This window comes from Dromiciops gliroides, chromosome 3 (assembly GCF_019393635.1).
Source record: "Dromiciops gliroides isolate mDroGli1 chromosome 3, mDroGli1.pri, whole genome shotgun sequence".
Classification (NCBI taxonomy): domain Eukaryota; kingdom Metazoa; phylum Chordata; class Mammalia; order Microbiotheria; family Microbiotheriidae; genus Dromiciops; species Dromiciops gliroides.
In genome coordinates, this window is record NC_057863.1 from 595,531,028 (window position 1) to 595,671,546 (window position 140,519).

At 50.2% G+C, this 140,519-nt stretch overlaps 1 protein-coding gene across 14 annotated transcripts; it reads right to left on the bottom strand.

Annotated features, from left to right (window-relative positions):
- Positions 1–20,490: 20,490 nt before the first annotated feature.
- On the bottom strand, positions 20,491–91,719 carry ADGRB2 (adhesion G protein-coupled receptor B2). 14 transcript variants are annotated; one of them, XM_043992011.1, is made up of 31 exons: positions 91,380–91,719; positions 75,445–76,357; positions 47,673–47,756; positions 46,637–46,801; positions 44,885–45,049; positions 43,311–43,475; positions 42,727–42,894; positions 42,237–42,338; positions 42,048–42,154; positions 41,160–41,354; positions 40,704–40,772; positions 40,437–40,545; positions 39,814–40,132; positions 39,601–39,703; positions 39,256–39,299; positions 38,741–38,867; positions 37,829–37,932; positions 37,289–37,391; positions 36,354–36,504; positions 35,617–35,686; positions 34,720–34,786; positions 34,384–34,469; positions 33,613–33,714; positions 31,534–31,705; positions 30,709–30,804; positions 30,122–30,161; positions 28,821–29,440; positions 24,516–24,551; positions 23,900–23,995; positions 23,572–23,625; positions 20,491–21,113 (listed from the first exon to the last, which is right to left on the bottom strand). In XM_043992011.1, exons 2-31 carry the CDS (start codon positions 76,340–76,342, stop codon positions 20,886–20,888), a joined length of 4,845 nt encoding a protein of 1,614 aa, XP_043847946.1. In that variant the 5' UTR covers positions 76,343–76,357; positions 91,380–91,719; the 3' UTR covers positions 20,491–20,885. The 14 variants fall into 14 exon arrangements, with proteins under 14 accessions (XP_043847946.1, XP_043847945.1, XP_043847956.1 ...); XM_043992010.1 differs by having other exon boundaries at positions 23,900–23,998; positions 91,380–91,718; XM_043992021.1 differs by lacking the exon at positions 91,380–91,719 and having other exon boundaries at positions 23,900–23,998; positions 39,814–39,889; positions 39,986–40,132; positions 42,727–42,891; positions 75,445–75,574.
- Between the last annotated feature and the right edge of the window lie 48,800 nt (positions 91,720–140,519).

Sequence of the window (140,519 nt, forward strand, 5' to 3'; positions counted from 1 at the left end):
GTTCCTAGCCTCTCAGGATCATAGATTCAGAGATGAACAGGACCTTAGAGGTTAAGTTTGATCTTCGGGTTTTTATAGTTGAAGAAACTAAGTTTTAGAGCAGGGTAAATGACTTGTCAAGGGGCAGCCATGTGGCACCTTGGATAGAGCATTGGGCCTGTAGTCAGGGAAACTTAACCTCCTGAGTTCAAATCCTGCCTCAGATACTTACTAGTTGGGTGACCCGGCACAAGTCACTTAACCCTGTCTACTTCAGTAAAATGAACTGGAGAAGGAAATGGCAGGCAGCTAGGTAGCACAGTGGATAAAGCCCCAGCCCTGGATTCAGGAGGACCTGAATTCAAATCCAACCTCAGACACTTGACACTTACTAGCTGTGTGACCCTGGGCAAGTCACTTAACCATCATTGCCCCAGGGGGAAAAAAGAAATGGCAAACTGCTACAATATCTCTGCCAAGAAAACCCCAAGTGGGGTCAGACACAATTGAACAACAACAAAGTGACTTGCCCAGGGTACAGCTGCATAACTTAATCTTTATCTTGTAGGTCAAGGGAAATGATGAGAAGTCTTTAAGCAGAGAAGTGATATGGTCAGACTTTCTTAGTCCTGGCCTGCCTTTGATTATATTGTACCACCATAGACTTGGAACAAACAAGCCTCAGCTCCCAGATGAGGAGCACCAGCATCAAAAAGCTATCACTGGGGGCAGCTAGGTGGTGCAGTGGATAGAGCACCGGCCCTGGAGTCAGGAGTACCTGAGTTCAAATCCGGCCTCAGACACTTAACACACACTTACTAGCTGTGTGACCCTGGGCAAGTCACTTAACCCCCATTGCCTCACTAAAAAAAAAAAAAAAAAAAAAAAAGCTATCACTGGAGACAGCTAGGTGTCGCAGTAGATAAAGCACCGGCCCTGGATTCAGGAGGACCTGAGTTCAAATCAGGCCTCAGACACTTGACAATAGCTGTGTGACCTTGGGCAAGTCACTTAACTCTCATTGTCCCGTCCAAAAAACAAAAAGCCATCTTGGAGGATGGGAAGTGGCTGCTCCCATAGATAAAGCTGTGAGTGAAAAAGCAGCAGCACTGCTCCCTGTTCTCCCAAGTCAATTACCTGGGACTTCCCTGGGAACCCTGAAGGACCATTTACTCAATTTCCCATTTGGGCCACTTGCTTTGCTGGTCCTGGCAGGAACAGCTGAATGCAGACACATGGATGTTGTTAGGGGACTCCTGGGTTGGGTTTTCTGGGGTGTTTGACCTTCCTGGTCAATCCCAGCCAATTCTGAGCCCTCTTGCCACTTTTCTGAGAGCACCACAGTTCCTTTGAGATTCTGCCTCCATTCTCTGTCCTTGCCGCCATCTTCCAAAGACAACTTTTCAAAATGCACATTTGCTGCTGAGTTCCTGTGCATCCAACATCAGTCGTTTCCAGACAACTCCCCTTTCTTCCTACTCATCAGAATTGTTTCTCTGTGTTTTTATTTTTGAAGAGCTTCTCGCCTCTTCTGAACTGAATTCCCCTGGAGGGCTCTTACTTACCCTTCTTCTGGATTCGTGTGTATCTCTTTTGATCCTCAAAGCAGGCTCATGGAGTGCAGATATTGTTATCTCCACTTGGCAAATGAGGCTTGGGGGGGGAAGTGGCCTCCTGGATCCTGCAAACAGCAAGTGAGGGAGCCTAGACTTGCACTAGAGTCTTCTGACTCTCAAATCTCATGTTCTTTCCCCTCTGGCAGGATGCCTTACCCCAACCCCACTCATTGTCTTCTCTCAAAAGCTCCTACAAATTTCCATGTTTCTGATGAAGGTACCACGACCCTCCAAGTCACTCAGGCTTGAAACCTCCTCTCTCTCAGCCCTCTTGGCATAACCAATCATTCGCCAAGCCATGAGGATTCTACCTTCATAGTATCTCTGTTTTCTTCTCTCCCATTGCTTCCACCCAAGTTCAGGACCACATCCCACATTTCCTGGGCAATTATTAGACTCCTAATGGATTTCTCTGGCTAAAGTCTTCCCTCCCCAGATCAATTTTCCTTTCTTTTGGGGGGGGGGGTCAATGAGGGTTAAGTGACTTGCCCAGGATCACACAGCTAGTAAGTGTCAAGTGTCTGAGGCTGGATTTGAACTCAGGTCCTCTTGAATCCAGGGCCAGTTCTTTATCCCAGATCAATTTTTACAAGTTGCCAAAGTCCCTTTCACCAAGTTCAACTCTAAGTACCTAACTTCCTGGCTCAGATGTCGGTCATGGCCTCTCATCGTCTACAAGATAAAATTCAATCTGCATTATCTTGGCATTCAAGGATCTTCACAATCTGGCACCATTCTATTTCTAGCCTTATATTGTAATATCAGGGCAGGTAGGTGGCACAGTGGTTAGAGTGCCAGGTTGGGGGTCAGGAAGACTCATCTTCCTGAGTTCAAATCAGGCCTCAGGTATTTGCTGGCTGTGTGAGTCTGGGCAAGTCACTTCACTCTGTTTGCCTCCGTTTCCTCATCTGTAAAATGAGCTGGAGAAGGAAATGGCAAAACCCTCCAGTATCTTTGCCAAGAAAACCCTAAATGGGGTCAGGAAAAGTCAGAAAGGACTGAAAATGACTAAAAAACAAACAACAAGGGGGAAGCTAGGTGGCACAGTGGATAAAGCACTGGCTCTGGATTCAGGAGAACCTGAGTTCAAATCTGGACTCAGACACTTGACACGTACAAGCTGTGTGACCCTGGGCAAGTCACTTAACCCTCATTGCCCCGCAAAAAATAATTTAAATATATACACACACACATATGTTATTCATCTTCAAGCACTCTGCAAATTGAAATCATCTCATTACCCTGTGGTAGAGGGTACAGAGTAATAAATCCTATGCTCTCTCTTACATGATGAGGCATCATAGAGTAGTAGATAGAGTCTCCAAGTCAGGGAGATCTGTGTTCAAATCTTGATTATGATACATACTGTCTGTGGGACCTGGGGGATGTTAATTAATTTCTTTCATTTGTTTTTCAGTTGTGTCGGACTTAGTGCTTCAGTCTACTCTTAAAGACTCAAAGATGCAGAGAAGTTGCCAACCCACCCTGGTAGAGGGAGTTTCTTCACCAGGGAGCACCCTATAACAAGGAAGTTACAGCTCTGGTTCCTGTGTTAATCACCAAATCTAATGCCTTTTCCTCAATCCTCATCCTTCTTGACCCCTCTGCAGCCTTTGATGCTGTCAGTTGCCTATTTCTCCTTGATAATCTCTCATGCCTAGATTTTCATGGCACTGGTCTCTCCTGGTTCTCTTCCTACCTGTCTGACCACTCCTTCTCTGTTTTCTTTATTGAGTCTTCATCTTGAGATTTCTCCCAAGGCTCCCAGTCCCCTCGGCTCACAACCCAGGTGTTAACCTCATTCAACTCCTCACTCTCTCATTCCTCACATCAGTTCTGCCATTTCTACCTCGGTAACTTCTCTCATATTCACCCCCTTCCCTCCTTTGATACTTCCACAGTCTTGGTGTAGGCCCTCATCACCTTACACCTGAACCGGCACCACAATAACCTGCGTGTTGGTCTCTTTGCCTCAAGTCTCTCCCCATTTCAGTCCATCCTACATTCAGTTGTCAAACTGATCTTCCTAAAGTGCAAATCTGATCATGTCACTCCCTTATTCAATCCAATCTAATCCAGTGATCCCCTATCATCTCCAGTTCAAATAGAAAAATCCTCTATTTGGCTTTTTTGTTGTTGGTTTTATTTTGGTGAGGCAATTGGGGTTAAGTGACTTGCCCAAGGTCACACAGCTAGTAAGTGTTAAGTGTCTGAGGCCGGATTTGAACTCAGGTACTCCTGACTCCAGGGCCGGTTCTCTATCCACTGCGCTACCTAGCTGCCCCCTCTATTTGTCTTTTAAAGTGCTTCATAAACTGGCACACTCCCACCTTTCTAGTCTTCTTGAATCTTATTACCACCCCCCTCCATGTACTCTACAGCCCAGGGGCACTGGCCTCCTTGCTGCCTTGCACAGATGGCACTCCATGTTCTGATTCTGAACAGCTTCACTGGCTGCCCAGAGTGCTCTCCCTTCTCCTCTCCTCCTAATTTCCTCACTTTCCTTTGAGTCTCAACTAAAGCCCATCTTTTGCAATAAACCTTTCCTCTGTGGATTATTTTAAATTATATATGTGTGTGTGTGTGTGTGTATGTATATATGTAATATACACACACATATATATAATACAGTTGTTTTAATATTGCCCACCCCCACCCATTAGACTGTAAGTCTCTTGAGAACAGGGTCTCTCATTTGCCTTTCTTTGTATTCTCAGTGTTTAGTAGAGTGCCTGGCACATAGTAGGTACTTAATAAATGCTAGCTCAATGACTATCACTCTATTACATGCTTGTAATGTGCTGTCCCACTGAGTTCTGCCTGCTGAATAAATCCCAATTTAATTTAAAATAAAACCACAATTTAAAAGCGCAGTTTGGGGAAGGGTTGGGGGAGGATTCACATGGTGCTTGGTGCCTGCCTAACACAAGTCAAAGATCCAAGCAGAGAAGCACCACATCAGAGGGGCAGCCCACAGCTTGGGGCTGGAGGGAATGGGCAGTCAAGCATATGCCAAGTAGCTACTGGGGCTAAGGCCATGAGTTTGGTGGCTGTTGCCTGACTCTAGCGCTCTTTCCACCACATCCTCAACAGATCCAGGGCCAGGAATTGGGTTCAACTACAACTGAAAGGATTGTTTTTAGCCTTCGAACAGTGTCAAACACTTGCTTCTGGTTCTTGTGTAAAAATGATCAGGGACTATGTTACCAGCTGATCCTGCCCGTTATAGACATAGAGGATATAGTGATTGATATGAATTATGAATCTCCAGGCTTCAGTCTCCCATCTATAAATGTAGACAATGGATTCCCTTAGGGTAGGGCAAAGGCTAAGCCTGATACTGCGACTGTGTCAGCACCCTGGATAGCTGCCAGACCCAGATTGGCTCAGTATGACCCAGAGAGTGAAATGAAAAAGAAAGAGCCAAAATGAGAAAAAGACAATCCAATCCAATGCAATAAACATTTATTAAGCACCAACCATACGACAAGCATTGTGCTAAGTGCTGGGGATACAATGAATAAAAAGAAAGACAATCCCTGCCCTCAAGGGGCTCACAATCTAGTGGGGAAGAGACAACACACAAAAGGAGACTGGAAAATGGAGGGTGAGGTGGGGCGGGGTGGAATGGAGACAAGGGGGCACCCTGCCCAGGGACATCTTGTTCTGTGGATTTGAAACCAGGCAAAGCAGTAGATGTAGAGTGGAGCGAGCCCTAAACTCCAGTTTCTGCCCACTATAAAGTAAGGCATTAGGAAGGATTTTATATTCTAACCTTTCAGCCCACTAATCAGAGGGGAGAGGAAGCTGAGGGGGGGTGGTCTCAGTCAAGGCTTTGATTAGCAGCATGATTGACGATATTAGCCAATTAGTCTGTCTCTTCCCATTCTGCCTTCCTCAATAACTTCCATGATAGACAATAACACACCCTCCAAATTACCCAGTATTCCTTAGAACTAGAGAACCTTGGAATGAGAAAGGACCTTAAATAAGGCAGAATGACCAAGTCTCAGAATTGAAAAGGATCAGTCAGTCACAAGGAAGCAACAGCCTGGTTGCAGTTCCAAGGTAAAGAAAATCACTAGCAGTAGCAGCCACAGGAGAGGAGGGGACATGGTCAGAGTTCCAGAGCCAAGAGAGGTATTAGCCTTTGCAACTAGAAGGGTTCAACAGTCCTTTCTGGGTAAAGACAAGAGTACAGACCAAGAGAACAAAGACCTCTCCTTAGATCATACTCCAGAGAAGCAGAGCACAATTTTAACATAAAATTAAAAGTCAACAAATAGATTGGAAAATTAGCAAACAAACAAAAAGGAACTTGACCATAATAAGCTACTACAGTGATAAGGAAAACCAAGACATAAATTCAGAAGACAACAATGTGGAAACAGCTATAACCAAAGCCTCAAAGAATAATGCTAATTAAACACAAATCCAATAGGAATTACTGGAAAAGTTAAAGAAAGTTCTAAGAGTATTAAAGAAAATTTTGGAAAAGAAATGAGAGTGATGAAAGAAAATTGTGAAAATATAATTAAAAGCTTGATTAAAAGAGACACAAAAAGATACTGAAGAGGGGCAGCTAAGTGGCACAGTGGATTAAGCACTGACCCTGGATTCAGGAGGACCTGAGTTCAAATCTGGCTTCAGACACTTGACACTTACTACCTGTGTGACTATGGGCAAGTCACTTAACCCTCATTGCCCCCCCCCAAAAGATACTGAAGAAAATAATTTTATAAAACAAAATTGACATAATGGTAAAAGAGGCACAAAAATTCACTTAAGAAAAGAACTCCTTAAAAAGCAGAATTGGCCAAATGGAAAAAAGAGTTACAGGAGAAGCTAGGTGGTATACTGGGTAGAGCACTGGCTCTGGAGTCAGAAGGACCTTTCTTCAAATCTGGCCTGAGACATTTACTAGCTGTGTGATGCTGAACAAGTCACTTAACCTCAATTGCCTAAAAAAAAGAGGTACGAAAACTCACTGAAGAAAATAATTCCTTAACAATTAGAATCAGACAACTGGAAGCTAATGACTCTGTGATACATCGAGAAACAATAAAGCACAGTCAAAAGAGTGGAAAATAGAAGAAAATATTAAACAGCTCATCAGAAAAACAACTGACCTGGAATATAGATCAAGAGGAGATAATTTAAGAATTATTGGACTACCTGAAAGTCATGATTAAAAGAGCCTAGACATCATATTTTAAGAATTTATAAAGGAAAACTGCCCTGATATCTTAGATCCAGAGAATAAAAAGAAATCCAAAAATAAAAGCTCCCAGGAATATTATAGCCAACTTCCAGAGCTTCCAAGTCAAGGAGAAAAATATTTCAAGAAGCCAGAAAGAAACAATTCAAATATCATGGAGACATAGTCGAGATTTAGCATTTTTCATGTGAAAGGAGTAGAGGACTTGGAACGTGATACACCAGAAGACAAAGAAACTAGGATTACAACCAAGAAGAACCTACCTGGCAAAACTGAGTGTTATCCTTCAGTAGAAAAATTGATATTTAATGAAATAGAGGACTTTCAAGTATTCCTGATGAAAAGACCAAAGCTGAATAGAAAATTTGACACAAGCCTCAAGAGAAAAATGAAAAGGTAAACATGAAAGAGAAATCATAAGGTACTCAATAAAGATTAACTGTTTACATTTCCATCATAGGTGAGGCAGTTTGGGGTTAAGTGACTTGCCCAGGGTCACACAGCTAGTATGTGTCAAGTGTCTGAGGCCGGATTTGAACTCAGGTACTCCTGACTTCAGGGCTGGTGCTCTATCCACAGCACCACCTAGCTGCCCCTAAACTGTTTACATTTCTATAGGAAGATGATGTATGTAACTCTTAAGAACTCTATCATTATTAGCACAGTTAGAAGGAGTATATATAGACAGAAGGCATTGAGTGTGACTTGATTATGTTGGGATAATCTCCAAAGAATTGAAGGGGGTAAGAAAGAGGAATGCGGGGTAGCTAGATGGAGTAGTGGATAGAGCACCAGCCCTGGAGTCAGGAGTACCTGAGTTCAAATCCGGCCTCAGACACTTAACACTTACTAGCTGTGTGACCCTGGGCAAGTCACTTAACCCCAATTTGCCTCACTAAAAAAAAAAAAAAGAGGAATGCACTGGGGAAAGGAGGAAGGGAGATGTAGAAAGGGGGAGATTTTCTCACATAAAAGGTGCTTAAGGAAGAGCTTTTACAGTAGATGGGGAAATGGTGGAGATGATGTACAATGCTTGAATCTCACTCATAAGAATTAGTTCAAAGAAAGAAGAATATTGATATACTCAGCTGAGTAGAGAAATCTATCTTATTCAATAGGGAAATAGGAAAGAAAGGGGATTTGAAAAAGTGTGGGGAGATGGTAAAAGACGGGACAGATTAAGGGAGGAGATGGTCAGAAGCAAAACAGACTTTTGAGGAGGGACGGGGTAAAGAGAAAGACAAACAGAAGAAAATGGGATGGAGGAAAATACACAGTTGGTAATCATAACTGTGAATGTGAATGAGATGAGCTCATCCATAAAATGGAAGCAGATAGCAGAATGGATTAAAACCCAGAATCCAATAATATGTTGTTTACAAGAGACATACTTGGAACAGAAAGACACATACAAAGTTAAAATAAGGGGTTGGAGCAAAATCCAGCCGAAGTTAAAAAAAAAAAAAAAGGCTGGGGTAGCAATCATGATTTAAAACAAAGCAAAAGCAAAAATAGACTAAATTAAAAGAGTTTTCTCTTTTTTCAGAGAAACCACATTTTGCTAAAAGGTACCATAGAAAATGAAGTAGTATCAAAAATTTTTATAGCAAGCTTCTGTGATAAAGACCTCATTTCTCAAATATATGGAGAATTCAGTCAAATTTATAAATGTAAAACCCACTCCCCAATTGATAAAAGATCAAAGGATATCTATGGGCAGTGTTCAGAAGAAGAAATCAAAGCTATCTATTTCCATATGAAAAAATATTCTAAATCACTATAGATTAGAGAAATGCAAATTAAAATAACTCTAAGGTACCACCTAGTAGATTGGTTAATGTGACAGAAAAGGAAAATTAGAAATGTTGGGGAAGATGTGGAAAAACTGGGACACCAATACACTGTTGATGGAGTTGTGAATTGGTCCAACCATGAAGAACAATTCGGAACAATGCCTAAAAGGCTATAAAATTATGTATACTCTTTAACTCAGCAATATCACTACTAGTAACTTAAAGAGATCAAAGAAAATATAAAAGGATCTATATGTACAAAAATGTGTACAGTTATCTCTTCCATATTGCAAGAGTTATGGGTATGGCACCCCCATGTTCTGGAAAATCCACATAAAATTTTCTGGCTCTCTCTTCATACCAGATAAGAAGTCTGAATTTTCTCTTTTTCTTTTATGGGGTGTTCATAGTACCTTATTGTAAAATTTGGATTAACATTATACAATACCATATATAGATTTTTTTGCATTTCTGAGTTTCTAAACCTTTTCTGTGTTGTCTGCGGGTCTTTGAATGTCATTTGTGGCATCCACAAAGCTCCCCCCAAATTCCCATTTAATTTCTTATGTCAGGGGCAGCTAGATGGCGCAGTGGATAGAGCACCGGCCCTGGAGTCAGGAGTACCTGAGTTCAAATCCGCCCTCAGACGCCTAACACTTACTAGCTGTGTGACCCTGGGCAAATCACTTAACCCCAATTGCCTCACTAAAAAAAAAAAAAAAAAAAATTTCTTATGCCAATCCACAATATATTGAAACCCCAGTGGGGAAAGTTGCAATGTGGAAGGGATAACTGTATAGCAGCTCTTTTTGTGGTGGCAAAGAAATGGAAATTAGGGAGATGCTCATCAATTGAAGAGTGGCTGAATATGTTGTAGTATATTATTATGATGGAGTACTATTATGTTCTAACTAATGAGGAGGAGGTGGTTTCAGAAAAACATGGTAAGAACTATATGAACTGATGAAAAGTGTAGTGAGCAGAGCCAGGAGATCATTGTACCCAGTTAACAGCAATATTGTGCAATGATCAACTTTGATCAACAGAATGATCCAAGACAGTTCCAAAGAACTAATGATGAAAAAATGCTACCCACCTACGGAGAAAGAACTGATGTACTCCAAGTACAAATTAAAGCATAATATTCTCACTTCCTTTACTTTCCTTGCTTTTTTGTGATATGATTAATATGGAAATATGCTTTTCATGATTTCACATGTATAATTAATATCATATTTCTTGCCTTCTCAGTGGATGTGGGAAGGGTAGGAGGGTGGGAGGGAAAGAGTTTGGGACTCCAAAAAAAATTTTTTAAGGAATGTTAAAAATGATATTTAAAAAAAAAGAATTGAAAGGGATCCCAGAAGTCAAACTCCTTCCTGTGAAGTAATCCTTCTACAAGATCTTGGATAAGAGTCATCCAGCCTCCATTTGAAGTCATCCAGGGATTGAGATAGTGGCAAAATATTTTTGGTGTTTTGTGGGGAGCTCAGATCTCTTAATTTACAGCTCACTTGATATTGACTCAAGGGGAACATGATTTAGCAGAAAGAACCCTGGCTCTGGAGTCAGAGTACCTGAGTTCAAATTCTACTTATGACTTAGTATGTATGTGACTTTGAACAGGTCCTTGATTTTCCTGGACCTCAGTTTCTTCATCTCTAAAATGAGAGATGGCCTTTAAATTCCATTCCAATTCTGGATCTGTGCTCTTAGAGTGATCAAACAAAGTCATTTCTGTGGTTACATCTTTTAAATAATATTTCATGATTTTAATAAACACCTGGGAGATACCTTGTTGGAGGAGAATCTTTAAGGCAAAATTTTGCTCTACTAAATCACATGCTTTTAAAAAAAATTGTCAGCTTCTAATCGATAGAGTTTAATCTTGCAGTCTGTACTGCATTTTAGCCAATAGGGTGACTAAAAATGTACTCTTCTATAGAATATCATTTGCAAAAGCCTCTCTATCCTTTTCTCATATCTTTACCTAAGGATACTCTTGCCTTGTGTGCAGATTATTCTTATAAAAATCTTGTCAATGTGGGAAAATGAGCATATGAGCTGGTAATTTTTTGGGGGGTGGGGCAATGAGGGTTAAGTGACTTGCCCAGGGTCACACAGCTAGTAAGTGTCAAGTGTCTGAGGCCAGATTTGAACTCAGGTCCTCCTGACTCCAGGGCCGGTGCTCTATCTACTGCACCACCTAGCTGCCCCAAGGTTGGTAATTATTGATAAATTCTCATTTGTCTTTGGAAAGGTAAAAAGAAGGTCTGAGGGGCAGCTAGGTGGTGCAGTAGATAGAGCACCGGCCCTGGAGTCAGGAGGACCTGAGTTCAAACCCAGCCTCAGACACTTGAAACTTACTAGCTGTGTGACCCTGGGCAAGTCACTTAACCCCAATTGCCTCACCAACCCCCCCCAAAAAAAACAAAAAAAAAAAAAGAAGAAGAAGGTCTGGAATTTTTTTCAAAACCTTTAATGTCTTCCTCTGTTTGAGTTTCTTTGAGAATTGAGCCCCTCAGAGGCAGCTAGGTGGCGCAGTGGATAAAGCACCAGCCCTGGATTCAGGAGGACCTGAGTTCAAATCCAGCCTCAGACACTTGACACTTACTAGCTGTGTGACCCTGGGCAAGTCACTTAACACTCATTAACCCACCAAAAAGAGAGGGGGGGGGAATTGAGTCCCTCAAAATTGTGTCTGTCACTGTCCCGGTAACTCACTCATGAAGAATCCAAATTAAAGATGGATTCAATTAGATGGTGAGATCCTCTAGATAGGAGTCTGTGGGTGACATTGTTGTAATGACCACTTCAAGCCTTGGATCGTTGTAGGGCCTCCTAAATGAGAATCATATTCACGAGAAAGAGTACAGCTTACCATGGCACTTAATGACTTTACCATTGCTTCAGCACCCATCATGTACAATCATACCTCTTTATGTCAGTCTTATACAGTGCTTTCATTCATGTTTTGTCTGACTTCTAATGTATTTATCTTTTCACTCCATCTGGATTGCAAGCTCTCTGAGGAAGGATGTTTAATTATTTTCTTCTTTGTATCCTCCACAATGTCAGTAACTTGCATATAATGAAATCCCACTTATTGCTTAATTTTTTTAAAAAGAGTTGTCTGATTGTCCACACAAAACAAACCAAATGGATGAAGAATGCCTGTTCAGATTTTGATGGGCAGTTACATGGATGACCCATCGAGCTCTTCCTTCAGTGCATATATATTGAGCAGATGCTATACTGAGTTACCTAGTTGGGCTCAGAGTTATATAGAAAGAAAACAGGCTGAGAAATATTACCTTTGGGAAATAATGTAGTGATGTTAAAGAGCCAAGGTTTCTCCATGAATGAAAGAGTTATGTTATTCCAGAGATACTATCTGGACATAATTCAGGGAATACTACAATTTCTGGGGGAAAAATAAAGTTGTACATCACCCAAAGGGTAATGGAGGGGCAGTTGGTGGGTTTGAATAAGCTGTGACATATCAGTGATGGAGAATTGCATGGGAGACATGACATAAAGGATGCCATAAATGTGCCACTAGAGAGATGCCCAACCCAAGAGTGTGAGCTGGTTGTGTTGTGAAAACAAAGAATGATTGATGGACAAGCCATGTACTTCAATGGTTTCTCGATAAGGTTAGGAAAAATAGAAGATCCTCAGAATGTTGGCTGAACTCCCCTTTGGAGGACTTCAAGGAGGACCTGGATAAGAGCCATAGATTATAAGATGGTGTGAATGGGTTGTGACCTGCCCTGTTGATCTCTCAGGTCTACTGAACTATTGCAGTGCTGGGGAGCTCACTCCCTCCCAAGGCAGCCCATTCTACTTCAGGGCAGCTCTAATTGTTAGCAAGTGCCTCCTTCCATCATCTGGATTTCCCTGAATTTTACAGATGTGGAAATGATGGTAACATCATATTTCCATTTCTTTAACACTTTATAGTTTATAAAGTTATTTCCTCATCACAAATGTGTGAGATTGGTAGTGCTGTGATCATTAACCTCCCTTTGGCCCAGAGACCCTCCTACGAGGCATAGGCTCCCTTTTGGTAGTTGCAAAGAAATCAAAACAAAGTAGAGGTCCATTAATTGGGGCATGGTTGAACAAGTTGGGATACAGGGATGCCACAGAATGTCAATGCTGGGTAAGAAATGAACATGAAGAATTCAGAGAAGCGTAGGAAAAATTCTATGAACAGATGCAGAGCAAAGTAAACAGAGCCAGGAAAATAACATACATGATGACTACAACAATGTAAATGGAAAGAACAAAGGAATGGAACTGAACACAGCATAATTACAAACAAGAAACTTGGCCCTGGAGAAAACCTGAGAAAATATACACCCCTCCCTTCTTCACTGAGATGGGGGTGATGGGTACTGAATATTGTATATGTTCTCAGACTGGGTTGGTGTATCCATTGATTTTGCTGAAGTTTCTCTCTCTCTCTCTCTCTCTCTCTCTCTCTCTCTCTCTCTCTCTCTCTCTCTCTCTCTCTCTCTCCTCTTCCCCCTTCTCCCTCCCTCCCTCTCCCTCCCTCTCTTTCTCTCTCTCTCTTTTTTACTCTCTTTCTCCCTCTCTCTTTTGTTCTTTGTTACAAGGGATGGCTTACTTGGTAGGGAAAAAAAGATATATTCACAAATAAAGGTGATGGAAAAAAAGATAATATGAAAAAATTATAAATATCATCCTGATTTTCCAAATGGAAAAACTGAAACTTTGAGAGTGGAAAGAATGCTCTGAGCACTGGCTTTAGTCCCAGTGTCAGTGTGTGGACACTAGTGTATCTGTTAGGGGGAGGGAGAGAGAGTGAGTGAGAGAGAGAGAGAGAGAGAGAGAGAGAGAGAGAGAGAGAGAGAGAGAGAGAGAGATCCATCAATCTCCACTTACAGCCTCTAATAATGATAAGACTAGTAAAGGGAAAGCTCTGAAAATGTTTTCAGAGGCAGAGCCTCTAAAGCCAAAGCATTCTCCTGGAGAATTTGTTGTTTGCCATGATTCTGTTCACTTCTCTCTTCTGTTTCTTGATGACAGTTTTGTAATCCATCTCTTTCTCTATCCCCTTCTATATCCACAATATAGAACAACAGCTCACCTTTGATTGCTCTCTTGAGTCAGCCTTTGCCAGCTCTGCAAAGGGAGGGGAGAACAATTGGGAGGAGGTGGAACTAAAGGTTGTTAGTCTAATTCTAGACTTCAATGGACAGAAACATAGCCACACCCACCTGTAATCTGTAAACCCCAGGATTTATTAATAGCCTCCAAACTACTAGTGAAACACTCAATAATGACACAAGGAGGCATGTGTGTTTCCTCCTCACTGTCATCCCTGGGTCCCCATCTTGATCTGCTTCTAGGAAATAAAGTCGCAAACATAACTGCAACTCAGGGAATCTGTTCTATCCAGATTATAGCCTGGTTCAGAGAGCCCTGAGACTGTTAGGGGCTGTGTGGTTTTATACTGAGGGATTCAAAGGAAGTTGGACTTTGAATACATTGATCTAAGGTAAATAGACCCTAGGTACCTTTGCACATAGCAGTCATGAAGGTTCAGATGAGAAGAAAGCCAGAAGTTTTGGTTATTTCTTTGAGGCTGCACTCATGGATTCATCAGTCATTCTGGCTGTGTGTGTATGTATGCATGTGTGTATATATACATACATATACACAAATATGTATGTGATATGTGTGTGTATATAACATACACACACACGTCTTCCTTTCTGTAGAATGGAGCCTAGTCCAAGCAGACTACCTCAAGGTATCTTTGTACCTATAATGGATGTGCCATATACAAAAGTTTAAGATTACCCTTGATGATGGTTCTCCTTGTAAGGAACTAAAGCCCTGAGGTCCACTAACAAGAACTTTAGTAGGGACTGTGCCAAGGTTGATCATACCTTCCTCACCACCTAAGGTTTCGTGTGAAAGATCTGGCCCTTATAGTACCTTAGTCTTCACTAACCTCAGCTCATCCTTAGAATCAATCCGAAAGACAAAAAGAAAGAAAAAAATTTTAATTAAAATAAAAAGAATCAATCCTATGACCTTTGCCTTTAGCCCCAGGACTTTCACAACCTTTCCACTACTTTCTAAAACTTTCCTATAGTAAGTCAGAAGACATGAGTTCAAATCCTGACTCTTGAGACTCATTACTGGCGTGATCATGGGTAACTTAACCTGATTTTCCTCATCTGTACAATGGAGAGAATGCTTACACTGCCTATTCCCTAGGGCTACTGTGGTGAGAGAATTTTGCAAGCCTTAAATTACTGCAAAAATGGGAATCTCTTATCATTGGATTCTAATTTGAGGCACCAAATCACCCAACCTCCCTTGCCCCATGAGCATCCTTGGTTTCCAGGGTTGAGGCACCTCCTAACTCCTGTCCCTAATTACAATCTTTCTACCATTATGCAGTATAATGGAAAGAGCCTTTGATTTAAAGTTAAAGCCTATCCCTACCACTTACCTTTATGGTCTTGGGTCTATCTCTTCTCCAGTCCTCAGTTTCCTCACTTGTAAAATGAGAGGGTTGGGCTGAATGAACTCTGGGGTCACTCTCAGATCTGACTCTATGGCTCCCAAGTCTGGTATTTGCTCCCTCTCCCCCTTTTTCTTCCCTTTCCCCACATGTTCCAGACTAAAAGAGTTTTTTGGGGTTTATTTTTAAAAGAGAAAGGAGAAACAGTTGAATAAAGAGAAAGACCTTAGAGGTACACATAAAAGAAAATTACTCCGAAACTAGAGGCAAACAGCCTTTCCAGCAAACTTGAGTTCCTTGGGCCTGGCTTGGTCCAGCATCCTTTCTCAGCTGAGAAATCCTATGACATCACACTTGGCTCCTCTGTGGCCCCTAAAAGAATGAGGTCCTCTGTCCAGAAGACCAAAATTTGGAATGTTTCCATTGAGCATGACCTGAACTCAGTCCATTCTATGATCCCAGGCTCATTCTTAGCTAGTCAGGAAGCTTTCTTTTTCTTTTTCTTTAATTTAAATTTTGTTTTTGTTTTTGTTTTTTGTTTGTTTGTTTGTTTAGGAAGCTTTCTTTTAAGGTGTTCTCATAATACCACCTAATCACTAGCAAACTCCTCTCTCGAAGAAGGTGGGGAAAATTAAGTCGTGTGGGCCAAGCACTCCAGATGGAGTGCAAGACTTCAAGCCAGAAAGACCCGGGTTCAAATTGTGTGATCCTAGATTGCGTTAATCTCGATGGACCCCACTTTCTTCATCTAGCTATAAGTCTTATGATCTCTGGTCACTGGCTTTCTGCTCTGAAGCCTCTGTGGCTTGCAGATTCCTCACCACCCTAGACCTGCCCCCTGTGCTAGAATGGCTTGGCATAGTTGTGCCTGTCCTGTGGGTGATTCTCTATCTGGCTGTTTGCCCTCTCAGCCGGGGCTGGCAGTTCTCCCAACTAGCCTGCTATGCCACCAGCCTGCTGAGCCAGGACCAAGGAGTCTCAGTTGCTGGTCTTTGATGTGGCCAAAAGCCTCCAGCTGACTTGCCCAGACCCCCTCCACACTGCACTGTGCTGAGCTGTGCTGCACTCCCCTTTCACCCAGGTGCAACTGACCTTTCCTAAAGTCTTCAAATTATCTCAAGTTGTAAGATTGTGTTTCTCTGTGTTTTTGTTGGTTCTTTAGGTTCAGAATCCATTTAGAGGCTTGCTTTAATGTTGTTTTGAGGGAAACTTGGGGGAGCTGGGGCAATTTCCTGGCTTCTCTCCACCATCTTGGCTCCCCATCCTATGATCTCTAAGGTTCTTTCCAGAGCCCAGTATCCTATCATACTAGGTAGGAAGAGGTTGGCAGGACTATCCACTCTAAACTCACACGGGTCAGCCCAAGTTCACAAATGACACCTCTTTGTTTTTATTTTCCCCGGAAAGTTTAAAGTCCTGGGGCAGGGCTTCTTCATTTGGGGTCTCATGAACTTGCTTTTTAAAATATTTTAATAACTGCATTTCACTAGCTTTGGTTTCCTTTGTCATCTGTTTATTTTATACATCTAAAAACATTCTTCTGAGAAGGGGTCCAAAGGGCTCATCAGACCTGGTAGGGGGGGAGGCATGACACAGAGAGGGTTAAAAAGCCCTGCCCTCATATGTCATTATAAGAAAATATAGGAGGAGGCAGAATTAAAGCAAAGTGATTGAAGGGTGCTATTTAAATGGACTAATGTCCCTGCAGGTTAGGGGCTTAAGCCCTCTTTCCTAGACAAGGATTTGGCAGCTTCTGCAGCCTCAATTCCCCCATTCCTGAGCTCAGCCGGGCTTAGGATTACCCCACCCAGCCCTCTGCCAGCCAAGGTCAGTGCAGTGGATGTGGGAGGCAGGATGGAGACTAAGGCAGGAAAGGAGGCAGCTGGAGAATGGGGAAGCAATAGCAATGGAGACAGGAAATCCTGAGTTCAAAGTCAGCCTTGGACACTGGCTGTGTGGCCCTGGGCAAGTGACTTAACTTTTGTCTGCCTCAGTCACCTCATCAGTAAAAAATGGAGATAATGGCACCTTCCCCCTTCTCCCCAATTGTCATGAGGATAAAACGAGTTAATACTTAGAATTTTAAAACACTTCCAAAATGCTATTTATTATTATTATTATTAACTCCTCTCTTCTCTGGAGTCCCAGAAACCGCTGCTACTCTGTGCAATCTTCCTTTAAACTCTTCGGTAGGAAATGCTCCCCAAGGACACTCTTGTCCTCCCCCTGGGGAAGCGGCTTCGTGTTCTCGGCGTCCCCAAGGGGCCTCTGCTGGCAGCTGTGGCGGCTGTTTGGGAGGGAGGGAGAAGAGAAGCGTGGGCAGACAATCACGGGGGCAAAGCTGTGTTCTTCATTTTCTCCTCCACATGGGGAGAGAAGAGCTGCTCAAGGAGAGAGGAATGACGGTGGGAGGGAACACTTAGGGTGCAGGCAGGTCCTCAGAGGCCAGAGCTGTGGGGACAAGAGCCCCCAGATGCGGCTCCACCTCAGACCCCCCAGTCACCTCTTCTTGGTCCCTGGGGCCCAAGTCATGTCATTTCATTACTCCATCTGGAGGCCTTTGAGAGGTGTAGTCACAGTCCCCTAGAGAAAGGGTGTGGATATGGATGTATGGATCTAGGGTGGGGGAGCTGCGAGCCCAAGTCTGATGTGGAAAAGCAGAAAGAGCCCAGGGCCTGGCAGGCCCTATCCAACCATGAACTAGCTGGGTGGTCTCTGGGTGGTCACTTTCGCTCCTCTCAGATGTAAAATGAGGAAGCTAGACCTGATGGCTAAGGTCCTTCCCAGCTCCAGTCAAACCACCACCTCTCCAGTGTTTGGTTTGTGATTCTGGGTCCTTCAGGCTCAAAGGGAGGTAGGGGGAGAACTAGGCCCCTCCAGTGGTGCCCACAGGGCAAGGTCCAAGTGAGGCTTACCCCACATGGACGTGGACCAAGAGTTTCTTCTATCAGTTGCCATGGTGCTCATGCAACACCCAGAACTCTTGTCTCCCAAAGCCTTTCATAGAATGTAGCTGGCAGCTGTGATCACAGGCCTGCAGGGGAACCCACTTTTCCACCATCCTGCTCCGGGTTCATTGGCCGAAGCTCAGGTCCAGGGAAGGGAGTGGACGTGAGGGACGTGGAGTCACTTGTGTCCTTCACTCCAGTTACTGCCGAGCTGAGTCCCACTGCCTATCTCTGGGCTGCCTGCCTGCCTGCCTGGCTCGGCAAGTCACAGGGAGTCTGGGCTGAGGCATCTCCTGGGGAGATGGGGTGGGGTGGGGTGGGGGAATTTTCATGCTCATATATTTTAATTTGCCTGTGTTACGCCAGGCTACCAGCCAGCAGGTGGAATTTGGGCCAGACAAGGAAATGAGAGCTTGTCTGAGGATCAGATGGGGTAAGACAAGGGCAGGGATGTTTCAAAGGTCAGAGGGAGACATTAATCAGAGGCCTGGACAGTGGGTGTGTGTGTACATGTGCATGTGTGTATGTATGTGAGTGTGTTTGGACAGTGCCGGGGTATATGTATGCAGGCATGTGTGTGTATGAAAGAGACAGAGATAGTGTCAGAGGTGGTCAGACACAACTAGATCGGGTCAGTGATGGTCAGTTTGGTAAAGCGTGTCCTGGGTTCCACCCCCTCCCTGTCACTGCTCTTTGCGTGACTTTCAGTAAACCACTTCATTTTCTAGGGGTCTCAGTTTCTTTACCTATAAAATGAGGGCTCCAGACTGGATGACGTCAAAAGTCCCTTCCTGTTCTCAACCTGTTACCCTGTGAGGACAGGTCAGGGTCAGCAAGGGCTAAAGGACTGCTCCACCTTCTTCCCTTCATGTGACTTTCTCCCACACCCAATTCAACAGTGATGTTTTGCTTTGCCCCACTCAAGTCTCAGCGTAGGAAGGGAAGAATATTTCTATTATCTGAGCCAAGAGAGGCTGGAGCAGGTGAGGTATAGGATCAGCTGAGACTAAGGGGATGGGGAAGCTTCCTACAGACCCCCACTCCTTCCCTAGCAAGAGGAGGCTATGCACCCACTGGTGATCCCCAGATCAATAGCCACAGCAGGGAGGGGAGGAAGGCACGCTGACCTGAGAGTGACTCCCTAGGCAAGACAGACCAGACACCAGTGCAAAGAGGGTACCTGTGGATTGACATCATCCTCCATAAATCCAGCAGAAGTGGGCAGAGAGACCTGCCTCAGACACGAGTAGTGGTGGGACTCCGAGTGTCCCTTAAACTTCTAGGCCAGTTTTCTCTTCTGAAAAATGTGGGGGGTCAGACTTGAAGGCTCTGAGGGCCCCTCCAGCTCTAAATTTACAGTTACCACTATGACCTCCTTGCACCTAGGGAAAAGGAAGGACGATGGAGCCTAGGGATGATGGCTGAAGAGGGACCCACTTGACTAAACTCTGGAAAAGAATCTTCAGGTTTATTTGATCTTAATTAAGGTCCTGATCTCAAACCCTTCACCTCTAGTGCCCATCTCTGGAGGCCACCATTGGCTCCCTCTTAGGTCTGACAAAATTGTTGCAGGGGGAGGAGTGTATGAACTGTTAAATACCATGAAAATGAACATTAGGACAGAGTAGGAAGCTCAAAGAGGCCATGGGGTGGGGGTGGAGAACATGTAAAGCGGGGCTTCTGGGAAGCACAAGGTCTGACCTCCACCACTCCTGTCTCTTTACCCCCATGTCTGTGTGGCCTATTTCACAGTCATAGCTGCTGAGGGTCCTCAAAGATCTGAGAGAGAATAATTCCAAATAAGATTCTCCTGAGGGGGATAGGACAGGAGCAGGAGACGGGCCACCTCCACCCGAGTCCCAAAGTAACGGCCTGGCCCAGATGGCTGTGGGATCCTTGGTAGGTTTCTCTCTCTATTTTTTTTTTGTGAGGCAATTGGGGTTAAGTGACTTGCCCAGGAGGGTCCCACAGCTAGTAAGTGTCAAGTGTCTGAGGCCAGATTTGAACTCAGGTTCTCCTGACTCCAGGGCTGGTGGTCTATCCACTTCGCCACCTAGCTGCCCCACCTTGGTAGGTTTCTCATGGTGGTTGGTGGGGGGGAGACAAGAAGAACCTGGATACTTGGGGTGGGGGTCTAGGAGCCCTAGGAGGCAGGGCTGAGTCTTGGGTCTCCGTATGCTCAACCTGCAATTTAGAAAACTCCCAGGGGGAGGGGGGAAAGTTCCACCTGCTTTCCCTAGCACAGAAGCCCCAAGACTGGGGCAGGCCTCTGAGTCCCTTAAGTGCCCTGCCAGACGTGCTCTGGGGGCAAACCTTCTTCAGAAGAAATCTGGCCAAGGGCAGGAAATGGAGAAGGGGTTAGCCAGGCCTTGACTCAGGTGCGAAGCCAATAGCCCATCCCCTTAGCAGCCCACCCCACCTAGAAGGTCACTTGGCAGGCAAGTCCACAGAGCGAACTTTATTCCCAACAAAGATCCCCCCCAGCCCCGGGTGGGACAGACAGACGCACGGACAGGCTTGGGGGCAGGAGACATGGTGGCCTGGGGCTATAGGCTCTGACAAATGAGGAGTGGGCCTCTTATTCTGCCTCCTCCCTGGGCCAGAAGCAGGTCTCTGGAGTCCATCCCTCCCCTCTCATCTCCAGGGTCCCCACCTTGTCTGGAGCCAGAGTCCGGCTGTGTCTCCCTCCAAGGGCCAAGACCGCACACGAGAAGAGAAAAGGGGGGGGGGGTGTCCCTGGCTCCTTGTTTTTTTTTTTTCCAAATTGGAGTGTGAAAATAGAGATATATATATATATTTATAGGCGCCCCGGCAGCTGGCCAGGGCTCACACTTCCGTCTGGAAGTCACCATCAGAGGCATCCAGACCCAGGCCCGCTGACTCCCAGCGAGGTGTCCGGTGCAGGCCCATCCGCTCACGGGGCTTGGGGGGCAGCGAGCCCAGCGTCATTGCCTTGAAGGTGCTCCAACTCTGATGTCGCTGCGGCTGCTGCTGCGGCTGCTGTGGCTGCTGCTGCTGTTGCGAGGGTGGCCTCTCTCCTGCGCTTATCTTCTCCTGAACAGGGAGGATGAGAAAGGTAGGAAGTGAGCATTTACTAAGCACTTTACAAATATTATCTCATTTAATTCTCACAAATCAGGGAGGTGGGTGCTGTTATTACTGCTGAGGAAAGTGGTTAAGTGACTAACCCAGGGTCACATGGCTGCTAAGTATCTGAGGCTACACTTGAACTCAGGTCTTCTTGGCCCCAGCCTCAGCACTCCGCCCACTGCACCACCCAGCTGCTGATGGGGAGATAGATGGGGACTCGGAGTGAGACCAGAATGACGATGTGGGCCATACACTCTTCCTCTCTTTACCCTTACTCCATGGAATATTCTTCCCTGTCTTCCCCTCAAAAGTTATCTCTGTTGGGTTAAAAAACAAAAGCTTCTCCAGCCAAGCAGCTTTCCCCCATGCCTACTCCAACTCTCTCTCCTTTCAGTGATTAATTATGCTTCTTAGGTCTCTGGTCTAAGATTAGGAACAAGACAGCTGAGTTGGGAAGAACTTTAGAACATAGACTATCAAAGCAGAGAGGAACCTTAGAACCTGGAATGTCAGAGCTAGGAGGGGCCTTAGGACACAAAATGTCCAAGCTAAAGGGGACCATGGAATATACAGTGAATAACAGAGATGGAAGGGGCCTTAGAACATGAACTGTCAGAGCTTGGAATGGGGCCTTAGAACATGGAGAGTCAGAGCTAGAATAGAGTCCTGGAACATGGAGAGTCAGAGCTGGAATGAGGCCTTAGAACATGAAATGTCAGAGCTGTATTGGGGCCTTAGATCATATAATGTCAGGACTATATTGGGGCCTTGGAACATGGAATGTCAGAGTTAGAATGGGGCCTTAGAACATGGAATGTCAGAGCTGGAATGGGGCCTTAGAACATGGAAATTCAGAGCTGGAATGGGGCCTTAAAACATGGAATGTCAGAGCTGGAATGGGGCCTTGGAACATGGACTTTCAGCTGGAATAAGGCCTTAGAACATGGAAAGTCAGAGCTAGAATAGAGTCTTGGAACATGGATTGTATACTGTTGTTAATACCCCAACCCCTTCCCCTGAAATTACTCTGTATTTTCTATATTGTTTCCTCTGAGAAGCAGCTTGAAGGCAAGTCTTTGTATCTCTAGAGTCTAGCAAAGAAGTCTTTTTTGACATTATTTCTAACTTGTTGAAAAAGCTAAGCTTTTAGCTCAGTCCTACAGGCTCAATAAACACTTTCTTACTGATATTAGAGAAGAAAAAGAACATGGCATGTCAGAGAAGGGAGGGACCCTAAATCTCTAGTCCAAATCTCTCATTCTCAGATGAAGAACAGCAGCCAGGAGAGGTCAGGATCAGGGTGCGACTTGCCTGAACCAGAAAATACCAAAACCAGAACCAGAAATTGAACTCAGGCCTTTGACTCCCGATGCAGCTCCTCTCCCCACTGTACAGAGAATGTCAGAGCTGGGAATCCAGGGTCAGGCCTGGGGTCAGATCCCAACTGTTCTACTGAGTAGCTATGATACTGGGCAGATCTGTTTTCCCATTTACAAAATGAGCCTTGCCCAGAAAGGACCTTGCAGGTCACCAAGTCAGACCCCTTCCCCCCTCACTTTACAGAGGAGGAAACTGAGGCATAGAGAGATTAAATGACCCACTCAAGGTCATGCAGATAGTAAGTGGCTCCACATTCAGAACTCTGCCCATAAGAGGAAGCTGAATTACATCCAGCCAGATCCTGATTAGTGAGGATAACAAATCCTGTGAAGGGGTCACTTGATTCCAATTTGTGCTACACCTTTCCATTGGGCTGGAACCAATGGCCATATTTTACAGTGATAACCCCGAATAGTGTGTGTGATTACCAACCAGGATTCCTGGTTCACACTAACTGGGACCTGGCAGTAGGTCTCTGAGACCTCATCAAGATGGGGATCCGATGATGTCGCCGCCCCCCCCCGCCCCGCCCATCCTCCTTTAAACACCCCACAGGCAGTCAACAGCAGGGTTGCTCTCTCCCACACTGCTCTGACGCCGTCAGAATCGTCCAGATGTCGACAATGCATCTCCCAATCTGGCCTGGGAGCTCCCTGCGGGGAGGACAGGTGAGGGCTTCTCTGTCTCCCACACGGCACCTAGCTCCAACAGCTGGTAGGCGGGGGGCACTTGGGCAAGGGAATCAGTTTTCCTTCCCTTCCTCCAAACCCACGGCATATGAGGCAGCCCCAAGGCGATTCCCATAGATTTTTTGAGGAGGGAAGAGAATGAGCAGGTGAAGTATCCTCTGCTACCCCCCCCCCCAATGCAGCTCCCAAGACCTCACTCCCCTTTGATAGCCAGCAGGGTCCTGAATCATTCTGGGAGCTCCAGAAGGTGGTGCTGCAGGGTCTGATGGGGGAAGGGGAGCCCTGGACCCCCGGGGCTACATGCAATCAACATGAGCTTCCCCCCCCCCCCAGCCCCTAGGACCATCACTTACAGTGGAAACACTGCGTTCAGCCCCGCCTGATGACACGCTCCATCGCTTTTCTCTCTGCAGAGGGGAGGGAGGGAGCCAAGTCAGGGCCTCCGCCTGTGCCCAAGGAATGCCCAGATGTGTCACCCACTATCACATCATGGGGGACCAGGAAAGATGCAGGGGGTACCCAGGGTGAGCCAAAGCATCCTGATGCTTAGGAACAGGAAGGTCAGGGGAAACAGGCCCAGGGAGGTCAAGAGATTTGTCCTGAGCTGAATTGGAACCCGGCTCCTCTGACTCCAGACCCTGTGCTGCTGCACTATGTGGCAGCTCAGGGGCCTCCTCTCACCTTGCCAGAAGTCGGGCCCCGGTAGCGGTCGAAGGTGTGGAACTTCTGATTGAGCTCATGGTAGAGCTCTGAATGTCGCTTCCGGGTGTGCATCACCTTCTGAGGGGGAGGGGGAGGCTCAGGGGGGAAATGCTCTTCCCCTGCCCCTAACCATCCATTCTCCCTTAGCCCTCTATGAACTACCCACAAAGCCCCTGTCTTCTCCATCCCCCTGAACATCTTGCTCGGAACCCCACTCAGAACCCTGCTCAGCCATGTGTCTAGTGGGAAATAGGTCCAGAAGTGACCCTGACATTATCCCATCCAGTGACTTATGTGACTAGGCGCTAGGGATCTTATCTGAGAGAATGGGTCATGCCCCTTGCCCCTGTTTCCCAGAAGAGCCCTGGCCTCTCCCTATTCCCCTCTCCACAAAGAAAGGTCCTGAATGGAAATGGTGATTTTTGATAAGTCCAACCAAAATGGCACCTTTGGTACCTGGAGCCTAGCTTCTAAATTGTGTCCTAATTCCTTTCTCCCCAGGGCTGGGGCAGGGGGTATCCTAGGGGGCCAAGCTCCAGAACATAAGGCAGGTTCCCCGCCTCAAGCACAGCCCCCTCCCCTCAGCAGTTCTCACCTCAAAATCCAGGTCTGAATAGCGTAACTTTTTCCGCTGTGGTTGTTTAGGGGGTAAGGGGTGGGGGATTGGGAGGAGGGGAGGGAGAAAAAAACTGCTTTAGTAATGATTGGGAGCCAAGACGACAGGGACTTTCCTGGGCTGAGATCTAGTGCCAGGGAGCCACAGGTCTCTTATGTCCACCTAGCTGCCCTTCCACTGTGAGGGGGCCATGTGGACAGGATTCTTAGGGCCAGGGGGAAGCTTGTGGCCGGCCCAAGCTATCCCGGGGGGCGGGGGGGGGCAGGGAGATGACTGGCCAAGATTGTGAAAGACCCCAGTTATGGAGCCAAATGGGTGACAGAAGCTGGCGACACAAGGGCATTAGTTCAGGCCCAACTCCCCCCAAGGCCCACAGCTCACCATCCACACGCACGTGCACACAGGAGGACACACCCAGAGACAAGGGGACACACAGGCCGATGGAGAAGCAGCGAGGAGTGCATGTGCTCCCACAGAGATGAGCAGGCAGGCGTACCCCCACCTCAGCCCATCTTTCCTCCTCTCCAAGCCTCCAGGGAAAAGCTATCCCAGCTCTTAGCCAAGGCCAGACCCCATGATCATTCCCCAAAACCCACAATTCTCCCTCCTACGTCTGCCACCTTTTCTTCTCCTTGGTCTAAAAGCACACTCGGGTCCACTTAACCCTTCTTTGGGAGACAACAAGTCAATATAAGATCCCTGGAGGCAGAGACTCATTATTGTTTCCCTAGTGTCAAGCATATAGGAGGTGCTCCATAAATGCCTCTTGGAAGTCCTGGTTTCTGGGCAGCTAGGTGGTGCAGTGGATAAAACACCGGCCCTGGATTCAGGAGGACCTGAGTTCAGATCTAGCCTCAGACACTTGATACTTACTAGCTGTGTGACCCTGGGCAAGTCACTTAACCCTCATTGCCCCCCCCACACACACACACACATACACAAAGTCCTAGTTTCCTTTTAGACTCAGCTCAAGAATTACCTCCCCTAGGAGACCTTTCCTTTTCTCCCCAGCTATTGCCATCCCCACTAAGGCTGCCTTCTAGCTACTGTGTATTTCTCGTGTGTGTGTGTGTGTGTGTGTGTGTGTGTGTGTGTGTGTGTGTGTACACTGAGAAGATGGGTCACTGGGCCCAAAGTACAAAAGGTAAGGAGTCATGGGATTCCCTCTGTGGCTCAGGGCATCCCACCCCCATTTTCATGCCCACTCCCTAAGGGAAGGGACTAACTATTTTTGATTTTTCTTTGTATCTCCAGAATTTAGCATGGTGTCAGGTACACAGGAAGCCTTAAGAAATGCTTGTTGATTGACTGTTGGATTGGATTGGATGGTGTAACCAAAATAGACAGAAGATCTGAAATCAGAGCACCAGGGTTTGAATGTTGACCCTGTTCCTTCCTACCTATGGGAGCTTGGGCAAGTCCCATCCCTGGGCCTTGCCCTGATGAGGATCTGCCAAGCTGAAGGGGTTAGCTTACGGTGTCTTTAGGATTTCTTTTAGGGTAGCTAGGTGGCACAGTGAATAGAATGCTGGGCCTGGAGTCAGAAAGACCTGAGTTCAAATCCAGCCTCAGACACCTCCTAGACGGGCAAGTCACTTCACTCTGTTTCCCTCAGTTTCCTCATCTGTAAAATGAGCTGAAGAAAGAAATGGCAGACTACCCCAGCACCTTTGCCAAGAAAATTCCAAATGGGATCACGAGTCAGACATGACTGAAATTACTCAATAATAAAGATTTCTCCTAGCTCTGATTCTTATAATCCTAGAAAAACCTTCACTAGCCCCTGCCATGAACCTTGAGATCCCATGTTCGTGCTCTCTCTCTCTCTCTCTCTCTCTCCCCGTCTGTCTCTGTTTTTTTCTGTCTACCTCCCTGCCTATTTCGTTATGCTTGTATCTCTATGTCTCCATGTCTGCCCCTCTCTTCTTCTCTTCTTCTCTTCTCTTTCTCTCTCTCTCTCTCTCTCTCTCTCTCTCTCTCTCTCTCTCTCTCTCTCTCTCTCTCTCTCTCTCTCTCTCTCTCCCCTTCTTCCCTCTCTAGAACCACTAGCTGGGCCTACCCCACGCATTTTCATGACTTCCAGGTCCCAAAGTCGTTGAACCTCAGAAATCAGCTAGTCTAACACCTCAACTCCTCAAAGGGGAAAACTGAGGTCTGGACAGAGAAGGGCTTTGCCCAAGGTCACACAGCAAGTCAGTGGACCTCTAGGAAGAGAATTCAGGCTTCCTGGCTCCCAGTTCAGTGTATCACATATGACCTCCCAACACCTTCTTTGCTTTTCTAATCTGGCTACGTTCCCCCTCCCCATAACTGAAAATACTTCAAGGTCACTGATGGCCTCTGGTTACCAAATCTAGTGGCCTTTACTCACCCTTCATCCTGCCTCACCCGTCCCATGCCATCTGACTACACGGACCACCTCCTTCTGGGCACTGCTCTCTTAGCTTCCATGATACTATTCTTCTCAGACTTTCCCCTTCTCTATAGTTATCCAATGGTTCATCTCCCTTCTCTTACCTCCCCCCAACTAGAGTATGAGTATCCCCAACAGCTCTGCCCTGGGGCCTCATCTCTTCCCTCTTTCCCTCTCCTTTTGCAATTCCATCCACTCCCATGTCTTCAGTCACCCTTGAACCTGACTCCCAAACTCCCAGTCCCCAGAGCATCCCAATCCCAAGCCAACAACACCTGGACCAAAAGACTCCATCCCTCCCTTGGACCGGCTCCTCCATCCTTCCCAGAACCACATCTGTTCATGGCATTAAAACCTTTCATGTCACCTCTGAACTTTCCTTCCTACTCTACTAGACACCAAGTCCCTATCATTGATTTTTTTTTCTTCAAAATGTCACTCTTCTCTGGCTCCTCTCCACTCTCAAAGGCCCCCACCCAAATCTAGGCCTTCATCACCTCCTGCCTGACCCATCTACAGCTTCCTTTCAAGGCCTCCCTGGGCTCTCTCTCTAATTCAACCTTTCCAAGACCTAACAGTCACTATCACATCCCATCTTGAGCTCTTCTATAGACTGCTTCTGGAGAGGAATGGAAATAGCAAAGGAAGGAGGGACCAAAGAAATCATCCCAGGGTATAGTCAGATCTAGCGAAGAAAAATTAGCAAGTACATGCCCCAGGACCACTTCTTGGGACCAGTCCCCTGAGTTTAAGGGAGAAACCAAGACAGGAAAGTGTCTCAGCTTTAGGGGTGACAACTAAACAAGCTCATGAAGAGTAGAGATGCCATCATCTAAATGGGGGTGCTAAGGCCGGGCTGGTAGAGAGTTTCCCTCTTAAATTTGTTTTTCTGTCTCTCAAATTTCTGTCACCATTTACCAGGTCAAACCCTGTTATAATCTTTGGTTCTCTCACTTCGTATCCTGTCCTGTGGTTCCCACCTTTGCATTCTCTCTAGAACCCATCCCCTCATCTCTACTCCCACTCTAGTATAATAGAGGCCCTCATTTACCATGCTCCAGGCCTACTGTGACAGCCTCCCAACAAATCTTCCCACCTCCATCCTCCCCCCTCCAATCCATCTGTTGCTCTTGGCCAGAACGATCTCTGTGAATAATTCTCCTGGTTACATCACTGCTCTGCTCAGAAATCATCGACGGCTCCCTACTGTCTATGGAGCAAAGTTCAGACTCCTCTGCTGGCATTCGAGGTTTTTGATGAGTTAACGTCACTCCGCCTCTCCAGCCTTATCTCATGCTTTTCCCATGTACTCTATGTTCCGGACAAACTGAATTCTTCTCTTTTCCTTCAAAATATGTTCTCACGACTGTGCATTGGCTCACACTGGCCCCTTTGCCTTTTCTGTTCCTCTCTTGCCTTCTGAATTCCTACCTGTCTTCTTAAAGCCCAATTCAAATGCTGCCTCCTCCAGGAAGCCCTCCCTGATTTCCCTCACCCCTCTGGCTCCCCTGTGTCTGGGCACTAACCTCCTGACACCAGATTTTGCTTTCCTGCTTTTATCTGGGTGTGAATTACCATGGATCCTGTCCTAGATGCTGAGGTCCATGAGGCCAGGGCCTGGTTCTTTCCTAACCTCGGTGTTTCCCCCAGCCCAGAACACAGCTCTCTACATGCGCAAGAGGGCTACCAAGTTGGACTGAAGGATCTGAGGGAGGCTGAGAAACTCGGAATAAACAAGGAAAGATCCTAGCCCCAAAGGAAGCCGGTTCCTGAGCTTAGGGGTTCTTCCCAGGACAGAGGCAGGCAGGGACCCGCTGGACACACAGGCCTGGGGACGCTCCTGCCCCATCCCTCCCCAACAGTCTCCTCACCTCCAGAGAGCCCAGCTTCATGGTGGAGCCGGGCACAGTTCGGGGCATGGTACGGCTGCGTTCGCCTGGCTCAGGAGTGGGACCCTGGCGAGCGGCAGACGGAGCCGGGGGTGGGGGCTGGAAGGGCACCCCATAGGGGTTCTGCAGAGTTCCATAGGCCGGGCCAAGGCCCAGGCCCACATGGTCCACGGACAGGAAGCTGGGGTAGGCCTCAGTCTGGGACAGCCCCTTCCCCCCGCGGCGAGGGGTACCCTCGGGCCTGGCGCGTTTGGCCTCCTCTCGGCCACCAGGCTGAAGGCTCAGAGTCCTCCGGGGCAGCACCGTGTACTCTCCCTCACTCCCGGGGTCCCCAGACCGCAGCCAGGTATAGTCCAGCTGGTGGAGGCTGCTCTCCCCACACATGTACACGGGGTTGGTGTCATGCGGGTGGGGAGGCTCGCCCACTCCTGGGGAGGGCACTGGCATTGGCATCAAGATGTTGCCTGGCAGTGGGGAGAAGTTCAGCCCACTCTCCGTGCCCATGAGGCAAGGTTTGGAGTCCTCATCCTCATCCAGAGACAGGCGGGACAGCGTGGCCGTGATGGTGGACGGGTTGCAGGTATTGACTTCCTTGAAAAGAACTGGTGGGGCAAATGTTGGGGGAGGGGGAAGGGATGAGGATCCAGGAACTCTGCAGGCGCTGAGCCCAGCTCCAACCCTCCCCCAAAGCCCATTCCCAGGACACTCTGGAGGTAGTGGTCAGGTATGCACATGAACAGACTCCCACAATAAGGAGATGGCTCATCTCCATCACCCTAAAGGTAGGGGCAATGCCCTGTTGACTGGCCAACTGACTAGGTACTGTGTCAGGGTCTCATAACAGAGGGGGATGGAATCCCTGGAGTCATAGACTATCAGAAATGGAAGGGGCCTTATAGATCATCTTTTCCAACCCCTTTTATTTGACAAAGGAGGAAACTGAGGCCCTGGGAGAAGGCACAGTGGCAGAGTCAGGACCAGATTCCCCAGTTAGGACACCTTATACACACACACACACACACACACACACACACACACACATCACACATACATCCCCCCTGCCCAAATCTGGTCACTTCCCCTCTTCCTGGGCACTGCCCATACCTAAAAAACTTCCTGGGCAGAACAGCCAAGTTATAACGAGACTCCACAGCCTTGGGGCCCAGAGAGAGGACCCCTCCACATCTGGAGCATTGGCAAAGGGCTGCCCTTTCCCAGCCAGGCTCCCTCCCTCCCCTTCTCTCCTCCCCATCTGGGGTCTCACCACTCCAAGGATGCCTCACCTGTCTGACACGCCAAGTCCACGTCCTTTTCAAAATCTGTCTATAGGCAGAGAGGGGAAGGGGGTTGGAAAGGAGGGAGGGAAAAGGATAAGACTCCCTGTTCTATCCCTAGGCCTTCCCTTCTTCCATTCCCCAAAGCTTGGTGGGAGGAAGTTAAATAGAACAGAGTGTCAGAGTTGGAAGGTAACCCTAAAATAGAGAAACTCGAGCCAGGAGGAGCCTTAGAGATGCTGTTTAACCCTTTCTTTTTTACAGATAGGAAAACGGAGGCCCAGAAAGTTACACAGTGAATCAGTGGCAAGGGCGTGATGAGAACCCAGCTTTCTGGACTCTTGATATAGGACTCCGCCCTTGGCCCATGATGCTCCTCTGCTATTTCAGTTGGGCCCAACCCCTTTCTCCCATCCTTTCCCCAAACCCCAGAATTCAAGGAGCAGCTCTGTGTACACGGCCCTCAGGACTCCACAAGGTTAATCCCTGAGGTGACATGATGTGGGGATGAGCTAGAGAGGGACATGGGTGGTGGGGTTGGGCCCAGTCACCCTCCCAGGGGTGCCCACATGTCCTGCCCCACCCAAAGCACTCACCATGACCTGGATCTGCCCATTCTTACAGGACCCAGGTGAGTTCTCATTCTCCTGGCTCTTGCAAACCCCAATCTGACATTTCACCACATCTTGGACCTGGGCCAAGCGAGAGTTGGGTATGGGCTCTCACGGGCACAGCAGGAAAGCCCCTGGGACCATGCCTGGCCAATGGGTCCTGAGACTGCGCACACCCCAGCCAGAGAGCTCTTCCCCCAGAAGGGTGGGGGCTGCCCAGGTACTCTGGCCCAGCTCAGTTCCTCTCTTCCCAGCCCAGATCCTTCCCACCCTGCTGTCTGACTCGCCCCCCTCACACTCCTCACTCAGCCCGGCCTGCCCACCCATGTAAAACAGAGCCAGAACCTCCTGTTCTCCTCTGAAGAGACAGAGGGGAGATGGTGTGGAGTAAGAACAGCTGAAAGACTTGTGGATAGAGGGAGATTACAGAGATAGATGAGGAGAGACAAGGACCAGAGAGACACAGGGCCTGGAGAGAGGTGGGGGTGGAAGGGACAGGGGATACCCAGAAGCTAGATGAGAGTGGGAAAGGTGAGACGGGCAGAAAGAGAGAAGACACAGGGACCAATGGAAAAGACTGAGCCTCGACCAATGACAGCTCCGCCCAGGGGAGTGAACCTAGCCTGGTAGAGTGGGGGTCCCTGTGCCCAACCCCTGTCTCCAGCCCCCTCTGTGACCTCAGGATTGGGCCCTTCTCATCTCTTGTCCTCACCCTGCCCCTCTGTACAATGGGATGAACCATCAAAGGAGACTGCAAGGGACAAAGGTCCCTGTGGGTCTGGGCCCCGGTGACAGGGTCGGGGTTCCCACCTCTCTTCGAAGAAAGCAGTGGACAGCGATGATGACAAAGCCCTGGACAGAGTTGAAGACGGCAAAGAGGACCTGGAAGAGGATGGAGCGTCGGTCGGTCATGGCCAGGACAGCAGACATCCAGGTGAGGGCGAGCAGCGGCAACACCACGCAGGAGCTCCAAAGCGAGGCCCTGCAGCGGAGAGATGGACAAGCGGGCACATCAGCGTCTGCCCCAAAACATACCCACGATCCCCTGGGGCCAGAGGGAGGGAGGTCTGGGCTCAAGCTCTGGGACCATGGCGGGGTGGGGCTGGTAGAGGGACAGACTGTACTTTGAGAGATTCCAGCCCATAGTCAAAGAGAGACAAAGAAGAGAAAAGCAGAGACAGGGAACCAAAGATGGAGAGAGATTCAGAGACGAACAGAGACCACAGGATGACAGAGCTGGAAGAGACTGCAGAGGGCGCCTCGTTTGATGCTCTCATTTTACAGAAAAGGGAAACTGAGGCACGGGGGAGTTAAGTGGCCTTCCTGAAGTCACAGGCATTAAGGAGCAGAGGCAAGATTTGAACAAAGGTCCTGATTTCAGAGCAATCCCTTTCTCACTGTGCTGGAGAGAGCCCCCCGCCCCAAAAGAAAACCACCAAGAGAAGCCAGTGGAGATGTGCCCACGGAGGGGCATAAAGAGGGGGAACAAATGCAGATGAGGGGGAGTCATGGTAAGTGAGACATACGGAAGGGGGTGTGTGTGTGTGTGTGTGTGTGTGTGTGTGTGTGTTCGCATGCGTCCGTGTGAAAGACAGAGACAGAGAGAGAGAGACAGACAGACGGACAGACAGACAGACAACAACAGAGACAGAAAGGCTGAGATTGAAAGAAAGGCAGAGACAAGATGAAGAGACAGGAAGAAAGGAGTGAAGGAGTCATTGAAAGGGGCAGGGGGATGAGTCTATCTCAAACACCAGCTCCTCCCCCTCCACTGCATCCTACCCAGACTGTCCATCAGGAGGCCCAAGGACATCACTGATGCCTGCTTCATCTGGATGCCCTTGCCCTACTGTCTGACTTATTTCCCTTTCCTCTCCCCACCGCAGCCCCAGGGCTGAGGGGGAGGCAGGAGGAGGGAGGAGAAGAGTTGAGGGGGTTCTCAAGTCTATGGGTAAGAAGAACAGCAGGCAAGATCCCAGGAAAGGGATCAAGGAAGCCCCCATTCATGCCCCCACTTCTGCCCCCTCCCCTCCAATGGCATTAATGAATGGTCCACAGCTGTGGCAGGTGCCCAGGAGGAAGGCAGGGGTCATCCTGAGGGAGACACTGACAAGCTAGAAGAGGTTGAGGGGCCTGGAAACCCCATCACAAGATCAGTGGAAAGAACTAGGGGAGTTTAGCTTAGATAAGAAATAGTGGGGTGAGGGGGGCAGGGGACAGGGAGTTACACTAGGCTTTAACTATCTGCAGGGCCGTCGTAAGGAAGACAGGTGAGACTCTTGCCCCACCAGGCCCCAGAAGGCAGTAGAAGGGGCAAGCCGACTTTGATTCTGCATCCCAAAGTATGGGCTGCCTTTGGGAGGTAGTGAGCTCTCTGTCTCTGGAGGTCTTCAAGCAGAGATGAAATTGGTCACTTACTTGCCAAAGGTGATGCAGATGGGGTTTCTGTTTAGGTAGGGGTTACCCTCTGAGGTCCCCTTCTATAGTTTTCAGAGGATTGAGGGTGGGAAGGGACTTCAGAGATCCGTGAGTTCAACCCCTGCCCTTATTTTTTTAAGGATAAGAAAACTGAGATGAAGGGTAAGGGAAGTGAATTGTCTAAGGACGCAGAGAAGTAACAGAGCCGGGATTCAAACCCAGGTCCTTGGACTCCAAACAACAGCCCAAAAGTCCTTGATTTTCAGGTTCTAGGACTTGCGGTTCTAGACCCAGGAGCTAGGGCAGGCGGGAGGGAGAAGGAGGCACCCATTCTCTGGGTCCCCTTCTCCAGGAAGGGACAGCCGGGGTCCCCGGAGGTCCCTGCGCTCCCCCGGCTCCAGCCCCCACCTCCCCACCCTCCGCCCAATCCCCCCTCTCCCCACCCGCCCCCGCCCATGGGGCAGGACTAACATGGCGTTCCTGGCTGTGACCGAGCTGAGCAGGGGGCTGGGGACCATTCCACAGGCCGAGCAGGGGAGGAGGAGGAGGCTGGCACAGGGGAGCCGCTGCGGGCTTGGGGGCACAGACACAGGGAAGGAGAGGGACAGACGGACGGAAAACCAGGGAGAGACGGAGGCAGAGCCAGCCCCGGAGTGGTGGGGAGGGGAAGGGCAGACGAGAAAAAGAGAGAGCCCGGTTAGTGTGGGCGGGCGGGGCCTCGGCCCTGGTCGCCACCATTGCTGCCTTTAAGGTGTGCAAAAGCACCAGCCTTGAAGAAGCCCAGGGAGGTGGGCGGTACAGAGCGCCGTTGGCCCCATTTTACAGATGAGGAGACTGAGGCTAAGAGAAGGGAAGTGGCTTGCCCAAGGCCTCCTAGCTCAAATCTTTGGGAAGTAAGATCTGAACCTTCTAATCTCAAGTCTGGAGCCCTTTCCCTTACACTTGTTGGGGTGATTGCTTCATTCCTCTTGCCCTCTTGAACTGTGTGTGTGTGTGTGTGTGTGTGTGTGTGTGTGTGTGTGTGTGTGTGTGTGTGTGAGTGTGTGTATCCAAGGCCCTGGGTCCTAAGGTGTGGGGGAGACTCTTCACGGCTCGGGTCCCCTGGGGACACCCCTCAATACCCCCTAATGCCAGGAGTAGGAGTCACCAAGTCCCCAAGGGCTTGGGCAGGGGACAGGACCCAGAGTTCCCACAGTTGTGGGCAGGAGAGGACAGGGCCCAGGACCCCCAGGTCTAGCTTACGCAGCTCGTTGCTTCTTAGACTTGTCCGAAATTCCATCCCGGGTCATGAGCTTGTTGAAAACGATTATTCCGATGAGCATGTTCACCTGAGAAATGGCGGGGAGGAAGAGGGAACGGAGGGTATCACAAAGTGCCCTCCACGCTGGGGGCCATGAAGTGGGTGACAACAGAGATCAATTCCCTCCCAAGACCAACAGCGAGCCCTGCTGGGATGGGGCCACGCTGTCTGAAAGCAGAGGGACGGTCAAGCTGACCCTGCCAGGCCCCTCCACCCCAGAGTGCCCCCAAAGCCCCGCCCAAGGACTCCGGAGAGAACCGGAGGCAGGGAACACCTACCAGGACGATGACCGCTGCAGGACCCACGAAGGCATAGAGAAGGCCCCCCTCCAGGGAGAGCCAGCAGCTGTGACACAGAACATAGACTGTCAGACGTGGAAAGGACCCTAGTACACAGGATGGCACTTCAGAAGGACCTTAGAGATCACCAAATCTAACCCCCCACATTTTACATATAGGTAAACTGAGGCTTAGGGAGATGGAGCTCCTCACACCCACCCTCCCCCATATCCCATTCTGATCCCCACTGAGCCAAACTGCCCCAGGTGACCAGCCCCATCCATGTCCTATTACCCATCGCATCCCATCACTCAGAATGAGCGCCGATTTCTCATCCGTATGGTATTTCATACGTCTCAAAGCTTTTAGCTACTATCGTAAAACCTGATGACCAGGAGTGGTCTTAGAGACGAAGTCTACCACCCTCATTGTACATCAGGGGAACCTGAGGCATGGAGAAGGGAAGAGACTTGCCCCAGGTCACACAGGGAGCACCAGGAAAATTTGTAACCCAAGCCTTGCCGGTTCCTGGGCCAGAGCTCCCCTCCGCTCTTGGAACCCCTGGTTTCCTTGAAGCCTCCGGTCAAGTGTCACCTCCATGCGGCCTTTCCTGACCCCCCCCCAAAGAGGCTCTGACTGTCCCTCCCAAGCTCCCTTGTCTTTGTTTTGTCCCCATTTGGGTACATGTCTCCTCTCCTAGACTTAAGCTCCCTGGGGGCAGGGTCTGCTTCCTTCTTTGTATCCCTAGCACTTAGTGGGGTATCTAGCATAGACTGGTGCTTCATAAATGATTCCTCTCTTCACTGCTCCCCCAAAGAACCAGAGACCTCACACCTGCGCCCCCACCCCAGCCCCGGGTTCAAGCATCATCCCCCCTCCTCTGAGCAGCTCACGTACTAGCTGGCTGTGCCGTAGCCTTTTGTTCGGGTGAAGCCAACTGACACAGCCACCACCAGGGCCGGCAAACCTGGGGGAAGAGAGAGGTCAGGAAGCAGGACAGAGGAGGGGAGGGAAGGAGGGAGGCCAGCAGGGGTTGGGGGGGAGGCCAGGGTCCTCCTCCCGTCTCCGGGCATAGAGAGAGACAGAATGTTAGTGATCCTGTGGTCATGGGAGCAGAGTTAGACCTGAAAGGAATCTCAGGGTCATCTGACCCAACCCCTTCATTTTACAGATGGGGAAACTGAGGCAAGGGGAGAAGAACTTGTCTGAGGAGATAACAAAGAGTTTGCAGGAGAGCTAGCCCGGTGGGGTGACTCCCACAGCCCCTCCTGCTCTCCTTCTAGTCTAACCCCAAGCCCCCTCACACACACACACACACACACACACATAGACACACCCCAGGCCCAGGGACTGGGAGGATAACAATGGCCACAAGTGCCCATCACAAGACTTCCAGCCCAGGCACCTTCTCCAGATCTCATTCTGACCAAATGGGGCAACTCAGCACCCCCCACCTGCCTGCCTGGCCTTGCCTTCTCTTGTGCTCTTGGAGGTCCCAGCAAAGCGGACCCAGAGCCCCAGAGGACCCTGGGAGACCACCTAATCCGACCTTCTTATTTCATGGGGGAGGAAACAGGGCCCCGAGCGAAGCATTTGTCCAGGGAAGACAACCCCTCCACCCTGGCCCCACTCACCCCATCCCAGGCACAGGAAGCGTTTGCGCACGAGGCGCGTGCGGATGCGGCCAATGACGGAAAGGTAGGATTGCCAGGCCTCGGTGAGCACCCAGCAGAAGGAGGAGAGGAAGAAGAAGTGAAGGAATGCTGCTGTCATGGTGCAGACACCCTGAAACAGGAGGGAGGTGCCCGTTTCCCCCAGCTGGTCCCTCTCTCCATGGAGAGGGGAGCCCACTCTGCTGCCACTGGCCACCCTCAACCTCATCAAGTCCGTTTTCCTTCATTTAACCCTCAGGGAAACTGAGGTTGAGGGAGGCTAGACAACTGGCCCAAGGCCCCAAAGCCAGTAGGTGCGGGAGACAAGATCTGGAAACCAGGTCTCTCTCGATTCCAGAAACCTTGCCACTTAGAGGTAGCTGGCTACAAGTCAGGATTTGAACCCAGAACCCTTGATTCCCAATCTAATGTTCTTCAGGCATCCCTGTGCTGCCTGTCCTTGTCTCCAGGTGTGCCTCAAACACAGCAGGCATTACCTGGCCCCGGCTTCAGGGTCCTGGGGAGCATGAGGGTGCTGGGGCCCCTTGTGTTAGCTGGGCACCATCCTTCCCCTTCCCAGCAGCACCAGAGCCTCCCAGAGCACCCCCAACTTCCAGCGCCCACACACAGCACGACACAGGCCCGGTGACACGCACAGGCAGCCAGGAGGGGAGGAGAGGCCACCCACGCTTAGACGCAGCTCCAGGGACAGACACAGACCCAAAGCCTCGGCTGTCACGGGGACAGAGTGGGGCGCATCCTTCCCCACAAACAGGGGCAAGCACGCCTCTACTAAGCAGTGTGTAGACACACACACACGCACACCCCGACATGTCCCCCCCACGTGTATGCAGAGAGACCAGCAGATGAGCACTTTGCCCCAGCTCCCATGTACCCCTGAGGCCTCCGACACCTGCCTTGCTCAGAATCTGGGACTGTCCCACCAGGATGAGCACGTTGGAAGCCAGGATGGAGACGCAAAAATTCAGGAGGATGATGGAGCGTTCAGACTTGATGAATCTGGGGGGCAGAAGAGGCATGGGAAGAGGCACCCACTCCTGAGGGGCTGGGTGGGAACAGAGGTGGTCGCCACATGGCCCCAGGGCACACTTGGAGAGGTCCTGGCAGTCCCCAACAGCACTCACATCCCTACTGTACTCTCTCTGTAGGGCCTTCTCTACAGCAACCCTGTATGTGGCCCAGGCATAGTGATGCCCATTTCACAGAGGAGGAAGTTGAGGCCCTGAAAGGGGAAGGGACTTATCTAAGGTCATCCAGTTGTTAGGTAACAGAACTATGGTCTATAAGCCAGGGCTCTTGACTCTAAATTCTAGGGTTCTTTCACCCAGCAGGGACAAGGCTGAACTTCTTCTATCTCGACCCCCAGGCACCTCCCCCACTCCCTCCCTCCCCCTTGAACCCATGAGCCTCCTTGGTCCTGACGTGCATGCACCCACCTCCAAAAGGCAGCATAGATGGCAAGAAGGGTGAGCAGGGCCATGCAGGAGACAGCGCAGCCGATCATGAGGGGCACAGAGGGGGTGCCTGAGAGCTCCAGACTCTGAGCCAGAGAGAGGGGGTGTCAGGGAGCAGCAGAAGGGGCAACCTGGTCTCTAGCACTAACCACTCACTCCCCCCCGGGATTCTCCACCCACCACAGCGTCAGATGGAACTGTCCATGCTGAGGACTCCAGTTGCGAGTCACAAGAATCATACAAAATATGGCAGAGCCGAGAGAGGCCTCAGAACATGGTATGTCAGAGCTGGGAGGGCCCTTAGAACACAGGATGTCAGAGCTAGGAAGGGCCTCAGAACTCGGGATGTCAGAGCTGGGAGGAGCCTGTGAACATGGGATGTCAGAGCGGGAAGGGGTCTTGGAACATGGGATGTCAGAGTTGGGAGAGCCCTTAGAACACAGAATGTCAGAGCTGGGAGGGGCCTGAGAACACAATTTGTCAGAGCTGGGAAGGGCCTCAGAACTCGGGAGGGAGGGGCCTTAGAACACAGAATGTCAGAGCTAAGAAGACTCTTGGAACATGGGATGTTAGAGTTGTAAGGAGACAAAATATAGGATGTAAAAAGGGGGGGGACCTAGAACACAGTATTTCAGCAGAGAAGGGCCTTAACTATCACCCAGTCTGGCCCTCTTGTTTTACAGATCGGGAAACTGAGCCTCGGAATGGGGAAGTGACTTGCCCGAGGTCATTGGCAGAGGCACCTCCATGGACACCTCAGGAAGAGCAGCCCAGGGGCAGGGGCAGGGGATACTTGTGCCAATGGTCACCTCGTGACTACATCCATGCTCACACGTACGTGGATACAAAACTGGAATGGCTTTATCAGTCACACACGTGCACACACCCCCTCACCAGGTCCTTGGGCAGCTGCGCGAGAACAGCGAAGGTAGACAGCTGTTGGCACTGGCATCGAGTATGGGCAGGCTGGGTCTCCAAGGTCTGGCAGCTCTCTGTGTCCCACTCCCCAGAGCTGGCATCCCTACAGATGGGGAGGCATCCTTGTCACAGGAGGAGAGGAGACCAGAGGAGGGTGAGGGATACCTGCCCATCCCTCCTGCCCCCGGTCATTGGTGCCAAGAAGACAAGGGCTGGTCTGAATGGCTTGAATCAGAAGATGGGGTGACCCCCCCTGATGACCAGTACACAAGGCACAGGATCACCTAGTGCCCAGGGACAGGCTGGCAGGAAGAGTAAAACGGTGCGGGTGAATCAAGTTTACTTGGCAAAAGGTTGATGGCCTAGCTGGGCATTGCCCTCAGAGATGAAGATGCACCTGGCCCACTGCCCCTAAACAACTATGCCACAACCCAGGCTGAGTCTCCATTGCCACCTGGCCCAGGTCCTTTCCAAGGCACCCATGTACTCACGCTCTAGAATAATCCCACGTGGCACAGTGGGGATCTGAGGTACCCTGTGGAACAGAACATACGATGGGGTGATGGGGAGTCATGCCTGGTCCCCAGGCCCATCTCCTTGTTCCCTGGTCAACCCTGGGGAAATGTGAGAGCAGAGGACCAAAAATATGGAAGATGCGGGATGCTGATGCAGAGAAAGGAGGTGCCTATTGAGGAGAGATTGATTCCAAAGTGGGCGGGGCGGGGGGTGGGGGAGTGCTGCAGCAAGGAAGACTGAGGTCAGACAACAGGGAGGGAAGCAAGGGGTTCCACCCTCCCACTCCCATCTGGGGTCCGGGATCCCCCAAGCTCACTCACATTGATGACATGGGACAGCTCCACAGTAATGAGGGGTTCTGTTGGCTTGGTGGGCGGCCGAACAGTGACTGTCAGGACCCTGGAGCTGACTGCCAGAGGGGGCCTGTAGACAGAGGGGGAGGGGGTTGGGGCGTGGCCCGGCAGGTCCCCCTCAGCTGCCTCCTCCACACAGAGGCGTTTGCAGTGCCCAGCCCTCTCTAACTTGGCCCTTACCTGGGTGCCGGCAAGATGAGGCCCAGAGTCCGGTACAGCACAGCGCCAATCACAAAATAGGACGATTCATCTGTTTCTGTGGGGAGAGGGAGCCTCTGGGTAGAGGGGATCGGGGGCGCAGAAGGAAGAGGAAGGGGCGCAGAGCCAAGGCCCGGAGCAAGGCAGGCCTTACCAGAAGATGGGAGGCTCAGCACCTCCTTGGGCAAGAAGAGCCGGTCCTCTGAGTGCCGGGCCCAGTCCTTCATGCCCCGGCGGCCACGCATGGGGAAGGTGATGTCACTGGAGACGGCAGAAACCGGCTCCCTCTGGATGCTGATCACTGCAAGGGGGGACAGGGACAGGGAGGCCAGGAGGCAGGCATACAGAGACACACCGACAGAGACAAAGAGAGACAAAGACATGCAGGGAGAGACCAGAGACGCAGAGATGATGAAAGAGCCTCAGTCAGAGATGTAGACACACAGAAACCGTCGGACGGGGAGAGACGAGGAAAGATGCAGGGGAAGTGAGAAGCAAGGAGGGAAATTAATTAGCCTGGTCATCGCCCCGTTTAGCCCTCACCTCTGTTCTGGTCCCATCCCTCCCAGCCACCCAAGGAAGAGCCAGTGCGGCCTGTCCCTTACCCAGGTTGTCGGTGACGATGAGGGAACTCTGAAAAGCCTTGAGCGCGTCGCCCACCAGATGGATGAAATCCTCCACCACCCGCAGCAGGTGGACAGAGCCCGGTGACACCTGCATACAGGCCACAGGCAGCACGAGGGTCCTTCCTGATCCCACCACCCCAGGTTCCCTGCTCCACAGGTTGGGACTGCCCCCATCCTCCCTGGCAGTGCCCACTCCCTCCCTCCCTCTCCCCTCTCCGCCCCTGACAATGGCCCAGGTCTCCTTACCTGTTGGGCATCATCCCATTTCTCCTTGTTCTCTGCATCCACCATGTAGCTGACAACCTGAAAGAAGCGCTGTTGGGGGAGGGAGAGGGTCTCAGGGAGTGCCAGGGCACCACGAGCCAAGGCTGTCACCAGGCCTCTCGCCGTGTCCCGGAGCTGTCCCTGCCCCCCAGCCCCAGACCCGGAGCTCCCAAATGGCAGAAGGTGGAGGTCACACACCTTCCTCCTCTGCCCACCACGTCCCCAGGACAGGCCGCTGCCTAGGACAGCTCTCAGGGCACAGAAAGAAGAACTCTAAGCCTGGCCCACCCCAGGTACTAGCCGTGTGGCTCCAGCTTGTGCCCTCACCCACACCAGGCCCAGGCTTCCCAATCCATACAACGAGGGGGCCAGGCCAGATGACCCCTCCCAACCCGGAGCATCAGAGACCGCTCAGCGCTAGGCACCCAGCCCTGCCACCTGGACGTCATCCGCCGAGGGCACGTAGGTGGCCCTCTTGAAGGTGTCAGTGACGTTCCTCAGGATATCCACAGAGAAGAGCAAGTCCCCACTGTAGTAGGTGCGCCGGGCCAGAAGCTCCAACAGGCTTCGGACCACCTGAGACATGCCCTCGCCAGCCAGCATCCGCTGGCCCTTGGCCAAGTGTTCCCGCAACTGTGGGGAAAGAGGGATATGGGGCGGGGCCAAAATTAGCTCTAGCCTCTCACCTTGGACCAACCCAGGCCCCACCCAACTCAGCCACAGCCATAAATATGCCACTTGGGGGAGAGATAGGGGCCAAGAGAGAGAGAATCAAACGCATGTAGAGAGACAATATTGGGAAAAACAGAAATACCCAGAGAAAGGTAGTGAGAGAGAAAGTGAGGGGCACCAGAGACACAAGAAATGACAGAGATACCTAGAGAAAGAGACTTAAGAAAAATGCAGAGATAGCTAAAGAGAGGCAGGGAGAGAGACCATAAGGAAGCAATGAGTTGGGGGCGGGGGGAGATGGAGGGGAGGGGATGGGGAAGAGAGTGGAGGAAAGGGGAGGGGAGAAGCATAAATAGGGAAATGTGGAGAATGTCAGAGACCCAGAAAGGCAAGAGGTGGATACCTGGTGAGAGACAGGCAGGGATACCTAGAGAGGGAAAGACAGGAAGAGACAGAGACACCCAAGAGGTGCAGGTGGGGGGGAGGACAGAAGGGCAGACCCAGACATAGATACACAGACACAGGGGTAGAAACACGCACACCTCCATGAAAATATCGATAGGGGGGTCAGGGTCCCTGATAAGCTCTGCCTGCCCACATACTCCTGTGTATCACAGCCTGAGGTTGGGGAGGGGGATCTTGGGCTGCACCCACCGAAAGGTGCAGGTATCGGTATTCATGTGAGATGCACCGGGCGAAGCTAGGCAGGCCCCAGTAGGCAACCCCCTGAGCACTGAGCAGACAGCGGCGGCTGGCAGATCCTAGAAAAGAGAACACCCACGTGAAGGAGGATGCAGAGCATCGGCCTGCAGGAGAAGGGCATGGGTGATGGCGGCTGCCTACCTGTGGCATTGGGCGGGCACTTGTTGTAGATGACTTCCCCCGCTGCTGTCTTCTTCCAGGTCATCAGCATGACATACTCATCCCTGCACATCTCATGGAGTGCTATGGTGGGGAGCAGCTCAGCCTGAGCCTGATGCCTGGCTGACCCCTGCCAGCTGTCTCCTGCTGTCCCTCCAGGGGACCTCAAGGGTGGGAGGAACCTCGGAGGGCACCCAGCCCCTGGGCACCAGGAGATCTGAGGAGTGCCCTCCCCCCCCCCCACCAAGGCAGCACAATCTCCCTTTGAACGGCTGAGCCTTGGGACCTTTTTCTTCCTCCAGAGCTGAACTCTCTCTCTGAAGCTGCGCTCCCAGGTCCGGGGCCACAAGCCAAGCCTCACCTGCTTGCCTATGCCATTCCTCTGCCTAAGCAACCCTGAGCATCCTCCATCCATCTCCCTCCCATCCAGTCCCTGCTCACAGCATGCCAGGACTGCAGCTCAGGAGGGTACCTGGACACTTCTTCTCGTTACATGTCTTCACCTCTTCGCCGCTGCCCTCACAGGGGTATCCCTGAACCCCCGTGCCCTGGCACATGCGGAACCGTCGCTGCCAGCCTGTGTCACACGTCTTGGAGCACAGGCTCCAGGGGTTCCACGGGCCCCACTTGCCATCAGCTGCTTGGAGAATGGTACCCATAAGGCATGGGGTTGTGGGGGGGTGGGAAGGACCAGCCATGTGGTCAGTCACAGCTTCCCACTCGGGACCACTTCCCTGCATGCCTGGGTCAACTCCTGCCACCAGCTCTTGCCTTCTAGCCCTTGGTTCCCCTGCCCGGGGTGACAGGGTGGTGGCAGTTCTGAGGATGGGGGAGTCTGCCTGGAGATGAAGGGATGCAGAGCTGGAAATCACCCCTCTTACTTTATGGATGAGGGAACCAAAACCCAGAGACACCAGACTTGCCCACAGTCACACAAGCAGTAAGTGGCAGAGCTGGGATTTGAGCCACATTCCCGAACCCCCAGACCCACTGCCCTTTACCGTAACAGTAAGCATGAGTCACGGTCCCCCCCACGCCACACTGACTGGCCCTCACCTGGGCACTCCGGGTTGCTGCACTCTCGGGCATCAGCATGGGCACCCCGGCACTCGCCCCAGCCATGGGCTGTCACACTGCACCGGCGGCTACGCTGCTGGGTCCCATTGGCACAGGACACAGAGCAGCGGCTCCAGGGGCCCCATTCCAGCCACTGGCCTTCCACTGCCCCAGGGAGACAGAAACAGAGAGGAGGCAGGATGGTGAGCTAAGGAAAAGGGGGTCAGCAGCAAAGGGCATGGGGGAGGGGGAAGGGGGGAGGGGCCTTAGGGACCACCTAGTACCCCTCCCTCACTGTACAGGCAGGGAAATAGAGGCTCTTCGTGGGGACTCACACCCACATCCTCTAACTGCAAATCCACATTTGGGGTATTTCCTTTACACCACACTGGCTGGGTTCATGCATGGGGGTCACCTGCTCTCCTTGAATATGGTGTCCTGGCCCCGTAAGAGTGTGCCCACTCCAACCCCCTCCCCAGGAGCAAGCCAGGGAAGGCTGGGTGAGAATAAGAGAGGGAAAGCCTAGTGGGCAGCATCCTGTCCTCAGCCTCAGGCCAACATGGGAAACAGCACAGTACAGACTGAGAAGATTCTACCAGGTGAGAACAGGAGCGGTCAGAGAGGCTAGGTGGAGGCTCTAGGGGAGGGGTTTCCACAACATACCTCGGACCCCAAGCCTCCTAACAGAGAAACCTCCCTGACCCAAACCCAAGGCACCAAGTCTCCCCCAGACCACAGGGCCCAGATCCCTCTGCAAGAGGTACACCTCCTTGGAAACCCACTTTGGAGGGCACGGGGAAGAGGCAAAAGCAGGCCTGCAGCAGGCCCCAACTCCAGTCTGCTCCCCCTAGGGACTTAGACCTCTTAGTGAGAGATCTGAGCTGCTAAGTCCCCACCTAAGGCCTGCCACACTATTCCTCCGGCCCCCCTCATACATTTGTAATGAGGCCTCCACAGATAGGACTCAGGGATGGAAAGGACCATGGGGGCTTCTTGTACAACTCCCTTGGGTTACAGAACAGAACCTGAGGTCCAAAGAGGCCAAGCTGTCAGACTCCATACTCTCCAAAGTATGTTGTCCAGTGCGGGGCCGCCCCTTGGCCAAGGCCAGGGATCAGGGGCACCTTGGACTCCAAGGCTGACGGACTGCAGAGATGTCTACCATCAGACCACCACAAAGCCCTCACCATAAATCCAACGGCCCTCAGAGCGTGGAGTTAAGTGGTCTTTCCCCTCAGTTCTCTGGGGGTCCCATGGTAAAGCAGGCCCTGGGAAGGCCCCCTACCCAAGCCTCAGGAACTCCCCTTCCAACTCTAGCAGCCGGGACACAGTTGGAAGTCCAGGACGGATCTCCCCATCGGACTCCTTCCCACTCCAATGGCCTTCCCCAGCAAACCCCAACCCCAGCCTAGCCCACATCCCAGGCTCCTTCCTACCCAAGAAACTCAGTAAGCAATCCTAGCGCCCTGGCAAAGGGAAGGTAAGGGATCAGCCGGATGGGGGTGGGGGGAAGGGTGGGGAAGGAGAGAGGCAGAAGAGGAGGGGAGGGCAGGGGAGGGGTGGGCGCTACTGACCCGGACAGGCAGCCAGGTTGCAGAGTTTAGTCTGCAGCTCGGGACCTTCGCAGGTCTTCCCACCGTGCTGGGGGGGCACACAGCTCCGCGTCCGGCTCCGGGACCCCCGCCCGCAGGTGCGGGAACACAGGCTCCAGGGCCCCCACTCCTCCCACAGGCCAGGAACTGTAAGGAAGCACGCCACCCAAGTCACCTCTCCCCACCCCCACCCCCACTTCCAGACTTACCACAGCCCAGGGAAGACCAGGACCCCCGACCCCCGCCAGGATCCCAGGACGACCTCCTCCCACCAAGCCGAAGTCCACCCCCCACAATGCCACAGAGGGAAAGAACTTTACAAGAACATCTGGTCCAACTTCCCCCTTGCATATGGGGGAACTGCGGTCCAGAGAGGGGAAGAAGGCATCGGTTAAGAGCCACAACACATGAAGAGCAGAATCAAGCTTTAAGCCTGGGGCTTTTAAGCCAGAAGCAGGGCTCTCTCCACTACACCACAAAAGCCATGAGTCCTTGTCCAGATTCTGACACTGGAGGAGGGCGGGAGGCCAATGCCATCACCCAGTGCCCCTTAGGCAGGGCTGACCCCCTCCCCAAGACAGCCCCCTCCACTATCAGACAGGAGAAAGTAGATGGACAGATGCAACACAGAGGCAGAGGGGGCGGGCCTGAGGATTGTGGATTTAGAGCTTAGAAGTCTTCTACGCTACTCCCCTCATTTTACAGAGGAGGAAACTGAGGCCGAGAGAGGTGAAGTTATTTGCCCAAGGTTACACAGGCATCACGCCCTGTGCCAAGGTACCCACACTGCTGAGGACCCAAGATAGCAGGATCAGAAACACTCTCCCCCCATGGAGAGATGGGGCCAATCAATTCTGTGTGGGTTGGGAGTCTGGCATATGTGGAGGGTGTGACAGAGGTGCGGTCGAGGACAGGGGCCAAGCAGCCCTCCCAGCCCACCAAACACACACAAGGACAAGGACACGCATACACACAGGGCCATGCCTAGAGGCCCGAGGGCCCTGAGCAGGACCACCCTGTCCCCAGCCCTTTCCAGGGGCCCACTGCTCCCTCCTAGCACATGGCTGGCTGGGCCTGGTCTTAGGCTGTCCACAGCTGACCAGCTGGAACAGGAATTTTCTCCAGCCCTGGAGAATCCTCCCCCACCCCAAACCCTGAAGACCAGAAAATAAAGTGTCTCCCTGCACAGAGAGCCAGAAACTGCCCCTACCAGTGTCTAGTCATCTGCTAAGTAAAGATGGGAAGGAGCTGGTGCAAGGTAACTCTCCCCACAAGGGGAAGGGACATCGAGCCTAGAGCTGGGCTATAGGGACGTCCCTGCTGCCCTCCCTGACCCTCAAAGCCTCCTTTGCTCCATCACAGGATTTGCAGCCGGAGGACACAGGCTTTTTTGTTTTACTGCAGAGAAAAAGAGGCCCAGGGAGGACCACTGGCCAGAAGCTGCCACACCAGCCAGCCGATAAGTGACAGGCTCAAAGCCAGGTCCTCCGATTTCTAATCCAGTTCCCTTTCCACACTATCACGCTTCCTCTAGACCTGGGAACATATGACAGTGCCTTTCCCCATCCTATCACAGGACACCCCCCCCCAAATAAGGGGCCATCGGGTCTCCACTTAGGGACCCTGACCTGTAAACGAGAGAGGTCCTTGCAGCTGGGTGGGGGGCCGGTGCCCCTTCCTTGATGACCCAGTGTTTTGGTGCATTTAGGGTATGGGCGGCCCCAAGGGCCGTACCTGGACAGGTGTCCGTGTTGTTGCAGGTCCGAGTCTCCCGCAGTGGCCCACTGCACAACGTCCCATACGGGGAGGAGACACAGGAGCGAGTCCGAACCTGAAGGCCCTGCCCACACGTCAGAGAGCACACGCTCCACTGAGACCACTCCTCAGCTGCTGGGTCTCCTAGGAGAAAGGGACATGGCGTGTCGGGCGCGGCAGGATGAGAGATGCCACCCAGGGCAGGGTCACAAAGCTGTTCTGAAAGGTCACCAGGGCTATTCTGTTCTAAGACTGTAGAGTCATCAGGTTGCTCTGAACTGTGACTATAGGGTCAATGGGCTGTTCTATTCTGTGACTGTGGGGTCACCAGGCGGTTCTGAGCAGATGCTCTAGGGTCACCAGACAGTTCTGATAGAGACTCTAGGGTCACCAGGAAGTTCTGAACAGAAATGCTAGGGCCACCAGACTGTTCTATTTTGTGACTAAGGTCACCAGGTTGTTCTGGGCATTGATTATAGGGTAACCAGGACTCTTCTGCATTGAAACCAAATAGTGCCCCACTCCATGATTTGGGGGATGATCTAGGCTTGGTTTCAGGGACACTAAGCTGGTCCCTCTGCTCTAAGAAGGTCATTTGTAATGTCTGGTAATGGCATGGCTCCAGGCTGGGTGGGGGCGCTTGCCCTGACTGTAGGCCTCAGGCTCCCCTCTTCTGGCCTGTAGGCAGACCCTCCTTCCCATCAGCTGCACGGCTACCATCCCTAGAACCCAAACACACTCTGACTACCCCCTTGCTGGTCTGCAGCCCCAGCAGACCCTGCATGGAGGAAGGATGCCTCCCCAGGAAAAGTGCCCATCCCCAGAATGTCCCCAAACTCCTCCTGCTCCGATCCCCATGTTCTCCCCAAAGGGCTGGGGAGGAGGCAAGCCCTAGCACAGGCTGCAGACACACAGAAACAAGCACAAGCCCCCAACATGCTAAGCACACGCCCTGATGCACAAAGCACACGGGCTGACACGTCACAGGCCTGCAGACTCAGACAGACTCCGTTACCTGTCTGCGCCATGTACACTCCGGGCTCGTCTGCTGACCTGGGCCACTGGGTTTTCACCTTCGGCTCTTCTTCCGGCTCCTCACCTGCAACATGGAGATGCCCTCAGCTGGGGCAGGAGACGAGGGCCAGGAAAGAAGAGAGAATCCCCTCTCTTCCCTCCCTATCCTCTCAAATCTGGGGCTGTCCACAGGGTGTCCAGAGAACACGCAAAAGCCATGAGGAAGACAGGCTGGAAAGGCAACAGACGGGGACCGAAAGCCAAAAAATGGCAATGTTATCAAGGACCTAAGGACATTAGTTTGTCAGTGCCCGGAGGGAGCTTAGAACATGCCATGTCAGGGCTGGGAGGGGCCTTGGAACCCAGGATGTCAGGGCTGGGAGGGCCCTTACAACACAGGATATCAGAACTGAAAGGGACCTTAGAAACACAGACTGTCAGAACTGGGAGGGGCCTTAGAATGTACAATGTCAGAACCGGGAGGGCCCTTCGAACATAGTGTGTCAGGGCTGGGAAGGACCTTGGAATCTAGAATGTCAGGGCTGAGAGGGGCCTTGGAACCCAGAATGTCAGGGTTGGGACGGGCCTCGGAATCCGGGATGTCAGAACTGAAAGGAAACTTAGAGATCACTAATTCACCTCCTTGCTTTCACAGAGGAGGAAGCTGAAATGCAGAGAGAGCCTGGAGGTTCTCTCTGGTGCCCAGGGCCACACAGAGAAAGTACAAGGCAGCGCTGGAACTTGAATACAGGGCGCAGCTCCTAGCCTCAGAGGCACCTCTTCCTTACCTGGCACTGTCTCTCTCGCCTGGCCCCCTATCCTGGGAAATCTTACACTGCCATTTCAGTGCCCGTCTCTGTCTATGCTCACCTGTGGCTTGTCTGCTAAAGCCTTGATGAACCCAGTCCTCTACCCCCACACACAGTGGTGTAGCCTGGCTCCCCAAAAGTGGCCTCAGCTACCCAGCAGCTTTCTCTGACCAATCCCCTCCACCTTCCTCGGAGACTTCGGGCTTGTTAGGAGAAGCACATTTTCTGTGCACTCTTACTGTGGCAGAGAATGCCCATGGTGGTGGGCTAAAGGCAGAGGTGGCCACTGTTTGCTAAGGTTGCCCCAAAGCATAGGAGGGTTCTGCCTCTTAAATCTAAGAGGCCAGAGATGCTGGGCCCCAGACTAGGTGTCCCCACCTCCTGCCCAATGCAGAGAATGGGAGCAGGTATCCTACCCTCATTACAAGACATGTGGCTTTTCCCAGGAATGAATACTCTGTTAAGAACAGGCCCCATCCTGGAATTAAATTCAGAGGCAGTTGGGGGACCCCACAGAAATGATCTCATCCTGGCTCCTCCCTCACTGGCCAGAGGGGATGGGCAACAGCAAGATTCCCCCAAAAGGAGAAAACGAGGCATGAAGCTGGGGGTGGGGGATAAGACCCAGACTGTCTAGGCTGCTGGGTGCTAAGGACCTGTATGTATATGATTTAGGGAGGGGGGATCTTTCCCAAAGCCCTCAACCACACAGCTTCATAAACTGACACAGGTGAAAAGCAGAGGAGTGGGAATGAGAATTCTATCCACAGTACCTTGGACAAGTCACAGCCTCTCCAAACCAGTTTCCTCATCTGAAAAATGGGTGGTTTGGTCTAGGCTCTGGCTAATGGTTTTTCCAGCTCTGTGACCCTCTGATCCCACATCTGAAAGTGGCTGCGTGGCCCTGCATAAGATTCTTGCCCCATCTGAGCCACACAGGTTTGGTGGAAGGAAAGGGCCTAGAAACCTAGAGTTCTATAGAAATGATAGTTATTGGGGGTGGGGGGAGGAATTGAGAATCAAAAGAATGGGTTCGAATTCTGGCTCTCCCATTTATTTACTCTCTGTATGATCATGGGCAAGTCTCTCAGTCTCTCCAGGCCTCAGTTCCCCTAATCTGTAAAATGAAGTGGTTGGGCTGGATGACCCCCAGGAGTCCTTCCGATCCTAAATCTGGGACCCCAACAAGCAGGGTCAGTGCTTCGCTGTGGCTGAGGGCAACAGCTACAGAAGCCCATTTTCAAGTTTTCAGTGGGAGTATTTACACCTCAAAAATCGTCTAGACTAGAAAGTGATAGAGAAAATGTTAATTACACAAATTAAATTCAAAAGGGTGTCAGGCATACATTTTTTCCCCAAAGAGGTGGTTGTTAAATGTTTATAAGCCTATCACTGGCAGCAGGGCTAAGAACACCACTTCTAACATACACATACACACACGCATGCACATATACACCACCCCTTGTGCCTAGTACATATCTATTTTTCCCCCAGAGGCAATCAGAGGTTAAATGACTTGCCCAAGGTCACATAGCTAGTGTCTGAGGTAGGATTTGAATTCCAGTCTATCCTGACTCCGGGTCCATTGCTCTATGCACTGTGCCACCTAGCTGCCTTTTATGTATTTTTCTTTTTTCTTTTTCTTTTTCTTTTCTTTTTTTTTTTTTTTTTTGGTGGGGCAATGAGGGTTAAGTGACTTGCCCCGGGTCATACAGCTAGTAAGTGTCAAGTGTCTGAGGCCAGATTTGAACTCAGGTCCTCCTGAATCCAAGGCCAGTGCTTTATCCACTGCTCCACTTAGCTGCCCCCTTTATGTATTTTTCAAAGCAAAAGTGCTACCTCATAAAGGAAACCTTCTCTGATTTTTCCCACATTCCCCACCCCAATTTCTCTGAATCTCTAGAGTTGCTTAGAGTCAGAATCACAGAATTAAGCACAGCATCTCAGAATTGCAGTATCCCAACTCATACCCAAATTGGGCAGCTGGGCGGTACAGTGCCAGGCCTGGAGTCAAGGAAGACTCATCTTCCTGAGTTCAAAGCTGGCCTCAGACATTTACTAGTCATGTGACCTTGGGTAAGTCACTTAACCCTGTTTGCCTTGTTTTCTTCATCTATAAAATGAGTTGGAGAAGGAAATGGCGAGTCATTCTAGTAAATTAAGAAAACCCCAAATGGGGTCACAAAGAGTGTATATACATGCGTATGTGCATGCGCGCGCGCGCGCACACACACACACACACACCAAGTACCCTTCACAGGAAGTATTGTGCTATTCAAAAGTAAAAACAGTCCCTGAACTCAAAGGGCTTGCGGATTCCCAGGGCTGGGGGAAGTCACATGAACACCAGAGACAAAACAAAGAAGATTGAACCTGTGATTTGATAGGCATGGGAAACTCCCAGGTAAGGAACCCCCTCACTAATACAGGCATCCACACTTTCCTTGCAGCCTTTTATAGTCAAAGAGCAGCGGTTCTCAAACTTTTTGGCACTACTCTTAAAAATGGGACCCCAGAGAGCATTGGCTTTTGTGAGATACATCCATCAATATTCACTGCATTTGAAATTCAAACCAGTAAATTTTTTAAATATGTATTCGTAATAATAATAATGATGATAATTAACCCATTGAATGTAAACACAAATAACATTTTATGAAAAATAACCTTCCCGAAACAAAATTAGTGAGATGAGTGGTGCTGGTTAACATATGTTCACAAATCTCTTTAACGTCTAGCTGAAGAGAAGACAGCTGCATTCTCTTATCCATTTCTGCACGCAGACTGTAGAGAAACATTGTTTGGGCTTTGCAACAGATGAAGAAAACCCAGCCTCACACAGATAAATGGTTAGAAAGGGAGGGAGGAGTGTTTTATTAGGCAAGTAACAGCTTAATATCATTATGAAAAACTAATAAAATAATAAATAACAATTATAATATAATGTATTGTCATAATGTTATAATGTTTCATAAGAAATAACAGAATAATGAGTTTTTACCTCATGGAACCCTGTCAAGGCTCTTGGGGATTTCCCAGGGGTCCATGGACCACACTTTGAAAGCCAGTGTCTGAGGTTTCCTAGAACATTCATTGATTTGCCAGCAGTTACACAGCCAATATGTGTAAAAGGTTGAATGTATCCTCCTAGCTTTGAGGCCCGACGGTCTACCATTCCCTATACTACGCTCCCTCTCTGTTTACGCATACTTTATCTACAAAACATATACCAAGTAAATACAAAATCATTTGGGTTAGTGAGGAGGGGGCCAGGATTAGGAAGGCTTCACCTAGCAGGTGGCACCTGAAGGTGCCTGGAAGGATTCTCAGGATTATAAGAGGTAGAGGGGAAGAGGGAGTAACCAAGTAACCAAGTCATGAGCAAATAGTTATTTGCAGGTGCTTAATAAATGCTGATTGACTGGTTGGCACCTACTGTGTGCTAAGTGCTGTGCTAGACACTGAGGATACAAATACAATAAACAGGACCATCCTTATGCCCAAGGACTTTATATTCTATCAAGGAGAAAGCATTAACATATAGAAACAGAAGTGAAATTGATACTAAATAACCATTAGGCAATTTGGAGGAATGTCCTAGTGAGAAACAGCAAACCCAATTTGTTTGGACTATGGAGGTATATAGGGAAGTTAAGGCTGGAAAGTTATGCTGAAGGTAGGTTTTAAACATCAACCAGGAGAGTTTACATTGTGTCCTAAAGGTAATAGGGAGCCACAGGGTTTATTGAGGGAGGTAGTGACATAGTCAGACCTGTATAGGGGTGTGCTGGAGCCAGCTCTGACTTGCTTAGAAGAACCATCATTTAATTTAAATGTGAGGGAGCAGCTAGGTAGTACAGTGGATGGAGCATTGGCCCCGGAGTCATGAGGACCTGAGTTCAAATCCAGTTGTTGTTGTTGTTTATCCTTCTTACTTGAAGAGGACCATGACATTGAGGTGATGTCATGACTTGCACTGAATTGGATTTTAAGTGAGGGAGGTCATCAATCTCACTCTCTCCTCCAGTGTCATCTGGGTCCAGTGGCAAGATTAGACATAGACATAAATATAGATATAGATATAGATATAGACCTACAGAAATACATACATACATCAGGATGACTAGAGCTAGCCCCAGATGTTTAAGGCAATTGGGGTTAAATGACTTGCCCAGGGTTACACAGCTAATAAGTGTCTGAGATGAGATAGGTAGTGTAGTAGACTACTGGCCCTGGAGTCAAGAGGACCTGAGTTGAAATCCAACCTCAGACACTTGACGCTCACTTAATCCCTAATGCCTCCACACAAAAATTTCAATGTGAGTATTTATTTATACCTCAGGAATTGTCAAACTCTAGAAATCAGGGCTTGATTTATTATTCTGTTGACTGTCTAGACTTAAGAAAGTGATGGAAAAAAGGTTAATGCAGATTAAACTTGAAAGTGTGCCCTGCATACATTCCTTACCCCCGCCCCCAAGAGCTGGTTGTAAAACATTTATCAGCATAACCTGTACTTGACAGAATTTTCATCATTTCTTATGTCATGGAATCATTCTGTCACATTCACATATCATCATTCATTTAGCTGTCCCCCAACAGGACACCCTCTTAATTTCCCATTTGGGGCTACCACAAAAAGAGCTTCTATAAATATTTTTGTATATTTAGATCATTTTCCTCTTTCTTTGATTAATTTCATGTAACAGAAAAATCATTTTGGCAGCTACAGGGAGGATGGGTTGGACTAATTAGGAGATGATTGCAATAGCCCAGGGGAAAAAGGTGATGTGGGCCAAAGGTGATAGTTGCGTGAATAGAGAAAATGGGAGAAATACAAGAGATGTTGGGAAGAGACAAAATCTGATAATAGATTAGATGTGTAGGGTGAGTGAAGGTAAGCTGCTGTGGCCAGAAAATTACCCAGCTGTCTGTGCACACCCTTTTACACAGCTATATCACTGGTAGGTTGTGAAGAGCATCCTACTGGGGAATGGCTCAACAAAATCATGGCCTGTGAATGGGGCCGAGTGTCTCTGTGCCATAAGAATTGACGAAGTGGTCAGTTTCAGAAGAAGCAGGAAAGACTTTTATGAACTGATTCAGGGTGAAGCTAGCAGAACTAGGAGAGCGTTTTATGCACTGCTAACAGCATTGTAGGGAAAAACAACTTTGAAAACCATTAGAATTCAGATCAATGCAATAATAAAACCAGGAATCCAAATGAATAAATAAGAAGCATACCAATCACCTCCTGATAAACTTAAAATACAGAAAGTGACATACTTTTTTCAGACACAGCTAATTTGGGAATTTGTTTTGCCATAATATGTAGATAAACATTCAAAGATTCATTTAAGGGAGAAAGGGGTAGTGGGAGGGGTGGACTAATAAAAAATAATTTTTATTTTAAAAATAAAGGGAGAGAATGAGAATATGACACCAAGATTGTGAACGTGGGTAACTGGAAGAAATGCTGGTGTTCTAGGCAAAGAGGACAGCCTGAAAAGGCATGGGAGTGGGAGGTGTAATCTTATATAAAGAGAACAGCAAATGGGTCAGTTACACTTGAATATGGAATGAGTGAGGGAGAGTAATGTGAATAAGTCCAGAAATATAGGCCAGAACCAGATTATAAAGGTTTTTAATACTAAAGAGAAGTGTTTTTCTTTTTAACATAGAGGCAATAGGGAGCCACCGAAGCTTCTTGAAGAGGGGAGTGACATGGCCAGATTCATGCTTTAGGAATATCAGTTTGGCAGCTGTAGAGAGGATGGATTAGAACATGGGTCCTTAACTTGGGGTCCATGAATTTGGTTTTGTTCAAAATTTTGTTAACTAGGGGCAGCTAGGTGGCACAGTGGATAGAGCACCAGCCCTGGAGTCAGATATTTGACACTTACTAGCTGTGTGACCCTAGGCAAGTCACTTAACCCCAACTGCCTCACCAAAAAAAAAAAATTGTTAACTATTTCAAAAGAATTGGTTTACATTCTGGAGAGCAATTTGGAATTATGCCCAAAGGGCGATAAAGCTGTGCATACCCTTTGACCCAGCAATCCCACTTTTAGGTCTTTTGCCCAAAGAAATCATGGAAGGGGGAAAGGGACCCACATGTACAAAAATATTTATAGCTGCTCTTTACGTGGTAGCAAGGAATTGGAAGTTGAGGGGGTGCCCATCAATTGGGGAATGGCTGGACAAGTTGTGGTATATGAATACAATGGAATACTATTGTGCTGTAAGAAATGATGAGCAGGAAGAGTTCAGAGAAACCTGGAGGGTCTTACGTGAGCTGATGATGAGTGAGATGAGCAGAACCAGAAGAACATTGTACACAGTATCATCAACATTGAGTGTTGACCTACTGTGATGGACTATATTCTTCTCACCAATGCAATGGTACAGAAGAGTTCCAGGGAACTCATGATAGAAGAGGATCTCCAAATCCAAGAAAAAAAAAGAAAGAAAGAACTATGGAGTATAGATGCTGATTGAACCATATTATTTCTTTTGTTTTGGGTGCTGTTGTTTTTTTTTTCTATTTTGAGGTTTTGCATCACTGCTCTGATTCTTTCTCTTGTAACAGGATTAATGCAGAAATAGGATTAATGTTATTATGTGTATATATATGTGTGTGTATATATATATCTATATGTATATGTATAGATATATATAGATATAACCTATATCAGATTACCTGCTGTCTAGGGGAGGGGGGAGGGAGGGGAGGGAGGGAGGGAGAAAAATCTGAAATTGTAAAGCATGTATAAACAAAAGTTGAGAACTATCTTTACATGTAACAGAAAAAATAAAATATCTCAAAAAGAAAAAAAAAAGAATTGGTTTACTTTGCAGTCCTGTATACTGTATTTTTTGCATTTAAAAACATTATTCTGGGGGCAGCTAGGTGGCATAGTAGATAAAGCACTGGCTGTGGATTCAGGAGGACCTGAGTTCAAATCTGGCCTCAGACACTTGACATGTATTAGCTGTGTGACCCTGGGCAAGTCACTTAACACCCATTGCCCTGCAAAAACAAAAACAAAAACAAAAATAACATTATTCTGGGAAGGGATCCATAGACTTCTCAAGATTGCCAAAGGGGCCCTGTACACAAAAAAGGTAAAGAACAGGGCAGCTAGGTGGCACAGTGGATAGAGCACCAGCCCTAGAGTCAGGAGGACCTGGGTTCAAATCTGGCCTCAGACACTTAACACTTACTAGCTGTGTGACCCTGGGCAAGTCACTTAACCCCAGCTGCCTCACCAAAAAAAAAAAAAAAAGGTGAAGAACACCTAGATTAGAGAAAGAAAAGATTTAAAATGCTTACTTATCCTTCTTTGATAACCTCCAACAATAGAAAACTCATCACTCTCTGAAGCAGCCTATTCCACTTTGGGCCAGTTCTATCAATTATGAAGTTGTTTTGTTTTTTCATATACTAAGCTCCCTCTGGGTGGAGAACAGGCAGCGCCAGACCCCTCTTTCATATGGCATCCCTTTGAATATCTGAACAAGGCTTTCCTGTCCTACCTCCTCCATGCCCCCCCAAGTTTTTCTTTTCTCCTGTCCTTTTCAACTCAAGTACTGAGCCCTGTGGCACCTCATGAGGGACACCTCCTCCTCAGATTGGCACCACCACCACCCTTCTTATCTGATTCTCACAAAACTCAGGATACTCCAGACGCCCTCTCTGGCCACCTAAAGCTCAAACATCCTAACCTATCCATTCCTTGTTTCCCATGACTTCCTCTTCCACCCCACCACAGCTACATGCAGAGATGGCTGTGCCTTTGCTCTTCCCATCATCCACAAGTATTCCCATCTATGGTCATAAAGAACTCTGAAAACATCCCTGCCTGATCCCTCTGTCTTGGCACCCCTAATGCTGCTCTTCATCCTCACCTTGACCTCCAATCCTTCCACCCTGAAGTTCTATCCCAGGCTCCTCCTTTCACCATCTTGACCCTTTGGTGAACCAGTTCAACTCTAGCTATACTGCCCTCTTCTCTTTTTTTTTTTTTTTTTTTTTTGCCCTGGGTCACACAGCTAGTAAGTGTCAAGTGTCTGAGGCTGGATTAGAACTCAGGTCCTCCTGAATCTAGGGCTGGTGCTTTATCCACTGCACCATTTAGCTGCCCCTTGCCCTCTTCTCTTGAGGCTCCAGCCCTTTTATCCTGTCAAAAATCCAATTCCAATTGGACCTGGGCCTTGGCTCACTCCCACAACCCACTACCTTTGTTCCTGCTTCCATGCTGCTGAGTGAAAATGGAGAAAATCAGGAAATCAAGCTGATTGGGTCCACTACAAATTTATGTTACATAACCTCAACTGGGCCCTCAGGCGATCCTTCTACACCTCCCTAATTAACTCCCTCTCCCTCTCGCCATGGCGGCTCTTCCAAACCTTTTCATCCCTCCCCAAAGCTCCCAGGGCTCCTCCTCCCCCCCCCCCCATCCTCTCAGCTGAGAACTTTGCCTCATATTTTACAGGAAAAAAAATTGAGGCCATTTGCTGAGAGCTCTCTCCGCTCCCCCCTCCCCTTCTCGTATCACTCGGATGCCACCCTTTCCTCCTTCATCTCTGTGTCACATGAAGAGGGGGTCCTCCTTGCCAAAGCAAAGCCCTCTCTGTGTGATCCCATTCCAGCCCATCTTCTCCAGATGACTGTCCCCTCTGTCATCCCCGCTCCCTCACCAATGTTTCCTGGCTCCTTCCAAAAGCCTGAAATATCCCCCCAGCCCTCCCATCCTCAAAAGCCCTTGCTCCTTCCCTCCATCTTAGCTATTGGATAATATTCTATCTATACCACAGTCCCTTTGGAGGCTAAACTCCTCCAGAAGGCCATCTGCAATGGGTGCCTCCGTTTTTCCTTCTTCACCATCTTCTTAACTCTTTGTGGTCTGGCTTCTGACCTCAGCATTCCACTGGGTTCCACAGCTCTCTCCAAAGTTACTGATGCTCCCTTAATTGCCCAATCTAATGGCCTTTTCTCAGTCCTGTTCCTTTTGGACCCTTCTGCAGCCTCTGACGCTGTCACCTTTTCTCCTTGAGGTTCCCCTTCTCTCTAGGTTCTTGTGACCCAGGGGACCCCCCCGGATCTCCTCAGGCCTATCTTACTGCTGCTTCTCCACCTCCTTGACTTGATTTTCCTCCGGGTCACAGCTGCTAACTGTGGGTGTCCCTCAAGGCCTGGTCCTGGGTACTCTTCTCTTCTCCATGTCTTTGATTTCACTTGGTGATCTCATCAGTTCCCATGGGTTCAATTATCTTTATGCAGATGACTCTCGAGCTACAGGTTCAGGCCTAACCTTTCTTCCGACCTCCACACTCACACCACCAACTGCGGATTGGACATGTGCATTTTAAGCTCAACACCTCCAAAGGTGAGCTCATTATCTCCCCCCACCCCAAAACCCTCTCTTCCTACTAACTTCCCTATTATTGCTAATGGTGCCCCCCACCCTCCCCATCACCCAGGCTCTGCTGCGGTGTCATCCCTGTCACCTGCCTCTCTCACCTCCTCCCCCATATCCAATCAATTGTCAAGACCTGTCACTTCTGCTTCTGTAACATCTCTTGTCTACACCCCCTCCTCTTCTCTGACACCGGGGCCGTCCTAGAGCAGGCCCTCAGCCCTGGACTATGGACCTAGCCTGCTGGTGGGGCTGCCTGCCTCAAGTCTCTCCCCGCTCCAATCTGTCCTCCATCGAATTGATCTTAACAAAGCGGATGTGACTGTGGCACGCTCGCATTCAACCAACATCAGTCGCTTCCTCTCACCTCCAGGACTGAAGAGAAAATCCTCTGTCTGGCTTTTCAGACCCTTCATAGCCCAGTCTCTTCCTTTCTGGTATTCTTCCATGCACCCCATGGTGCATCCACAAAGGCTTCCTTGCTTTCCTTGCCCACAATATCCCATCTTTCAACTCTGACTGTTTTCGTGGGCTCTCCCCCATGCCTGGATTCCCTGGCTCCCCTTAAGTCTCAGCTTCTAGAAGAAGACTTTCCTAATCCCCCTTAATTCCTGTGCTTTCCTTTTGAGATTATTCCCAATTTATTCTGTCTATATCTAGTTTGTACATAGTTTTTTTTTACATGTTGTCTCTCTCATTTAGACTGCAAGTTCCTTGAGGGCAGGGCCTGACATTTGCTTTTCTTTGTATCCTCAGTGCTTGGCATACAGTAAGTATTTCATAAATGTTAGTTGACTGACTGACAACAGCTTTGTGAGGGAGGCAGGGCAGGGGTTATTATCCCCAATTTACAGATTAAAAACCATCAAGGGGATCCAGGGTTGTTTTTTTATTGTTATTCCTGGAGTTTCAGTGTTTGAAGATCTCATACTAAGATTCTAATACATCACACTGCCTCTCTAAAGCTATTAACTTATCATCTTTGGGCATGATTACCGCAGCCAGCCGAGAATCCACCTAACGGTACCATCACCCACATTATGAGAAACTTTGTCAAATGCTTAATGCCGTCAGGATATACAATGCTCTGGCATCTCCCTGAAGGGCCAACGCATTATCCCCATCTCCCCCAATAAATCAGGGTGTCTAGACACGATCTGTTCTTGGAAAATAAGCACCTGGGTTGTTCTCAAGGACCGCCACGTTCCTTTCTAAATGTCTGTGCCCTGCCCCCTCGTCTGCTGATTGGATCTCGTGGCTTTGCCGAGGCTCAGGTGCATTTGGCCACAGTCTCTGGAACACCACTCGTTCTCCCCAATTTGAGGAGAAGGATAGCATTTACCCAACTCCAGTCTGCTGTCGCCCTTCCCCTTCTCCACCGTTTCCCTGAGATTACAGATAGTGGGTGTGAGATCACATCTGCGAATTCCTTCAGCACCCTGGGACATAATTTGTCTGGGTCTGGAGGCGCGAACTCATTTAGAACAGTTAAGTGGTCCCTTCCTATCTCATCACCTATCTGAGGCTGCAATTCCCTCTGAGTGATGTTTGTTCTCCCCTTTTCCATCTGAAGCTGTTCTCCTTGTTGGAAAAACAGAAACAAAATGTGAGAATAGTTTCTGCTTTCTCTCTTTAGTGGGCCCGTATTATTCCTCCCACGGGGCAACGAGGTGGCTCAGTGGATAGAGCTCCGAACTTGGGGATGGGATGCCTGGAGTCAGGAAGACCTGAGTTCAAATCTGACACTAACTAGCAGCATGACCCTGTTTGCCTGTTTCCTCATCAGTAAAATGAGCTGGAAAGGGAAATGGCCAACCATTCCAGTATCTCTGCCAAGAAAACCCCAAATGGGGTCACGAAGAATCAGACGCAACTGAAAGACTACTGAAGAACAACAACTCTACCCACCCCCAAAACAGTAGGCCAAACTGTTCCCTGGCCTGTGCTGCATTCTCAGTGAGACCTGTGTGTGATGGAGAAGACCAGGGATCTCAGGCTGGGTTTATTCCATCATTCTTTCTACATACAGTGAATTCCTACTATGTGCAAGGAAGGCATCACGTTCGAACATATGGATAGAGAATCATTGTTTATCTTGATAAAGAACAAACACTTATAAAGTGCCTACTAAGGGTCAGGCACTGTTCTAAGACCTGGGGATATAAAGAGAGGCAAAAACAGCTCCTGGCCTCGAGGAGCTTACATTTTAACAGAGGCACACCCACAGCTGTCCAAAAGGTGGGGGTGGGGAAGTGATGATACAAAAGGGTAGCAATGGGAGGTAGCCAGGGTCACTGGGGCCTGGCTGGTGGGAGTCACAATGTGGGGGAAAGTTCAGGCAACGGGGCCATTATCTGCCTAGCCCTAATCACTGGGAAAAGAAAGCAAAAGGAAGGGACAGGGAAAGAAGCCCTTGACTGTTGGCAGCCAGGCTATCCTTTGAAGGCTGAAAGCAACTGGATGACACCTTGGGGAGGAGATGAAAAAGACACAGTTTGATTTGAGAACCTCTCCTCCCCAAAATCAGATTAAACCTCTGTACCTGCCGGGGATAGCCCTCCGCCCTTGTAACAGCCTACTGTCTGCTCTAGGGTCACCAGACCTCCTGTGGATGATCCCAAGGCCCTCATCCCCTAGAGACAACCCCTGGACCCTACATTCTCCTTTTGGGGGCACCCCTGTCCCTACCAAGGATCTCTCTAAGGGATGATTCTGATCCTCTGAACCCTTAATAGGATGCTTGAGCCCTGTTATCTCTGTTTTTTGTTTGTTTGGGGGTTTTTTTGGTGAGGCAATTGGGGTTAAGTGACTTGCCCAGGGTCACACAGCTAGTAAGTGTCAAGTGTCTGAGGTCGGATTTGAACTCAGGTCCTCCTGACTCCAGGGCCGGTGCTCTATCCACTGCGCCACCTAGCTGCCCCGAACCCTGTTATCTCTTAAGGATGGCCCAGAGCCCATATGCCCCACTCTGGATGGCCATGGGAGGCCCCTTCTAGGGAAATCCGAAGTTCCATGGCTCAGAAACCTATCACCGGGGCAGCTAGGTGGCGCAGTGGATAGAGCACCAGCCCTGGAGTCAAGAGGACCTGAGTTCAGATTCGGCCTCAGACACTTGACACTTGCTAGCTGTGTGACCCTGGGCAAGTCACTTAACCCCAACTGCCTCACCAAAAAAAAAAAAAAAAAGAAAGAAAGAAAGAAAGAAACCTATTGCCATTGTGCCCTGGGATCTCTGGTCCATCCCTGGGCTCACAACCACCCCATCTATTCCTTCAGCAGGTGATGCGGGGCACCAGAGGGGCTCTCACTGCATAATCGTCCCCTGCCTGGATCACTGATCATTCAGCCTATCACCCCTTCGGGTATAAGAAGCTAGGTTATAATACTTTGATGGCTCAGTCTCCCTGGGCTTAGGGAACCCAGCTGGACCAGCCCCTGTCTATGACCTAACCCCCTACCAACTCTCTGAGCTGTCTGTCACCAAAGCATCTCTCACACTCCCATTCCTGATCCTGAACCCCAATCTGCTCCTTCCCTTCCCAGACCCCTTTCTTCTTCTTCTTCCTCCTCCTCCTCCTCCTCCTCCTCTTCCTCCCAACCCAACAGAGTGCCTGCGTAGGAAGGACATTATTTACAAGGGAAGAATGAAGTTATAATTTACAGCTATAACAAGGGACAAGCCTACTCAGAGTGTGATGAAATGATCTGCCCAATGCAATAGGAGGAGAGCTCCCCCACTTACCAAAACTGCCTAGATACCCATTTCCCAGGCCCTCCTGCGAGGTCCTGCCACGTGGCAAACTCAGTGTGAGTCAACAGCCTGTAGCAGCATCCAGAGATGCAAGTGTGACCTTGGGCCGTCAGCACAAGCCCAACGTCTACATCCAGGAAGGTGAGGATCCCATTGTCAAGTCAGCAAGCGTTTATTAATACCTACTATGTGCTGGGCACTGCACAAAGTGATAGGAATACCAAGGCCAAAGGAGCTCATGGTGTAATAATAGGGGAGACAACATGCAAACAACTGTGTGGCTGTTCAGTCATTTTCACGTCCAACTTTTCATTTGGGGTTCTCTTGACAAAGATACTGGAGTGATTTGCCATTTCCTTCTCCAGCTCATTTTACAGATAAGGAAACTGAGGCAAACAGGGTTAAGCGACTTGCCCAGGGTCACACAAGTGTCTGAGGCTGAATTTGAACTCAGGAAGATGAGTCTTCCTGACTCCAGGACAGGTACTCTGTGCACTATGATGCCCCCTAAAAGTTCAACAACTATGTACAGATATGATATAAGCAGGATAAACTGGAGATTATAAAGGCAGTAAGATTAGAGGACCAGGAAAGGGGTTTTTTTTTGTTATTGTTTTTGGGGTTTTTGTGGGGCAATGAGGGTTAAGTGGCTTGCCTAGGGTCACACAGCTAGTAAGTGTCAAGTGTCTGAGACTGGATTTGAACTCAGGTCCTCATGAATCCAGGGCCGGTGCTTTATCCACTGCGCCACCTAGCTGCCCCCCAGGAAAGGCTTCTTACATAAGGTGGGATTTTAGTTGGAACTTGGAGGAAGCCAGGGAGCTAGGAGACAAGAAGGGAGAAGGAAGAGACTCCCAGACACGGGGGAGAGAGCCAGAGACAGTTTCTGGAGAGGGGAGATGGAGTGTTGGGTTTAAAGAACAGCAAGGAGAATGAATGAATGAATGAATGAATGAATGAATGAATGAATGAATGAATGAATGAATGAACGAATGAACGAATAAATAAATAAATAAATGGATAAATAAATAAATGAATAAATACATAAATAAATAAATAAATAAAACAAAAATCTTTTTAAAATTTAAAAAATAAAAAAAGGAACAGCAAGGAGGCCCACATCATTGGACTGGAGAGTACAAAAGTGGGAATAAGGCAGAAAAAGACTGAAAAGGGAAGGGCAGGACCAAATTATTATGAAGAAGTCAAACAGAGGAGTTTGTATTTAATCTTGGAGGTCATAGGAAGTCACTGGAGTTGACTGAATAATAATAAGTGAGAGCTCCTAATTAATAAATGATTAATAATTAATAAATTATTACTGACTGACTGACTATGGAGAGTAATGCAGTCAGGCCTCTGCTTCGGAAAGATCACTCTGACAGCTGAGCAGAGATGGATGGGAGTGGGGAGAGACTTGAGGCAGGGAGACCAGTCAGAAGGGTCCACTGCCCTTTGTCTTCATCAGAGCAGACATCTGGAGTTCAGTTCTGGGTACCATATTTTTGGAAGGAAATGGACAAACTGGAGCATGAAAATAGGAAGGTGAGTCAACAAGCATTTCTTAAACCCCTGCTGTATACCAGGCACCATGAATACAAAGAAAGGCAGAAACCTGGTTCCTGCATTCAAGGTACTTGGACCATGCTTGATGAAGGCCAAATGAATGAACTGGAAGTGTTTAGGCTGGAAGAGAGAAGACTCAGTGGAGATATTAAGATCTCAGATATCATCTGATTCAGTCCTCTTATTTTTATGGATGAGAAAAATAAGGCCCAGAGAGGGGAAGTAACCTGTTAAAAGTCACACAGTAGTAGAGAAAGAATTTTCACCTGTGTCCTCTGACTCCAAAGCCATCTTTTGTACATCCCTATATAGGGACATGATAGAATGGAGGTAGCCAGATGACACCATAGTGCACGGGCCTGGACTTAAGAAGACCTGGGTTCAAATCCCACCTCAGACATTTAACTAGCTATAGACAAGGGTTTAATCCAGGGCAAGTCACTTAATGCTCTGTCTGCCTGTTTCCTAAACTGCGAAATAGGAATCAAAATAGCACTGACCTCACAGGGTTGTTGTAAGGATCAAATGAGATAATATTTGTAAAAAGTGCTTAACACTGTGCCTAGCACACAGTAGGTGCTATATAAATACTCGATGTTATTGTTGTTGTGATGAGGAGGAAGAGAAGGAGATGGAGAGATAGATAGATGGATAGAAGCTCCTCCAAGGCCAAGACTATCTCATTTTTGCTTTTGTATTCTCGGTGCCTAGACCAGAGTCTGACACATAGTAGGTGCTTGATAAATAGTTAATTGATTGATCCTTCCAGCTTGACAATTCAGTGAATGGAAGAAACTGAGGCAAACAGAGTTAAGTGACTTGTCCAGGGTCATACAGCTCATAAGTGTCTGAGGCCAGATTTGAACTCAGGAAGATGAGTCTTCCTGACTCCAGGCCTGGCACTCTGTGCACTATAGTGCCCCCCAGAAGCCCAACAACTATGTACAAATACCACAAGAGCTGTGTGAGAGAAGTACCAGGTGAGATAATGAATAGATGATGATACACCAAGAATAGCAAAGAAGCCAAATCCTACTTCCCAGTCAGGAAGCCAGGTGGTCTTCACCTGGCTAAGTGTGAGCCTGGGATGATTTCAAAGATTCATAAGCCAGACCTGGCCCGAGGGGGCTCTTGAGGAGGGGAAATGTCACTTTTATTCCAAGGTCCATAAAGGGTTTCAACTTAACCTTAAGGAAGGACCAGAATGGATCAGGCAGCTGGTGGCACAGTAAATAGAGCACTGGGCCAAGAGTCAGGGAGGCATGAGTTCAAATCCGGCTTCAGACACTTACTAGCTCTGTGACCCTGGGCAAGTCACTTAACCTCTGTCTGCCTCAGTTTCCCTATCTGCAAAAGGGGACCATAATAGCACCTACCTCCCTGGGATGTTGTGAGGATCAACTGAGATAATACTTGTAAAATGCTTATCCCAGTGCTTGGCACATAGTGGGCAGTTTGTAAATGCTACCTTGCTACCTACCTTTTTTCCTTCCTGCATTCCTTCTTCCCTTTCTTCCATCCTCTCCCCTCCCTTCTTTCTTTCCTCCTTTCCTTCCTCCCTCCTTTCCTTCTTCCCTTTTTCCTACCTTCCTTCCTTCCTTCTAGACTAAGCCTACAGGATCAAACCACATAAAAAGTTCTGAGGTCAATAGACTGGCTCAGACTAGAAATGAAGCAGCACCCAGCCTGGGACTTTTATCTATACTTCTAACAACCTCACCTTGGTGTTTTATTTTTGAATTAGTATATTTTTATTGCCCTCAAAAACAAACCCTGGAAAATCGGCCCTCGTCATCGGTCATGGCTGAAGATGGGGGAGAGAAGGGATGGGGAGGGCAAAGGCCAGACTCAAGTATAGGGCAAGGATGGCAGCAGCCAGAGAAGATAGAAGTTAATTAGGGATGAGGGGTGGCCGTGTAGCAAGCCCAGGGACCAAGTGGGCTCAGGGGGCTCCCGGCAATCCCAGGAAGTCAGGAGAACTGAAAGCTCAGAAGCCAAAGGTCTCTTGGATGGGCTCCAAGGAGGAGCTAAAACAGGGGGAAGTTGACCCAATTTAATGAGGCTTAAAGTCCTACCCTGGATCCTTCGAATCCTTTCTGGAAGACTTTCCTCTTTGGTGATGCTATGCTAAGCTGATGGCCCATTTCTGTCTCTGCTCTCTCTGCCACGCCTGTCCAGATTCCTGAGGTCCCCAAATCTCCTGTGGTTCTCCTGGCCAAACTGAGAAATGAAATCCTGTCTTCCTCTAATCCCAGTGGGACAGGATCAGAGAGGGGTCAATGAGAGAATGTCTCTCCACATTTGCAAACGTGACTGCCATAAGTCAGTGCCTTATCTTGTTCTGAATTTCCTGAGAAGGCCATCTTTCTTATTATTAACCCAGCTGCCTTTCCCTGGGGGACGAAAGGTTTCCATGCTTGGTGCTTGGGCCAGGAGACCCAGGGAGCCCAGATGCGGTGTGCTGTGGGCAGGGATGCCAGGGGCTCCACTGGCCCCTTAAGGGGCTTTCCTGGGGAATCACAGAATATTGAAACAGGAAAGGACATGGGAGAACATCTGGTCCTCCCCTCTCATTTCACAGATTTGTTTCTATGTCTGACTTTTATGTTCTTTAGTCAGTTGGTGATACTAGTCAATTCATCTCAACAAGTGCCCACTATGTGCCAAGCACTTATGATACACCCCCTGCCTTCAAGGACTGTATTCTCCAGTTTGGGACTGATATAATTTAGTTCCTTTAAAATACATTCTTTCTGAATGGGCATGGTCTTTTTTTTTTCTCCTTGTAAATAGACCATAGAAAATGCACTCTTTTGGTATGGAGCATGTGGAAATAGTAGGGAGAACAGAAAGAGGAATCTAATGCAAGAGGACTCGGGAATCCCTTTATGGTGGTGGTGGCAGCTGAAGGGAGGACGGGGTAATCAGGGACTGGCTCCAGGAAGGTCTCTGATCTTCAGGAGCTGAGGGGTCTTGGGGTAGAGGAAAGTCAGGAGTATATCTGAGTAGCCTTAGAAAGTAGGGAAGAGGGGGGCAGCTAGGTGACACAGTAGATAAAGCCCCAGCCCTGGATTCAGGAGGACCTGAGTTCAAATCCAGCCTCAGACACTTGACACTTACTAGCTGTGTGACCCTGGGCAAATCACTTAACCCTCATTGCTCCAACCCCAAAAAAAATAAAATTAGGGAAGAGTCAAATCACTAATAATTAAAGAAATGCAAATTAAATAAACTCTGAGTTGCCCCCTTCTACCCTTCAGATTAACAAAAATGGCAAAAAATGGAAATGGAAATTAGTGGAGGAACTATAGGTAAACAGGCACACTGATGCATTGTTGGTGGAGCTGTTGTTGAATTTCCAGGCATTCTGGAAAACAATAAAATAACAACAACAATAATAATAGCATTTTTGTTGTTTACTCTTTCTTGAGTTTTCCCTTTTGTTCTGATTCTTCTCTTACAACATGGCTGATGTAGAAATATGTTTGACATGATTGTAATGTATAACCTAAAAATAATAATAACAATAGCATTTATAGTATTTTAATATTTGTAAAGTGCTTCATAAATATGTTGGTTCATTTTATCCAATTTGGAACTATACCCCCCAATTAAACTAAAAGCACTAAACTGGACATACCCTATGACCAGGGGTACTACTTACTACAATATCCCAAAGAGATCATAAACATGAAAAAGACCATGTACAAAAGAACCATGCTATTCTTTATAGAGACATCTATAAGGGAAGAGCAAAACAAACTATGGTAAATGGATATCACAGAATGCTACTGACTGCACCGTTAGAAATGATGAAATGGGGGGCAGCTAGGTGGCGCAGTGGATAAAGCACCGGCCCTGGAGTCAGGAGTACCTGAGTTCAAATCTGGCCTCAAACACTTGACACTTACTAGCTGTGTGACCCTGGGCAAGTCACTTAACCCCCATTGCCCCGCAAAACAAAACAAAAGAAATGATGAAATGGACAGTTTCAGAGAAAACAAGGAAGATGTGGAAGAACAGATGCAGAGTGATGTGGGCAGAATCAAGAGAACAATTTATATAATAACAAAATTATAAAGAAAAATACCTTTGAAAGGCATCAGGACCCTAGTCAATGCAATAACAAATCAATTTCAGAGGACCAACGTTGGGGCATGTCACCTTCCTCCTGTCATTGAGGCAATGGACTCAAGGTTGAAAATGACACAGACATTTTTTGGACATGGTCAGCATTGGACTCTACTTTGCTTTACTCTGCATAATTATTATGATAGTTTTATTTTTCTTTCTTTTGTTCAAGGGGAAAGAGAGAAGAGAATAAAAGTGAATGCTTGAAAATTGAAAAGAATTGATTTTTTTAAAAAAATTTTAACAAAGTAAGGAAAGGTGAAAGCCCAGGGGTCAAAGACAAAGAGTCCCCAGTCAATACCAGGGAAGAGCTGGAATCCCTGGAGAGCTAACTCAAATAAGCAAAGTCTCGACCCCATATTGGGATCTCAGGCTCCTAAGTGTTGGCTTTTCCAAAACTTTCACCATGTCATTATCCTTACATCTCTCCCATCACAAGATCCCTGTTGAGGAAGTCAGACAGGGATTATTACCCCATTTTACAGAGAGCTCCAGAGAGGGGAAGGCATCTGGTCAAGGTCAAAGAGCCAGTGGCAGGGCTGGCTGGGTAAGATTTCAGCTTCTAGGCTACGAGTCCCATTTTAGGGGAGCAAAGTGTGAATCTCAACGTGTTGATTCCCTACCCATAGAGGTCTTATTATGATAACATTATTATCCAGATGTACTGCTGGGTAACCAATCTACACCCCTGGAAAGGAGAAGTCATGGCCACAGAGTGCCAATTCCCATCAACATCAATCAGAGAGGTCTCCCCCTCCAGGTCCTGGGGATTTTTGTCTAGACCTCTATCCATATATTCCAGATGGGGAGTTCCTAGAAGGGGAGAATGAGGGTTCTGTTCCCCCTAAGAAGCTCCATAGGCAGAGCACTGGGCCAGGAAGATCCAAGTTCAGATCCAGCCTCAGACACTGACTAATTGTGTGACCCTGGGCAAGTCACTTAACTTCTCTTTGCCTCAGTTTTCTCATCCGTAAAATGGGGATAATAACAGCACCTACTTCCCAGGGTGGTTGTGAGGACCAAATGAGATAATATTTGAAAAGCACTTAGCACCGTGCCTAGCACGTGGTCAGCGCTATATAAATGTTAGTTGTTACAGTTATTGTCAAATGAGATCATATTTATAAAGCATTTAATAAAGAGTCCCTGGCACACAGTTGTGCTTAATAAATGCTTGTTCCCCTTCCCTCCACCCCTACACACAGGAGACACTCAACAGAGCTGCTAGTTTCCTTCCCTGGAATTCTTTTAGAATTTTGTTTTGCTTTTTAGCAGCAATCAAGGGTTAAGTGACTTGCCTGGGGTCACACAAGAATCTCACAGAATCTTATAGGTCCTCTGGTACAACCATGAAAATTTCTGGCCCTGTTCCATAGGCCAGCAGGAAGACAAATGAAGTGACTTCCAGAAAATTCTGGGATGGGCAGTCAAGCAAAGGTAAAGGAACTACATTCAGGTTCAAAAAATCAATTGCACAAGTACAGAATAGGGAAGCTATCACTTGATCCAAGGACGTTTGAAAATGAAGGTCTCAGCTCAATGTGGGCCAATAGTGTGACGCAGCTGCTTAAAAAGAAGAAGAAAAGATGATATGATCTTAGGCTGTATTAACAGAAGTCTAATGTCCCAGGGGAAAAGGGGGAGAACAGTCCCATTGTCCTAGCGTGCCAGTTCTGACATTTACTGGCTGGTGGAGGGTAGGCAAGTCACTTAACCTAAGCTGCTGTTCTCCTTTATAAAATGGAAATAATATTTGCACCACCCATCTCCAAGAATGGGTGTAGGCAAAGTGTTACTCTCTACTTCCTGTACCCTGCTGCTCCAGCCAAACTAAATGACTCACGGATCCCCAAGTTTGGCCTCCACTCCCCCACCGCCATGCCTTTGTTCTCACTGTTCCTAGAATGCTCAGCCTGGCCAAGTGCTCTCCATCCTTCTCAGATGCCACATCCTCCACAAAGCCCTCTCTCATCTTCTGGGCTCAAAGTGGCCCTGATGTGGTCTCCCCTCCTTCGCTGCAGGCTGGGCCCCACAGCTCGCCCCTGCCTGCCTCAAGGAAAACAAATCACACAGGCAGTTGCTAATCCCAGTAAGAAACATTGGAAGGGAAGGGAGGAGGGAGACTACAAATTATGAATGAGGAGGTGAAGGCAGCTTTCCCCTGCCCCAGGCATCATCGTGCCACCTTCTCGTGTTCCTCACAGCTGGCACCAGACGCCGGTTCCCCAGTAACTAAAGGTCGGAAGGCAAGAAGTATGGGATCCGCTCCCTACCAAGAGATGGGTACCCCCGCTGGAATTGCCAGCCCCCCACTGCCACACCCAGGGTTGCCTACCCCTGCCGGCTGGAGCCACCTCCCCACATGTGCCCATCTGCCCATCCTAGGGCCCAAGCCATTGCTCCACCCGGCACATCCAAGCCTGCACAGGATGCTGCCTCCACCCCCTATTCCTTCCTGTTCCCTCCTCGCCCCATGTCCCCCCCCCCACTTAACAGATTGTAGCAGCAAGATGGTACAAATTTATAGCTCAACTCACCAAAAATAACAAGAGATCTATCAAAGGCAGTTTGCGTGAAATTAACAGGCGCGTAGACCCTCTTGTCAAGCTCAGGCTCGGCACTGAGGCAGCCCAGGCGCCTGTGCCACTCAGTCACTTGCCCCCTCTTCTCCGCCAGCTTCCCATCCACTCTCCCCCCCCCACCTCCTCCAGCTCTCCATGCCCCCCCCTTTCCTCCTGCTACTGCTGCTTTCCATCCCATTTCTCTTCTCCCTGCCAGGTCTCCCCTCCCTTCCCTCTGGCTTCCCTGCTCTTCCATCGTGCCTCTGCCGCTCAAAGCCTCGTCCCTGCCTGCCCTGGTCCGGACCGGCTCAGCGGCAGCCTCCAGATGCTCGGCAGGGCAGCTGCAGGCCAGGGCCCTAGCTCCTCACTTGGCTTGGCTGCAGAGAGCCCAGGAGGACCCAGAGGGCTCCCAGCCTGCACACCGGGCACATCCCACCTCGTCCAGGCTAGGAGATGCCAAAGCTCTGCCAGGACAAACGGTCAAAGATCACTAAATCCACAAGACCTCAGCCTGCAGGCTAGCCCTGGGACCCACTGGCTGGATGACATCCGGGAAGTCACTTCTACCCTCTGAGCCTTCCTCCTTCCTTGTGAAAGTGGTGGGGGGGAATCTCCTGCAGCTCTAATTCCTATAGTCCCTATGACCAAACTCACAGCTGCCCTTACCAGGCATCTACTGGCCGGAGCATCAGGACATGGAGCCTTCCCAAGAAGCTGGCTCCTAGACAGTGCTGGTGCCAGTGAGTCTTGTCCAGTATGCACATATGTGCACGAGTACACACACACACACACACACACACACACACACACACACACACACACGCACACACACGCACACACACGCACACACACACTACAATTCAGCTATCATATTAGGTGTCTCCTCTGTGCCAATGACAGCCACCACCACCATCCTGGTCTCTAGAGGTCCAGAAAATCCTGCTCCTTCTTTTCCCTCCCTCCCTCCCTTCCTCCCTTCCTTCTTTCTTCCTTCTTTCCTTCTGTCTTCCTTCCTTCTTTTCTTTCTCCCCTTTTCTTTCTCCCTCCCTCCCCCTTCCTCCCCTCCTTCTTTCCTTTCTTCTTTCTTTTCTTCCTTCCTTCCTCCCTCCCCCCTTCCTACCTTCCTCTCTCCCCCTTCCTTCCTTCTTTCCTTCCTTTTCTCTTCCTCTCTCCTTCCTCCCTTCCTTCCTTCTTTTATTTCTTTCTCTCTCCCCCTTCCTTCCTTTCTTCTTTACTTCCTTCCTCCCTCTCCCCTTCCTCTCCCCCTTCCTTCCTTCTTTCCTTCCTTTTCTCTTCCTCTCTCCTTCCTCCCTTCCTTCCTTCTTTTATTTCTCTCTCTCCCCCTTCCTTCCTTTCTTCTTTACTTCCTTCCTCCCTCTCCCCTTCCTCTCTTCCTTCCTTCCTTCTTCCCTTCCTTCCTTCCCTCCTTCCTTTTCTTCCCTCCTTTCTTCCTTCCTTCCTTCCTTCCTTCCTCCCTCCCTTCCTCCTTTCCTCCCTTCCTTCCTTCCACATCTCTCAGCAGGTACAGCCTCATCCCCTGTCCCAGAGCATCAGAGCTACAGATGACAAAAGAACACCAAAGGGCTGAAGGTTAGAGAAAAGGATCGGGGTTTCGTTCTCTCTCTCTATCCTGCTTCCTCCCTGCTCCTGGGCCAAGCGTAGGAAACTGGAGTTGGCTCTCCACTCCCCACCCGCCTTCTCTCTCCCATCCCCACGTATTCCTGATCGCAATCTGTCCGCTGCAAAATGCCAGCCCGTCTCCCTGCTGCCGATACAGCCATCCAGCTGGCCTGGCACAGAGGGGGTGGGGGAAGGAGTGCGGGTGAGGCCAAACGCTTGGCACGAATGGCACTGCCATGTAGGCATGGTCCTCTCCAGGCCCCGGCGGTGGCACTGGCCCCAGAGACACTCCCTGCCACGGAGAACAAACTGCGCCGAGTGCCTGCTATCCCTGCTAATTGGCACTAATCTGCCTGATGATGGTCTTAGGCAGCGGAGGAGGTAGCAGAAGGGAAGCCTGCCTCCCCCTGCACCCATGGGCCTTGGTGTGCTATACCAACTGGCGTGCCCTCCTGGAGTGCAAGGCTGCCTCTGGGCCCCTCTCCCCATCAAAAGAGCCAAGCCAGATCTTCCCAGGGCCCGGCTCTGAGAACAGCCACCTGCATTTCTTCACAGAGGCTCAACTTCACAGGCAACAAGCTCCAAGAAATGGCATGTGAATGAGGAATGATTTGGAGTAGGCAGGGGGTGATGCCAAGGGCAGGGAGGATTATCCCCACCATGCCACAAGATACAGCCTCATGCTTTTAACTGTCAGAGACGACTGGCAGGTGAAGGACCCTGTTAGCAGCAGGTCTCCTGCCCTGGCTTGGGATCCTAGTCCTGAAGCCATCCCCTCCACATATATAACCCTCAAAGCTACAGTCGCGACTATTGACCGTCGTTGGCTCTCTCCTGTGGGAGCTGGGGAGACCAGGCCTTCCAGGGTGTGCCATTCCCTCAACAGACCACCCCACCCCAACCCCCAGTGTTTCCTGGCTCTCAAAGTCACCAGGGCGACGGACCAAATCCTGCTTCCGGCTTCACAACAACCCGCCATCCCCTGGCACAGTGCCCTGGATGGCACAGTGCCTAGATGGTGCCCGCCTATGTGGGCAGAGTCTCCCTCCCTGACCGCTCCGCAGACCGAAGGGAAAGCCAGACAGGAATACCACCCCCTTCAAATGGAAGTGGAACTGAGGAGGGGGGAGTTTCTCCCCATCCACCTCCCTACCCAGCTCCATGCTTGCTTCCCCAAAGCCATGTGTACCTTGCTGTGTGCCCTGGAGGAGAGCAGGGAGAATAATAAAACCACTGGATATACGGCCCCACTCTCCTTGGTTATGTTCAACAAAGAAACGAAATTCAATTTCCTCCTGAAGGCACTAAATCTGAGATCCCAGCCCCCCCACCCCCACCCCAACCCGGGTTTCCTGCTCACAAGCATCTATGCCCTGCCTCCCTGATCTGGCCCAGCCACAGCAACTCAGGCCTCGAGGACCTAGAACTGTTCCTTGGTTGGAAGGTTTTATCAGCAGCTATGAAACCAGACTTTACTGGGGCCCTGCCCCCATGGGCTTGGGGACCGGGGGGAAGGGGGGAATGGGTGGCACAGAACCTGACAACAATAAGGTGGCCCCCCAAACTCCCTCTGTTCTGAAGTGGTGACAGAGAGGCGATTTGGAACCTGGAGTCCCAGTCCCTAGGTCAGAGGCCATGGTCATCATAAGCCCTTGGCCCCTGAGATGCCAGATGTTTTAAAATAGTTTTCACATCTTTGCTCTCCAGCTTTGGAGGTGGTCTTTTCTCCCAACAGACAGAAGGAGAAGGTGAGGCTCATACGGGTCCTAGGCTTTGGAAGGGGCCACAGGGGCTGCTCGTCCAACCCTGCTCATCTTACAGAGGAAGAAATAAGCTCAGGAAAGGACAGAAGTCGCCAAAGGTCACGTGACCGGAATTGGGGGGCTGGAACCCAGGCCTCCCGGCCCCTAGTCCTCAGGCTCTCTCCACTAGGGTAAGGGTGAGGCAGCAGCCAGTCGGTCCACATCCCTGGCACTGTGAATCCTGGGTGGGGGGGAGAGGGGTGGGAGTGGCTTGGGAGGAAACCTGGGGTCTTGGGCTGTGAGGGATCCAGAGAGGAACATGCCCTGCACACCAATCACTGCTCCTCTCCTCCCTTCACTTCCTGCTGATCCCTCGTAAAAGGCTTAGTCAAGGCTGCCTGGGGACTGGGGACAATTCACAGGAGCAGAGAAGCCTAGAGAAAGAAAGGGAAGGGGGGAGAGGGGAGGGGGGAGAGGGGGTGCTCGCAGCAAAGCCCTGACTCAGCATCCCAGAGGTAGGTAGCTTCTGCTTCAAGCTCTCTGCATCGGGAGAGCAGGATGCCTGGGTTCCTTTTCAGATGAGGCCTCTGCCTGCAGGGCTCTCCTTGGGGCTTGGGAGTAGGGGTGATGCTCCCATGGGTCCTCAAAATGCCTCAGGATTAACTGCTATGTGGGTGTGCTTAGCTTGCCCCCTCCTCCTTCCTACCAGACTGACCCCTGATGTCAGGCCAGAGACAGGTGCATGGGGCAGGGCTGGGATGCAAGTGACCCGGGGTGACCGACTCCCCCACCACCCAAGGGGTCTGTTCTCTATTCCAGCTGGGGAATTTGGAAAGCTTGGAATAAAGGAGAGTCAGCATAAACCCCTGACAGGGAATAGGGATGCTCCGGGGGCCCACGGTGCTGTGCTAGTCAGCAGAAAAGGGCCTAGCCCTCACCCGGACCCTGGCCCTGCCCAGAAGGACAGTCTTGCTGACATGAGACTCAGAGGGAGTACAAATGAGAAGGGAGAGGCCTGGACTCAGCTGACTCAGTCTCCCCAAAGACACCAGGAGGACCCACCTGGGAGCCAGGATTGTGGTTCACTGCAAACTCCGTCTGTTCTTGTCTCTCATCTCCTCTCCTCCCTCCCTCCCTCCCTCCCTCTCTCTGTCTGTCTGTCTCTTTCTCTCTCCCTCTCCCTCTGTGTCTTTTTCTCTTGATCTCTCTCACTCTCTTGATCTCTTTCTCTCTCTCAATCTCTTGCTCTCTTTTCTTTCTCACTCCGTCTCTCTCTTTGCTCTTTCAATCTTTCTTTCTTGCTTTCTCTCTCTCCATCTCTCTCTTTCTCATTCTCTTGCTCCCCCTTCTCTCATTCTTACTCCCCTCTCTCATTCTCTCTATCTTTTTTTTTTTTTAGTGAGGCAGCTGGGGTTAAGTGACTTGCCCAGGGTCAGCTAGTAAGTGTTAAGTGTCTGAGGCCGGATTTGAACTCAGGTACTCCTGACTCCAGGGCTGGGGCTTTATCTACTGTGTCACCTAGCTGCCCCCCTCATTCTCTCTCATTCTCTCTCTGTCTCTCTGTCTCTCCCTCTCTCTTCCTCCCTCCCTCCCTCCTTCCTTCCCTCCACACTCCCTTCACTTCTCTTCAGTCCTTTTCCGACTCTGTACCTAAGCCTCCCTTCCACATCTGTCCTGGAGTTTCCTCCTTTACTAACTAGGCTTCAGGCTCTCTACAGTCTCTCTTCTATGGCTCAATCTATCCCCCCTTCCTTTTCTGCCTCAGTCTCCTTCCCTGGCCAGAGCTAGTCCTCTGGTCTCATCTCTACCTCCTCATGTCCCAGTATCCTCCTGCTCCTCTCTATCTGTCCACTCTTCTCTCCATGGACCCCAGTGTCCACTTCACCCGCCTTAGTTTCCTGGGACTCTTCTCTCTGAGCTCCCATCCCCCCACACACACACTTCTCTCTGCCTCAGTTTCTCTCTAATCTCTCGTCTGTGCCTCAGTTTTTCTTGATCCATCCTTTCCCAGGCAGCAGTTAACAGGGTTACCACTCAGGCCATAGCCCCCATAGGGCGGCTAACCAAAAAGACGCTGGGGAGGAGCCTGCTGACCCCAGGAGCCTGGCCACCCAGAGGTGTGCACACGGGCCAGAGCCCGGAGCTACTGTCTCCAGGGCCGGAAGGAAACTCACCATATCTTATCTCAGGCGGGAAGAGGTCATTGCTGCTGCCGCCCGCGTGTAGGTCAGCCTCCCCTGGCGGGCTCCCTGGCACCAGGGCATTGGAGAGGGTCTGGCTGCGGGGCGGGGCGGGGGCAGTGGCTGGGGGCGCCGGAGGCGCAGGCTCCTCCCCCTGGCAGCTGCAGCCTGGCTGGGAAATGCCACAGGCCCGGCCCGCGGCCCGCCCGCACTCCTGGCCCCAGCGGCACAGCACCCCACAGGTGAACTGGCTCGAATTGTTGTTGTTGATAAGCAACACCTCGACGAAGCGGAACTCCAGGGCCGAGGGCGCCAGCAGGCGGGGAGCCTCCCAGGGCTCCGCGGTCAGGCAGAGCTGCACGAAGTTCTTGTCGAAATGAAGAAAGGTGTAGGGGTTGGAGCCCTGGCACAGCTCCAGGCCACCCCCGACCTCTTCCTCCTCTTGTCGCAGTCCGGCCTGGGCCGCTGCAGCCTCCGCTTCTGCCTGCTCCCGCTCCGGCTCCGGCTCCGGCTCCGGCTCCGGCTCCTGCTCCGGCTCCCGCTCCTGCTCCTGCTCCCGCTCTGGCTCCGGCTCCGGCTCCTGCTCCGGGGCCTGGCGGAGGCAGGTGAAGTTGGCCAGGTAGTGATCCAAGGGCAGCAGCCTGGGCGAGAAGTGGGCGCACACCTGGTCCTGGCGGTTGAAACGCAAGTAGAGGGAGTACTTGGTGGGGTCCGGGTTCTCCAGGGTCCAGGAGCAGCCCGAGGCGATGGTGGGAAAGAGGTCCTGAAGGGAGAAGGCCCCGTAGAGGACTCCCGAGGCCAAGGCCGAGCAGGCGCTGGGGGCAGGGTCAAAGGCCGCGGTGAGGCGCAGGGACAGAATCGCAGACAGTAAGAGGGGACAGGCCGGGGTCATCCTATGTCACTTGCCCTGCAAGAGATTGGAGGTCAGCGAGTCAGCATCATTCCCAACACTCAACTTCTCCCGTCCCCCTTCCACCACCCTCATCCTTTCCCATGCGCACCCGCACGTGTACACACACACACACACACACACACACACACACACGCCCTGTCTAGTGCAGCCCTTTCTTACAGATCCTCCTCCATCCCATCTACCTCCAACAATCCATCCTTTTCAGCATCAACGCCCCAGATCCCTCCTCCACAGCAGCCGTCCCCACCTTGGATACCTCCGCCCCGGAGCCCACTCTCTGTATTGCTGAGTCCCTAGCAGGGCCCACCATTTCAGGAGTAGCCTCAGACATGCCCATTTGACTCCTGGCTCAGCTCGACTTCTAGATTTCTCCACCTTCCCCCTCATTCCATTTCTTCTTTACATGCTTTATATCCCCCATCAGAATGTAAGCTCCTCGAAGGTATGAACTGTCTTATTTGTTCTGTTTGAATTCCCCAGCCTTGGCACTGTGCCTGGCATGTAATAGATGTTCTCAATACACGTTTTATCACACTCAATAAATGTTTTATCCATCTAGCTACCAAAATAACCTTTCTCAAGCACTGAAGTGGTCACGTCACTCCTCCGCTCAAAAATCCTCAGTGGCTCCTTATTGCCTCCGCATAAAGCTCAAATTCCTATGTCTGATATTTGTTGTACTACTCCTTGTCATGTGCCATACATGATAAACCAGATACCTCATTGGCCTTTGCTAGTGCAGTTTCCTGGAGTATGCGGGGGCGGGGTGCAGAGTCCTTCAACAAGCACGTATTAATCGCCTTGCTTTCGCCCTTCAGAATTGAATGGTTGTAGGTAAGTCACTTTCTCTCTCTAGCCTCACTTTCTCATTTCCTGCATCTGTAAATTACGGTAATAATACTTGCACTGCCCACTTCACAGGCTCGTCGGGAGGAAAGCAGTTTAGAATAACTGCACTCAGGGCAGCTAGGTGGCACAGTGGTGAAAGGACCGACCTTGGATTCAGGAGGACCTGAGTTCAAATCCTCCTCAGACACTTGACACTTACTTAGCTATGTGACCCTGGGCAAGTCACTTAACCCCCATTGCCCCACCAAAAAATAAAAAAGAAGAAGAACTGCACGTGACACAGAGATGGGATTCATTGTTAGGGAAGCAGTCACAAGATCTGAGTTGGAATTCTGCTTCTGCCCCTTTGCCCCCTGTGTTAAGAGAAATCACTAAACCTCCACCTTCATTTTTTTCTCATCTGTAAAATAAAAGAGTTGGACCAGATGGCTTCAAAGTTCCCTTCTTTTCTATCATCCTAAGAGCCTGTGATTATCTCTATTGTATAGAGTCAGAAACTGAGAGCCAGAAAAGAGAAGGCATCTGGCCTTAGCCACCCAGCCAGACTCAACAACCTCTGAGGTTCTTTCTAGCTTCAAATCTATGGCCCTAGGACCTGCTATGTACCAGGCACAGTTCTAGGAGGTGGGGCTATAAAGACAAAAAAAAAAAAGGTTCTTGTCCTAGTTGGATGGCACAGTGGATAGAGTGTCAGATCTGGAGTTACTAAGACCTGAGTTCAAATATTGCTTCAGATATTAACTAGCTTGGGGCAGCTAGGTGGCTCAGTGGATAAATAAAGCACCAGCCCTGGATTCAGGAGGACCTGAGTTCAAATCTGGCCTCAGATACTTGACTAACTGTGTGACGCTGAGCAAGCCATTTAACCCTCCCCCCCAAAAAAGATATTGACTAGCTGTGTGACCCTAGGCAAGTCACTTACCCTCTGTTTTTCTTGGTTTCCCTCATTTGTAAAAATGGGGATGATAATAATAGCACTCACCTACCAGGGTTGTTGAGAAGATCAAATGGTATAATAATCATAAAGAGCTTAGCACAGAATCTAGCAACAGTAGGCTGCTAGTAAATGTTTCTGGGATTGGATTCTTGTGAAGACCAAATAAGCTATTTGTTTGTTTGTTTTGTAGGCAATGGGGGTTAAGTGACCTGCCCAGGGTCACACAGCTAGTAAGTGTCAAGTGTCTGAGGTCGGATTTGAACTCAGGTACTCTTGAATCCAGGGCTGGCGCTTTAACTACTGCGACATCTAGCTGCCCCCAAATAAGCTATTTGTAAAGCACTTTGCATAGTGCCTGGCACACAGCAAGTGCTAAATAAATGTCTATTGGATTGATGAAGGGACTAAATGAAATAACCAGAAAGCACTTAGCACAGTGCCCAGCACATGGTAAGCACTCTAAAAATGCTAGCTATCATTATTTTTATCAGTGGGAGAAAATAACCAGTAAGCAGGTAAGTAAATAAGACAGACTCCAGCGCTCAGATGGACCAGCGTTCTCATGCCTGTGGGTATCCCCTTCTACCTAGGCAGAATATATGCCTGCCCATCCTATGTGATTCTCAGAAGGTTGCCACAGGGGGATCCTGGACCTGTCTTACTGTTAAGAGGAGGTCCACAGTCTGCCCATCAATCAGCCCTTACCCTCATCATGCTACTACCCATTTCCTTTTTCCACTCCCAAATTTCTTTGATGTCATCCTTCATCTCTTTACCAAGAGAATCCCTCCCCATCCCTAAAAAGGCCACTCTACTGACACCTTCTCCGGGAGCTTTTTGCTTTGATCCTCTCCATCAGTAACAACCCTCTCCCCGGGCCCACCCATGGTGTCCTGCTTGGACCTTTCCAGGTCCTCTTCTCAGGGAATACTACCACAGCTGTGCTCTCATTTCCCCATTATACTGTGAGTTCCACGAAAGTAGGAACAGTGTCTTATTTAAGCCCGTACCTCCCCTGAGGCCAGGCACATTGGTCTGCACACGGCCCTGGGACTTTATGAAAAGATGGTGGAATAGAATCCTTCCCCTGCTATTCCTCTGCTAACTCCAGATGGTAACGTACTGCAGGTAACTGGACAGAGTGCTAGGCCTGAAGGGAGGAGAATTCAAACCAGCATTACACACTGTGTGACCCTGGGGAAAGTCACTTAACCTCTGCCTGCCTCAGTTTCCTCATCCGTAAAGGGGCAAGGAAAGCCACCTACCTCAATGAAATAAGCCATTTTGCAAACCTTACCTAAATTTTAGATATTATCTTGCTATTCTGTACATTATCTTATTAGAGACTCACAATAACCCAGAAGGTAGAGTCCCCATTTTACAGATGAAGGAACTGAGGACACTCAGAGAATTTGATTTGCTAAGAGGCGTGCAAAATAGGATTCAAACCCAAATCTCTCCTCACTCCAAATCTGACATTTTTTCCCACAAAATCACAAGGCCTCACAATTGTTCCCTCGGCCCCCATCCTCCTTTGGCCTGGAAACAGCCTCTGTCTGTCCAAGAATACTCATCCTTCCAGGTCCAGTACAGGTCCATTCTCCCCCAGCTGGTGATATAAGACAAACAGTCTATGGGAGGTCAGGTGACCCTTCTACTGATGTCTGGGCTGAGTGACTAAGGACAGGTACCTCCTTGTCTCTGGGCCTCTCTTTCTGGCTCAGTGCAACAAGACTAATAACAGGCTGGGTTATAGATTTAAAGCTGGAAGGGTCTTCAGAGGCCAAGCCCAACCCTCTTATGAGGCAGGCAAAGACCAAGGAGATTAAGCCATTTGTCCAAGGCCGAGTGTCAGAGGCACACTTTGAACCCAGACCACAGAACCATGGGATTTCTGAGTTGGAAGACCCCAGCAGCCATTCTTACATGAAAAGAATCACCACTCTAACAGACTAGACAAGTGGTCATCGGCTTCTACCCAAAGACCTCCAAGTAGGGGGAAGCTACTTCACCCTGCCCCTCCATGTCCAGGGCTACTTGGATTGTGAAATCACTGAAAATTTAACAAAGCGAGGAAAAATATTATAAGAGGTGGGGGCAGCTAGGTGGCACAGTGGATAAAGCACCAGCCCTGAATTCAGGAGCACCTGAGTTCAAATCCAACACTTGATACTTACTGACTGTGTGATCCTGGGCAAGTCACTTAACCCTCATTGCCCTGCTCCCCCCAAAAAAATTTATAAGAGGCAATGTCATAATTTGGTCCAAGGAGAGAGCATGAAACTCGGAAGTTGAGAACACCCAGTTTTTACTGGCCTTGCTGCTGATTAGCCATGGGACTTTGCTTCCTTGGGTCTCAGTTTCTCCATCAGGAAAATGGGGTGGGGGAGGGTTGGCCTCAATGACCTTTAAGGTCCCTTCCAGCTCTAAAGGTTTATAATGTTTTTGGATTTGCAAGTCCCAACTCTGCCCACAGCATGCATATGAGCTTGTGCCTAGGTGGGGTTAACTCTAAGCCACACTCCTTAATAAATGCATCTGTGTTTGGCTACTCAGTAGGTCTGGATTTCTCAAGCCTCCCATTTGCAACTCGGCTAAAGACTGCAGCCAGATGTGCTCACACCTTGGATCCCTGCAGGATACCAGCCTTAAGCAAACTGACAATTAGCTTCGGAAATTGAAGTGTAAATAGAAGGGTGGTTGAGGTACTGGCTAATTGTCCTCTCCAGAGTTTCTGCCAGAGATGCTGTTTGGCTGGGGCTGATAAGAGAGCCAAGGCCCACACAACCACTAGGCTGGCATGGACATCCCACATTATCAAAAAGTGAAGTGTTCTCTATCACATTGTCACAGGTCCCCCCTAAACTCATAGGCTGGATCCTTAATTCTCAGCCCCCAAATATAGCTCCCATCCTATCTATCTGCCATCTTTTTAGCTCCCTACTGAACCTAAACCCCAAATCTCCCATGCTCTATTTAAATCCTCAGGCATACTCCTAAATCCATTTAGAATATAGTATGCTACAGCCCTAGGTAGTCCCACAAACCATATCCTAACCCCCACACTCTGAACCTCTGCCTCCAAATTATACTCTAAATCCCCCAAATCATCACCCCAAACCCATTTACTACATTTAGATGGGAGCAGACTTGGAAGTCCTTTCTACCTAAGAGAATTCACATTCTTGCATTTTCCCTACAGAATATACCATACCCTAAAAAGCCAGCCCTAACCTCACATACTATAGCACTAAAGCAGTCACAGATACAATACCCCCCATGGGATGCTAAATGGTCCTCCTAAAACCCCAGATCCATTCTAATCTCCAGTCTTATGGAATGCCAAGCTCAAACCCCACTGGGCCCTAGTCCAACCCAACTATCTCACCAACTTGTGCCCTTGGTCAGAAGGAAACCTGGATGAGACCGTGGATGACTCTGTGAACCCCATCCTCATTTCTAGGGATTCAGCCCCTGACACTCAGCCTACTTAGGGGAAGAGAAGAGGGTCAGGGTCCCCATACATCTAGGCTGACTCACACAATGCATTTCATATCTAGGTGGCCCTGAGCCAGTCTCGGTCACCATCAAGGGACCTGGACTTGTTTCCTTGCCCCCTCCCAACTCAAGAGACAGGATCCTGAGCTCCTTCAGCCCCAGCCCCAGACTGAGCTCCAGCCCCAACCCCAGCCCAGCCCAGCCCTCACAAGGTGCCTGGCTGGCAGGCAAGCACTGGGTAAATAGCTGATGAGTGACATCCGATCCCCCCACTGCCCCCAATTATTTTTAAGCAGGTTGCAAAATTCAGGCTGCGGCTTCCAGGCTCAGCAGAGAAAAAGAGAGACAGGGAAGGGGGAGGAAGGGAGGGAAGGAGGAATGGAGAAGGAGAGGGAGGAAGGGAGGGAGGGAAGAGTGGGAGAGGCAGCATTATGACAGGATCTCCCCTCCCCCCACTGAGAACAGGGTGTAGGAGAACCTCCCCCCCCCCCCGCCCCACCTCCTGTCTCCCTCCTCGACTCACACATGTATATGCATATGTGCATGGGTGTCTACAGACACATATATCCTTATCCACACACAGGTTCTGCTCCAGGGCTTCTGAGGGATGCCGAGGAGAAATTGAGCAGGCAGTGGAGGTTTGGGACCCCAAGTAAGATTCATTCCTCCCTCCCATGTGTTCCTATGGGGGGCAGATAGGCAGCCGGAGCAGAGCCTGGGAGGGCACGGGCCAATGATGGATAATTGATCAGTCCTGCAAGCTCTCATTAGCCATGCCTTTTCTTGTGGGCTGCAGGAGGTTCCCAGCACATCAGGCAGCCCCCACAGCCAGTCAGTCAACCCACTTTGGGAGGAAGGGGCAGGGAAGAGGGGGAGAGGCTTCTCCATTAACATCCTTGGCCCCCCAAATCTGTATCCCCCATCCCCACCCCGTGCTCCCCCTTCAAAGGGAGACTAGCAGAACAAAGTGCTGCTTCTCTTATCTTCCAGGTCTTTAAAGCCTGGGGCAGATAAGGCCTAGATGTGACCCGACCCATAATTCCTTTCTGGGCAAATAGGTGAAGCCATATTTGTTCCAGGGCCCCACCCTTATGTAAGTTCTTCCTGGAATCTAGCCTCAGTCCCTCCTACTAAAGCATAAGTCCATTTTCTCTCCCCTTGCTAAGGATAGAGGATGGCTGGAATCCTCAGTTCAATCAATCAACAAGGGTTTATTAAGCACTCACTGTTTACCAGATACTGCTCCAAGGCTGAGGATACAAAGAAAAAGCAGAGACAAGAGAGATGATATCTACATATACACGTAGAAACAAGATACAAGAGAAATACAACAGGGGCAGCTAGGTGGCGCAGTGGATAAAGCACCGGCTCTGGATTTAGGAGTACCTGAGTTCAAATCCTACCTCAGACACTTAACATTTACTAGCTGTGTGACCCTGGGCAAGTCACTTAACCCCAATTGCCTTACCCCCCCCCCAAAAAAAAGAGAGAGATACAACGTAACTTGATGGGGAAAGGCACTAACAATGAGAAGCCTTCTGTACAGTGTTGCGTGCAATGAGTCTTGAAGGAAGTCCGGCATTGAGGAAAGAGAACATTCCAGGCATGGAAGGCAGCCAGCCCAAAGGCACAGAGATTGGAAAGTGAGTGGCATATATATGGAACTGCAGGTAGGCCAATCTGGCCAGACCACAGAGCTCACAGAGGCGAGTCACAGAAGAAACATTTCTGTGGTGTCCACTTTGTGCAAGGTACTGTGCCAAGAATTTTATAAACCAATCTCATACCATCCTCATAAGAATTCTGTTATTATTATCTCCACTTTACAGTTGAAGAAACTGAGGCAAACCAAAGATAAGTGTTATTACTATCCCCATTTCACAGTTGAGACAACCAGAAGTTAAGTGACTTGCGGGGTCACAGAGCTAGTGAATGACTGAGGCGGGATTTGAATTCAGGTCTTCCTGACTCCAAGTTCAACATTCCATCCACTGTGCCACCTAGCTGCCTAGTTTATGAAAAGATCAGGTTGTGAAGAGCTTCACATGCTTAAAAGAGACATTTAAATTTGATTCTAGACAGAAGAGGGGGCCATTGGAGGTTACTGAGGTGGGGATGGCGATGGCGATGGCAGTGGGGGCGAGGGTTAGGGGACATGGGCAGATCTGTACTTTAGGAAAATCACTCTGATGGCTAATTGAAGAATGTGCTGAAGTGTAGAGAGACTTAGAACAGGAAGACTAATCTGGAAGTAGTCCAGGTAATGAGCACCTGAACTAGAGAAAGAAGTCAAAGATGCTTTGGAGGTACATGCCAAGATCTGGCAATGGTCTGGCTAGGTGGGGTGAGTGAAGGTGAGGTACCATGGGTGGAGAGGAGGCTGAGGGTCACAGGGGGACAGGGCCAGGCAAACATGCTGGTCAGTCTCCTTCAATGCCCTGAACCCTAGGGTGCACCATCAGCTCTTAGCGAGTACCAGGTTCACCTGTTGGAAAGAAAATCGAATTGGAGTGAAAGGAGCTGCCTTCCGATGCCAGCTTGGTCTTTTGCTATCTGGGACCTTGCTGAACCTGTGTGAACCTCAGTTTCTTCATCTGTAAAATGAAAGGGGTTGGGAGCAGCTAGGTGGCACAGTGGATAGAGCACCAGCCCTGGATTCAGGAGGACCTGAGTTCAAATCTGGCCTCAGACACTTAACACTTACTAGCTGTGTGACCCTGGGCAAGTCACTTAACCCCAATTGCCTCACAAAAAAAAAAAAAAGAAAGAAAGGGGTTGGGCACTAAGGTCTCTATGCTCCCTTTCAATTTTTAGAACTCCACTCCCCTGGCTGAGACGAAGCTACCCCCATTAACCTCCCTCCAAAGCAGGTATTTGCCCTCAGGCCTGGCCATATCAAGTGGATCTCCCTGGTCAAGCCCTCAGGGGACTCTACTCTCCTGCCCACCAAAGGCCCGCCTCTGAATCCCCCATCCCTTCACTCCTCACTTCCCTCCTTTCTTCCATGTACCCCTCCCGTTTCTCCATTCCTCTCTGCTATTGGTTCTCCCTACCCATACACTTTCCCTCCCAAGGTCATCACTTCCCTGAAGTCTCTCAAGCTATAGCTTCCCCATTCACACTACAAAGGGAAATAGAAGAATCCACCTGCCCCTTCTTATCCTCAACCTCCTGCTCTGTAAAATGAGCACATTTAATTGCATTACCAAAATTTACCAGGTTGGAGTGGGGGTGGGAAGAGGGGAGGGAGAGAACAATTGTAAACCCTAGAGCACCCTAGAAGTATGAGGGAGACCTTGAAGATCATCTCGCCTCACTCTCTCCTTCTACAGATGGGGAAACTGAGGCCAAAGAGAAGGGAATTTCCCAAGCTTACTTGGCTGGTTACTGGCAGAGTCAGGTCTGAAACCCTAGGTCTCTTGACAAGAAGCCCAGAATCCTTTCCACTATGATGAGATGGGGAATATCCTAGCCTGGGAGGAGCGGGCTTTTGCAGAATGTAGAACAATCTTCTTCCCTAGAGATCTCTGCTGAGGCAACAAGCTTAGTACAATGGGTGGAATGGCCCCAGCATGGGGGGAAGTGGTCAGTCAACATGCATTTATTAAACGTCTACCATGTGCCAAGCACTGTGGATACAAATCAAGGTAAAAGCCATTCCCTGTCCTCAAGGAGCTTATAGTCTAACAGGGGAGTCAATGAGTAAATAAATGTGTACAGACAAGTTACATTTAGGAAAAATGGGAAGTATTAGTATTCTAAAGAGAGAAGACACTAGAATTAAGAGGGACTTCCTGGGAAGGCTTCCTGGAGGAGATGGGATTTTAGTTTAAGGAAGCCAGGGAGGACAGGAGGCAGGGATGAGGAGACAGCGCTTTCCAGACAGGGGGGGACATTGAGAGAATGCTCCGAGCTGAGCTCTTGTTCATAGAGCAGCCAGGAGGGGCAGCTAGGTGGTGCAGTGGATAAAGCACCGGCCCTGGATTCAGGAGGACCTGAGTTCAAATCTGGCCTCAGACACTTGATTACTTACTAGCTGTGTGAACCTGGGCAAGTCACTTAACCCCAATTGCCTTACCAAAAAACCCCACAAAAAACAAGAAACAAAAAAACATAGAGCAGCCAGGAGGCCAGCGATACAGGTCACAGCACTACAGCAGAGAGGGAGGTGCAAGAAGAGATGACAGTGAGCTGGACCTGCCCCGGCCAAGTCACCCACCTTGCACATGCAAAATACAGCAGTGGCCCCCTGACTGGACTGCTGTTGGGCTTGCAGAGGATGAGGTCCCCCTGGGGTTCTATCCCCTTCTTGGGAGGTTCCGGGCCAATCCAATGAACATTTAAGCATCTACTCTTGGTCAGGCATTGTACTAGGAGAAGGGGATACAAAGACAAAAGGAAAAAACATCTCCTGCCCTCAAAAAGGTTACATTCTATTGGGCAGGAACAGAAGATTTGCACATTTAAAGATCTGTACCCTGCTTTGAAGAGTTCCGAGGCTACTGTTGTGGGATATCGTGAATTCAATCAGACTCGATGGAGACGAACATCAGTGTTGCTGAGTTAATTTGTCTCTTTTTTTTTCCTGTGTTATAAAGGATGGCTGCCTGGAGAAGCGAAGGGAGAAGGAAACTTTTGAAAATAATGGGGATGTTTAAAAAATAGATAGCAATATAAATTAATTGTTTTTAAGCGAGGAAGGTAAGATTGGGGAAAGTTTACTACGGCAGAAGGTAGACTGAGTTGAGCACTGAATGAAGCCAGAGAACCTAGAAGATAAAAATGAGGAATGAAGGAATCCCCTATGGGCACCTGGGAAAAACCAAAGAGTGGGAAGATGTGGAGTGATGTGTTTGGGGAAGAGCAGGCAGACCAGTGCAGCTGGAATATGCAGTGGCTGAGAGGGGATGGCAGGAAATCAGCCTGGAAAGAGAGACTGCAGTCTGATTGTGAAGGCTTTAAAATGCCAAACTGAGGGAATGTGTATTTTATTCCCAAGGCAATAGAGAACCAGTTAGGCACCCCAAATCACAGCTTGTAGGCCTTGGTGGGGTCCCCTGCCGGTAGTCAGAACCTGGCAGTCAGACACTTACAGGCAAAAACTACTTTATACACACACACACACACACACACACACAGTTACCCAACCTCCCAAGGGACAACTCTGAGTACTCTGGGGTCCTGAGCCCAAGGCTTCCTCAGCCCCCAGGTAAAGAAAAGAGGTGAAAATTGTGTTGTCTCCCTGTGTGACCTTGGCTAAGTCATTTCTAATTCTTCTGAGCCTCAATTTCCTTCTCTGTATCAATCAATCAAAGAGCCTTAACTTAGTGTCTTCTCTAAACAGGGCAAGGTACTGGACCCTACAGATACAAAGGGAGACAGTGCCTGTCCTGGAAAATGAGGGGGTGGGGCAGACTAGTCAATCTCTAAACCCCTTTGAGCTCTCACATGCTATGTCACAGGCTGCCCTGAGGATCATCCCCATAACAGCCAACCTTCTCCTTTCCCCCACGCCCAGGGCCTCAGAGGCAGCCCTGAAGGGCCCTCAGCTCTGCAGAGATCTGCCCATCAGAACCCACATCCTCCTGAGCCCCAGGAGCAAGCATGGAAATGAGAGGGATTGCTGCTAGCCCCCAGCAGGGAGGAAGAAGGGGCGAGGGTCCTCTCAGGGTGGCTTCTGTCCATTTGGGCTGGGCGAGGGTAGAAAAGAAGCCAGTGTGGCACGGAGCCCCCAAGAGGCTCGCTAAGTTGGTAGCCCTCGCTCAGCGCCTGGGCTGGGGAGTATGGGAGTGTCTACAGAATGCAGACTGGCATTGGGTGGGCTGGGCAGGTTCTGCTGGGGCCTGACGGAGGATATGAAGGGAGACGCATCGGGAAGAACGTCCACACCGTTTACCAACCTGGCAGTTCTAATTTGCCCAGCCGTCACTCATGCTCGGCCTCCCAAACAGTCCATTGCAAGGAGGGGCTTCCCACATGGCCTGGCCTGGGTATGCCTAGTGAGGTGGGACCCAGGCATGCCCAACTGTCAGCTTTTTACTGCCAGGAGCCCCTACTGGGTCCTCCAGGCAGCTTCCGCCCCACCCCACAACACCTGAGAGCTCCCGGGGGCTTGGGCCCTGAAGTGCCGTGCCTTCCCTTCCCCACCCAAACAGCTCTGAATGACCAGAGTTCCTTTTGGCAGTCCAATCTCCAAGCATCCTCCCCTACTTCCCTCTGGTAGCAGCTCCCCACCTTGATACATTCTTAGGGACAGGTTCACCATGTGGTATTGGGGGAAATGTCCTGGAGTCACAAGACCCTGGGCCTATTCGGGACTCTGCCACTGACATACCATATGACCTTGAATAAGTCCCTTGCCCTCTCTAGGCCTCTGCCCCCCACCCCCATGTATAAAATGAGGAGGTTAAATGATCTCAAAAACCCAGTCTTATATAACTGTCCAGGAGAGAAGGAATGGGTGGCAGTTCTCAGGTAGAAGCGGACAGAGGCAGATGGCCTCAGTTCTCCTCTGGACAGGGCCCCATCAAACCTGCATTCCTCCTCCACTACCCCCACCCCCAGATCTCTGCCTTCTCTCCTTTGGGTTCTTTTGTGAACCCCCTAACCAATCCCCGAGGCGTCGGGCTGGGACGTGCACCTTCCGCCTTCCTCCTCCCTCTTCCAATAGCTCCTGGGAATGTGTTCTGGGGTGGGGGAGCCTCACCAGCTTTCCTCCTGCCTCTGGTGACTGGTGCAGGAGGGAGAGGCGAAGGAGAAGAATCTGGCTTCTCTCTTCCCCACATACACAGAGCCCAGGGAACAGAAGGAAGCAAAGGGAAAACGGGATGAGAGAGTATGAGAGAGGGAAGAGCCCGGCGCATCATCAGGGGCACCAGGTGGTGCCTGGGTACTGAGCCAGCCCGGAGGAGGCAGGGGAAGGGGGGCGGTGACTCAGCCCACCCCATCTCCCCAGAACTTTGCAACAGCCGTTGTTGCTACATGAACAAATGAGAAGAAACCTTTTGTTCTTCTAGCCTAGGGCTGGAAAATTGGCTTCCTTAGCATCCCTCCCCAGCCCACCCCCGGGGCCCATTCCAGGTTGAGAGAGGGTCCTGGACCCTGGTTTCCCTACCCCTTGACAGTTCACAGGGATCTTCTCAGGCTTGTGGCTGCTGGGCCTCAGTCACCTGACCCAGACCTCTGCCGGCCTCTCCCCAGACAAGTCACTACCTCCCTGGTCAGGAGGACACAAGAGTCCCCATTCTAGTCCTGGACCCAGTGGGGACAGTCATTCCTCAGAGGTCTGGGGGGGGGGTGGGGGGGGGTTGCTGGCAAGGGTTCAAATCCTGTGCTCTCCTGCTGTAGCTTGTGACACCAGTTGGGTGTTATAACACTTGTCCCTTCCTGTGAGTTCCTTGAGGCTTCCCATCTTCTTCCTCTTTCTCCCCCACCAAAGCATACTCAATCCCCAGGAAGCCACGTGGGCATTACCTCCCACTCTCACTCAGGCCACTTACAGCGCCCCCCGCCCCCCAGCCACTTACGGCTCCCCCAGTCATCGCTATTCCAAAACTGCAGGCCTCCTCACCCACCCCACCCCCCAGCTTCTTTAGACCTCCCTCCTGGAAATCAGCCTCTTCTAGTGGCATCTCTCCCCAGCCCCCCACCCCAACCCCAGGCAAAGTGATCATCGAACCAACAGTGATCCAATGCCAATACTCAGATCTCCCCTCACAGCTACCACCTGCCACATGGGGCTCTGGGAGTGACCAGCCACACAGTTAAGCAGAATAATGCCCCTGCAAAGTATTAGCTCAACTCTGATCTAAAGATCTCCAAGCACTTAGCCCGAACTAGCACCCCTCTCCCCATTACACACACACACACACACACACACACACACACACAAAAGACATCAAGTGTGGGGCCATTCCTACCTGAGGCAAGAAAAGGTCTCAGGGCTCCCAGATGGGGATAAGGAGCTGCCCATCCAGGGAGTTCCTCGATGCCCCCCCCCAGCCCCACCCATGGTTCAACCTAAGACCATCAGGAAAGATAGGGTAAATGTTTTGAGAAAGAATGAGTTTAAAGATAGCTCTCAACAGGCAGTGAAGGGGGCTAGTCTCTGCTGCAAACCAGACTAGACACACAAGATCCCAAAGACCAGAGAAACCCAACAAGGCCCTCTTTGGGAGGAATGTCCAGCTGGGACCTAGTGCAGCCCCCATCTCTAAACTCACCCTTCCCCCACCTAAAAGACCTGGGAGAAGGAGGGGCAGGAAACCGAGTGAAGGGTCCCTGGCCCTAGTTTCCCTTCCCCCCTTCCAGGGCTGGGCAATGATGAATGAGGAAAAGGCCCTGCCAATGGCTGGCTCCCTCCCCAGGGCCACCCCTCCCCCCATTCCCCTTCCTGCCAGGAACACTCTGTCTCTGCCTTGGAGGGGAGGGGGCTGGCATCGGGGTGCACTGGCTCTACTCTCTCCGGTATCCTAGGACCTACCTGCATGTCAGCCAGACCCCCAAGTTCATTCCTACTACCTCAGGAACTCTCCCCACCTCTTGTTGGCATCAGATCTAGCTACTCTCTGGAGGGCATTTCTGTCCACTGGCCTAAAAGTGCCTGGGGGGGGCATGGGAAGACGCCGTGCCAATTAGACCCACACTGCAGGTGGTTACATCCCTATCCAGCCGGGGGAGGACGGGGAGGAGCTGAGTCAGTCCAGGTTCTCATCCGAGCTCCCTTCAGGCTGAGAGCCCCTCATTAAAGGTCCTGCTCCCAGGCCTGCTGCCCATTCAAGTTAGGCCTGGACACTCGGGAGCCTGTGCCCACTGTCACACCTAAGAGTCCCTTGCCAAGTGTGGGAGTGTATGGTGGTGGGGTAGAGGGAAGATGACTGTCCTCATCCCACGTGGGCCCCTCCACCCACTGATGCCCACAGGCACCCACTTCAGGCCAGGAGCCTCTGAGGGCATGCTCAGTGCTAAACCTGATCCTCACTCCTGTGCCAGGGGCGAGTTCGAGGAAGGAATCTTGGGATCCCGAAAAGAAAGGGGAGGCGGGAGGGGGCCCCGGGCGAAGCAGAGGACCGGGGCCACCGCCGTTCGGGCCACCGGCAGGGGACGCCAGAGAGCAGCCCCCGCGGAGACCGGGGGCGGCCTCAGCATCTCTCAGCACTTGTTCTCTCTCCCGGCTGCCGAGCCAAAGTTCCCAGCCGGTCCCCCGCGGGAAGCCAGGCCAGGCCAGCCCCGGGACCCTGAACTCCGGGCCCACCCCGCCTGGGCGCCGCGCTCAAAGGAGGCTTTGACAGGCATCCCCCACCGCCACCAACCTCCCGCTCCCCGCACCCCCCCCCCATGCACAGCGCGGAGAACTGCGGAGAGCGCCCCCGCCCCGGTGCTGGCTGAGCATCCCTGGACCACTCGGCTCGCGGCTTCTCCGGACCCCCGGGCCCCCGATCCCTCGCCACATCCCAGCCACCCCCAATTCCCCGGGCCCCGGCCGCGGCCCCAGGCGAGAAGAAGAGGGCTGCCTGCAGGGCAGAGGCCAGCAGGTTGGGGGAAGGGGTGCCGGGGTCCCCATCTCCCGTCCCTCCAGCCCTGAATAGAGAGGGAGAGGAAGAGTGAGGGATGCACTGGGGGAGGGGCAGCTCCAGACCCCAGGGAGAGGGGAAAAGGGAGGAGAGGGGAGGGGAAAGGGGATAACTCCGGCTGGTGAGCAGGGCAGCCGAGGCCCGGCCGGCACGCACTCACCTGGTCGCCGTCAGTAGGAGTCGGGGGCGGCCCCACGGCGCAACTTTGCCATCAGGCCGGGGAGGCTGAGGCTGGGGAGGGCGCGGGGCCGGTCCCGAGGGCAGCCGGGGCGCTCGCTCGGGGGGCAGGAGGTGACGCCGAAAGCAAATGTAAAATGTTCTCTTTTTAATTAAAAAAATGCAAAGCGCATCAAATGCAAAAAGAAGCGCAACCTCGCCCCGGGTTTAAAAGCTCGAAAGATGCAGACGGGCCCGGGAGCAGCTGGAGGAGCCGCTGCTGCCGCGGGCGCGAGCAACTAGTGCCGGGCAGGCTGCGGGCACCGCCGCCGCCGCCTCCTGCCCCCTCCTCCTGCCGCCGCCGCCGCCGCCGCCACCGCCCGGAGCCCCGAGCTCGGAGCCCGCCCGCCCGCCGCGCGCTGGCATGACTCGGCCCCCTGCCCGCGCCCCCGGCCCCGCGCCTCATCCGCTGGCGGCCGCGCGGGGTTCACGGAGCCTCCGCCTCATCATCCGCCGCCGCCGCTGCCGCTGCTGCTGCTGCCGCCTTCTCCTCCTCCTCCTCCTCCTCCTCCTAGCGCCCGGGCCCGGGAGCCGGGGGTGCTGCCGCCGCCGCCGCTGCTGCTGCTGCTGCCGCTGCCGCCGCCGCCACCACCGCCGCTGCCTGTGCCCGGGCTCCGCTGCCCGCAGCGCGCGCCGGGGCTGAGTGACAGCGCGGGGCGGGACCACGCGGCTGCGCGAGACCCGGGGACGGGGGAGGAGGGGAGAGAAGATGGAGGGGCTGGGAACCGGGGGGAGGGGGGAGCCTTTGGAGAGGGGGCCGGGGCGGTGCGCGCCCAGCCTGAGTGACAGCTCTGCGAGACACTCGGGAAGGGGGGGGGGGGCCCTCGGCTTCCCCGGCGCTTGGCTCCGCTGGGGGAGGGGAGGGGAGGGGGCTGGGACGGCGCGCACCGCCTCCTCTTAAGGGGGAAGCAGGCCTCTGGGGCGCGCGCACCCGCCTGCGGGCCCCCCACCCACTAGGGGCGCGGGCGCACTGCCCGGGGAGGCTCTCTGTCTCCCCCCTCCCCTTCACTTCACGCCCCTGCACCGCAGGATTTAAGGTGACCCTGGGGTGCTCCTCCAAGAGTATCATCTATTGCCTCAGGGGTACGCCCTCCTTGCCCCTGGTACCAGGCATGTGCTGGCATGTTTCATATGTCCGAAGGATGGCAGCGTCTTCCACAGAGTGATTTCCCTACTGTGTGCCCCTGGAGCGTGCATGTCCCATGCGGGTGCCTCAGGCTGGCGTGTTGCACGGGTGTGCCCCGTTGCGGAGAGAAGTTGGAGTCCCTAGAGAATGGGAGACACCGTGGGCATTATGCTTCTGTGGGGAGGGGGCAATGCCAAGGTGCCCCATCCCCAGTCGGAAAGCTGCTCTAAGCCCAGCTCCCTCAATGCTGTCTGCCCATCCCCCAGCCCCAGGGGGACCATCACTCAGTGGCCGCCTCCTGGTGGTTTGTGGTGTGGGCAGCAGGCAGTGGGCCAGGGGAGGCCGACTTGGGGGGGGGGGTGCTCACCGCTGCGGCCAGGCCAGCCAGCGGGGCCAGAGACAAGTAGGTTAATCAGATGGATATGAGAGGAGGAAGCTGTGGTCTGGAAAGTGGGGAGGCTCTGGGCATCACTGTCCCAGCGGGAGTGATGTCTGCAGTAGGGTGGATTGGGGTTAGACTATGAAGAAGCTACTGCTGCCCCAAAGCACAGTGAAGCCTTTGATGGGGTGGGGGGGGTGGGGGGAGACAAAATGTCCCAGAACTGACTCTGGCCCCTCCGGTTAGGTCTTGTTTGGCTGGTGCCCCCTCTCCCCTGCCCTGCACCCCGCACATACACACAGTAGATGCAACTGGCCCTTAGGACCATCAGCCACAGAGCAGGGAGAGGCCTCCTTAACTCTACCCCTGAAACAAATCAGAATCCAGGGAAAAAGAAGAAATAGTAGGGAGAAGGAACAGTCACTGATCTACCTAGGTTCCCCTATTTTCAGGGCAGGAAATTACAATTTATCTACAAGTGGACCCTGGGCACTAGGAAGGGCATCTCTGGTTTCCCAGTAGACCTGAGCTTCTTGGCCCCGGTCTTCCCTAGAAAAACAGAGCCAATCAGTTTCCCAGGAGCCCCTCTCCCTTCCTCTCTCTTTGTGCTGCCCCTTGAGGGTGAAATGTGTTCTCTGAGATGGGAAGAGATTACCAACCTTAATAGAAAAGGACCCTCATCTATCACCTTAAAAAATTTATGAAGCTGGGGGAGAGGGAGAGGAGATCCAAGGTCCTTGCCCAGGCTGGTGCCCAACAGGTTTTTGTGTCCCTCACTTGACCCTGGGAAATAGGTACCCCCAAATTCCTTTCTAACCACATCTTGTGCCAGAAAGGTTTTGTGGGAGATATTAGAATATGTTTTGTGGAATCTCTCTCAACCCCACTCCCTCTGAGCTTTGCAGACTAGGGCCTCCTCCCAGAGATGGCCAATGAGCATTTTGAGGTCCACAAAGAGACGGCTGTGTGGGGGGAGAGTAAGCCCATCAATCCTCAGATTATACTCCCCTCTCCCCCAATAGATGGGGAGTTAGGAGGCCGAGGGTGGAATCCCAATTCTGTTGCCTACTCTGGTAGTCCCTTCCCTGGTGGGAACCTCATGTCTAGGTCTGAGAGACTAGGTCTGAGGGTCGGGAGAGCAAGATCCTTAGGGTCCTCCTTTCCTGGGCACAGTGGGTGGGGACAGGGAGCTGAAGAGGAGCATCCTCCCGGTGCAAGGTGGATGAGGAATGGAAACATCATCACCCCCTATCCACGTGTCACAGGGGCTGGAGCCCTGATTGCCTCTGCTCCCATCCCTCTCCCAGACTAGGAGTCTGACCTTCTTATCTTCCCTTCCCCCTCCTCACCTTAGGAACCCCTTGGGGAAATAGAAACCTGGACGGAGGGAACTAAGAATCTTGGCCTAAGTTCTGTCCTCAGGACAGTGTGTTCAAGCAAGCCCTGAAGGCCAGTTTGAAGGCTCAGGAAGGAGGGCAGGCCCAACTCTAGTCCACACCCTTCCCACCAGGATCCCAATCCACACCCTTCCCAGGTAGCATCTCTACCAGGGAGGGGCCTGAAAGTGATCTCAACTCCTCCCCTCACCCCCCCCCCGCCCTTATATATGTATGTGCAAGTATTTTTATACATTAGAATAAAAATGGGGCCAAGAGCTACCGGAGGGAGGCCATCCACTCTTCATAAATATTCATAGAGATTAATAAACATGAAGATCGGGAGACTCCGAGACTGAGAGATACCGTGAGACCGGGAAAGAATCAGATACTGGGAGAGACCTAAAGCCTGGGAGAGACTCAAAGACTGGGAGCAGTCCCTATCTCCCCCAAACTCCTAGCTCCATGGGTGCCTGCGATGGTATTTTATATAGCTTGGCGTCTCCCTCCAGGCTGAACAAAGAGCTCAGCACTCAGACAGTGTTTACTAAATGGTAGTTGAATGAATGACTAAATAAACAAATGAGGGACTCAAAGACCAGAGAAATTCAGGGAGAGATTCTCCCTCCTTTCTCCTTCCTCTCTCCCTGACCAAAGTAAGCTCCTTGAGGGCAAGGCTTACGGTATCTTCTTGCACCCAATAGATGTTGAATAAGTAAATGAATGAGTGAATGACTGATGAGCTAGAAACTGGGACAGGGAAAGGTACCATCCTCCAGATGTGCCACAGCTGGCTCCTGACCCATTTCCCCCAAGAAAATCTGCTACAGGTGGAAGGATCTGGCTCATCAGCACTCTTCTTCCCGATTTCTCACTTTCCCTCCTCTGCCTCCACTGCCTCACCGATCCTTCCCCCAATCCCCAGCCCTAAGCCCTCATTCTCAGGCCCCTCCCCAGGGGAAATGCTGTCTATGGAACAGACAGACACACCCCTGCCCTTCCCTGGACATCTGGCAGGAGGTTACCCCAAGACTCTCTTTGAGGGAGAAGGGCAGCTAGCTAGAGGTATAAGGAAGGACCTCCAGGCAGACGGTGCAAGGAGCTTTGGTCAGACCTCAGGAGGAGCTTTCTTGGGAGGGAAAGATTTCCTGCAACTCCCCGACACCACCCCTTCTCCAGTCCCCTCCCCAGGGAATCCTCAAAGCCATTTGAATGATAAAACCACCCCGGATGACTTGGAGTAATTAAAAATCGTTTCCATATTCAAACGCAGCTGATTGAGGCCAAATTGACTTCTTTAATGGCCCATGGGGGAGGAAAGAGAAAGGAGGGGAGAGAAGTGAGAAGGGGCGGAGGGGAGTCAGAATTAGGGTTGGGGGAAGGACATACAAACGAGAAGCTGGCACCCTGGGCCTGGAGCAGAATGGGAGGCAGGAGGGCTCTGCCAGTCCTTTGTCCCAATGCCCTCTGGCCCCTGGGAACTCTAGGAATCGGCCCTAACCCTTCAGCCCCATAGGTGAGAGGGCACATACCAACATACCCACATACCCAGGGAACAAGTTCCCTGGTCCTTAACTACCTAGCCCCAAGTAGTAGGAGTGGACAATACCCAGCTGGGATAAGGGAGAGCCCTCATTTCCCACTAGCTTTTACCAGCAGTGCCCCCAGGGCATCTGCCTGACACATAGTAGGCCCACAAATGTGTGCTGAATGGGTGGGCTGATGAGGAATAAAGGAGAGGGCAAAGGAAAAGAGAACGAATGAATAAATGCAGAAGGAAGAAGACCAGGAAAGAAAAGGAGTGAGTTTGCCCCTCCTCCAAGGTTGAAGGACCTGAAGTCTCCTTTTCCAGACCCTTCCCTTCCCTTTACCCTCCCCCAGACTCCTTCCCTGTGGGAGGAGGTCTCTACCATGCTCCATTGCCCTTTAAACAGATTAGAATGTACTCTCATTTTCTTTCCCATTATTTATTGGGCCTAGAGCCTAGGCAGGTTTCCTTCCACAGGGGCCTGGGTTGGCAGGAGGGGGAGAAAGCCCAAACAACTCTTCAGCCAGGCTCGTTGCCCAGGCCCTTGTCCAGCTCCCTGTTCTCTGCGGTCCATCTCCCCAGAGATGGGCCTCCTACATAGGACCTTCCTCCCTTACCTGGACACCAGCTTCCCTTGGAAGTTTCCTAGAAAAGATGCCTAACAAACTGTGCCACATGGAAAGTATTTCCCTTAGGTTAGCCTCAGTTCCTCCTATTGCAGAGGAGGAAATAAAGGCCGGCAGGAAGACTAGTTTAAGGATTAGATGCTTGGTCACTGGAGGAAAGAGAGAGAAGATGGGGTTGAGGAGGGGTGGGAGGAGTAAGTCCTTCAAGATTTGGGGCAATGTCTCTGGGATCCAAGACCTAAGACCCGCTCCATCCAGTCCAGGATGAGTAGAGACAGGAGACTGACCCAGATGACCCTGGAAGGCCCCTGGGGTTTACGTGGAAAATCTGGGTGTATGAATCTCTGCAGGTATAAATCTCCATATCTCTCGGTGTGTGTCTGTGTGTAACTGTGTCCTTTCGTCTGTATTTGTGCGTTTGTGTGTCTCCGTGCAGAAAAATTGAATTTGGATCCATTTCCCTGTTTCTGGCTCATCTTCAGCTGCCTCTCTCTCAACTGTACTGCTGTTCTTCCTTCACTGTTTGTGTGAAACACACACACATACATACACAGACATTGACATCTAACACACACACAGAGACCCACAAACAAACTCGGGAACATAACACCCAGTCTCACAGACACAACACCCTGGAGTCCCTCCCTTTCTCTCTCCTCTGCCTTGCGGGGGTGGGTGGTGAGGGGGAAAGGGAGGCAGCTGGAGAGAGCAGGACCCAGGAGTCCTACCTTACAGCTGAGTAGCCAGTGCCGGGCTGAAGGGGGAATCCCTCGGGGGAGCTGAGGCTTAGCGGGCAGGCTTAGCGGGCAGTGAGGCTGCCTCCCCTGGGCTCCCGGCCACCTGGATCCCTCCCCAGGCAGGCATAAAGCCAACCAGGCTGGAGCTGCAATGGGGGATCTTCATTCCCTAGGTTGAAGGTTGAGGGGGAACAGGCAGGTATGGAGGAGGGGGAGAGAGAAAATGGAAATGAAAGAAACTAGTGATATTTAACCAGAAGAGAAAACGGAAGGAGGAAATGATGGCTGTCTTGAAGCATTTGAAAGACTGTCCTGTGGAAAAGGGATTAGATTTGCTCAGCTTGGCCTCAGAGAGCAGAACTTGGAGCCACCAGTGGAAGTGACAAGGGAGATGAGATCTCTGCTGTACAATAGTGATTCCTGACCCATGCTCTGGCCAAGCTCCTCAGCACACTCACTGCACACAGGACCTGGGATGCCTGGGACCTCAGTACCAGGTTTTCCTGAGACCAAGATCCAGTCCCTGGGGAAATTAATCCACCCATTTTTGGAGCTCCCATCCTAGAGCCCAACCCTGGACACCATACCATGTTTCAGCTCCACATCCAACCCACACAAGCACCCATGCCAACTCTCCATCTGCCTACCACCCTGGAGCTCACCCCCATCCCCCCTCTTTCCTTCCGCTCCCTACAACAAAACTCCCTTTTCTGGTTCCCTTCTCTCTCATATATGTTTTTTGCCCTTATTAGAAAGTAAGCTCTTTGGGCAGCTAGATGGCGCAGTGGATAGAGCACCAGCCCTGGAGTCAGGAGTACCTGAGTTCAAATTCGGCCTCAGACACTTAACACTTACTAGCTGTATGACCCTAGGCAAGTCACTTAACCCCAATTGCCTCACTAAAAAAAAAAAAAGTAAGCTCTTTGAGGGCAGGGACCATGTCATATTACTCTTTGTATGTCCAGCAACTTAACATAGCATCTGGCCCATAGTCAATAATGCAATGTTGTTTTTTTCTCTCTCTCTTTCTTTTTCTTTCTTTCTTTCCTTCCTTTTTTTCTTCCTTCCTTTCTCTTTCTTTCTTTTTTGTTTCTTTTCTTCCAGATACTGCACAAGAGATCCATGCTAAGGAATTATCTCCAAGGGCCCTTCCAAGTTGGAGTTTCTGGTATTCTGTGGAAACTAGAGGTAGACATCCAGGGTTGGGTGAGGGAGGGTATAGGATAGGTCTGGCCAGCCAGACTTCTTCACATCCATTTTACCACCATTAGCCCCACCACTACCACCATCATGCAGACTTCAAGGTATCAGAAAAACTAAACCCTGCTTCCCTTCACCACTCAAGGCAGGTCTTCTCAGCCAATCCCCTGCCTCTGATGACCTATCCCCTCCCAGATAGAAGAGTACAACCCCTCCCCTCACCTCCTCCAGGTAGTCAGTCAAGCTCTCCATTTCTCCAAATTTGGGGGGCACTGTTTCAGATACTAGGTCTCCCTTCAGTCTCTGGGACCCCCCACCTTATTTTCCAAAAATAATCTTAGGGCATCTCCTGATCATTTCCAACTGTCCCCCAATTCCTACTCTGAACCCCAATTCCCCAGGCTTCCATCTTTCCCCAGCGTCGAATCCCCCTCTTCCCTCCTCAATCCCTCCTCTTGTCCCATCCCCTAGATCTGGGCTTCTTAAAACCTTTTCTTAAACCCTTTTCGCCTGAGAAATGTTCACAAGACTCCAGGTATAGAGGTACATAAAATAGATATACATATGCCAAATTTTTCTCGATCCCCAGTTTAAAAAGCTAAGCCTTAGATCCTCCCTCTCTTCATCCCTTTCCCAATCCTCTCCCCAGCTTTCCTCCACCATCCCCTCTCCCCCTAGGGGCTGGGTCTGCACTGAAGCGGCAGAAAACAATTTATTTCCCAGATTACTGATAATCTTCCCCTAGACACCTGCTTCTTGCCCTCCTCCCCACCCCACCCCCAACACACTCTTCCCTGGGGCCTAATCCCTTTAAAAACGTCCCTCTTGGCATTTGTCCAAGGCTTTAGGGACTTGTGGGGGCTGGAGAGGGGAATGGTGGGGACAAGGTAGGCTTCAGGATGGGAGGTTTGAGGGTCAGAATGTTGGGGGGAATGATAGAGGTGGAGAGGCAGGGCTAAAACGAATGACCCTTTACAGTTAGTATTTCTGGACCCCTTCTTAGACCTGTCCCTCTTTCTTCTTCCTCTCCAAACCAGAGAATGAGAAACACCAGCCCCCCCTCCCCCAGGGTCATGGAGAGAGGGAGTGGCTTTGGGTGTGTAGGGGGTGTGTAGGGGGTGTCAGGCTTTTCTCTTGGCCCGGAAAGGTCATGCCCCACCTCTCTAGAGCTTTGGCCCTGCCCTTCTGTGTCTAGGCTGCATGTGGGAATGACCTGCCCAGAAACCTCTGCAGCCCCGACAGCCCCAGAGATCAGATAGACTGGCAAAGAGGAAGAGAGAGGGAGTGGGGGTGGGGAGAGCCACAAAGATTCCCAGAGGGTCCCTGAAAGGGAGGGGCTGAGAGAAGGGATCTCTGGGATCCGGAGGGTCAGACTGTGCAGCCGAAACGGGGCTATGTGGGGGCTGGGAATGAGGCTACCAGCGTCTGGGGCGCCTGGAGCACGCTCCCCGATTGTGCCGTGGGGGCGGTGAGTGCTGAACTCACCGGCAAGAGTGTGTGGGTGTGTGCGTCAGTGTGTGGGGGTGTGAAGTGTGTGTGTGTGTGTGTGTGTGCTCACACGGTGGCAGGTTGATCTGTGTGTCTGAGGCTCTGTTTCTGCCCGACGTTTGAGGCATAGGTCTGCGGGCATCTGCAGCTCTGGGGGGTTCGCCCTCTTTCTAATCCCGGACCCCTCCCCAGCCAGGGCCCCTTCCTCCTTTCTCATCTCCCCTCTCCCCCATCTGCCCCTCCAGAAGTCATCTCCTTAATAGAGTCTCTGCCCTTTTATTCCCAAACTCAATCCTCCCAGTCCACCACCCCCCTCGTCTCTCCTCTTCTTTCCCTCTGTCTCCCTGGGTTCAGAGAGGGAGCCAAGGTCACACAGCAGGAGAGGGCCCAAGGCTGTGCCTCCAGGCCCTTACAGACCTGTGGCATGAAGCAGCAGCCATGAGAGCTTATGCCTACACCCTGACGCAGATGTGTTCATATAGGGACACAAGAACATTGGATCGGGGCTGCAGTCACAGACACACATGGACACGAGTTGACACATAGGCATGGTCACAGACCCACACATGGTCACACGGAGACACAGACCCCAGGGGCTGCAGCCAACACACCAGGAAAGCACCCTCCTCCCAGAGCTGGTTTCCAAAGGTCGCCCCTGGAATGAATTTTAATTTCCGATCTGGGCAGCCTTCGGTAATTAGACAGGATGAAACGTGGTGATTCCGGCTTGAGCAGCTGGGGATGCGAGGCTGGCGGACTGGGCCCAGTGAGCAAAGGGAGAATTTGAATTTCAAAGGCAGCTGTGGCTTGCGAATGTTTGGGGAAGAACAAGCTCGGTCTTCCCATCCCCCAGCCCCAACAGCCCACCAAGGCTGGCCTGCCCCATCTGATAGCAGCCTGATCCACCAGGATCCTCTCTGCTCTGCCCATGCTGTGTGGCACTAGGGGCAATGGATTATACTCTGGGCCTGAGGCAGGGGCTGAGGAGACGAGGGGATGCCAGGGGGAGGGGCAGGGAGTCAAGGGGGAGTCTCTCTCCCCCTAGGCCAGCCATGTACAGAGCTTTAAACCCTTGTGGAAGTGAAAACCAAGAGATTTAACCTGCATATTCCCCCATCCTAACAAAACCTCACCCTGGCACTAACCCTTGGACTATCCTGCCCCTTCAGGATTCTGGGGCATGAGATCTTGGGCTGACAGTCTGGAATCTAGGCTAAGCTAGAAAGGGTCCTAGGTGTCCAGGTCAAACCTAGCATGGCAGCTGAGGAGTGAGGACCAGGTCCCGCTCCAGTGCACTCACTCCCCTCCCTGCCCTCCCGAATGGGCACTCGGGGAGCCAACAGCCGGAGAGGATGGGCTGTTAGGCGGGGAGCTGCCACCCTCCATCGGGCACAACCCATTTCACGCTCCCAAGGTCTCCGGGGGGAGGAGGCGGGGAGTCATCTGTCTTGGATAATGGGGCTCTCACATGTGCTTGATGCTTTCACAGGACAGAAACCGCTGGGGACAGAGGCTAGAGCGCAGGAAGGACTTCCCACTGGAGAGTCTGACTGACGAAGCAAGATGTTGGAGCTGGAAGGGCCTTAACAGTAAGAGTGTTAGAACACAGGACACAGTATGGTACAGTGGAGAGAGCTAGATCTGGACCTAGGTTCAAAACCCACTTCTGCCTCTTACCATCTATGTGAACTTGGGTCAATCCCCCTGTGGACTTCAGGTACCTCATCCATGAAATGAAAGGGTTGGACAAGAGGACCTCTACATTTTACTCCATTCTAAATCTATGACTGTCAGAGTAGAGAGACTTTATATCATAGAATGTCAGAGCTGGCAGGGCCCTTAGAACACGGGATGTTAGAACTGGGAGGGGCCTTAGAACACAGGATGTCAGAGCTGGGAAAGCCCTTAGAACACAGGATGTCAGAGCTGGAAGGGCCCTTAGAACACAGAATGTCAGAGCTGGAAGGGCCCTTACAACTCAGGATGTCAGAGTTGGCATGGTCCTTAGAACACAGGACGTCAGCATAAGGAGGGGCCTTGGAACATAGACTGTCAGAGCTGGAGGGATCTCAGGACATGGAATGCTAAGATGTAAAATTCGAATGTTGGAGCTGAAAGGAATTATCCAGTCTAATAATAACAGCTAGCATTTCTATCTAGCACCTACTACGTGCCAGACATTGCGCTAAGCACTCTACAAATATTATCTCATTTCATTCTCACAATAACCCTGGGGAGGGGGTGGGGTGCAATAGATGCTATTATAGTTGAGGAAACTGAGGCAAGGGGGAGTTAAGTGACTTGCCCAAAGTCATATAGCAAACAAGAGTCTGAGGTAAAATGTGATCTCTGGTTCTCCTAACTCCAGACCTGTCTACCGCTCCACCTAACTGCCTTATTGTAGAGATGCGGAAACAGTGAGACCCAGACGGGGGAAGGGTCTAGTTAAAGGTGGCACAGTGAGTAAGGGGCTGAGCTGGCAATAGGGCCCAGGCAGGTCCCCAGATTCCTGGCTGAGGCTCCTTTCTGCCCAGGCCCAGGTAAAACTCAAGCAGGACGTCCTAACCAGAGGTTTATCCCTGCAGAGATCTCCTTTCCACCAGATAAACCTTAGCTAGAGACAGAAAGATAGAGTTGCTTTGGCAGAGTCAAGAGAGGACGGGAGCTTTGAGTGGATGATACCTGCCTACCTCCTTGACTTTCACCTCCAAGAAAAGAGATCGAGGGCTATATACACAGGCTGGTCGGGCACCTCAGTCATTTCCCTGCCTCAAGGGGTCAGAAGGGTACCTCCAGCCTCCTGAGGGAGGGGCATGTGATCTGCTGAACACACTGGGCACATCCACATAAACAACAGGGCCACCTCAGAGGGCAAGTTCTTGGGGAGATAGCATCCCATGTATGAGGAAGAACAAAAGTACAGAGCTGGGCAACCAATCGACAAGCGCCTTCTGTGTGTTAGGAAAGAATAATCCAATTGGATTGGTGTGTAGAGTGCATGGTGGGCAGCTAGGTAGGGCAGTGGATAGAGCACTGGCCCTGGAGTCAGGAGGACCTGAGTTGAAATCCGGCCTCAGACACTTGACACTTACTAGCTGTGTGACCCTGGGCAAATCACTTAACCCCAATTGCCTCACTAAAACAAAACAAAACAAATATGGCCTCAGACACTTATTAGCTATGTGACCCTGGGCAAGTCACATCACCCTGTTTGCCTCAGTTTCCTCATCTGTCAAATGGGCTAGAGAAGAAAATGGAAAACTGCTCCAGTATCTCTGAGGAGAAAACCCCAAATAGGGTCGTGAGGAGTCAGACACGACTGAAATGACAGAACAACAAGAGTAGGTGGGTGGGTGATTACAGGAGATGAAACTGGAAAGGTTTGTGGTGCTGCCACCCATCCAAAGCTGGAACTTCCCCCTGGGGCTCCACAGGGGGACACTGAACATCTCTGAAGCAGCAGAGTGTCACGACCGAAGCTACTTAAGAAAGCTCGTTCCAGCAGCCTGCAAAGGATGGATTGGAAGGGGGAGAGGGTGGAGGTGGCAAGAGCCGTTAAGATACTGTTACAATTGTCCAGGTGGGTGGTAAAGAGGGCCTGTAACAGGGTAGTGACTGTGGGAGGGGAGTAGGAGGAGACAGATTCTGGAGACCTTGAGGAGGAAGAATCAGCAGAACTTGGTGTCTCCTTGGAAGTGGGAGAAGAGAAGGGAGGGGGAGGAGGCAGAGATGACTCCAGGGTTTTGAGCTGGGGTGATTGGGAGGATGATGGGGCCATCAGCAGAGCTGAGAAAGATGGGCGGAAGGGTCAGTTTAAGGGGGAAGGTGATTAATTAGAATTCGGTCATGTTGCAGTGGCTAGAGTGGGCTTGGAGTCTGGATCACCTGGGTTCAAATCACTTCACCCTGTTTGCCTCAGTTTCCTCATCTGTAAAATGATGGGATTGGAATTAATGGCCTCTGGGGTCCCTTCTAGTTCTAAATCTGTCCGATGACTAGACCAGAAGAACAGGGGGAAGGGGGGTCCTTTTCATTTCTATGTTTGTGTTCCTGTGATCACTGAGCCAAAGGGAAGTCATTGGGTTTGTGGAGTGAGAGGTCATTGGTGACCTTGGAGAGAGCATTTTCAGCAGAGTGGTGGTAGCAGGTTGCTGGGGGCTGAAGAGTGAGCCTGTGATAAGGGAGTGGAAGCAGTGGGTGGAGGGGACTCTTTTTAGGTGTTTGGCTATAAAAGGGAAGAGAGAAAAGGAAAGACAGCTTGGGATGGGGGTGTTAGGGCTGAAGGGAGACCTGAGCATGTTCAGAGAGGGAGAGGTGATGAGATTGAAGAGGAGAGTGAGCTATAGAAGGAGTTGGAGGGAGGGAGGGGACTCAAGGGCCCTTTTCCTCAGAGACCTAAGGGAAAGGGAGAGATATCAGCCAAATCAGGGGTGAGGGTGAGAGGGACCGAGACAGGAGCTCATCAGGGGTTTGAGGAGAAAGAGCAGAGAGTTAGATCTGGAAGGGACCTCAGAGATGGGGCAGCCATGTGGCACAGTGAATGGAGCACCAGGCCTGGAGCAAGGAAGATCTGAGTTCAGTTGTGGCCTCAAACACTTACTAGCTGTGGGACAATGGGCAAGTCACTTAACCTCTGTCTGCCTCAGTTTTCTGTAAAATGGGGATAATAATAGAGCCTACCTGTCAGGGGTGTTGTAAGATCAAATAAGTTAATTGTAAAGTGCTTAGCACAGTGCCTGGCATTTAGTAAGCACTATATAATGTTAGCTGTTGCTGCTGCTGCTACTACCACCACCACCACCACCACCACCACTACTACTGCTGCTACTACTACTACTACTACTCTTTGTTGTTCTGTCATTTCAGTTGTGTCTGACTCTTTGTGACCCCCATTTGGGTATCTCTGCCAAGATCTTTCTTCAGCTCATTTTATAGATGAGGAAACTGAGGCACACGGGGTTAAGGGACTTATTCAGGGTCACACAGCTAGTGAGTGTCTACAGCTAGATTTGAACTCAGGTCTTCCTGACTCCAGTCCTGGCACTCCATCCACTTCATCACCTTGTACGACTTCATTTTATGGTAGAAGCAACTGAGGCCAGGGAAGATAAATGAATTACTCAAAGTCACATGGATAGTAAGTTGATGAATCGGGTTTTGAAGCTAGTTTCCCTAACGGAAAATCCAGCTGTCCTCCTTGGCTGAGTTGAAATTCAAGGTGATAATGCATGAATCTAGGAGGTGCCCAACAAGAAAGTGGTGCCAGATAAATGTGAAGCAGGATGTTTTCCAGGCTCTTCAGAAGGTCAGGGGATGAGGGGGTGAGGCTTCAGACAGAGAAGGAAAGTAAGTGGGGCCTAATCAAGAGACAGGAGGGACTCCAGTTGGAGGAGACCTCCGTCTGAAAGGGACCTGTGTCTCCCCACTCCATGACCAGAACTCTCTGAGGGCAGGGAGTGAACCTGCTGTTTCTTCTGCCTTCCCTCCTAGAGCTAAGTATCCTTCCGCTGTAGCTCTTCCCCTCTTCTAGCTCCAAGGGAGATAAGGGTCTCTGCTAATTGCATTAGGATTTTGTGTCAATTAGCAGACAATTACACGGGTAAATTGGTGCTTAATTTGGAAGCAATAAATACATCTCCATTGGCACAGAGACCCAATTCCCCCAACCCATTGGCCCAGGCCACCAAGGAGCCCCCTCGTGAGGTCCCCAGGAGAAGCCTGGCTACAGAGCTCCGTTCCCACCACTCACACGGTAGAGTTTGGACCAAAGTTCTGGATGGGCCTGGGAGCCACCGACTACATCTTAACTGACCTCCTTGAGGTTACAGGGGACAGAGAGAAGAATACCACCAAAAATCTCTGCTCGGGGAGGAGGTGGGGGGAACAGGCTCTGGTGTGGTCCAGACTTGGAGGGCCAAAGGGATGGGGAGGGAGAGGATTTGAAACTGAACGTAAAGATATAATTGGAAAAAAAATACTGTGGCCATAGGAAAAGGAGGGAAGGAAAGGTTTCTGCAGTCATTAGAACAACCTACCACTTGAGCTCTTGAGGACAAAGGTGTGACCTGTGTCTGACAGAGATGTGCCAGCACATAGGTCCTCTGTGTGTGTGTGTGTGTGTGTGTGTGTATGCATGTCCCTTTGAATGAGTGTGTCCTCTGCTCATACATGTTCTCTGGGAATATGCTCTACCCAACACCTCCTGGTAGCACTATGGTGGCCTGTGAGAGAGTGAGTGTACATTTTTTTTTGTCATTTAATTTGCTATAGTTGATTAAACATCTTTTGCTTTGGAGGGGAAAATAGCTACAGGAAGAAGGGGTTTTTGAAGGAGGAAGGGAATCCCAAGGGGGAAGAAGAAAGGGCTGGAATGCAGAAAGGAAAAGGGGAAGCAGGAAGGGTAATGTACGAACTAGGGTGAAATGAATGGCCCATGTTGGGAAGCTATGGGAAATAAGGATAGAGAGTTTGGATATCATTGAGATAGGCTTTGAATGCCAAGCTAAGGAAGTTAGATTCCCTCCACTATGAGCAATGGGAGCCATTCTGTATGACTTCTGCCACTTTTTTCACCAGAAGCTGATTGTTCATTGAGAGCTGGGCAGGGGGGATATTAGAGCTCATCCAGTTCACACACACACCCCACCCCCTTATTTTACAGAGATTCAGAGAGGAGAAATTACTTATCCAAGGTCACAGTGGTATTAAGTGGCAGAGCTGAGATTTGAACCCAGGTCCTCTGTTCTTTCCACTATGCTCAGAGAGACCTCCCCAAGTGCACACACATAGTGATAACACCAAAGGTCAGGGCTAGGGAAGAAGCAGGGGCTGGGGTCTCCTTAGCCCTTCTCAGGCCTGTTGGCTGACGCACATGGAGAAGGGGTGAAGCTCAGCCTCCTAAAGGAGTCGCAGAATCAGAGAGCATCAGAGGGGCCACTAAGACTCCCCTCTGGCCACCTCCAGTGACAGGGAGCTCACTACTTTATAAAGCATCTCCTTCCACTTTGGCTCTAATCATTAGGAAGGTTTTTTGCCCAGATACGAAGCCTAACTTTGCTCCTCTACAATGTGCCCCACACTGTTCCAAATTCTCTCCTTTGGGGCCAAAGAGAACTGGCCTAATCCCTCTTCTGCACGACAGTCCTCCAAGGCCTAGGAGACAGATACCAAAGCTTTTATTCTCCTGGCTAAATGTTCACAGGCCTGTCAGGCCATCTTTATACAGGGTGTGAGCTCCAAACCCTTCACCATCCCTGGATAATCCAATTCAACAAACAATTCTTAAGAGACCTACTGTGCACTAGGCATAGAGCTAGGTGCTGGGATGCAAAGATACAAAAACCAGGGGCAGCTAGGTGGCGCAGTGGATAGAGCACCGAGCCTAGATTCAGGAGGACCTGAGTTCAAATCTGGCCTCAGACACTTAACACTTACTAGCTGTGTGACCCTGAGCAAGGCACTTAACCCCAATAGCCTCACCAAAAAAAAAAAAAAAAAAAGATACAAAACCCAGAAAGCAGCTTCTGTCTTAAGGAGTCTCCTTTCAACTGGGGTTGGGGAGGGGGATCAAATATGAACACCTGCCAGTCAATAAAAACCATATTAATGCCAACTGATTGCAAGAGACAGAGAATTAAGGAGGGGAAGTCAATCAGGAAGCCCTTGTGTAAGAGGCAGTACCTGAGCCAGGCTTTGAAGGAAGCTGAGAACTCTGCAAGGAAAGGTAAGGAGGGATCACAGATTTTGAGCTGGGATGGACCTCAGAGGCCATCAAAGTCCAACCCCCTTGTTTCACCAATGGGGAAACCAAGACCCACGAAAGCTATGACTTGTCCAAGGTCACATAGGTAGTGTCAGAGGCAGGGTTTGAACCCATGACTCTGGATCTGGGGCTCTTTCCACTGTACCACACTGCTTGCCTGGTATGTTCTAGGCTAAGAAGACCATTTGTGTAAAGAATGGCACAGAAGAGGAAGATAGAGTGATTTGAAAAGAATGGAAAACATTCACCCCCTTATCAATATCCTTCCTAAAATTTTGCCCTCAGAACTGAACATGGCACTCCAGGTGGGGCCTGGCCAGAGCAAAGGACTATGGGACTCTCTCCTCTGAGGTCCTGGACACTGTATTTTTTTCTGTAGCCTAAGCCCAAACTGCTTTTTGGGTCGTTTTTGCATGACACACCACCATCTGACTCACATTGAATTTGTATCTCAAGGGGAAACTAAGGCAGGACCTTAGAGGCAGGCAGCAAAGTGCTCAGTATTAGTCAACAAGTGGCAGCCCATAAGGCTAACCAGCCCCAATTCTTCAAGCATCTAGCATTTCACTGAGACAGACTATTTCCTCTACCGAGGCAGATCCCAGGTCCTCCATGCCTTCTCAGTACTTTGCCTAGCTATTTTGACACCCAAAACACATCACCACTTGGCCAATCCTCCATGGCAGCCTTGGGCTCTATTAGGAGAGGCACATTGGCGAAGGTTAGGGAGATTATTGTCCCATGGTCCTTTGCCCTGCTCAGATCACACCGGAAGTATCATGTTCATTTCTGGTACCATATTTTAGGAAGGACATTGATGACTCTATTGATAGTTTTGAAGAAGAGACCATGATAGGAGGGGACTGGAAAACAAGCCATGCAAAGATTGGTTCAAGGACTAAGAATGTTTAGCCTGGAAAAGAGAAGACTAAGAGAAACCATTATAATTGCCTTCAAGGATGGTCATGGAAAAAGGGAGGGAGAATAAGAATTAATCTGCTTGGCCTCAGGGGGCAGAGCAAGGATCAAGGTGATTGGGGTAGAGAGAGATAGAGAAGCAGGTTTCATCTCAGTAGAAGGGGGAAACCCAAATATTGATTTATGTTTAACATTATGATAATATAGTAACTAACATGTATAATATAGAATACTAACATGTAGATTATACATGTATAATATAGAATATGCATATTTATAAGATATAAAACATATGTATATATAATATGATATAGTCATTTATGATAGCCCATTCCAAAAGTAGAATGAATGGGTTGTCTCGATAGGTAGAGAGTTCCCCGCCACTGAAGCTCATCAACTAGAGGCTGGGTGACCACTTGTTGGGTATATTTCAAAGAGGATGACTACTTCAGCATAAGTGGAACTAGATGACCTCTCATGTCCTTTTCAGCTCTGAGATTCCACTATTTTATAGGATAATAATAATTGACCTTTATATTACTGTCTCAAGCTTATTCAGTCTTTTTTTTCAGTTGTACCCAATGCTTTGTGATCCTGTTTGGGTTTTTTCTTGGCAAAGATACTGAGTGGTTTGAAATTTGCTATCCCAACTAATTTTACAGATGAGGAAACTGAGGCAAACAGGATTAAATGACTTGTCCAGGGTCACATAGCTAGTGCCTAAGGTCAGATTTCAATTCAGGTCTTCCTGATTCCGGAGTCTGTGCTTTATCCACTGTACCACCCACCTGTCCTTGTCAAATTTACAAAGTATTTTCCACATATGATCTTATCCCAGCCTTACACCTCAGTGAAGAAGGTGTTATAGGAGCCAATGGAAAGAGCATTTATTTTGGAGTTGGAGAATCTGACTTCTGATTCCACCTTTCAGACTAACGGGTGACCACAGGCAATCCCTGACCGTCCTTGGATCCATTTCCTCATCGATAAAATAAGGAGGGTTGGAATGGATGACCTCTGAGGTCCCTTCTAGAATCTAGATGAAGGAGCTTTTGATGTTATCATTCCCATTTTACAGATAAAGAAGCTGAGATTCATAGAGATTGAATGAGTTGCCTGATAGTATGAGAGTTGAGATTTGAACCCCGGTCTTCCTGACTCCAAGTCTATTAGTTCTATTTACTGCCCTATGTGCTGTCTCACTGAGGGGAGATGAGGGGAAGAGGAGGATCACCCCCTGCCCCAGAACGATTAAAGTCAAACCTTGCTGTTCCCTTTCCCAACCACAAACGGGTTCTCAGCTGCCCCTCCCTGTCCTTGACATCACCCACCAGAACACCCCCTCTCTGAGTTGGAGAATTCCTCTCTCTGCCTACATCACGGCACAAGGGGAATAATCATAGATTTAGAGTTGGAGGGACCTACTTCATTATTTTACAGATGAGGTAAGGGAGGCCCAGGGAGGTAAATGACTCATCTGAGGTCACTGAGGGAGGCAGGCTTTGAACTCAGGTCCTGTGACTGGAGAGTTAGCATTTTCCCCGCCCCTGTTCCGCACTCTTATATAGTACCTTCCTCAAAGAGGTGTGAGGTGTGGGGATCATAGAGCTCAATCTGTCGGGGGCTTCGGGACCCTCAAAAAAGAATGAGGACAGCTTCTCGGAGGGCGGGGTCAGAGAAGATGGGGAAGGGAAGCAGCCCTCCCAGAGACACCAACGGCCTGGGCTTGGAGGCAGGAGGCAGCTCGGACGGCTTTTCTCTTACTACCTATGTAACCTCGGGGGCCATCTCCAGTCCCTGAGGCATATCTTGTCACTGGACCCAGATGGCTCTGGAGGAGAGAGGGAGGCTGGTGACTTTGCACAGCTCTTCCTCCCTTATATCCAATTCAGTACTATCACGACATCACCCCCTTGGTCCTCTTCCCGGAACAAAGGACAAACAGCAGCAACAACGTTACCTTGGACAAGTCACCTGTGTTTTAACTTAACCGCGATCATGTCTTGTGCTAGAACCTGAGAACAGAGACTAAAAAAAAAAAATGCAAACCAGGTTGTCCTCAAAGAACTTATTCTGTGGCGGGAGGTGCATAGACCCTGTACACAGATAGTGAATTCTAATAACAGCTAACATTTCTATATTGCTTACTATGTGCTATGTGCGTACTATGTGATTTCGATGCTCACAACAACCCTGGAACGCAGGTGCTATTAGTATCTCCATTTTACAGATGAGGAAACTGAGGCAAACAGGAGGTAAGTGACTTGCCTAGAGTCATGCAGATAAGTATTCGAAGCTGGATTTGAACTCACGTCTTCCTGATTCCATGCCCCGCCCTCTTTCCACCGGGCCACCAGAATACGGGATGATTGAAAGGGAAAGGGAGAAGATCGACAACCAGGGGCATCTGAGAAGGTTTCTTGGAGTCAGTAGCCCCTGAAGGGAGCTGAGTGGAGGATTCGGAGCCAGGGAAGGTGCACGGGGTGGGTCGGTGCAAAGTATCCGGGTCTCATTTTCCTCATCTGTAACTGGAGGATGATGGTGCCCTTGAGGACTGTAGGAGATAATGGGTGTGAAAGTGCTTTGTAAAACATAAAGCCTCCGGCGATGTTAACGGATACTGACCCCCTGGCGGTCCCCAAAAGGGGCGGTGCTGGGAGGGGAGGCAGACACAGCCAAACCAGGGAAGGAAGGCCTGCGACGGCCCCAAGCCTCCTCTCGATTCCTTTGTTTTTTTTAAAGGCACCTCCCTCCGCCCTCCCTGTCCTTCCAGTCGCCCAGGGTCCTGCTTCGCAATCATCTTCCCTCCCGTGCCTCATAAGCTGCCTCATCTAGCCCCTCACCATCGCTGTACTCTACTTCCTTCTGTTTTCTCAAACCAACAGCACTAAAGTTCATGCGCTCCCCACCCCTTGCATCTGATCTCCTCCCTTTCCAAACCATTCTTCACCTGGTAGCCAAAGTAATTCTGCTAAGAGACAGGTTCCACTTCTTCACTGCTCAAGAATCTTCAGTGGCTCCCTGTTACCTCTAGAATGAAATACTTTGCCTCAGGCAGACTGAGACCTATGAAAAGCATTAGACCAAAGTCTCCCACTGCATCGGGACCATCTCCGGTTGTCCTGATCTATATCCTGCCACTGGACCCACATGGTTCCAAAAGAGAGTGAGACTGGTAACTTTGCACAGCCCTGCCTGCCTCACTTAAATCTAATTCATTGCAAGTTATGACACTTGTCATGGTCCTCCTGGAGAAGGAAGGACAACAACAAACTCCTCTATTTGATAGAGTCCTGTGCCTGGAGTCAGGAAGATCTGAGTTCAAATCCAGCCTTAGATACTTACCAGCTGTGTGACTTTGGGCAAGTCACTTCTGTCTGCCTCAGTTTCCTCTTCTGTAAAATGGGAATAACAGCCCCTACCTTGAAAGGTTGTTGTGAGGATCGAACAAGTTAATAATTGTAAAGTGCTTGGCACAGTGCCTGGCATATTTGTCGTTATTGTCAAGTCCTTTTAGTCCTGTCTGACTATGACCCCTTTTGGGGGTTTCTTGGCAAAGATGCTGGAGTGATTTGCCAATTTCCCTCTCTAGTTTATTTCACAGATAAGGAAATGGAGGCAAACAGGCTTAAGTGACCTTGCCCAGGGTCGAGAAACTAGTAAGTGTCTGAGGCTAAATTTGAACTCAGATCTTCCTGACTCTAGGTCTGTCGATTTATCCACTGCACCACCTCGCTGCCCCACTTGGCGTATGGTAGTTTCTATATAAATGCTAGCTATTGTTGTTATAGACTAATACGGCTTCAGCCTATTTTTCCAGGCTGCCCCTCGAGCTCCATCTGCAGCCAAACAGGCCTCTTTGCTGTTCCCTTACATCCCATATGCACTCTCCTGCCTGGACTCCTTTGCACAGGCTTCCCCTCATGCCTGATCTGTTCTCACTCCTCTACTCCACCTCTTAGAATCTTGGGCTGCTTCAGGACTCAGCTTGGACCACCTCCCACAAGAAGCCTTTCCTGATCTCGCTGGTGGTTAATCCAGCCCTTCCCGATGACTTTGTATTTATTTTTGTCTATACCAACGAATAGATCAAGTGCTTACTATCTGCCAGGCATTATTCTAAACCCTGGAGTATACTCTGCATTGACTTAACTGTATATAGCTTACTTTGTATATATTTCTTTTAATCTCCCCTGTTAGATTATAAACTCCTCGAGGGCAGGGACTATCTTTTGCCCCTTTTTTTATCCCCAGCACTTAGCATGATGTCTGGCACAAAGCAAGCACTTAATAAATGTTTATTGATTTATTATCTGTGAATATGTTGTATTTCTCCCTTGCAGAATGTAATTCTTTGAGGGCAGAGATGATACCATTTTTGTATTTGTCTCCCTGACACCTAGCATAATGTTTGGCACCTTTTCTTTAATCAGTCAACAAGCATTTATTAAAGATTTACTATGTGGCAGCACTGTGCTAATTACTGGGGATATACAAAGAAAGGAAAAAATACAGGCCCCATCCTCAAGGAGCTTACATTCTAATTGGAGAGAGAACATAAAATTAATTGCATTCATGGAGAAGCTAGGTGGCACCATAGTGCACAGAGTGGTGGACCTGGAGTTCAAATCCCACCTCAGTCACTAGCTGTAGGACCCTGGGCAAGTCACTTAATCCTGTTTGCTTCAGTTTCCTCATTCGTAAGGAAATGGTGAACCACTCCTCTGTCTTTGCAAAAGAAAACCCCAAATGGGGTCATGGAGAGTCAACACAACTGAAATGACCAAACAAAAGTGACAACTGCATGCATATAAACATGTTCAGAGCAGATAGAAGGTTGTCTGAAAAGGGAATGCATTAGCAGCTGGTGGGCCCAGGAAAGGTGGGCTTTGAACTGAGACTTGAAGGAAGCCAAGGAAACTTAGAGGCAGAAAAGCAAGGAGTTAAGAACTGTGATTTCACTGTTGTAGAGAGTTTATAGAGAGGAAAATTTCCCAGGACACTAAGAGGTTCAGTGACTTGCCCAGGGCCACTCAGCCAGTATGTGACATAGGTGAGACTTGAACCTAGGTCTTCTTGGCTCAGAGGCTGGCTCTATCCATTGCATCACTCTACCTCTCCATGTTGTATTTTCTGAAGTACTTTTCCGACTCTATATTCTGCCTCTCACTTAGCACCAATTAGGTGTTCCATAAATGTTTCCCAATTGATTGATGGGCTGAGTGGAAGTCTGCCTGGAGGCGGGGGGGGGGGGGGGGGGGGGGGGGGGGGGGGGGGGGGGGGGGGGGGGGGGGGGGGGGGGGGGGGGCGCCAGGGCCAGGTGGAATTTGCAGGTTCCGGAAGCTACCAGGGACAGGCTCTCTTCTCTCACCTGGGGCACATTGCTCATGTTAATTATAGGAAAGAAAAGGAATTCTCGCTATTTCCAGACTCCTAACAAGTGTGCTATTAGGCTGATGATGTTCAGAGAAATTGAGTATGTCTCTCTTGGCTTGTGTCCTAAGCCTAGGAAAGGAGGGAGCAAACTATGGGGGAGAGGGCGAAAGTCTCTCCTCCCATAGAAACTGGTGAGCTCCTTCAGGATTGGGCTCTCAGGCTCATTACAGGGAGATGGGAACCTGGGTTCTGGTGCTGACCATAATTCCCCATCATTATCTTTTCTTTTTCTTTTTTTTTTTTTTTTTGGTGAGGCAATGGGGGTTAAGTGACTTGCCCAGGGTCACACAGCTAGTAATTGTTAAGTGTCTGAGGCCGGATTTGAACTCAGGTCCTCCTGACTCCAGGGCCAGCGCTCTATCCACTGCGCCCCCTAGCTGCCCTGATCATTACATTTTCTAAACTTCTGCTTGGCTGCTGCATCAACCACTGTGTGACCTAGTCCAGGACTTCTTAAACTTTTCCCACTCACATCAAGTTTTTGGTTAGAGAAATTTTTACACAACCCCAGGGTATATAGATACTTGAACCCAGGTCTTCTTGGCTCAAAGGCTGCTTCTATCTACTGTGTCATTCTCCCTCTCCATGTTGTATTTTCTAAAGTTCTCTTCTGGTTCTAATACTCTATATTCTGCCTAAAATAGGTACATATAACCTTTTACTGTTGCCAAATTTTTCACAATGTCCATATGACCCCTTATGGGGTTAGGATCCACAGTCTAACAAGTTTTGGCCATCACACCCCTTCTCTGTGCCTCAGTTTCCCCAACTATCAACGGAGAATCAATTCTTAGAGAAAGTGACCCCTAAGCCCCCTCCCAGTTTCCTTAACCCAGGCTAAGTTCTGGTTCACCTGTATAGGGGGTGGGTGAGTGGGTAGAGAGAGGAGACCTTACTTAAAACACAAGGGTCTTCCTCTTTTGATCTTTTCCCAGCCTGGGGCAGTAATTACTTCATAAAATCGAAGAATCCTGAAATGTCAGATTGGAAGAGGTCTCAAAGGTCATCTGGTTGAACTCCTACTCAAGGAAGAAGCCTTTTTACAACACTTTCAATTGGTTGCCCAGACTCTACTTGAAAACCAGACCTATAACTAAGGCAGGGCCATTGGAGGTTTGATCCAAGGTGCTAAAATAGGAGGGTACTGACAGCATTTCTAGTCATAGATTTAGAGGTAGAAACAGAGACATTAGAAGTCATCAAGTCTAAGCCCCTCGTTTTACAAGTCAGGAAACTGGCCCAGAGAGGTTGTTAATAGGTGATTTTCCAAGATCACATAGTAGCTGGCCTAGTCTCCAAACCAGGGCTGAGAGTTGACACAAGGTCTTCTGACCAGATCCAGCCTCCTCAATTCTTCCTAGCTTAGTGTCTAGTTTATAAAAATAATTCCTTCAAATAGGAAGCAACCAGATGCAAGGCTGGTGCTGGCCCTGCTCCCACTCCCTCACCCCCACTCAGTGTAGGGAGGTATTGTAGCAATTTATAGAATGCCTGACTTGGCATCAACAAGATCTGAGTTCAAATTCTGCTTCACACTAGCTATGTGACCCTGGGCGAGTCATTTTACTTCATTGTGACTCAATTTCTTCATCTGTAAAATGAAGGTGTTAACAGCAGGGTCCTTGTAAGGATAATATTTGTAAAGCATTTCACAAACCTTCAAGATTATATAAATGATCATTTTATCCTTGTAATGGCCTACCTGTCCATGGCTTCAAGCCAGTGTGGTCTCTGTGCCTCTCAACTGACTGATGACACACCACATCCCTTGCTCTGCCCCATTCGGGGCTTTATGATACCTACCCACAGAATCTCCAGGGATTGAGGAGCTCACGACCTCCTGGGGCAGCCCATTCGTTCTACTTTGGGATCACTCCCGGGTCCCCCCAAGGCCCACACCAGTGCCTCAACCTGTATACTCCCCGATATAGTTCCGGCTCACCAGCCAAGAGCCAGCCCAAGTTGGGTCAGAGCCTAGAGGAACGTGGGGGAGGAGCATTCAAGGCAGGAGGAGCAGAGGAGAAGGATGGGAACAGACCCAAACAGGAACAGCACCGATGATGAACCCAGACACAGACTTTCCAGGATAGAACGAGCAATCACTCCTATTTTTCTAGCATTTTGGGTTGTATAAACTAACTTGTGAACAGTCTCCCATTTGAATATCACAGCAATGCCCCCTCCCCAGGTGACCAGAGCAGGTAATGTCATCCCCATTGTTCAGGTGAGGAACCTGAGGCTTGGAGAGATGAAGGCCACATGGGTGGTCACAGCAGAGACTCAACCTTGCGTCTTGGAAACTCAGTCTAGGAGGGAGAAAAGACAGGGGCCCAGGACTAATTAGAACATGTTACTTGCATAGGAAGGGTATCCAGGCCAGTCCCTCAAAAGGGAGGGCATGAGGACATGGGCAGAGGGGATTAAGAGATGGTGACTGCAGCAAGGATTCATCTGTATGTGTGGCTTCTTCCCATCCGGTGTAAGCCCCTTGAGGGTAGGGACTATTTCCATTCTTGTGGTAGCTGGTGCAGTGTGTAGAGTGGCTGGCCATGGATGCCAGTTCAGGATCCTGAGCCGCAGGAGAGTATGAAGGAGATGCTTCGAGGAGAAGGAGAAGGGCCCATCAGGGCCCGGGCCCCCACCTATCTCCCCAGCAGAAGGCCCCACCCTTTTGAAGCTTCCCAAGCCAAAATTTCCATCCCAGGATTCTTCCTGGAGGGAGCAGAGAGGGTCACTCACACCTTCCCCCAATTACCTTCACCCAGGATGCATTCTATTGTGGGGGGAGGGCAAGAGGGAAGGAAGGCTGACCTGCCTTTGGAGGCCAGACCACTGCTCTCTCTGCTTCCTCCTTCCTTCTTCCCATCACCCTGAGCTTTGTCATGGACACTGAAAGACCTTTCTCCTAGGTCCTTGGAGGAAAAGCAGGGTCTGACGTGTTCCAGCCCATGCCCTGACCCCCTGCTCTGGGACAGATGGAACAAGTCAACAATAACAAGCATTTTTATGTGCTGGGCCCTGTGCCAAGTGCTGTGGATACAAAGAAAGGCAAAAAACAGTCCCTGGAGAAGACGGTCCTCCCTTCCCTGTGTCCTTCCATTCAGTGTTGGGAATCCTGAGCCCACACTGCACCTTGGGACCTCCTCATCTCTGGCTGGGATCAAGCTTGGCGGCCTCTATAGGGTGCCCTCAATAACCATAACAAGAAAGATTTGACTGATTGATGGGGGGAGACAAATAAATTGTGGTGACCGGGCCTGGGCAACTGAATTTACAGCTGGATTTATGAGCTTCGCTAAGGCCTGGACCTGTCAAAATCTCTCCCCACCTATACCTCTTTTCACGGGTGAAGAGAGAGGGCAGCGGGTCTGAGCGGGAGCACCACCCCCAATCCCTGGCACCCCAAGCTGACTGTGTGTATACCTCTGATGCCAAGTTGTTTGGGCACAGGGCCAGAGAAACAGGGTCCAAGCTAAGAATCATCAAATGTTAGACTAGAGGGGCTAACTTAGGGGCCAACTAAGCCCATTCCCTCATTTTTTTTTCAGGGCAATTAGGGTTAAGTGACTTGCCCAGGGTCACACAGCTAATAAGCGTCAAGTATCTGAGGCTGCATTTGAACTCAGGTCTTCCTGAATCCAGGGATGGCACTTTATCCACTGTGCCACCTAGCTCCCCGCCCCCCCCCCGCCCATCCCTTCCCTCATTTTACAGACAAGATCCTGCCTGGATCAGTGTTAGAGATGAGGTTAGAACTCCAGGGTCCCCCAGGCAAGGCCTCTTTCAACTACAAGTTTTCTCTTAGGTTGAGCAGAAATCTGCCCCCATATCATTCTTACCCACTATTCCCAGTTCTGTCCTCCAAGGCCAAGCAGAACGATTGCATCCTCTCTCTCAGTAGATAGTTTTTCAGAGCCCTGAAGATCTGTCTCACCTTCTCCTCTCAAGTCACCTCACAGCGCCAGGCACTGAGCTGAGGCTCAGAATCATTCAGCCACCCCCCCCCATCCCCTTCCCCCACCAAGTGGGTAACCTTTGGGAAATGTCAGAGGTGGGATTTGAACTTAGGGCTTTCTGACTCTGCTGGGCTTTATCCACTACACCAGCTTCCTCTGTCTTGCACAAAATAGGTGCTTTGTTCAATTCTGTAACAAGGCCCCTCTTCATGCCATGGAGAGAGCCTTAAATTGAGAGCCAGACGCCTTGAGTTTGAATTCTGGCTCTGCTTTTTACTACCTATATGACCATGGGCAAATAAATCATTTAAGTTTTCTGGGCCACAGAGTCTGTAAAATGAGTCTGGGTAGGGAAGGGAAGAGGCATTTATTGAGCCTACGGTGTGCCAGGCACTATGCTAGACATTTTACAAATATTATCTCATTTGATAATGAGATTGGTGTTATTATTAACCCCATTTCACCATTGAGGAAACTGAGGCAGAGGTTAAGTGATTTGCCAGGGGTCACCCAGCTAATAAGTGTCTGAGGTCAGATTTGAACTCAGGCAGGGCCAGATGATGATACCAAAGGCCTGTGATCCTGTCCTCATCCTGTTCTCTCCCAGGCACCCAAGCTGAACGCTGTTATCATCATCAGCAGATGGCCCTTGGGATCCCTTCAGAAGACTTGGCTCCACCTTCCACAGTGGGGGCAGGGAAGGTGGGCATCTTGGTGCCAGGCTTGGCAGGCGAAGAGGGACCATCTGGTGCCTGTTGGAAGAAAGTGAAGGTCAGGCTTTTTCCTGGGGTGAGGGAGGACCTGCAAGGGCCCCTCGACCCTTCTCAGTCAGTTATTAATATGCCAGTTATTAACATCTGGGCCCTAGGGGTCCCATTCTCCCTCCCCTTCCCTCCCCTCCCTCTCCCGCTCAGTAAAGAGCTTAATTAATTAATTCCTTTTCTCCTTGCAGATCCAAGTTTCTTACCTCTCCAGCTTTCTCACTCACCCTTCCTTACCCAGGTCTAAGTAGTTGGGTAGTGTAAAGAGCTCCGGGCTGGGAGGAGGGGGATGCTGATAAATGTTTAACAACCAACTCTCTGGGAGACGCAGGACACACTTTTGTTGTAACCTACATTATCAACATATTCTCCTTCACTTTCTTAAGTCTAGAAATTTTTTTTTTTTTTTTGGTGAGGCAATTGGGGTTAAGTGACTTGCCCAGGGTCACACAGCTAGTAAGTGTCAAGTGTCTGAGACCGCATTTGAACTCAGGTCCTCCTGACTCCAGGGCCGGTGCTCTATCCACTGTGCCCCCTAGCTGCCCCTAGAAAATTTATTTTAAATCATTTATCAAGCCCTGGTTTCTAGCATTTGCTGATTTCCAAGGTATACATGCTCACACAGAAAATTTAGCAATCAGCTCTTAGCCAGCTGCACCTGGGTTCCAGTCCTCCCTTTGCCTCTTATTAGGTATATGAACTTAACAAAGCCCTTTCCCATCAAGCCTTAGTTTCCCCGTTTATAAAATGAATAGATCAGACTAGATAATTTTTCATATTCTTTCTCATGGGCCTCTGATAAAGGGACCATACCCCCTTTCTTTCCTCTCTTGCCCCCTCCTCTGACTGGGCCCAGAATCCATAAAGTTTAGGAGGGGGTGAGAATCGTGAGACTTAGCACCACCTCCTGTCTCACCCAGGCTGCCGAACTGCTCACTGGGCTTGGATGAGATAGGAATAACAAGTGCATTTCTTTCCATGAGATTGGGGAGCACCAGGCTTTACTGCCATCCCTGTCAGTGCCTTCAAAAGTTATCTAGGCCTTATTATCTGTCCTGCCTCTACCACCCAGGGCTGCTGCATCTGGGGCCACCGCCGGTCATCCTGATTTCTGTCCTGCCATTAGACTTTGATGGCTCTGGAGGAGAGAAGGAGGCTGGTGACTTTGCAAAGCCCTGCCTCACTTCAGTCCAATGCACTGCAAGCCAAGACATCATTCCATGATGTCAAGAACGAAGAACTAACAACAGTGACGACAGCCTATAGCTCTAGAACTACCCACATAACCTAAAGACCTCTGGGACTTACCCTGTGCCCTACCACCAAGTCCTGAAGACCTCTGGGCCTTCCCACCTGCCTTGTGGCTGAACCTTTCTGTATTTTCTCCCCCCAGTTTGCTCCTTGAAAGTAGGGATTATCTTGCTTTTTTTTTTCTAATTGTATCTCTGGTGCTTAGTGCTCAGTAAATAGTAAGTGCTTAGTAGATGCCTTTTCTTTCTTTCTTTCATTCATTCATTCATTCATTCATTCATTCATTCATTCATTCATTCATTCATTCTAGCTCAAATCTTAGGATCTAGGGTCCAGAGGCTAACCTCCCTGACCAGTCCCTTCAGGTTGTCCTGAGTCTGTCTCTATCTCTCTGTCTCTCTGTCTCTCTGTCTCTCTGTCTTTCCCTTGGGAAAAAAGCCTCTTTCACCAAGCCCCAGCTATGCATGACAGTTCATGGCTCCTTGAACTGTCCCCAAAGTCCTGGAGAGGGGGGGCAGCAACCATAGACCCAATTACCCCTCCTCCCTGAGGTGGAACAAAGGGCAAACCAGCCCATTGCTCCTGAAGGCCAGACAAGACTCAGTCGTGTGTCCTTGGCCCCTGGTGCTGTGGGCCTTGTGGCTAGGTCCCCAGCCAAGGAGGGGGGCCCCGGACCAGGGGGGATGGGAGGTAGATAGTAGGAAAGGCTCATAAGAAGTCCCACTTCTCTCACTATTGAAGGGTTACAGGGAGTTTTCTCTAGGTCTGGTCGGAGAGAGGTTGTGACAGTTATTCCCATTTTATAGCCCAGGAAACAAGCTCTGGGAGAGTCTAAATGTCTTATCCAAGGTTACACGGCTGGGCCTCTTCCCACTCTTGGTTTACGTATTCCTTCTTCTTCCCTCCTCCCTTCTCCAGTTCTGCCTCAGAACTCATGGGGGAGGGGAGAGGGATCTCTTCCTCCAGAAAGAGAAACAGTTCGTGGGCCTGGGTGGGCGGGGTATCCAGGCCTCTATAGGCAGGATACGGTGAGGTGCAATCGCTGGGTTTTCTTATTAGAGGTTAATAATTGCAAAATAATTGAGTGGATGGGGGAACAGGATGGACAGGGAGATGTCTGGGATGTGGCACAGTGAGGGGGTGGGGCAGAAAGCAGTGCCCCCAGGGGAGGACCCTGGGCCCCACCAAGGGAGAGGGAGAGGGAGCCCTGAGCCAAAGCCAGCCAGGGTCATTATCTGGACAAGCAAATTCACAAAAACACACCCTCGGACACTCACGATCAGGAAGGTACATACGTATGAGCATAACCACCCCCCTACACACACACACACACATACAGAGTCACTGAGGCACACATAATGTATACACATATAATGACAAAACATTAACAACACACAGAGATACTCACATGTAAATACACACTCACAAAAACAATCTGGATTCCTCCAGCCCTGGGGGAAACATTTTCTCTATGTATACATACCCTGTCCCCCTCCCTAACACACTCGGTGTGGGGGCGGGGCGGGGGGAAGAGAGTAGGGGGACAGGGGGACAGATGGATTGAGAGGCAGGTAGACGGAGGAACACAAGGACAGGAAGACAGAGGGACAGGCGGACAGGCAACCAAACCCTTTTGCAAGCAGAGGGGGAGGCAGGTACCCTGGAGAAGGGGTTGCCAAGGCAACGGGCATCCTGCAGAGCCAATGAGTGGAGCCCTCCCCCCCCCCACAAGCCCTTATTTTTAGAAGTTGGGGCTGGGCATCTTCCCCATCCTAACCTTGGCCCCTCAAACCCAGGTGTCTTCGCCTCAGACTGACAGGTTCTTTGTACTGCCCCCTCCCCAGCATCACCCGTGGCCTCATTAATAATGAAGTCTGATATAAGAATGGCCCGGAGCAGAGGTGCCAGGCCTGAGGCTGTAGCCCAGAGCAGCCCTGTCTCTCCTCCCTCTCCCACAAGTGCTTCGTTCTTCTCTTCCCCTTCCCTATGCCCCCTACTTTCCTCCTCCCATTTTCCCCCATCCCAGAACCCCCAGGCTTTAGACCCACCACCCACCGCATGGCCTCTCTCCTTCCCTTCACCAGCCCTGCCTTCCCCTTCTATCCTGTTGCCTGAATCCCTGGCCTTTCCTTTCCCTTCTATACATCTGTCTGTCATAGAACACTCCCCAGGTCCCAGCTCCACTAGAACTTCCCCCTTTCTCTTCTCTTCCTAGCCCCCCTCCCCTTTACCTCTGCACACATCTCCATTCAAAGGTGGCCTGAGCCTCAGATCAGCCACACCCTCCCCTCCCCCAATCTGGGAAGTTGGTGGTGGGAGACTCCTTCCAGGTGATTCTAATGGAGCAAGTCACTCTTTCTGAGTCCTAGAAGGGGGGGGGAGGCGCGGTCTGTGTGCCCTGTTAAAGTTAACCAGGTGGTGTTGAGGGGTGAGGGGAGGTAGGGAGGTTGGCGGGGGGGGGGGGGGGGGGGCTGGGAAACACTCCACTTCAAGATTCCACCCATCGACTCAGACTCAGGCTTGGGTAGAGCATCTGTGTCCATCGGAGACCCCCCAGGGTGCCCCTATTCCCAGAAAGAAGCCAGCCTCCACCCACACACAAGGCAGCAGACAGGGAGGAGCGGGGGGAGAGAGAGGGAGTCAGACTGACATCTAAAAAGAGGGGGACAGAAAGAATCAGAAACCGTGAGTCAAGAGGCAGAGAAAGCGAGAGAAAGAGACAGCCCGAGAGAGACAGCCAAAGAGAGGCTAAGAAATCACAGAGAGATGCAGAGAGACAGACAGACAAGGGCACTGAGTGAGAAACAGAGACAAGAGTCAGAGAGATGGCAAAGAGAGACAGACAGAGGCAGAGGGAGGATGGGGAGCCCTCGCTGACACTGCAGCTGGCTGAGGCTACTGGGGGACTTTCTCCATAATCTAGGACTGTCCAATTTACATCTCATTTGCATACTATTTGCATTCCGGGGACCTGGCAGACCTTGTCAAGTGGAATCCCTGAGCCTGAGCAGCCTCAGGCAGAGCTGGTCTCCCAGAACCTCCATCCCCAGAGCAGGTGGGAGGCAGGGGGATGACTGCCACAACCCCCCAAACCTCTTTTCTGGCTCCCCTCCCTTTCCCTTAAAAAAACCCTCTCCCCCCCCACCCCCCCACCCCAAGCCTCAGAGAGGATACTGGAAGGAGCTCAGTTTCAGATTATCAAATGAGATCATTTTTGTAAAGTGCTTAGCCCAGTTTCCGGTACATCGTAAATACCGTTAAAAATGCTTATTCCCTTCCTCTTCTCTGCCTATTTCTTAAGGGGGGTGATGGAAATTCGTGATGTTAAAAGCTTGTGGGCACTTTAGAGGCAACCTCTTCCAATCCCCTCATTTAATAGAAGGAGAAACCAAGTCCACAGTAGGGAAATTACTTGCTCAAGGTCACACAGCAAGGAAGCGTCAAGGCCAAGACTAAAACACAGATCTCCTGCCTCCAGAAATCCCCTGGTACAGCAGATGGGCCCGTTGTAATAGCCATAATTCTTGCACGGATCTCGACCGGGGTGGAAGGATATTTAAGCCCCCTTCATCCCCAGTCCGTGCTTCCAAAACTCCAATCCTGGCTCCCCATCCCCCACCCCTGCAGTAGAAATCCATTGTCTGGCCTTCCTAAGTGAGGCTAGAGAGCCACTACTCCCATTCCTCCCAGGCCTCCCTCTGACCCTCCTCCTGCCCTCCCCCAGATGGATGGACAGGTGGACAGACAGATGGAAAAACATAACGATAGAAGACAGAAAGACAGACAGACAGACACAGAGAGCGAGAGAGGAGACCCAGATGGCAAGCAGGCATTCTATCTCTCTGAGGGCACAGGGACCAGGGGACGGTCTCAATCTGTTTCCCCAACACAGAAAATTACTTCTTGTCAGTTTTCATTTGGGTGGGGGAGGGGAGCCTGGGTCTCTTACCTCAGGGAAGGGCGGGGCCAGAGAAGAAGATCGACTGAGCCCCAAGATTTCTCCTTGTGCCTCAAGCTTTCGGGAATGAAGCAGGAAGGACTGCAGTAGGATTACAAGCAGAACTTTCTGATCTCAAGCTGGGGGTTGGGACCCCGACCAGGGAGGGCCAGGAGACAAAGACTCAAATGCATAGGATCCCGCCTGCTGAACTGCATGGGGAGAAAAACTTTCCCAAAGGGAGAGGAGATTGTCCAAGGGTCACATAGCCATCAGTGATAGAGAGAGCCCTTTATTAGGCTTAGGACTCCTGATTGTGAACCATGGCTCCCCGTGGGCAGGCCTCTCGCATGGCAGCAAAGTGATTCCAGGGTCCCTTGGGGCTGGGGGTCACTGGGGTTTATCCAAGACACCTGCTAGAGGTGGGAAAGAAGGGATCAGGTGTGCTCAGACCCTAGCAGTCCCCTTTCCATGCACTGGGTTTCCTCCCAACAAAGTCCCCTCCCCTCTCTACGACCCACAGGGCAGGGCCCCCAGCAGATGGAGAGAGGTGGGAGAGGGAGGGGCTGTTTGTGTGTGCTTGTGTACATGTGCATGTGCGTGCGTGTGTGTGTGTGAGTGTGTGTGTGTGTGTGTGTGGGCTGTGTGTCTGGGTCTGGCAGTTTCTGGCGGCTGAGGGGGCCCAGAGAAGTCAGGGACAGGTTGATGCGCAGAGACCTTGGGTATTCCGGAGGGGAGTGGGAGTGTAGCCTCTCAGACACAAAGGTGTCTTCTCCCAGACAGCCATACAACCCTACCCACACAGGCTCACTCACACAAGAGATAGACACACACATCCATACACAGGCTCATTTCCATAACACACAGACTCACATGACACACACACACACACACACACTCATACAAGATACTGCACCTCCACATACACACACACACACACACACAGAGAACATCATTCACACAAGATAAACACACAGACTCTCACAAGGCTGACCTTCCCCATCCCCCATCGCCCCCCCTCGCCCCCATGCACACACATCCACACAAGGCACATCCATACAGGCTGACTCAGGTGGAACACACACACACACACACACACACGTGCAAACTCACACAAGTCACTTGCTCACCCACTCAGACAAACATTCCCGTGGGACTTGCTGCAGTGGGGGTTCTGGGAAAAAGCATATTTGTCAGGGTCACCCCAGGCAGCCTCCCTGACTCCCCCCAACCAGTCTCCATAGGGGAGGGGGGCACCAAGCGTCATTACCTCCCTATTTACAGCCGTCTGCCCACTCGCCCTTGTGCCAGGGCCCAGCGAGCCCGCCTGTCAGCCTCGGATTAGCCAGTGATGGAGAGAGAGGGAGAGGAGGCTCTCTCCCTCCCTCTTGCCATCTGGCCTGAGGGGGAAAGGAGAAAAAGGAGGGGCATGGGTTAGAGGAGGGGCTCCCCTCTTTCCCTCCCTTGTTGGAGGCTCCAAGCCCCGTTTCCTCCAGCTGAGAGAGAGTATGCTGTATGTCTATCTATATAGGTACGTAAGTGACAGACACAGATAGAGACCCACACAGAGACAAGCCACAGTGTGCGTAAATGAGTGTGGTTCCTGCGTCAAGGCCCAGGCACAGCCCCAGCCACCCTGGGGAGCCCCCCTAGATAAGGCACAGGGTGCCAGAATTTACCCCCAGAATTCTGGGTGTGAGCGGCTGCAGCTGAGCTGCCCTGCCTGTCATCATCCCCACTCCTCAGCTCCCATACTATCCCACTACAATTGATGGTTCCAGGCCATTCACTGCAAACAGTTAAATTTCTCTCTCTGGGAAGAGGGCAGCCCACCCCAGGAGGCAGGGGGAGGGGGAGGACTTGGGAGACTCAGCCGTGGGCCCCAGACACCTGAAGGGTGAAGGACTAAGGAAAGACTTTCCAGGTTAGACATGAAAAAAAGCCTTTTGGAGCCACGGAAGTGCTCTGCAAATGGGGCCTTTGGCTGTTGCTATTATTATTACCATTACTGCATTGGCCTAAATGCAGGTCACCCCCTCAGATGAGGTCTCTTTGGCAAGAACAGGAATTTATTGGTTCACACTGACAAATTATACCCATTATCAGTGGTTCTCGGGTTCTTTACAAGCCAAATTTGGAGGGAGGGGGAGCCTCTATTGAGGTTTGGCCAGCATCATTACAGGAACTGCAGGGCTGTAAGAGAGAACAAGGAGAAAGCAGACCTCACCCAGGCAGGGGTCTGGGAGAGAGATAAGGGGCAGGAAGAGGGTCCTTGTCCCTCCTGTGCTAGCTCTGTCTGCCAATGAGGAAGCAGGGACCTTAGAAGCCATCTCTTCCAACCCTTCCATTTTACAGATAAGATAACTGAGGCCCACAGGGATGAAGTGATTTTCTAGGGGTCCTGAAACTAGTATGTGCCTTAGGCAGTATTCCTGACTCCAGGTTCAGGGCCTCAAGCTGAAGGGGGTGTGGATGCCTCGGCATGCCCGCCTCAGTGCCCATGATGGATGGCACAGTTGGGCTGCTCAGGCATCAGGGGAGGGGTCAGTGCCTCCCCATCATGGCTCCACACAGACCCAGGACAGACTGGCAGTCCCATCCATGTGGGGGAACCCACAGAACAGTACCTGGTGGCTGCCACTTCCCACTGCAAACCCAGGGGAGAGCCTTGGGATGGGGATAAGGCTACACCAAGGCAGGGTGAGGACACCCCCACCAGGACCCATGTTTGAGGGGGACTCTCCCCAAAGCCCCAGTCTGAGGACCCCCAGGTGTCCAACATCCCGCTGGGGTGGGAGGGGAAGGGGGAGAGAGAGAAGCAGACTCCTCTGACCACGAAGGAGTTAATTCTGAGCCCCAAAGGCCCTTTGCACCCCCTCCCAAGCCCCCTGTTTGCTCTCCTGGTCTTTTCCTCTGAGGCTGTGAAGCAGGAGGCAGGTTGTGACGGGTGAGGAGAGGGGACAGACGAGCTGAGCCAAGCATGGCCTGAATACCAAGCGATGAAGCAGGCGCCAGGGGACCAGTGGGCTGGCCCTCCACGGAGCTGGGCTCGGGCCTGAGGCTCTGTCACAGGCCTCACCAGGCCCCTGGCCCTGCAAGAGCTCAGCTCTCCAGAAGGTCTGGGGCTGAGGGGTGCTCATGATGGGGGAGTCTGATGGGGGAGTCAGGTCCCCCACCCCAGGAGAGCTGATAGCACATGGGAGCGAGGGGAGAATGGGTCCCCAGTCTGTGAAATCTTCCCAGATTCCACAGGACAGGTGAATCTTCAGAGTCCACTGAACCTCTATAACCTCCTACTTGACAAGGGGCCGTCCAGACTCATTTGAAGACTTCTAGGGATGAGACGAGCTCACTACCACCCGAGGTAGTCCATTTCACTTTGGGGAAGCTCTGCTGTTAGGAAGTTTTTCCTTACATTGAACTAGAATCTACTCACCTTGCTCCTGGTTCTGCCCCCCAGGACTGAGCAGATCAAGTCCAGTGCTCCCCCAGGACTAGTTAGGAAGACTCTAGAAGGTCAGACTAAGGGACTGGGACCCTGGGGCCCAGGTCCTCTTGCCTCCTGAAAAGAGCCCTTAAGCATGCTGAAATGGAATAGGGGACTGGGGAAGAATCTCAGGAAGGAGGCTGGTGGAAATTGGAGGCTGGGAGTCCTGGGTTTGAATCCTGCCTCAGACACTTAATAGCTGTGTGACCTCTTTCAGCCTCAAGTTCCTCACCGGTAAAATGGGGATAATTATAGTACCCACCTTCTTGTGTTATTATGAGAATCAAATACACATAAACATTTCGCAAACCTTCAAGTGCTGTATAAATTCAAACTATTACAGCTCTTCTATTTTCTGGGTGACTCCCGCTGGTCGGGTACCCCAAGTCCCCTGCTCATGCTGCCCAATTTCCCTTCCAATAATCCAGTTAGTATCATGCCATGTTCTTCCTTCCCTCAGGACTTTCCATGGCTTCCCAAATTCCTGATTCTGGCATTCAAGGCCCTTGATAGCCTCTAGCCTCACCTCCCCCTGCCCACCATCCCCATACCCTCTACTGGAGCCACATGGGATGACTCATTGTCTCCCACAAAAAAGTATTCCTCACTCCTCACCCCTAACTTCCCCATCACCTCTCCACAATGTCTATAGAGAGGGCACTGGGTTTGGAGCCAGGAAATCCGGACTGGGACCCTGGCTTCATGACGTACTGGTAACCTCAGGCAAGTCCCTCTCTCTGGGCCTCAGTTTCCCCCGCAGTAAAACCAAAGGGTTGGACTCAATGACTATAATACTACATAAGGAGCGTTGGCTCTGATGTCAGAGGTTTTGTTATTGTTGTTGTTCAGTCCAACTCTCTGTAGCCTCATTTGGGGTTTTCTCCACAGAGATACTAGAATGGTTTTGCCATTCCTGTCTCCAGCTCATTTTACAGATGGGGAAACCTAGGCAAACAGGGTGAAATGACTTGCCCAGGGTCACACAGCTAGTCAGTATCTGAGGCTGGATTTGAACTCACATCTTCCTGACTCCAGGCCCAGCGCTCTATCTGCTGTGCCACCTCGCTGTCCTCTTGTCAGAGGACCTGAGTTGAAATCCCAGAAGATTGATCCTTATTCCCTGTGTGGCCTCAGACAAATCACTTCATCTCCTGGGGTCTCAGTGTCCTCATCTGTAAAGCAAGGGGATTGGACTTAGTGGCCTACAAGGTCCCTTTCAGTTCTCCATCTAGGATCCTCCAAAGAATCCTTTGGTTTCTTTCCTTTCCATTCTTCAGGGCCCAACTTATGGCTCACCTCCTCCAGGGAGCCCTCCCTGCCTGCTCTGCTGCTCGGGGACCTTGCCCTGATCTGGGGAGCCCCCGGGCCTCCCTAGCTGCACCACTGAGCTATCCTGAGCTGCTTGGTGCTCATTCCAAGTGTAGAAGGCTAACCTCTCCTACAAGGGCAGGAAAGCTTCTCCTCCCTGACCCCAAGTGCCAGAGAATGCTGACTGAATGACTCAGGAGGACAGGCTCGGCATGGGGCCAACCTTTCTAGAAAGCACTCAGATTTGCAAAGAGTGGCATTAAGTCATACCAGACTCATGAAGAGCCACTGGAGCAGGTAAGTAGTCCAGGTGCCGTTACTCCCATTTGACAGATGAGAAAAACTGAGGTTGTGAAGGGACCACTGGTAAGTGGCAAAGCTGGGTCTCAGGGCTCCCAGGAGGAAAATCCTTTCCTCTCTACCTCTCAGCGGATGACTCTATCTGTGTGTGTGCACACGTCCATGCGTGCATGTGAGTGCACATCTGCTCGTGCCAGGGAAGCCCCTGTGACAAACTGGAGCTCCCCCCGAGGCAGGTGGCTCCCTCCTGGGGGGCCGTGGTGCCCACTCATCCATCCATAGCACCATATTTAGTGGACAGGGAGCTCAAGGGGCCGTAATTACCGCTATTCATCTTTCTCCGGTTGTTAATTGCTCACTTATCTGCGTGTGGATTGTGAGACTGGTGTTCTTAATTCCCCTCCAAAGCTGCAGGTGTTTGCTGCTTTATTAACTTTTAATCGGGCCTGTTCAGGGAGGGGGATGTAATTGTCGGCCAGGGAAGTCCGGAGGCTTACAAGGGGCCGGGGCTGATAGGATCTGGAGCTGGGGAAACAGGCCTGGAGAAGGGAAAGGGGCTTCTGGCAGTGAGTCAGTGATAATGGCAAGTCAGGATTTGAACCCAGGTCATCAGACTTCCAGGTCAAGACCCCAGGGGGCTTTCTTTGCTCTTTCCACCTTGAGACTAGGAGTCAGGTGACTCGTTCTAGCCTTTGGGCAATGGGAAGAACTACAGGATCTGGTTGCACCACAATCCTGCCTCCTCCTTCCTGCCCAGGACTTGTCTCCTCCTTTGGGGGGGAGCATAACGGCTTCCCCCCGTCCTGGGGTGAGGGGATGGGTGGGTTCTGGTTTCCAAGGGCTGGGTGAGATAGATCCTGGTTAGAACTCTGGAACCTCTAGGCCTGTCTGGGCCAGCTCTCCCCTCCCCCACCCCCCCACGTAGGAATCCTCTCTAATAATAACGGACATTTACTCAGCCCCTCCAAGCTTGCCAAGCCCTTTATATACATTAGCTCTTCTGAGCCTCAACAACAACCCTAGGAGGCCCAGGAAAGGCCCTGCAGGTATTCTTTTTTTTTTTTTTTTGCAGGGCAATGGGGGTTAAGTGACTTGCCCAGGGTCACACAGCTAGTAAGTGTCAAATGTCTGAGGCTGGATTTGAACTCAGGTCCTCCTGAGTCCAGGGCCAGTGCTTTATCCACCGCGCCACCTAGCTGCCCCCTCCTGCAGGTATTCTTAAGGGTCCTTTAAAGAGGAGGAAACCAGGAAGGAGTTAAGTGACTTGCCTGTGGTCACACTGAGAGCCAGACATATAGGATATTTGAACCCAGGTTTCTGTGATTCCCAAGTCCAGTGCGCTCTCCATCACAGCGCGAGCGCACGCGTGCGCGCGCACACACACATACACACACGATTCAGCAAACATTTTGATGAAACACTATGTGCTGGGGGCAGCTAGTGCAGCTAGGTGGTGCAGTGGATAGTGGACCGGCCCTGGATTCAGGAGGACCTGAGTTCAAATCTGGCCTCAGACACTTGACACTTACTAGCTGTGTGACCCTGGGCAAGTCACTCATTGCCCTGCAAAAAAAGAAAAAGAAAAGAAACACTATGTGCTAGGCACAATTCCCCATGTCCTCAGAGAGGGCATCAAGTGTATGCTTAACCACTTCCACTGACATGAAACTCATTACCTTCCAATGCTTCCAAGAAACTCCACTTGTGGACAGCTTGGGCTCTTAGGGAATTCTTCCTTAGACTGAGCTCAAGTTGGCCCCCCTAGAACTCCCTGCCCTCACCCCCGGGCCCACCTCTATCAACTGTCTCTAGTTCTGCCCTCTGCAGTCCATCCCTCAGACCATCAGATAGCGAAGGCTGGTTCATCCCGAGCCTCTGGATGAATCTGCTCTCTCACCTCAATCTAAATGTATTATCGGAACTGAAATTGCTGAGCAAGATCCCAAAATGTGATCTCCTAAGCCGATGAAGGGTTGCTGCTAAGCCTTATGGTTATTACTGCCTCCATCCTCCCAGGACCATCTGGGGCCTTGCTGGGCCAAACCTCCATCAAACACCCAGCAAGTCAATTCAATGTAATACGTACTATGAGCCAGGGAGTGTGTCCATACACACAGTGACCCAAAAAACAGGAATACTCCCTTCCCCCAAGGAGTTTACATTGTACTAGAAGAGGCCTGTCCTGTCATTTAGAGAAGTGCAGGCTGGCATCTCCACTGGTGATGATGGGCTCTGGAAAGCCATCAAATGGGCAGCCAGCCTACTTCTATTTATTTATGTATTTATTTTGCGGGGCAATGAGGGTTAAGTGACTTGCCCAGGGTCACCCTGTGTCGTGTCTGAGGCTGGATTTGAATTCAGGTACTCTTGAATCCAGGACTGGTGCTCTATCCACTGCGCCACCTAGCTGCCCCCCAGCCTACTTCCCTCCATCTTTCCTCCACAGGTTCCCCAGACCATCCCCTCTGCTACTCACCAACTCAGGGACCCCTGTGTGTGGTGGGGTGGGGGGAAAGGGAAGGAAAACAAAGCCTTTGTAACATATCTACATGTAATCCCCTATTATTTCTTTTTCTTTTCTTTTCTTTTCTTTTTTTTTTGCGGGGCAATGGGGGTTAAGTGACTTGCCCAGGGTCACACAGCTAGTAAGTGTCAAGTGTCTGAGGCCGGATTTGAACTCAGGTACTCCTGAATCTAGGGCCAGTGCTTTATCCACTGTGCCACCTAGCTGCCCCCAATCCCCTATTATTCCAACCTCAGTTTTCTCTGACTTCCCTGACCAAAACATTTCCCCTTGGCCACTGTTCCCCAGTGTGTGTTGTCTTCCCCTGTTAAAATGTAAGATATTGGAGGGCAGAAACTGCATTGTCTTCCCAGCACTACTGTATCTGTAGGCACAGTGCCTGGCACAGTTGGGAAGGGCTCAATAAATGCTTTTCGGTCTCTGATCTTTCCAGAGCCAACCTAGTTCTCTGCCCTTGAGGGAAAGAGATAACATGTTAGATGGCAGAGTAAGTAATGATCTGAAAAGTTCTCAATGGGCTAAAGCCATAGGCCCAGTCTAAACAAATGAAATGTAACGGATAAATGTAAAGCCCTCCATTCAGGTTCAAAAAATCAACTGCACAAACAAAAGTCGGGAAAGTTATAGCTAGACAAGAGTTTATATGAAAAAAAATTGGGGATTTTTAATGGACTGCAAGCTCCGAATGAGTCCATGGCATGGTCTGACCACCAAAGGAGCTAATGAGATCTTGGGCTGCATTAAGAAGGCAGGGTTTTTAGAATAAGGAGGTGACCAATCATGCCTCCATCTTGTGTCCTGGCCAGACCACATAGGGAATTTGGAGTCATATCTGGGTACTACATTTTAGGGCAGTCAATGGGCTAAAACCTGTTGGTGGAGGAGATTGGAAATCAAGTCACACAAAGATTGTTTTGAAGGAATTAGGCCCGGAGAAAGACTTAATGGGGACACGATCTTGTCGTTTAGTTGTTTTCAGTCATGTCTGACTCTCTGTAACCCCATTTGGGGTTTTTCTTGGCAAAGATACTGGAGTGGTTTTACATTTCCTTCCCCAGCTCATTTGACTGATGAGGAAACTAAGGCAAACAGGATTAGGTGACTTGTCCAAGGCCACACAGCTAGTAGTGTCTGAGGTCAGATTTGAACTTGAGGTCTGGTGCTCTATCCACTGCACTGCCCATCTAGCTGCCATTACAGCTGTCTTCAAGTATTCAAAAGGCTGACACATGAAAAAGGGACTGGGCTCATTCTGTCTGACCTCAGAGGGCAGAAGGAATGGGGGGAAGGATTCTTGCAGAAGGTGGGATCTTAGCTAAGATGTGAAGAAATCCAGGAGGCAGAGGCAAGAAGGATCTCAGGCACCGGGGTGACAACATTGCCTGGGGTTGAGAGTATCTTGTTCAAGGAACAGTAAGGAAGCCAGTCTCTGGATGAAAGAAGATGTGGAGGGGAGCAAGGTGGAAGAAGCCTGGAAAAGAAGGAAGGGGCCAGGTTGTGAAGAGCTTTAAAAGCCAAACAGGATTTCCTATTTGATTGAGGCACTAATAGGGAGCTCCTGGAGTTTATTGAATGGGAGGGGATGAGGAGGAAGGTGATGAGGTCAGATCTGCACTTTAGGAGAGATATCACGAAGGTTAAATCAACAGGATTTGGCAGTAGATTGGAGAAGGAGGGTGAGAGGGAATGGAGAGTTGGGGATGACGCCTGGGTTGGTTGGACGCCCTAGTCACTGGGAGGTTGGCCAACCATTTCTTGATGGCTGTGTTAACAGCTTGACCACCTTGGGCATTTCCTTTGCCGTTTCAGATAGGGACTTGGACTGTGTCCTTTCCCTCCAAATGCCCCCTTCTCCTTGGGCCCTGTTAATTGCCCTCTGATCACCAGCTGCTCTATCTTGTTCCATATCCAGGGGGAATCATCGAGCAATATTCTGACAACCTGCTTCTGCCTAGTGGGCAACAAGATTGACCAAGGGACAGAGATGCCTGCAAGGTCACTCACTTTGAGGTCTGTCTTGCTCCAAATGGACTTTCTCATTTGTTCCTAAATGAAGCCTGGCCAGCTGGAAGGTCAGTTGCCCATCATCTTCAACGGATGGGAAAATATTGAATTGTCAGCAAGATGGAACAAGGCCCTAGCCAAGGCCTAGAATAGGGGCAGTCTCAGCAGTGACTTCAAACAGTGACTCAAAGAAGTGGCTTTGAGTACATCTAGCCAGCTTCCTTCACACTAATGGGCTGGACAGGACCTGTCTAAGGAATGGGGCAAAGGAAAAGCATCCCGTGGGAGTCAGTCAACAGTCAACAAGCATTGATTAGGTTCCTACTGTGTACCAAGCACAGGAGTTACAGAAGAGGGGATTCCTGCTTAGTGATGGGAAGAATTAGAGACCATCTGACTTCCCAGTTTCCAAGTCTGTAGTCTTTGTCAGGCATCTGCCTTCACTGAAGCCACCTCCGGCCCCAGCTCCATCTTAGCAGGGATAATGAAATGTCTCCAGGAATAAATTCTTGGTAATCAGTGTGATGGAGACAGAAGCCCTGTCAAGTCCCCAGCTTCCTCCCAGGAATATGCAGATCTTCTTGGCCAAGGGCAGGCTGTACACAGGGCTAACCTGAGCCAAGGTAGACACAAGTTGGGCCTGGGAAACAGCCTCTCCGGGCGCCCCAGGGCCAGAAATGCACCCTGTTCAATAGGGAGAAGACCCTGCTAGAGCCCAAGGGCCGTCCCTTCTGGACCAATGCCTCCATTTGCTGTGTCCTCTGACTTTCTCCTGTAAGATTCATGCCCATCCCATGACAAGCTCCTTAAAGAGTGGCATACGATACATTGGAAGGGGCCCTAGGCTGGCAGTCAGAAGACAGATTCTAGTCCTGGCTCTACTTGTGTGACCTGCATGCGCAGGCCACCTCCCCTCCCGGGCTCTCAGTTTCCTCATCTGTGAAATGAAGGGGTTAATTAGATGATCACCAGGCTCATTCCTAGCTCAGACTGTCTTCTATGTTTTCTAAGGACATTTCCAGGTCTAAGGATGAGGGGTCTGGATGGGGCAGGGGTGGGGAGGGGGTATGTTGGGGAGGACAGAAATCAGAGGAAAAATTTGATGGAAGGACCCAAATATCTTAGGCCAAAGCTCATGCTCTTCCCCCTTGAGATAACTTCCCAGGCTCCTCCACCATCTGCCTGGAATGTCCCCCATGACCCTGCACAGGGGATGGGAGGGGAAGACTAAAAAGGGAGCATACTAACCCCTCCCCAGTGCATAGGGGCCTCCAGGCCAGCCCTGTCACCCACCCATCCACCTAGGGCTGGCCAGAAAGTGAGCCTTGGTGCAGAGGAAGGATCCTTGCTACACTTACTTTAAGACTGCAAGGATTTCTAGGGTAGGACTTCCTGGGTTCGAGCCCTCCTTGTCACAGATTATTATAATGTGGTGCTCTGGAATGAATGCCGGACTTGGAGTCGAGGCCTGGGCCCAAGTCCAGGCTCTGACATTAATGTCTGTGTCATTGCAGTCAATTCACTTACCCTATTGGGTAAATGGGGGGAGGGGGTGGCATTGGAGTGGACGACCTCTGGGCTTCTTTCCCACTCCAATCTCCCATTCTAAGAGCTAGAATGTAAGCTTCCTGAGAGCAGGCATGCCTCTCCTGTTTTGGGCCTGTGTATCCCTAGCCTGGCACAATGCCTGGCTCCCTGTAGTCATAAACCTTTGTTAAATTGTTCATTTGAAAGGAGCAGCCATACAGCCCCAGGCCAGCCCCAGCCTGGTCCCTACTGGAGGGTTTTCCAGCGAATTGGCATTGCCAGGGCTTACTTAGCTCTGCTAGCACAGGAGCCCAGGGTCACCTCTGTGCCACGAGGAGGCATCGAAGGAGGACTTCAGCCGAGGCCCCAGAGTGCTAATGATATGCAAATCAGCATGCAAATCAGCACGACTTGAACAGCTGATCAAATCACAGGCTCTCCAAGCTGGAAGAGGCCTCCAAGTGGATGCAGTTCAATCTCCTTATGGGGGAGAGGGACTTGTCCAAGGTCACAAGATCGGGTAGAGGCAAAGCCTGCATTAGAACAGGGTACTTAGGATTCATAGCCTAGGATGCTCTGGTTTATTTATACACAGGGTTTGTTATTAGATAAATATTTTCATATTCCAGTAGAGTTGGTTTCCTTTGAAAGGCCTCATGCTTCATGTTATGTATTTTTTTTTTAAGTGAGGCAGTTGGGGTTAAGTGACTTGACCAGGGTCACACAGCTAGTAAGTGTTAAGTGTCTGAGATCAGATTTGAACTCAGGTCCTCCTGAATCCAGGGCCGGTGCTCTATCCACTGCACCACCTAGCTGCCCCCCATGTTATGTATTTTAACATGTGCTTCTGAGAAGGGTTCCATGGGCCTCACCAGAACAGGACCATGGGATACAACAAAACTTGAGAACACTTGTTCTATTGACAGTGAACCTTTCCAACTTAGACTGGACCATACCCTGGTTCATCCTCATCAAGCTCTCCTAGCAGTGCCCAGCAGCAAGGCTGCCCAGGCTCTGGGCTTAGAATCAGGAAGACCCGAGTTCAAATCCAGCCTCATACACTTACCAGCTCTGTGATCCTAGGCAAGTTACTTTAATAAGTCTGGGCCTCTCTTCCTTTTATTTGTAAAACAAGGGGATTAGACTCAGTGACCCATTAGATTGTCCTAATTCCATACCTGTCCACAGGGCTCCTCAGTGTGTCTTTTGCCTCTTTTTGTATCCCCACCACTCTGCATAGAGCCTTGCTTAGGGTTATTGTTTAGTTGTTTTTCAGTTGTGTCTGACTCTTCATGACCCCATTTGGGGTTTTCTTGACAGAGATACTGGAATGGTTTGCCATTTCCTTCTCCAGATCATTATACAGATGAAGAAACTGAGGCAAACAGGGTGAAGTGACTCACCCAGGATTGCACAGCTAGTAAGTGTCTGAGGTGGGATTTGAACTAATGAAAATGATATCCCTGACTCCAGGCCCAGCAATCTATCCACTGTGCCACCTAGCCACCTAACTCAAACATAGAAGGTGCTTAATTTGTTGTTTGTCCTTTGTTCTCAAAGAGGACCATGACATCAGGGTGATGTCATGACTTGCACTGAATTGGATTTAAGTGAAGAAGGGCCGTACAAGGTCACCAACCTTTCTCTCTCCTCCAGAGCCATGTGGGTCCAGTGTCAAGATATAGATAGATGAGGATGACTGGAGATGGGCCCTGGATGTTTAAGGCAATTGAGGTTAAGTGACTTGCCCAGGGTCACACAGCTAGTAAGTGTCTGAGGTGAGATTTGAACTCAGATTCTCCTACTTCTAGGTCCAGTGCTCTATGAATTTTACCACCCAGCTGCCCCAGAGAAGGTACCTAATAGATATTTATTGACTGACTGACTGGTATCCTTTCAATCTTTCAGTGGGTATGCTCCTATGCCTGGAAGCTTTGGAGAAGGATGGCTTTAATCATGCAGCAGGCATCTTGGAAGACAAGCCTAGGCATCAGGGTTTAGTGGGAGAAGATCCCAAGAGACTGTGGGATGGTCAACCGGGAGTGGAGGGTCTGAGCAGTAATATGCAAAGCCCAGGTCTCTCCCCTTTTAGCCAACAGGCCTTTGGATGCCTGGCCCCCCGAAGCAGCACCCTGCCACCCTAACCCACCCCACCCCTCTCACAGACCAGCCCTGCTGTGACAGTCAATTAGCCCTCATTAGCCAGATCCTCCTCAAGCTAACGAGCTGAGCAAATATTTTCCCTGGGAGCTGCGGGGCCCAAGCAGCTGCAGTAAGAAGAAGCTGCTTCAGTAACTGGGGCCAGAGTCCTGGTCTGGTGCCTAGAGATCTCCTTTCACTGGTCTGCCACAGTCAGTCAGTAAGCATTTATTAACCATCTACTATGTGCCAGGCACCATGCTAAATGCTGGGGATACAAAAAGAGGCAAAAGACAGTCCCTGCCCTAGAGGAGCCCCAGATGAATAGACTAGGAGTCTGGCAGGGCCAAGGGAGGAAGCTGTGGTCTATAGTGCCTGCCAAAGGCTAGGGATGGTCAGGAAGGAGAGGAACAGATGTGGATCTTCACGAGTGATGGTGTTGATGGTGATGGTGATGGTTGTTGCTGTTTCAGTCATGTCTGACTCTCTATGATCTCATTTGGGGTTCTTCTTGGCAAAGACACTGGAGTGGTTTGCCATTTCCTTCTCTAGCTCATTTTACAGATGAGGAAACTGAGGCAAACAGAGTTAAGTGACTTGCCCAGGGTCACACAGCTACTAAGTGTCTGAGGTTAGATTCGAACTCAGGAAATTGAGTCTTCCTGACTCCAGGTCTGGTGCTCTGTGCACTATGGTGCCATCTAGTGGTCAATAATATCAATAGCTAACATATATATGCTAGCTGCCTTGCCATATGCTCCTATTATATATATATATATATATATATATATATATATATATATATCACTTCAAGGTTTTCATATATTATCTCACTTGAGATTAACAACATCCTTGTGAGGTAGATGCTATTATTGCTCCCATTTTACAAATGAGGAAGTAGAGGCAGGAAAGAGGGTTAAAGGACTTGCACAGGGTCACACTGCTAGCAAGTGACAGAGGCAAAATTTGAACTCAGGTCTTCCTGATCATTGAGTCCTTGTGTCATCTCCGGGCATGGCTTAAGTGGGCCCATGTCAGCATTTATGGGAGTATGTAGAGTTCTCAGAGACCAACCAGGCCTTAGCAAAGAAGCCTGTGATCCTATCTTATCAAATCAGATAATATTGGTAAAGCACAGCACAATGTCTGGGCACATAGTAGGTGCTTAATAAATGCTTGCTCCCATTCCCCCTATTTCCACCCCTTCAGAAGCAGTGTGACATAAAGAGCGCTGACTTCGGAATTGTTTAAGAATCTGGGTTGAAGGGGCAGCTAGGTGGTGCAGTGGATAAAGCACCAGTCCTGGATTCAAGAGTACCTGAATTCAAATCCAGCCTCAGACACTTGACACTTACTAGCTGTGTGACCCTGGGCAAGTCACTTAACCTTCATTGCCCTGCAAAAAAATCTGGGTTGAAATTCTGACTCTGAAGCTTACTAGCTACATCCACTTCCTTTTGGGTATAAATTTCCTTCTCTTGTAAAATGATTGGGTGGAGGTAGAGTCAGAATGGCCAAGGGAGAGAAAACATTTTACCTGGAGCCAAGACAGGGCCCCAGGGCAGGAAGAAATACCAGGGGATCCCTGAGCAAATTCTGGGTGCAGGAACAGGTGCCATGTGGAAATTCTGTTGCCTACCACCCAGCTCTGGGCTGCCCTAGTGAACTCTCTTGCTACCTCCTGAGCAAGGGAACCATAGCTGTGTGACTGGCTCTCACCCCAGGAGCATATTTAAGCATCCCAGACCAAAGGGGAGCCAGCAGTTAGGTTCCTCTGAACCTACAGAACCCCACAGTGGTCTAATAGTGACTGAGTCCACCAATAGTCTTCAAAAACTCCCAATCAAGGACAAACCAACAGAGCCAAACGTGGGTCAGAAACTTGCAGAGCTCAGATCAAGAGGTTGGCTCTTAGGAGCATTGAAAGCTTGCAGGCCCCCTGGACCTGGCTGTGAAAGCCCCAGAAGAACACAAAAGGACAGAAGCTCAGGCCATACGTCCCCACCCCACTCCCAGCCCTAACATGAAACCTAAAGTCAAGGAGCCAGCTGGGAGAATGAGCAAACGAAATCAGAATCCCACCATAAAGAGCTACTATGGTGACAGGGAAGTTCAAGCCACAAACTCAGAATTAGACAATAAACCAATAACATCTACAAATAAAACCTCAAAGAATGCCGACTGGACATAAGCCCAGCAAGAATTCCTAGAAGAGGGCAGCTAGGTGATACAGTGGATAAAGAACCAGTCCTGGATTCGGGAGGACCTGAGTTCAAATCCAGCCTCAGACAATGACACTTACTAGCTGTGTGACCCTGGGCAAGTCACTTAACCCTCACTGCCCCTCAAAACAAAAGAATTCCTAGAAGAATTAAAGCAAGAAATCAAAAAAAAAAGAGCAAAAAAATATTTTAGAAACCAGTTGAGAATAATAAAGGAAGAATTAAGAGCTAGGGAAGAAAGATTTTTTAAAAGATAGTTTTTGGGGGGCAGCTAGGTGGCACAGTGGATAGAGCACTGGCCCTGAATTCAGGAGGACCTGAGTTCAAATCTGGCCTCAGACCCTTGACACTTACTAGCTGTGTGACCCTGGGCAAGTCACTTAGCCCCAATTGCCTCACTCCCCCCCCACCAAAAGATAGTTTTTTTAAAGTAATAAACATTTTTATTTATAGTTTTGAGTTCCAATTTTTATCCCTCCTTCCTTCCTTCTCCTGCAGTGGTAAACAATAGGATATGGGTTATACATGTATGATTATGTAAAACATTACCATATTAGTCATTTTGCATAAGAAAACTTGAATAAAAGAAAGTGAAAAATAGCGTGCTTCAATCTGTTCCATCAATATCAGTTCTTTCTTTGGAGGTGGATAGTATGTTTCATCAATAGTCTTTTGGGATTGTCTTGGATCATTGTATTGATGAGAATAGTTATGTCTTTCACAGTTCTTCATCAAACAATATTGCTATCTCTGTGCTCAATGTTCTCTTGGTTCTGTTCACTTCACTATACATTAGCTCATACATGTCTTTCCAGGCCTTTCTGAAATCATCCTGCTTGTCATTTCTTATAACACAATAATATTCCTTCACCAGCATATACCACAGCTTTTTTAGCCATTCCCAATTGATGTGAAGTCCTTTGATTTCTAATTCTTAGCCACCACAAAAAGAGCTACTATAAATATAAAAAGATAATTAATAGCTTGGAAAAAGAGGCACAAGATCTTGTTGAAGAAAATTAACTCCTTAAAAATTAGAATTTGGGACCAATTAGAAGCTAATAACTCCATGAGACTTCAAGAAATGATCAA

Excerpts from the sequence above, each read along its gene's own strand:
- ADGRB2 (XM_043992010.1), bottom strand. The coding sequence starts at position 76,342 with ATGACCCCGGCCTGTCCCCTCTTACTGTCTGCGATTCTGTCCCTGCGC. Across the intron at positions 39,300-39,600 it reads AGCTGTCCCATGTCATCAAT|GGTACCTCAGATCCCCACTG; the intron begins GTGAGTGAGCTT and ends TCTGTTCCACAG. Across the intron at positions 21,114-23,571 it reads CTGAACGCAGTGTTTCCACT|GAGAAGATAAGCGCAGGAGA; the intron begins GTAAGTGATGGT and ends CTCCCTGTTCAG.